The 144,179-nt window shown below is 33.2% G+C and overlaps 9 protein-coding genes and 1 long non-coding RNA gene across 13 annotated transcripts; 7 read left to right on the top strand and 3 right to left on the bottom strand.

The window, feature by feature from the left end:
• Positions 1-6,122: 6,122 nt before the first annotated feature.
• LOC122607036 (B3 domain-containing transcription repressor VAL1) lies at positions 6,123-14,939 on the top strand. 2 transcript variants are annotated; one of them, XM_043779958.1, is made up of 14 exons: positions 6,123-6,284; positions 7,973-8,054; positions 8,134-8,250; positions 8,848-9,458; positions 10,300-10,402; positions 10,482-10,656; positions 11,166-11,242; positions 11,490-11,576; positions 11,667-11,894; positions 11,996-12,045; positions 12,784-12,897; positions 13,000-13,067; positions 13,758-14,167; positions 14,268-14,405. In XM_043779958.1, the coding sequence occupies exons 1-14, from the start codon at positions 6,163-6,165 to the stop codon at positions 14,319-14,321; spliced, it is 2,298 nt and encodes a 765-aa protein (XP_043635893.1). In that variant the 5' UTR covers positions 6,123-6,162; the 3' UTR covers positions 14,322-14,405. The 2 variants fall into 2 exon arrangements, with proteins under 2 accessions (XP_043635893.1, XP_043635892.1); XM_043779957.1 differs by having other exon boundaries at positions 6,130-6,284; positions 13,758-14,939.
• A 7,578-nt stretch (positions 14,940-22,517) lies between these two features.
• Positions 22,518-26,768, bottom strand: LOC122607512. Of its 2 annotated transcripts, XM_043780500.1 has the most exons (5): positions 25,993-26,768; positions 25,031-25,476; positions 23,542-23,720; positions 22,971-23,037; positions 22,518-22,877 (listed from the first exon to the last, which is right to left on the bottom strand). In XM_043780500.1, exons 1-5 carry the CDS (start codon positions 26,741-26,743, stop codon positions 22,839-22,841), a joined length of 1,482 nt encoding a protein of 493 aa, XP_043636435.1. In that variant the 5' UTR covers positions 26,744-26,768; the 3' UTR covers positions 22,518-22,838. The 2 variants fall into 2 exon arrangements, with proteins under 2 accessions (XP_043636435.1, XP_043636436.1); XM_043780501.1 differs by lacking the exons at positions 22,518-22,877; positions 22,971-23,037 and adding an exon at positions 24,809-24,898 and having other exon boundaries at positions 23,638-23,720.
• A 14,060-nt stretch (positions 26,769-40,828) lies between these two features.
• Positions 40,829-55,945, top strand: LOC122607136 (nardilysin-like). Its single transcript, XM_043780057.1, has 19 exons — positions 40,829-41,208; positions 42,709-42,784; positions 43,216-43,262; positions 43,355-43,467; positions 45,001-45,074; positions 45,174-45,269; positions 45,415-45,534; positions 47,001-47,234; positions 48,071-48,219; positions 49,406-49,562; positions 50,696-50,848; positions 51,232-51,611; positions 51,987-52,136; positions 52,348-52,530; positions 53,149-53,352; positions 53,456-53,562; positions 54,286-54,439; positions 54,566-54,687; positions 55,443-55,945. The coding sequence occupies exons 1-19, from the start codon at positions 40,987-40,989 to the stop codon at positions 55,684-55,686; spliced, it is 2,985 nt and encodes a 994-aa protein (XP_043635992.1). The 5' UTR covers positions 40,829-40,986; the 3' UTR covers positions 55,687-55,945.
• Positions 55,946-68,933: 12,988 nt separating this feature from the next.
• LOC122607278 (nardilysin-like) lies at positions 68,934-81,135 on the top strand. 2 transcript variants are annotated; one of them, XM_043780214.1, is made up of 19 exons: positions 68,934-69,299; positions 70,428-70,503; positions 71,336-71,382; positions 71,591-71,703; positions 72,767-72,840; positions 72,953-73,048; positions 73,141-73,260; positions 74,905-75,138; positions 75,695-75,843; positions 75,993-76,149; positions 76,630-76,782; positions 76,926-77,305; positions 77,478-77,627; positions 77,975-78,157; positions 78,780-78,983; positions 79,100-79,206; positions 79,609-79,762; positions 79,926-80,047; positions 80,565-81,135. In XM_043780214.1, the coding sequence occupies exons 1-19, from the start codon at positions 69,009-69,011 to the stop codon at positions 80,806-80,808; spliced, it is 3,054 nt and encodes a 1,017-aa protein (XP_043636149.1). In that variant the 5' UTR covers positions 68,934-69,008; the 3' UTR covers positions 80,809-81,135. The 2 variants fall into 2 exon arrangements, with proteins under 2 accessions (XP_043636149.1, XP_043636150.1); XM_043780215.1 differs by having other exon boundaries at positions 69,213-69,299; positions 71,599-71,703.
• Positions 81,136-83,803: 2,668 nt separating this feature from the next.
• Positions 83,804-86,544, top strand: LOC122607279 (expansin-A4-like). Its single transcript, XM_043780216.1, has 3 exons — positions 83,804-83,971; positions 85,193-85,505; positions 85,863-86,544. The coding sequence occupies exons 1-3, from the start codon at positions 83,836-83,838 to the stop codon at positions 86,164-86,166; spliced, it is 753 nt and encodes a 250-aa protein (XP_043636151.1). The 5' UTR covers positions 83,804-83,835; the 3' UTR covers positions 86,167-86,544.
• Positions 86,545-96,857: 10,313 nt separating this feature from the next.
• LOC122608686 (prolycopene isomerase, chloroplastic) lies at positions 96,858-104,169 on the top strand. The gene is made up of 13 exons (XM_043781776.1): positions 96,858-97,557; positions 98,344-98,550; positions 98,659-98,758; positions 99,555-99,637; positions 99,723-99,779; positions 99,851-100,003; positions 100,289-100,367; positions 100,457-100,605; positions 101,323-101,457; positions 102,608-102,721; positions 103,037-103,147; positions 103,310-103,418; positions 103,873-104,169. Exons 1-13 carry the CDS (start codon positions 97,027-97,029, stop codon positions 103,944-103,946), a joined length of 1,902 nt encoding a protein of 633 aa, XP_043637711.1. The 5' UTR covers positions 96,858-97,026; the 3' UTR covers positions 103,947-104,169.
• A 3,548-nt stretch (positions 104,170-107,717) lies between these two features.
• Positions 107,718-112,905, top strand: LOC122608687 (UDP-xylose transporter 2). Its single transcript, XM_043781777.1, has 9 exons — positions 107,718-107,842; positions 107,973-108,022; positions 108,160-108,317; positions 109,758-109,942; positions 110,172-110,239; positions 111,260-111,392; positions 111,524-111,685; positions 112,104-112,376; positions 112,466-112,905. The coding sequence occupies exons 3-9, from the start codon at positions 108,194-108,196 to the stop codon at positions 112,580-112,582; spliced, it is 1,062 nt and encodes a 353-aa protein (XP_043637712.1). The 5' UTR covers positions 107,718-107,842; positions 107,973-108,022; positions 108,160-108,193; the 3' UTR covers positions 112,583-112,905.
• Positions 112,906-127,673: 14,768 nt separating this feature from the next.
• On the bottom strand, positions 127,674-130,804 carry LOC122609296 (probable disease resistance protein At4g27220). The gene is made up of 2 exons (XM_043782349.1): positions 127,908-130,804; positions 127,674-127,806 (listed from the first exon to the last, which is right to left on the bottom strand). The coding sequence occupies exons 1-2, from the start codon at positions 130,802-130,804 to the stop codon at positions 127,710-127,712; spliced, it is 2,994 nt and encodes a 997-aa protein (XP_043638284.1). The 3' UTR covers positions 127,674-127,709.
• A 3,078-nt stretch (positions 130,805-133,882) lies between these two features.
• LOC122609295 lies at positions 133,883-135,224 on the bottom strand. Its single transcript, XM_043782348.1, has 3 exons — positions 135,182-135,224; positions 134,861-135,081; positions 133,883-134,494 (listed from the first exon to the last, which is right to left on the bottom strand). The coding sequence occupies exons 1-3, from the start codon at positions 135,222-135,224 to the stop codon at positions 133,883-133,885; spliced, it is 876 nt and encodes a 291-aa protein (XP_043638283.1).
• A 1,313-nt stretch (positions 135,225-136,537) lies between these two features.
• On the top strand, positions 136,538-138,975 carry LOC122608554. Its single transcript, XR_006325249.1, has 2 exons — positions 136,538-137,309; positions 138,450-138,975. It is a non-coding gene; the product is annotated as an uncharacterized LOC122608554 (long non-coding RNA).
• Positions 138,976-144,179: the final 5,204 nt, after the last annotated feature.

Raw genomic sequence — 144,179 nt, 5'->3', positions numbered from 1 at the left:
GGGTCCTGGGTTACCTACGCAAGAAAAGACGACAATGCGAGCAACATGTTGCTATTATAGATGCACCATGCCGCAAGGTCTCGAAGCACGAAGAGACATATTCTTTGTTTCTGGAGGATGAGATCAAGAGGGTGAAGGGGGTGGTCAATGATGTTTTTCAGGCGGGTCACACGTTGGGTGACCAATGCACTTGGGCCGAATCGTACCACGACAATTGCGGGGAAGACAAAACAACAGATGAAGTCAAATGCCCGGAACACGACAAGTGGTGGCTCAACGAATGCGCGTACCGTGGATTAGGAAATATGTCAATCAACGATGATGAGAATCAAGAGTAGTTATGTTTTTTTAAGTTATGCATTGTGTGTTTTTATTACGTACGTGTGTGTTTTTACTTTTAAAATGTAATGTTTTTAAGTGTTATGTAATATTTGGCTATTAATAAAAGTTATAAATTAAAAAGGGTTAGTTATGTAAAGTTTATAAAGTTAAGGATAAATTATTAAAATGTGAAGAAAAGGTTGGGAGTTTCGGATACCACTAAAAAAAGGTTGAAAAAAGGTTGAAGGGTTGAAAATTTGAAATGAGGTGAAGTAATTTGATTGGATAAAATTGAGGGTTGAGAGGGTTGAGCTCTCCGGCTCCCTCCCCCCTAAGGAGTGGCCTAATAAGGGTTTTTCGAGAGTCCTGGTTTTCAGGCATACGTGTAATTTAGGAGTAGAAGTTAAAAATAGATTGTCGTTAAAAAAATGTAATATTTATTTCGAATATAATAAAAATTCGGTCAATTTACCCTTGATAGGTTGAAATTGAATTAGTTATGCTTCTTAGGTAAGATAAATTTACTAATCTCTTTTTTTAGTACTGAATCAGTAGGAAAAACAAATAAATAACGGTATACATGGTTATTTTATTTTTACTTTGTGTTGTCTTTGGAGGGAAAAAAATGAAGCGATTTTCAACAATACACAATCGGAGGTCAATAAGAGATCATGGAAGAGACTAAAATACTCTATGTGGATACGGAATCGGTCAGAAATTTACGGACTCAACTTTGGAACAATGGAAAAGGTTAGATCCATTAAGCTTTAGATAGTTTTAGTTGATGTCTAGATGTTTAGTTGATGTCTAGATGTTTAGCTGGTGTCTTTCTAGTGGTGTTTACTTGGAGTAATAATGTAATATTACAATAATATAGTCCTTTGTACAACACATAACGATTATCATATATGTTGATCATCTTGTGAATAAAATGCAAGTTTAATAAGCCGTTTAGAGAAAAAAATATAATTATGATATAAATGTTAATGATCATATTATCGATACTCCACCTAATGGATCCATTAGTTTATTGCCATGCGCAATAGATGCACATTGTTTATATATTCACATGCAAACATTGTATAATTAATTACAGACAACATATTCGTCACCTAGCTTATTATTCATAGTTCATACACGATTTGACTCTATGTAAAGAAAAAAAAGTAAATTAACTACATACAAATTTGCAATATCTAACATTTGTTTTAAATTATTATAAGTTTTATATGTAGTCATATTGGGTCACCTACAGAATATATCAATATGTTTAAATTATAACCTTAAAAACAGTTGTTAACGTGCTTAAAAGAATTATATACCTTTTGTATCAAAAGCTAGCTCATTCCTGAATTTTATGATAAAAATACGATTATTTTGTATTGACAGTTCATAGGATTCTCATTAGCAAGACCTGGTTAGAAGTCTTGTTAAATCTTAATATATACTAAAGGGCAACTGATCTAACCTTAATTGACCAATCACAACCTCAATTAAATCAATATATGTCTAAATTAGTTACACTTTTCGGTTTTACATCACCAATTTACACTTTAACCCTATTTTAAAATAATTGATACACTAGTTCATAAATCTAATAACAAAAATATAGTTAAAAGTTAGAGAGCTTACAAAATTTGGATTAATATGAATTAATATTATATCAATATTTTATATTATTAATTGTAATAATCAATAATTGTAATCAGACTATAATTAGAATTAGTTAATAATTGTAATCAGACTATAATTAGAACAATCGTTGTTGTTATTAGTGATTGGAATCAAACTATATTTAGGATACATATTCTTCTTATATAAACTGAACCCTACAAATTAAATCACAACACACGAAATCTTTGAAAACCCACCAACTAGCCGCTAGTTTTATTGTTCTTAACAACCATGACTAACAAAAATAAAATTACTTTTTTTGTAAGACATCAATAAAAACTTGGTCAATTGTGTAACCAAAGTTAAAGTACTATTTATCTGGAAGTGTTTGTATAAAAAAAACTCTGCTACACCATCCAGGATCCAACCTTTATATGATTTATCATTTTGTATTAACATTTGAATATATCTCAATTTTTTTCAAGTATATTTTTATATTTAACGTATAAATATTTTTTTTGTTCCATATACTAATTCTTATATTGATAATATAATAAAACCGGTGTATTTGGCACAGGTTTAAAATATTTTAATATAATATAATGTTATCAATTATTAGAAAAGTTTATCGATAATAATAGAAATATATAGAAAAGCTTTGAGCTAATTATTCAATGCAGTTAGATGGATTAGAGACAAAATTTGGCTTTATAAACCGAATTCCCAACTATGACCACCATTCTTGTGACATTTTCTTTTCCTTTTCATATTTTTAAAGTTGAATATGTTTAACGTCGAGGCTCTCATTTTAAGTGATGTATATATCTTTTAGTTTACGAGACTAGAGGGGCGGGAGGTAAACAGTAAACACCAGTCAAAAATATTATATAAATCAAATCAATATAAATTAAGTATGGTTGGAATAGTGGTAAACACTCTGGCTTCTAGAAACATATGTCATGGGTTTGATCCTCATTTCATGCAAAGGTTGGAGGCTTTTTCTACCATTTAGGTAGAAATGAAAACAGCCAGGTAAGGTCTGCCTACATCTTAACCTCTCCCATACACCATCGAGATATTAGGGCTCAAAACCCGCAGAAGTCAGTACTGAGCAAGTTTCTTTCTTTATTTCTTTTAGATAAATATGCATCCATAGCATCTATATTAATTATTCCTAAACTGCTAGAAAGAATGAGAGAGATTGGTGGGAGATAAGAAAAAAAATTTGGAAGGAAGCTTCGTTCATCTTATTTCAAGCCTTATATAAGTATATTACTGACAATATTGATGAAAGAATTTGTCAATTTTGTTTATTTCAGTGTTATTATGTGGATAGGTACCAAGGATTTGATATTTTCTTGCTCCAAAGGTAAAAATTAACTATATGGATGAGCTTATCGAGATATGTTTTCTTTAAAGAGTTCATTATAAATATTCTATAACAAAACATTAGTGTGACAAATAGATGGAGTTATATGTTTGAAAAATTGTTGTAAAGAAAAGCTTGGAATTGATAGTGTGAAGAGTTTAAATATATGAGTTTGGGCTCAAACATTTGGGTTGTACCTTTTTGTTGGACATTTCCATGTTTTAAGGAGATTTGTTTTCAAGTTAGTTGTTATAATCTTTGGATTTTAATGTCATTTTATAAAAATATTGTAATATGTCATTTGAAATGTAGTAAAATTGATTTTATATGATTCGGTGGAATATTTCCTTGATTTGACCGTTAAGCATATATTTTAACTATATTTTTACCTTTAATGATCTTACTTAATTCTTATCTAATTTATAAAAAACGATTTTGTTAAACTTACTCACGATTTTTCGCGGGATAAAAATCTAGTTGATGATCATAAATGAGTTTTGTTTTGGTGTTCTTATGATCACATGTGATATGAATTTACGTTAAGTTTTGTGCCCTTGTAATATGATATTAATTATATGATTATTATAAGTAAGTTTTGGTGTTCTTCTAATCACCTAATGATCATGATTGAGTTCGACGTCTTCATGATCATTGTGGTATAATTTAGTTTTTCGAATTCTTGATGGTATTAACTATTCATGATGTTGTATTACAATGGTTGTTAAAAATGATGATGTTTTAATGGATCCATTGCATTGGTGAGTTTGTACTTATTTAATTGCCCACATGCTCAATAAGGCTATTGTTTTGCCCTGCTAGGTGTTTGTATGTAGGTACAAATGTTCTAGGTGTTAAAAGTGAGCATAAGGCCGGGAAGGAGTAGTGAAAAGGTAATTGTAGATTGCACTTGTTTTGGTAATAGAAATGTTGATTTAGTTTGTCATCATGCCATTGGACTTGTATAATACTCAAAGTTTCTTTTGTTAAATGTATTAGTTTGACTTTTTGAATTTTTTTTTAAACCAAATTTGATCGTAAATATTTTTTTTTATTTTATATAATATTTGATATAAGATATATATATAATTGGATTCTAAAAGGATTTTTTTTAATTGATATAATCTTTATCATCTATTATATAATACAAACAAAATAATAATGGCTAAATTAAGATATAAAGATTTCATATGTCAAAATACAACATTAAAAATAGTATGTATTTTTAGTCAAAACGTGGAACTAGTTACAGATGCATATGTGGCCAAACATTGTAGAGCTCAAGTGAAATGAGCTTTAATAAGTTAAATGTTCGAATAAATATGTTGGAAGGAAATGAAAAGCTCGAAAAGAAAATGTTATGTAACTTGGTTAAAATAGACCAATCGGACGATGTTTGAAAATTAGTTTTTGGATCGGATCGACCTCGTAAACAAATCTGGTCATGCTGATAAAACTTTTTTGGGCCTAGTTTAAGGACCCAAAAGTTTTCAGTGATTATTTTTTAATGAATTAAAATTTCAAATAAAAAAAATTAAAATTTTTGAATAATGTAACATTGTAACCATTTATCTTATTTGTTTAACATCACAACCATCTATACGATATTTAGATTAACATAGCAAAATAGCCCCAACATTAACACGATTTCACTAAAAAACTTCTAGATAATCCACTACAATGTATCACAATTTTAATTTATGAACTATTTATAAGCATAACAATTTTTAACCTTTTTCTCTCAAATTATGTATTTTTAATTATCTCAACTCACTATACAATGGTGAATGTCGTTCGAAATAGACTACATTGTCTTAATTAGATTTATGCTTTCATAGAATTTTTCTTCAACAAGAAATCTCACGTATCTGTCAATCCTAAGATTTAATCTATTAACTAGGGGATAAAATGTCTAACTTAACTTTGTATGTTTAATATTTTTCAATTTAACTTAAACAAATACGATAGTATCATCAATTCAAATTTCCAAGTTACTTTTTTCTTTTAACAATCATAAAATAATCTAAAATACAATTTATCATAAAAACATATCATCATCACATAAATTTCACCCTCCTATCAACATCCATACTATACTATTTCTAAAAATAAAAAAGATGAAGTACAAGTAATAAATGTTATAGGATACATACATATTTCTAAAAACACAATATTATAAAAAAAAAAGTCATAGAAAAAAGGGGTTTCTTCCATTGTTAGAATTCATCTTGACCTTATTATGATCCCCTTGTTTATTCATTCAAAGTGTGTTTGTTGTCGTGCATGCATTTTTGTCTTTCCATCCAATCTCTTCTTCTTCTTCACTTCTCATTATTTTCTCATTTTTATTTTTTTCACTTCTCATGCACTCACACACATACACATTTTCTCTCCTTTTTTATTTTAAAAATAATAATATATTTATAAATAAATTAAATTAACTTTCATTTTCCTATATACATCAAAATTAACTCCACCTATACAAATATAATTATATACATATATTTTCTATATAATATTAATAATAATAATAATAATATTATACAACCGCCCCAGATTCCAATTTCACACACACACACACACACACACACTAATTTCATGTTTTTGTTATAATATTTTTATTATATATATATTTTTATCTTTGTGAGTGTGTATGCATGTAATATATTTTCTTGATTTGGATCCAGTAAGTCAACCCCACAAGCTAATTGATTTGTGGGTTTTGTTGTTAGGGTTTTGAATTTGGGGTTTTTGATAAAAAGTTTTGAAATTTGCATGTAATTTTATATAAAGATCTATAGATATACAAATTATATATATATATATATATTATATTTGTCAAAAAAAAAAAAAGTCAAAAAATGTCTGCTCCTTCTTCAAAGATTTGCATGAATGGATTGTGTGGAACTAAATCCACTCCACAATGGAAGAGAGGTTGGCCCATGAAAGCCGGTGGTTTTGCTACTCTTTGCTATTCTTGCGGGTATGTATATCTATATCTATATCTATATGTATATTTTTATCTCTATTTTGCCCCTTTATATTTTGTGGGAATTTTACGTAGTGAAAAGGGTATTTTTGGATTTTTGAATTAAGGATCCCTAAATTATCTCACGAGATAAGTTCTTATGTTGTAATAATAAGATTTTGTAAGATTATACATAGGATTTTGTAATAATGTCTAAATTTTTTTTTTTTTTTCTTAATTTTTATTTTTTGTAAATTCAATAATGGTGATGTTTCATGTATGTGATATAAAATTGTTAGGTAATAAAGGTTGAAAATTTGTGTAAGAAATTACTACAAACTTAGCATTTTAATTCTATTTATTTCTCAGAAATTTGTAAATGGTAAAAGATGGAGGGTGTTTTGTTTACCAATTGAGGGCGAGTCTTTTGACTCGAATGAGAACGATTAATAAAGATTGCATCTTTATGCTATTATTTTCCCCAAATGTGTAAGTTATTAAATGGAAAGGATTATATTATCGTAAGTAATTATATTATCTTTATGCTCCCCCAAATGTAGGTTTGTGTAAGTTATGAAAATGGGAAGGATCATATTATCATAAGAAACTATAAAGGTTGCTACTTTATATTATTTTCTCCAAATGTAGGGTCGAATGAATCATGAAAATGGGATATTATCATAAGAAAATTATAAAAGTTGCAACTTTATGTCAAATTTCCCCAAATTTAGGGTTGTGTGAATCATGAAATGGGTTGGTTGCAGGATCATTCATAAGGAATTATAAAATTTGAAATTTTATTTACCTCGAATGTAAGGTGGGGTAAATTCTGAAAATGGGAACAAACATATTATCATGGAAATTCTGAAAACTTAACATTGGGTAGGAATAGAATACAGTTTTTTAGGAGTTGACGTAAAGTAAAATTTGATGTATATATGTAATGCAATCCATGAGTTCTGTCTTTGTTTCAGGTCTTATGCAATATTATGGATTTTGACAATATTAACTGTAAATCAGTGACCTGTGAGATAGAATCTCATAGTCACATGTAACATGGCCAATTATGTTTTGAGTGTGTGTGTAAATGGGTCATGTGCATATCCTTAATCATGTATTGTTGTTGGGAGTACAATGAAAGTCTCTGGAGATTAATGGACCCTTAAAATCCAACAACATGAGTGATAAGTGTTGATTAGTAGGCAGATAATGGCTCACATTATATTTTTCATCTGATAAAGGATATAAAAAAGCAGGATAGGGTGGTATGCAATTATGATATTATTTTGAAGCACATTATATTATAGTGAAAGAACATGAACCTATCTAACTAGAGAAAACCACCCAACTGAACTGTTGCATTATGATTCTATAAGTTCTCTTTATTAGCAGCGTAGATATCCTCAAAGTTGTGAATGATTTATTTAGTCTATATGCCTCAAATCGGCTCAACTCTTCTAGTCTTCTGCCCTTTGAAAGTTTAGTACTAGAACGCATTTGAGTTTGCTTATAGTTTAGAATATGACGATGCTTGAAGGTTTTGCCAAGCATGCTTGTTTCAAGAATTTGTCCTTGTTTTATGTTTGTTGCACATCTTACTATCTTAGCATGATGATGATTTTGCAATTTTTTTGAGCATTTAGGCATAATTATGATTTTGTTTGTGACTGGTAAATTGCTTAAATACTGTATGTGGACCGCAGAACTGCCTATGATCATGTAAACTACTGTGAAAGATTCCATCTGAATGAACCTGGTTGGAGGGAATGCAAGTACTGTGACAAGGTATTTCTTGAAATCTCTAGGATCTTAACATCTGTTCTACTTGAACACTCACAAAGCCTTGTTATGTTTTACATTTCAGCCTATTCACTGTGGATGCGTTGTTTCAAAGTATCTTCATGAATGCCTCGATTTGGGAGGAATATCATGTATAAAATGCATAAGAGCTAGGGGAACACAGGCTTTGAAACCATTACAGGTAATCAATTTCGTAGTATCGTGCTGCATTGTACTTGAGAGGCATTAATGACTAGACTGTATACAATTCATTATGTCGACATTATATCTATCTTTCTGTAAATGTCTATAGTATCAGTAAGAATGGAATATAATCTCAATATATCTTATCCAAGGTGGACTTATTAGACCAGTAGTGTATCAGGTTAATTTAAGATCTTAGTAGTACTGTTTACCGTCTACGATCTTTTGTAGCTGCTTACTACGAGGGACATTCTGGCAATCTGCTGATCTCTAAAGGGTAAATGAATCGAATGGTTCAAAGTTGTCAAAATTGTATTTTAGAAGCACATAACTTCGTGACTCATCTTATTCTTTAGTTCATTATAAAAAAATTATGCTTTATATAATCGTTTTTTACAGAATTAATTATTGAAAACTCTGGACAAAAAAACTGTGTCAATCTAACCCGACCTTATTCAACCCATAACAATCTTACATTCTGTGATCGAACATGTTCAAAACTGCTACACAACCTGCATTAGTGGCCCCTCGTTGCTTGCTCTACTTTCTAGCTTAGTATACTTGATATCTTTATTTTAAATAACTGTTGATGCAGAGCTACACTAATGAGCGTCCTAATGGGTTCGTTCCATTTTCTGGCACTTGGCAACCCGTCATTGGCAACCGAATTAATAATGGTGCTACCATTGATAAGGGAAAAATCACACATTTAACTGAAGCTCACCAACCCTTACCTTCTAATCCATCCATCGGTCACCAAATCAAACAAGATGAAAACCGTCTTTCTTCTAGTAAAGAAGTTGTAACAATCTTTCCGAATGCATCATCTTTATTTCCAAAATCAGATAATGGCAGAACCGATTTAGGTTTTAAAGCTCTATATGAATCAATGCCTCAACCAGCTATAAAATATTCTATTGGTAATGCTTTGGGCACTACAACGTCTTCTGTAAACCCTAATTCTGTTGGAGGTGTGGATGGAAGAGAACCTGCAAAAGTTCCCTCTTTCAAGCAAGGGCAGAGGTCGCGCCTTACATTTTCAAAACCATCAAAGTCTGGGGTTAATATAAAGTCGCAGTCAAATAAAGGGGTGGTTTCAGAAAACAGAGTTGCAAGACCACCTGCTGAAGGTAAAGGCCGAAGCCAGTTACTTCCAAGGTATTGGCCAAAGATGACTGACGAAGAATTGTTGCAGATAACTGGGGAGTATCCTTTGTTAATGTGTTGATCCTTCTATATGCATGCATGCATTTTTATTTGTGCAGTTATCATTTGACCATGTAGCAATTGATAGCTAATGTGGTGTTCAAATTTTCTGAAGGACCAACTTTTGGCTTAAAACACGCCTAGGCTACAACATATATTAAATTATCTCTTCTATGGATAACTTAAAGTGAAACCATTAACTCTCTTTTGGAATCACTAAACACTAGTTAATCAAAAGTTTTTACTTTAAAAAAAGGGTATTTGGATGTTGGGCTATTAGCATAGAAGGGTAATTAACTGTGGTTCAATTTCTATCTTAGGAACCAACCTGATTTAGGCCAGGAAACATGGCAAAGTGTCAAGATTTATAATCGAGGGAACTAACTTTCAAGGTTGTTTGACTTTAAGTAATCTCACCCAGTAACCCGATCAAAACGATGACGTAATAACTGGTGGGTAAGAAATTTTGTCCATGCTGTCCTTTTCTCTCTCTCTCTCTCTCTCTTTCCCCTAATGTGGGGCTTGAAAACTGTTATCTCAAATTCTTAACTCCAATTTATCTAGAACACTGATGGTTTTCTCTGGCTTAAAGTAAGTTGGATACCCCAAACAGAAATTTGATCTAGGGCAGTTATCTCTATGTATTTTGCCTCTGACATTTGGCGAATGTCAAGTACTTCGCTAATAATGTGGTACAAGTAGTCTGATATTAATATTTAGCTTTTCTAGAAAGGGGACATTATCGTTTTGGAAACTGAAATAGGTTTACTGTCAGAGAACTGAAAAAAAAAATGTTGAATGGTGAGTGAAAAACAGAGTTCTCCTTAATTGTAGCCTCTAGCTTGAAGTCCAATTGCACTATTACTCCATTATTTGAGAAGATTCTGAGTGCAAGTGATGCTGGTCGAATTGGTCGGTTGGTGCTGCCTAAGGCATGTGCCGAAGTAAGTTTAGTTTTTATTTAAAGTCCCTTTTGTTTCTTGAGCACTTCTCCACTCTTATAATTATCTAACATTTGCGCAGGCATATTTCCCTGCTATTCATCAATCAGAAGGTTTGCCAATAAGAATTCAGGATATAAAGGGGAAAGAGTGGACATTTCAGTTCCGGTTTTGGCCCAATAATAACAGCCGTATGTATGTATTAGAGGGTGTAACTCCTTGTATACAGAATATGCAACTGCAAGCTGGGGACACAGGTATCCTTTTTTTTTCTTACAACATGTATGATAATTTATATCTATATCTATATCTATACTTCTTCTATACTATATTATAAAAAGAATGGCTCTTTATTTACGGAAAAGTTGAAACTTATTTAATATTTACACATAGCACCCCTTAAAATGTTTTTATCTACACTACCCACTTAAAATTAATAATTAAATTACACTAGCAATCATTTATCTTTCAAAATATCTTCATTAACCCTTTACATCAATTACTTTTACATCAATAGCTTACACCAATTGACACCGCCTCCGCCACTAACAATTGCCCCCACCACCATACTGTCGCCGCGACGAATACCGCCGCATTGCGCGGGTACCGTGTTAGTATTATTCTAATATAAACCTAGAGTAATCATATCTTTTTTGCTTTAGTCTGCACACAAGTTTAGATTTTTCCGGTTGTACTTAATATGAGTGCGGATAATATTTTGCTCCTTTTTCTAATCTGATTTCCTACCCTTTTAAAAATTCTGCAGTTATATTTAGTCGACTGGATCCAGGCGAAAAGCTTGTTATAGGTTGTCGAAAGGCGACGGTTTCTATTGATACACAGGTGATCCATTTGCAGTATAATTCATTTTTCACCATGTATTTATCCCTTGCCTTCTTTTTTGTCCTGCCATTTCTCTTGGTGCATTCCATATTAGTCTCAATCTTTCTAAAAAAAAAAGACTAAAATCGACTTCTTTTCCTTCCATGCCCCGACTAACATTCTTATTTGCACAAATACTAGTTGATAATCTGGTGCTGTGTCAACCTATATATCTGTAATGACCGGAAATTCTTAAATAAACAAACAGGAAGGTGAGGCACCAGCTGCTAATGGTGTTGCCAGTGATGCTGCCGTTGCTGGGGAAACTTCAGCTGGGAATGGAAACCCGCCTACAGTATATGCCTTTTTTACGGAAGTTTTCTAATGGTTTGCTTGTTCCACCACTTAATTTCACTTTTGCTTAGCAAGTTACACATTTTTGCAGAAAACTGTGGAGAATGAAGGTGTGACGAATGGGGATCAAAAACCATTGATCCAAGAAAAGAAGAAGACTCGTAATATAGGATCGAAAAACAAGAGGTTGCTGATGCATAACGAAGATGCCATGGAGCTGAAGGTCACGTGGGAAGAAGCACATGAGTTGCTACGCCCGTCCCCTACTTCTAACCCAACTATCTCCATGATCGAAAATTGCGAATTTGAAGAATATGATGTAAGCTTAAGAAAGATCCATCTAAACATAATTTAACTTTTTGTGATGGCTGCGGTATTTTATTTATTTTTATCTAAATATTCACTCTTTTGTCCATTCAGGAGCCACCAGTTTTTGGCAAAAAGACCATATTCACAATGCATGCATCTGGGTAAGTTTAGTATAACTGGTGTGTTTCTCTTAGAAAGTATAGTCTCCTAAATCATATAATGATTGAGGTATTTATATACGAGGGTTAACTTCTTTTAGCTCTTCGAGTTATTTATCGGGTTTTAAAGTGTTGTATACTTTTATTTCTTCGAAACATGTGTGCGCATGTTATGTTCTTTCATGTATCAATATACCTTAACGTCTCTTTCAGACCTTCTTAATTTTGTATTGTCGTCCCTATGATATTTTTTATGGCCATTTAGAGATTAATTTGTCCCTGCTGACAATATATTTTGTCCAAGTTATTGTCAGCTTGTCTTGTATAAAACAGTCAATCATAGCTATGAGTATTCAAGCAGATTGGGATCGGGTGTCTGTCATTTGTATACTTAAATGATAGAAAGTGCAGCAGCATTTTCTTGAAATTGCAAAACTTGTTTTTTAATATAGCATTGAACTTATGGGATATACCACTTACTCGTAAAAGTCAATTAATTGCTAGAAAGTCGTTTGCTTAATTTTATCTGGAACCTGCTGCTAGCTTCCTTTTTCCGATCCCAGAGATGTAGTCTGCATGATGTGCTTATTAATCATCTTGATTTTGACCAATATTGAGAAGGCGTGCACATACAAATATTTTTTGTAAACTTAGCTTACTAGGCTTCTGTGTTGTACGCTTGTATTATGTAAAGATGTGTACTGCCATTCAATTTCTTTTGTATTATCTAATGTGTTGTAGGTCACAAGAACAGTGGGGTCAGTGTGATAGTTGCTCCAAATGGAGGAGGTTACCTGCCGATGTTCTTCTCCCTTCAAAGTGGACATGCTCAGATAATGTTTGGGATAAAGAGAGGTGATGATTACTGTTCAACTATTATAAATTTATCTCATAGTTGTTTCAAGAGAAATTAAGTTAATAGATTGTAATAATGTTTTTGTGTTTGATGTGCACCAGGTGTTCATGTTCGGCTCCGGATGAAATAAGCATAAAGGATTTGGAACGGATTTTTAAATCTGCCAAGGGTATGAATCAGATCTATTTAAATAATTCACATTTCTTTGATGCTTAGCTTAAGTATGATCCTGTTAAGAACCAACTCCGTGATCATGATTTAAGGTTTTCATCTTGCAGTCTAACTTTATGGTTACATATGGAGTTTTTTTGGCTTATAGGCTGGGTAATCTTTATGCCTCTTAGCGGGTAAAATGGGTAAAAATGTAAAATTAAAAAAGAAACAGGTAGAAACTTGCCCCAGTTTCTCTCTTTTACATATAACCACCTAAATTGCTCTAAAAAAAGAATATTGCTGTAATAATATAGTGTTTGATATCATCTTCAGCACATTATTTATTTGTTAGGAAGCCAAAATATTGGGCATAAGTTTTCTGCATCAGCCCGGCCCGTTGTAACCTGTACCAAGAGTTACCTTTCTTGCCTTCCTAACCTGATCATTTTGCCACCTCTATGAAAGTTTCTTCATCTGTATGCTATCTGATATTACTAGAAATCGTAGTGGCTTTCGTAATAAACAAAATTCTACGAAATTCACAAATGACATGCATTCTGTAGGATATTATGCAAATGTGATCCAAGTACTCGGAGATATATATTGACTTCAATTTATATGGTGTTAGAAAAAACTTCTTCTCACTGTCAGTCCTCTTTTTGATATTCGATTGCATAATCATTTGTTACTTTCTGGTCATTCCCAGATCCCAAGAAGCGAAAACTTGCAGACGGGAAGGCAGTTGAAGAACAAGAGCCTTCTGGACTAGATGCATTAGCTACTGCTGCAGTATTAGGAGAAAGCATAGGCGAATTTGCTGAAACTTCAACAGGTGCCACCACGAAACATCCCCGTCATCGTCCTGGATGCACTTGTATAGTATGTATTCAACCTCCAAGTGGTAAAGGAAAACACAAACCCAATTGCTTCTGCAATGTCTGCCTGACAGTCAAACGTCGTTTTAAAACCTTGATGCTTCGAAAGAAGAAACGGTTGTCGGATAAGGAGGCAGAAGATACCCAGAAAGCACTAGCAGCAGCTCTTAATAATGGACCAGCATCGGGAAGCAGAAATGGTATCGGGATTATTGATCAGACTGGGATGGTCGAAGTCGAGGTGGGTGAGAGCAGTAGTAGCAAAGTAGGACAACAGTTGGATTTGAATTGTGATCCGGATAAGGATGAAGAAATGACCCTGGTTGATGCTAATGTTTCAGGATTTACCCCAGGATGGGAGAATGTGTTTGCAGGAGTCGTACCCTGTTCGCTAACTAAAACTACAATTGAAATCGATGGACACCCTCAGCCTCCGGTTGAAGGGCAACCTTCGCCTTCTTCGTTGGCCTCTACCCAGCCCCCTGCAGACAAAAACCTACTCCCAGTGGATGATGCAGTGGAGCGGGATATAGCCGAGAAAGTTGTAGAAGTGTAGAAGATGAGTGAATCACACCCCACCCCGGGCAGGGACGGCACCCTGTGACATCAATCAGATTCTAGATGGTGGATGTCAGGTTGTGCTTTGAGTTTCTGATATAAGTTAAGCTTGTAGTTTTGACTTGGTAGTGTGATAAAATCTCAGAGGGTACTGGTTGAGTTTAAATTTTTTTTTTTTTTTTTTTTTTTATAAAAATCTTTTTATGATGAATATATGGTTGAAAATCTGGAATGGAGGAGATATGATGGTACGAGTGCGATATATGAGGCCAAAAAGTTGGAATTGAGTCCATGAGAGAGTGAGTTACATTAGGTGTATCTGTTGTTTTTTGTGAAGAGCCTGTATTTCCTATGCCGGATTTACATGGTCGCTGGCGTATGCTTGTACATATTTGGAATGTTTTTGTAGCGTATGTTTTAGTTTCAGAAAGACAATATTATTACTATTTATGTTCTGGTGAATGTTTTGAAGTAACACATTCCCTAATCCGTATTATTGATTATCGAGTATGAGTTTCTTGAATATAGTCGATATAGACTTTAGGCGCATGACTTGATGAAATTCGAAAGGCAGGTATGTTAGCGTGAACGCATCCGCCATTGATCAGCTTATGGTATAGGTCAACTCTCCTTGGTGACATTATACACAATTTCTCGTACTATCATTTTTTTTTCCCATTGAATATGGTATTCATCTCATTAAAAAAAAAAAAAACGAAAGATCTATTTTTGCAATTTCTACAAACGATTTAACGTATATCTAATCTATGCTAATTTTGCCCGTTTACAGAATTGAATACTGTTTTAATATGTAATACATGATTATGTCAATCATATATATGCATTCATGATTAACAAGAACAACATAAATAATAATAATAATAAAAAAGAAATTAAAAATAAAAAAATACCAAGACTGCACGAGTGGGTGGTTTAATTTGCTAAGGTTAATAATATATTCGTTTGTTCCTTAAAACATTTTTTAGGTTGTGTTCATCGTTGAAATTATGTCAATATTTAAAAACACAAATTATTATTAAATGTACTTCGATTCTTCCCCATTTATATACAGACAACCCCAATTGTCACAAACGTATTATTTAATTTGTCCGGCCACACGTATTCTTTATTTTTCAATATTACTCCTTAGTTTTTAATTTAGTGTAATTTTCGAATCGATCAAACACAAGCTGTTTTATGGTGATTATGATATATGACTGGTGATCAATATAATCATGTATAAAATTACTAAAACGAGTGGAGATCACGTAGCTCATGAGTAATTCGACGGGCTTCCATTGGATGTAAATATGATAATTATACATGTACAAATCTTTAAATGGTATATAGATATCAATCGGGCTATATATATCACACTACTAAGAGTCTAAGACCAAAATGACCCAAGCTTAACCAATGTTGGAGATTTGGAGTACTTCTAGTGAACGTATTATGCTTGTATTCCTTTAAGTTTATCTTGTAAACTAAGAAATTAAGAACGAGTAGTTGTTATCATAACATATACAAAATATATATTTATTAGTCCTTCACAACAACATTGAAATATACATATTCTTGACCTACTTTTTATCGTTTTGCAGCAAGCCGATTTGCCGGATGACTAATTAATTCTTGTTACATTATTCATATACATCTATCATAAAATGCACACTATCTCCTAACTGTCAACCTAATGCGTATACTTTTCATATGACCGGCCGGACAAAATATTGGCTTCTATCTATCATGGGATTGTCATTACATATAGGATATTTCATCAAACACAATTCTCAATTTCTTACTAATTAATCACACTCTCCTTTTCTTTACTAAATTTCTCTCTTGTTATATATAACCTAAAAAGAAATAAAAACCAAACAAGTTAAACACTCGTAACAATGACTGATCGTGCAACGTTAGCCAAGGCGCGAAAGGAGCTAGAAGATTTGTACCTAGGAGTACCAGATGATTCAGTAAACTTAACTTTTCAAGACTTTGCACAAGTTTCACAAGATGTTGAGGCCGCGGCTGCCAAGAAAAAGAAACCAAACCGCGGGCCATCACCAGTGTCGCCTGTCAAGAGAATGGATTCAATATCTGAATCCATGACTCCTAAACATGACCACTTTACACCACCACATTTGGCTAAGATGCCAAGTCTTGATTTTAGTAGAGGGTTAGAAGCAGCATATACTCCTCCACCTTCATATCATCACCACCAAAGCCAACACGTTGTAGAAGGGTCCCCCGTTGTCGGTTTGCCCCCAGGGAGAAGTTATAGGCACCATAACCAAGCCGAGGAGGTCATGGTGCAACACGCATATAACCATGGTGATCATCATGATTATTATGGTAATCAATCGGTACCAAAAAAGACACTTAAATAAACATATATGCCAAAGACGGTCTATATAATTAAGATTACATAACACTACAAGAAAAAAGTTCTTTGATAATCATTTTTTTTGCAGTGACAACTATTACGTGGTCAGTAATAACTTTATTTAGTCACCATTATAAAATAGTATTTAGTGAATCTAGTCATTAAACAAAATTAGTGACTAAAAAACAACCTTATGAAATTGTGACAGAGCTATAGTGCAAGGTAAAGGATTTAACAAGATATATAATTTATGCTTAATAACTACAGGATCACATGGGCATCATGTAATGAAGAATCATGGACATGGACATGGGCATGAAACTGGACATGGTCATGGACAACATGGGCATGTTGTGGAGAAAAGCGTCGCGTATGATGATATGAGTGTGATGAGTGGGATGAGTATGACATCGATGTACCAAGAGAAGGCTACAGGACGACGTCGTCCTGGGATCCCTCACTCAAATATTTGCACTGTATGCAGCGTCTATATCTATATGTTCCGTAATCGTTGCCTTGTGAGTCATGTTTCCCTTCCTATCCTATAGTTATTGTTGCCATAAAAAGATGATTTCTTGCCTGTTTAGGGATCTTTTAATTTTCAATAGCTGGTATAGTGATCAGTCCAAATGAAATTAGCTTAAATGGATATAGGAAGAGTTTAAAAGTTGTCCAAAGACTACCCAATTTTGTAAAACCTTTGCAATTGTTTTATTTAAACATATTTTGACATGTTTACTTGCATATCAGCAAAATTTGCAACCCATCATATAAACTTTTTGCAAGAATTAAGGTCCACATATATAATTTGTAATTTAGGAAATGATGAAGAAATTATATAGATCTGTTACCTAATCCAATTGTTCATATTTTTCTCCTATCTAATGATATATACATGTTTTGCAGGTTTGTGGAAGAGTGTATTGTAGACAATGTGTGAACATCGGCATGGGAGAGATGACCGAAGGCCGAAAGTGTATCGATTGTCTTGGAAGAAAATTCAGCCAACGGTAAGATAACAAATTGGCAACAGAATATTCTAACTTTCATAATAATAATCGATGTGCTAATATGTGTTTACAACAACTATCACTAAACAAACAATATTATTCTTGTCATAATAGGTAGATAAATTCCATATTCGTAATTTCCATATATGTTACAACACTAAAAAATGTGACAGACTAGTTAACAATTTACTTTGTAACCTAGTATTATGACTAGTTATTATCAAATGAATGAGTGTGTATCTATTCACTTAATTTTATGTGTCTATATGTTATGTATAGGTATATACATAGGGCAGGGGATGTAGGCTGTTTTTCAAGTTGTTTCAATGGTTACCCAAATGGAGTGAAAGCACAAGAACTTAAATGGGCCGAAAGAGGGCCCAGAAGATCAGGGGAAAATTTGTATAATCGAAGTGTTATGATGTCCAATACAAGAAGCCCATTAAGAGCCCCGAGAACTCCAAACAGGTCTCATATTGTTGCAAGTGGCCCACCTTCTTTTGTTACCACACCTGAATATTCACCTTATGCTACCCCTACACGTCATCATCTTCCTTTTTAAATCATAATTATGAAACTTTGATCATAAGTTTGAACTACGTTTAGTTTTCAGTTTTAGATAAAAACGAAGTTCAATGTATGTTTATGGAAAAAACTATCCTATTAAGGTTAGTTTTCTGACTGTTTGAATGTTTTATTTTTTGATTTCTTTTATATGTTTATTTCTTATGAAGAAGTTGCTATGAATATTGTACTTGAAGGATATACTGTTAAATGAATTTTGGTTTTGATATTAGAGTATTAGACCTTATATATAAGCCTATATTTTTAATATATTTATACACAAACAAAAAATATTCCATTTTAAATTTGTTTTAAGCCCCACTAGAATTTGAACCACCCCTTTTACTGATTCAACGATCAACATACAAAAAGTAAAATCAAATTATTATGATCAAAGGAGCATAGTATTTGATGCATCCCTTCTATAAGGGATGATTTCATCATTATTGAAAAGTTCAAGGGTAATATCCACAATTTGGCTCATATCTAGCTTTTAAGATTTCAATGAACATTAAGGTACCTCAAAATTTGAAAACATGTGCCATACTAGCTACACATATTTAAACTTATCAAATCTTGTATAAACAACAAAATAAAAATCATAATTGCAATTAAACCTCATCAAATAAAATCTGCCGACATATTGGACATGATGAATGTGATATAAGCCATTTATCTATACATTTAACATGAAACCAATGTTTACACTTAGGCAAAATTCTCATCTTTTCACCATCACTAAATTCTCCAAGGCAAATCGGACAATCCGTGGCCGGAGATTTCATCTCCAACCGATACACCACAACCGGAATATCACTCAACTTACTTTTTTTCCGGTCATTTGAGGACATTCTGGTTGTGGTTTGTCTAGGATTTTCAAAAAAAATATTTCTTCCACACCGAAAAAAGCATCTCACAATTGAATTAAGCCCAAGTGCACATATTAATGCACATAGCAAGACAGCTAGTATGATCATCATGTTGTTATCAAAGTTATCATCACCTGTTGTGTAGCCACCTTCTGTTGAGCTAACATTAGCGGCCGAGGGCTGAATATTGACGTCGGTTTGTTGTAGCCGGCGATACGTCATGGACCGGATCGTGTTTATCAATGATCTTGGAATAGATATAATTTCTTTTGAAGTTGTTGGAAAGAAAAAAAGTGTTTGGAATAATTGTAGCAAGAACAAAAGATAGAAAAAGCAAAGAATTGATTATGGGCTTTTTTTTATGAGTAAGAATCAAGAAAGATGAAGAATAATAGGACCATAAAGGTTATAGAATATGGAATCTATGGTCTTTCTCAAGTCTTCTCCCATAGGCATTGTAGAGAGAAAGATGATGAGGAGAGAGAGGTTGTGCTTGATTGGAATAGAATGAAAAATCTTAAGCATTTTGATATGATTTTGATGTATATGTATGTATATGTGTATTGGACATGTGGATCTAGTTAATTGATTGGTACAACCTAACGTATGCATGAAAGTTGTACAACCTTACCTATGTATCACAAAAACAAAAAGAAAGGTATCACAAAATAAAATTAAAAATTGGCTTATTAAGGAAATATCATAAAGGTTCATGTATCAACATATTTTTGTCGACTTTTGTTTTTACACTATAAGTTTGATATGTTTTTTAATTGTTCTATTCCCAAAATAGCATACTAATAAAGTTATGCGACACCTCCAGGATAAAAAAAAAACAAATTATGCAACATAGTGTATAATTCTGTCATGACATTCAATTCGCATCTATTAAATATGGGAAAATATAAAATGCTGTTAACATCATTTCTGCTACTTTCACAAACACTTCTCCCTGAATTTCCCACATGATAAATAAATAATCATCCCCCCTGAATGTGAGGGCAACAACAGCCAACTAAATGCTGTTAACAGCATATTAGCTAACCCCATTAAATATATATAACAAACAAGAAGAGGTAATATTTTACGCCATCATCAACAAGTCTTCTAAGAAATATAGAAGATTTTCCAAAGCATAAGATAAGGGGGGAAAAAAGTTGCATTATACGGAGTATTCATGATGGTCTAGTGATGATAAATTAAACACGCAGTTCAGATCGCTTAGCAATTAATGGTGGTTGTTTTCTTCATGTTAAAAACTTGAACTAGACCTCTACATTTCATTTTGAAGCTTGAAATCATACTGTTTTAAGTTTGTATCCAACTTGATGTGTACCACTGCACCTAGAGTTATTATTCATCATCTTTAAATACCTTTTTAATATTCATTCAGCAGATATAAATACTCATCCAACAATTCTTTAAACCTGACCCTCTCAACATCAAGTGGTGGGTCTATTTGGCTCCACCACAAGCACCATTACCCTTGTGAAAGGGTGTCAATGCCGCCACAAATAAAGTGATGAAAAGCCCAAGTGGCTCAACCTACAACATACAATGACTATATTTATCCATATACATGGTTCCTTGTGTACGATTGCAGATATTTGTTTGTCACAAGGAATACAATTGTCTTGTTTTACAACAATAAAAACAAGACATGAGATGAACTGATGAAGTGTTACGTATTTGTATATGATATGTTGTTTTATGTATACTGAAGTGATTAAAAAAGAGCTATGAAACAATATAATAAGATAAAACATACTCTGTATAGTGAAGTGATTGAAAAAAAAAAGAAACAATGGACAAAAATACAAATTTTTCTCTGATGTGTTACGATCCGGGTTTTAAAACATTGTTATTGATGTGGTTTGAGATAAGCAGGTGGGGTTTCCATGGTCGAGTCAAGTTGAGGGGTCTTTATCGGCGACATACTACTTTCCAACTCCTTTCTTAGATATTTTCCAGACACTATGGCCCCTCACTATAACTCTTCATGTTGTTGTACCTGAATATTTAAGGAACCTATTATTAAAAACGAGCAATAATACCCGCGCAATGCGGTGGTGAGATGGTGGGGGTGATAGGTGAGTTGATAAGTCATAGAATGTGATAGCTAAATGCCTTAGCCGTACGGGCTCCGTACTCGGATTCAAAAATTCGTCGAAAGTATATCGAATAACATCTCTAATGGAAGAGCATGAAATTTTAAAAACATCTATACAATTTTTATAATTTATCGATATACGGTTTATGAGATAAAAGATTTTGAATAAATTAGAGAAATAAAATGATTTATGGATGAGAGAAAAAAAAATGAGTAGTTGAGATTTAAAGAGAGGAAACAAATTAGTGGTTGAGATTTAAAGATATTATAGGTACATTAGGTAAATATGTTTAAATTAGTGAATAAAAAAAAGGGATGATTTAAGTAGTTTAAATCAGCTTTTGAAATTTTAAAAAATGACAACATGCTCCCACCATAGAAGCCTATGGTTCCATCAATAGATATAGATATAGATATTTGCAGAAAGTCCTTTGGAGCTTTACTAACATCCCGCTTAGGCCTCCTAAAGTTACTAGTAATATGTATGATTCCTTTAAGTTTAAGAACATCACATGTTCCGAAATGACTCTCTCGACGCAGTCTTTCTACACTCTCGTAGAGGTATGAGTGTCAATATCTCACCTCAACTCTCTCTATTCCGTCCATGACAAGATTGGGTATTACTGTAGTACCTGTGCCGATAAGTACACAAAAATGATGAATATACATTCTGCCTGCACTCATTATGTAATATGAAGCCACCTGACCTAGACTAGTTGGCCATTCACGATAAGGCTTAGCATATTAGGGATTTAGGGTTCTATGGTTTGAGATAGAAAACTCCAAGATGCATAGAGGCGCAAAACCAAAGGTCATGCTCATATGACATAATTAACAACTCTACTCGACCCTTTTTTTTTGCCTAAGTCGAAAGCTTTTTTTTAAGAAAGGCTATAGTCATCTCCTAACAAGTCAGGAGTTAAACCCTGATCTTCAATATTTTTACAAACGGAGTAAGCTTGTGGTCAGGGTCGGGTCAGGACATGTTGGTTTCTGCCATTAAGGTATGTTAGGATATCATTATGGGTACACGTTTTCTATGTCAGCAGCCATCATATCCCGTAAACATAAAATACATACACTGATGCACACACAAATTCTCATATCATATGAAAATTGCATTTCTACCAAAGAGTTAAACAGTACATGTGGGATCATCCAGAAGCATGGTCATAAAAACCCACAAACAGGACATACACTATAAACATAACAAAGAATCAGCTTCGAACCAGCAGGTGTTGCAACGAGAATTACCACCACAACTAGCGATTTGTTTAACTACAATATTAACAAAATAACATTTCATTACCGTCAATCTTCTTTCCAAGTGGATGTTGTTGATCCATGCTTCACATATAGATGTTTAACAATACAAAGTTAGGGCCCGGTTAGTAATTTGATAAGGGTAACTACAGTCATCAGCGTGTCAGATTTCTCCACTTGTCTTTCAAATCAACCTGAAAGCATGAATTTGGCAATAACATGTCAATATGAAGAATTGAAGATATATTATTGTGGGTTCAATATTTCAACAAAGATATTTACACTACCTCGGTTCTATCTTCAAAGATGTCGCGATATGAATTTAAGATCAGCTTCCAATTTCCTTTACCATGCCTTCAAAAACAAGCATTGCAGTAGTCAGAAACTTACATTTAATTGTTCACATACGCTGTTTGCTATGTTTAGAAAAGAATAAAAGCTGGCAATTTTCACCCATTTATTTATAAATAGGTCAAATTTGATTATGTTTTATCTCAAATGACTATGAAAAGAAAATGATCAAACAAGCTCAAAGTTGCCCAAAATCGATTTTTAATGCATAAACAATTTTTATATTGTTTTATTTGAAGATTCAAAATACAATTATAATTGCATTGTTTTCACAACCCAACTAATATACGATTACTAACTATATCCATATAATGGGGAAGCTAAATTTCTTCACACTTCACAACCCATTTTGACTCGAAATTATAATCTACCCATTTCACAACGTTACCAACCTACCCAGCATATTTCCTCATTTGGACAATGATAACTAGGACTTTGGATATTAAAAAGTGTGAAGTATCACAAACAAATAAATACGTAAAAAGTAAATTAACAAGTATCACATACAATTTCACTCCAGCCCGAAGAGTATCTTCCTCTAAAGGGGTCCATTTCTTTCTCTCCCGCTGCTTTGCAAGTTTTCCCATTTTGTAAATGTTTAAAGGTGAGACTGCTCTCCTTTTGGGACTTGGCAAGTGAGGTCTTTTTGGTGACTCTTCCTCAGAGGTATCAATGGAGTCACTCCACTGAGATTAAAAAAAATTAATAATTGAACAAATTGCAAGTGGAAAAAAAGATGAGAATATAAGAACCAGCAGGAGAGTCTTTGACAATAGACACTCTCTTAGATACATATATTTTTCCTTACAAACCAATTGATCATAGATCAATCGGTACCCGTTGCCTTCGAACCATCGGGTCACACATGTGAAACCAATTTGGTGGGGGTTTGAACCTAGCATGCGCAGATTTACGTGGAAGTATTTTACCGGCGCAGGTCTCTTACGGGATGGGATTGGCGGGTACCATAATGGTACCAGCGAATCAGAGGGTGCCTTCCAATTTATACCCTTTTTTCTATATATTTATCCTTGAAAACAATAAGGTATAGCAGTCATGAACTAGATGTCTAGATCAATGTTCTTCGTATGTAAGCAATACTGTTACGTTTTCTAATTGTGAAGACACACACCCATCACCAAAAGGCCCTATTGTACTACTATGTTGTAGTCCAATTAGGTCAGACCGGTTATGCTGACCCACTAATGCTTTTTGTCCAAATGCTAAAAATTTTATACTCTGTAACTAGTACACTAGTTATGAATAAAGAAACATTGTGACAATAACAACGTGAATACTTAAATCTAATGAATCTGGAAGCTGCATGCACTTGAAACAGACTTCGGGCACCTCTCAACCCATTTAACCCGTTCCTCTATAACTATAAAACAGCCATGTAACTAATTTGTCTGGGATAGGCCATAACATTCGCTTGCAGGTGATAAAATTACGCCATTTCTATCCAAATATGCAAAATCCCACCATGCTATGTTTGGACTAAATACCTTATCTCTGTTTTACAGAACCCAAAAAAGAGCTAAGTTATAAAATCTAAGAGAAACAGAAAGGAAGTATTTTCTATACGTTTCAATCAGAGCGTAAAATAATAAACTCAGCACAGATTTTGCTCTAAAATATGAGGAGATGTGGGTACTTTGCCACTTTCATTTTGTCGCTACACATGTACAATGAAAAGGGCAAAAGTTGGGGTGTTTATCCAAAGACATCATAATTTGCCAAGTCTGGAGTTTTTGCCAAAATGAAGAATTATCACCTATAAGTAGATATCGTGGCTCGTCCAAGACAACAAAGAGGGGAAACAATTATATGATCTTTCTTGTGCTGTATATATATATGGCATGGCCTGAAGTGAAGATGCAAAATTTTTAATTACAGAATGGGCAAGTGAAGGATGTATTAAAAATGCAACTACGAAAGAAGTTGTATTTCATCATACGCTAAACAAAATGAAAACAAAGATCAGCAAAAGTATTACCTCAACGGTATGGGCAGTTTCATTTCGTTCCATTAAGTTAAGCTTACGCCTTTTGTTTTGATTCCCGCATAAATTGTCATCTCCATTGGCTTCTAGAGCTTTACCTTTCCTATCATGTGAAGAACTGGGAGCTTCATCAGTGACCATAGTAGAATTATCTACAATATGGTCATGAGCAATATTATCTCCACTCTTGCTAGATTTGAAAGACTCAGCGAGACGTAATGCATCAAGAAGAGGGTCCTTTACCACTGCTTGCAGTTCTTTAGAACTGGTCTCAAGGGCTTCCTGTACTTTATTCACTTCAGGGGTAGGAATGCTATCATAATTGTCGTGAGATGTCTCCAAGGGATCAACTATCTTAGCTCCTCTATGAGGTCCCGATCCTCTGGGTCGTCTAGGTGAAACTTGCTTGTGTATTGGTAAAACACGAGTCTTCAATGCATCTAAGTAAAGACAACCAACAATCCCTTTATATCAATATTCAACACTTATACATGTGGAAGACCAATCATTTGAATGAAACTATATGCAAAAGCAGCATGGGATAAAGGAAGAGTTGATAACAGAAACTCCAATCAACTTATTACAAAATAAATATCCATTTACAATAAGGTGCCAACTGGATGTTGAAGACTTGAAGTAGGAACAAAAGTGTCGATTTAAAACCCACAATAGCTCAACAGTACAAGGATGGGCGCAATTTTAGCATATCAACTGATATAAGAACAAAATTAACGAACTAAGGGAGTGTTCAGAATTGCATATTTCCAGCTAATAATCATTTTTAAACAATGTATAATTAAAGAACCGACAAGTACTTATTTCAGCACAAAATACACAGATACGAATTTTCTGTCATTTCACAAAAGATTCAATAGTTTATAAGTAACAAAAACACTAAACACAAACTGCATATCTTAAATTCGACATAATGTCATTTAGCTCAAACTCCAACTTACCATTCCTCTTCCTTTTCCCATCCAAATCTTGAACACCATCCGCAGCAGCAACATTTCCTGCACCATCATCAACCCGAGTATGAACCCCATCACCGTCATCCAAGCCCATAACCTTTCGCAACCCATCATCAGTCAAAATCACCTCGCACGCCAATTCAAGAAACGGAGGTCCCATCTTCTCTTTCTCGCCGTTCACATACCGTCTAACAACCTCAAACACATCAACTCCTTCATACATTTTCAATGCCTTCTCCCAAACCCGAACATCCACCACACCCGTCTCAATCCCACTAACCAACCCTATCAAATCATCTCGAAACAATCCCACATTTTTCGCCTCTATCCTACTAACCCATATACTCTTCACAACATTATCAAACACCCCTTTTTTATTCTCATCACTCTCCTTACCATTTTTATCCGTTTTTTCGACAAGTTTTTCGATAAGTTTAGCAGTACAATGTAAAACGACAGTCGAATAAGCAGTTTTAAGGGATTCTGAAACATGGGTATTGTTTAACAAGTGGTCTAATTGCTCTAGCTGTTCTAACAATTCAATAGTGTGTTCAAAGATTGTACCTTTTTCGAGATGGGTTTCGAGTTTTCGCAAGATTAAGGTTTTCTTGAAACGTTGATTGTTGTTGTTATTTGGAATTGGGAGAACATTGATTAGGTTGTTTAAGGTTGTGTCGTCGATTGAAGGTTGGCGAAGAAGGAATTCGAGTATCCATCCTGATTCTTCGTTGTTCATCTTGTAAAATGTTAGGGATTGTAAATGTAAATGTAAATGTGAATTAGGGGTTTTGAATTGTTTGCGGCATAAATAATAGTACCACAATTCCCTTTTTTATAAATCCACCCATTGCTGTGTGCTATTTCAGTTGTACTAAAGTAATACAAGTAGAAATTTGTGGTAAAAAACCTCCTCTTGTAATAATCTCCTAATAAATAAAAAGCCTAAAAATAAACCTTAATTTGCTACCATATGCAAAAGATGGATCTATTACTTTTGACTTTTAAATTTGGGTAAAAAACCTTTAATAACTTAATTTTTTTAATACTTTATATAAAAAAATTTAGTTTTTATGGATTTTACGTATTAAAAAAAAATATATATGACAAAATTTTCACCCAAATTAAATATATACCATATTCACTTCTCCCTTATTATTTTCCGCTCGTTGTCTACGAATCAATATTATCAACAAGAACTCATTTTATCTTTAATTTGTTCTTATAACTATGATCCTTAAATTCAACAGTCTTTTTTATCCAAGATCAAAATTTTAAACCGTTTTAATCAAATAAGATTTCCTCTAACAGGTGACCACCAAAAATAGATATTTATTTTAAGAGAACACGAAATAGAAATGTATATATTTAATTTGAGACGCAGGTGTATATAACAGATAAAAAAGCAAGAATAAAATGTATAATAGTGTGAGATACAAGAAATTATTTTATTAATAGCATATTTGAGTTTTGTGATATTATCTTTTCATATACTTATATCAAGTTGAGAAACTGAGAAAACTCTCATCTCCAATTTGAAAATCATATTGCTCATACCAAATTTTGAATTCAAAACCTTAAAGTCTCAAGCCACTGCATTCAAGTGACAACTTTAAATACTAGAATTTTCAATGACTACTCAAATTTTCAATGACTTGATCATATTTGTATAAAGGAAATTATTATATGACTTATGTGTTACAAGGAGTGTGAAAATGAGTCAAAGCTCAAGTTCTAGCTTTGTGTTACAAGGTGTTGTCCCGTGAAATATAACGTTACTTTCAGATTACTTATATAGCTCGGGATATATCTTTTTGTTTCTTATTGAAACGTGTGTCTAAAAATGTATTATCGTATACAAACCTAAGATGTAGCAATAATTAATATGATCAATTATATGAATAGTCAAAAGAATAAAAAAAATAATGTTAATCAAGTAGCAACTATACAAGACTAATTAAAAAATAAAAGAAAATATAACAAAACAGTAATAGAAGGCATTAGCATTTAGTATCCTATGTGAAACACACAAAAATGGAAAAACCATTGTAGAAAATTAAACAAAAATGAATGCGGGTATCATATTAATTTTGTATGATAAATTGTAAAAAGCCAAAAACGAATCGACTCATTAGGTAACTCGTTTTTGACCAGATTATTACGAATCGTTGTGTGAACTTGGATCGAGTCATGAGTTCCAAACTTAAAAATTATTGTAATTTGATACTATGATCATATATTATATTTAGTTTATTACGAGTACATTATTTTGTGTGTAAACTATATAGTTTTGATCATTTAATATGAATTTGGAGATAAATTGTAAGGAGTAGGTTTTTGGAGTTTTCTAGAATTTGAAAGGGAGAACTCCTTTGGTAGATAAATGTAGATTAGAATGTCGTTTTAAAAAAAAAAAAGTTTATGTCTCAAAACTGTTGAATATGTAATATTTTGATATCTCTATTATGATAATGAATTTATATTCTTTTAAAGACGTCGCATATAAATAATTATATTATATTATGTAATATTTAAAAATATCCTGACTCTTACAAGTCGAAACACGTTCCAAATTACGAGTCAAAAAGTCATATTTTCGAATTGAGTCAAATGTTACGAGTAGACGATTATATAGACAGGTATCAAGTATTTGGGTTGGGCTTTTTTTCTCGCTCGTTTTAAAAGTAGTCTAATTTTAAAAGTTTTGGTCATTGATCGAGCTCATGATCTACAAAGCCTCTATTCAAATGTTTTGGACTTCTCTTGAAAGCCTCCAATTTAAATGCCTCTTTGCCATAACAACCCCTAGATATATCGAAAATATATCTATATCATAGATTGAACTCAGACTTACCATAACAAATAACAAAAAGTTTCTACAAGTAGGTTAACTTCAAATTGTCATGATAGATGCATGAAAATTTCATGTTCTTTATAAATAACTAAAAAAGATCACACAAGTTTCTCGCATCATGGAATATGAACTCAAAACTAGCTAGTAGGTTATGGGTAATCACACATACCCCATTAGGCAAAGCTCAAAAATTCTTCTTTCCTATAAAGTTTCATGACATTGTATAATATAACAATCTAGTAATAAGCAATGCAATTTCAAATATAGTGTTACTTGTTAAATGAGACATTATATCCAAGGGTAGATCTCTTAAGGGGCGGAGGCGTCGATCTTCGCATTTTTTCGTTCCATAGTGTTGTTTTATCTAAAAAAATTAAAAAAAAAAAAAAAAAAGATTTGTTGGTATAATTTTGGTCTTTTCCGTGAATGTCGACCCTTCCATGACCTTTTCTCGTAATCCGTCAATACTCTAATATAACTATATTTACAAATTAATTTTAAATTGTATTGAAAAAAATGAAATACTTAATTAGGCAAAAATATATCTACCAATATATATATAACAAGGTGATAAATTCATTCCTAAACCTTTGGATGAATTTCATCTTTGATTTAGAGTCATTAGATCAAATTTAATTGTTTTATCTTTCTTAAATAACAATATTAATACTTATACTTTTATGATTATACAAAAAATACCCATTTAAATTTAATTTACACTTTTTGATTTTGCATCACAAATTTACACTTTTTACCCAATAATTTAATCAAGAAATCAAAAATAATAGTTAACATATATATATATACCCCTTTAAATTTAATTTACACTTTTTGGTTTTTCATCACAAATTTACACTTTTTACCTAATAATTTTAATCAAAAAATCAAAAATAGTAGCTAATATTTATATATCTAATAGAATAATTGTTAATATTATTTTTTTAATATATTATTATATTATATATAATTAATGACATTTTAAATTTTTATAACATCATAAGTTGACAAATTTTAACCAAATAAGAATTAAACCACTAGAAAACATGAAGTTACATTAGTCGTCGATTAGATTCCTCTTTACAGTGACCAGACACTTTTTGTAACAAACCTTAGTCATTGTTTCTCATATATATTTATGTGTTATTTAACCACACTTTTGAAAAATTGATACATCATCTATCAGAGGTTTCGCCAAGTAAAATTTTCATTTTTTTTTTTGGATAACTTCTATTCATCCGGATATGTCTGTATTGTCATTGTACTTGTGTTTTAACGTTTTGCTCGAATAGTTTAGTTACACACTAAAATTTCTAAGCAATTTAATTGTCAATCTATATATTCCAATAAAAATAATAGTCAGCATATTTTAATTGAAATATTTGAGATATGTTTCATTTAAAATATATAGATCAACTTTCTATAATTAAAAATAGTAAGCTACTCCTTCCGTCTCATTAAAAGTGTCCACTTTTGAATTTTTAAAGTTTTTGTCTCGCAACTTTGACCTTAAATATTTTTATTTATAATGTATAATATTTGATGAAAGTTATATGAGTTGATAGAGGTTTCGATATGTTTTCATTGAGTATAACTTATCAAATATTATATAATGCAATAAAAAATATTTGTAGTCAAAGATACAAAAGAAAGATTTTGACAAAATAAAAGTGGACACTTTTAATGGGATGGGGGGAGTTCATTTTAAACCATGAAAAGGTAAAATTGAATATTAATAATGTTGTAACACCTTGTATCTACAATATTATATTATACATATATATATAATGTCTGGTTTAGTCAAATTATCAACGACAGTGTTTAGAAGGCCGAGTTTAGCTTAGATGAGTGACAACTTTGAGAACATCAACTTTTAACATTGATCTGCAATTTTGGAGCATGTGGTGACAGAGAAGTTGCACTCTATTAAACAAAATAAAATAAATTATCGAAATTAATGATATATAATTTAGCTTGTAAATATGCGTGACTATTGTGATTAATATTATAAAAGAAATTGAAAAAAAAATAATGTTTTTATATACAACTATATCATCAATATATTGTACATTCACCCAAACAAAAAAAAAACAATTTTCCAACTTGTTTTTTTTTTCCCCTATTCTATTAAAAATCAAAACAACTTAAAAATTTTGTTCTACCAATAGAGAGGTTTATCTTAAGACTATTGTTTCCAACCAAGTGATGTACTTTTAAAGAAGAGACTTATGACAACAAAGTCAACGTTTGTATGTATTCTTTATTTATTAATATTTTGTAGGAACAAAATTACAAATATACCCTTAAAAAAGTTTACATTGTACACAAATTGGAGTCGAACTCCATCCATGGTTATATTTCATAAATTTTGCAAAGTTATTATACAATAAAATCTAAACTCAATACTAATGCGTTGTCTATGATGGATTCTAACTCGGCAATTCAAAATATTTAGGATATATTATTTTTCTTTATTTCGATTGATAAAGATCACAATTTCATTTTTTTTTGTGGAAGGGGGGACGGGGAGGGGGGGTCAAACTCGGAAAATGAAATGTAATGGATCTAGTGGAAGACAATTGTCAGGTTAAAAAATGGGTGGTTTAGGTTTTGGTAGTCTAGATACTCTTAATTTAGCATTGATATGTACAAATTGATATATGACATGTGGTTCAAAATCTGAATTATGTTAGGTTTAAAATTATGAATGTGATTCATGGTTCTGAGAGTCTGCGTTCATGTATAAAACAAATGGTAATAATATATGGGCAAATATATGTTCCTCATTCTCTGAGGCACACTCGATTGCTAGCCCCTTAAGATGTTATTAAAAAACAGTTGGGAGTGAAAATAAGACAAGATTCACCAAATCGGAGTGGGACTCCATCCAAGGTTATATTTCAAAAATTTTGCAAAGTTATTATAGAATAAAATCTAAACTCAATACTAATGCGATTTCTATGATATATTCTAACTCGGTAATTCAAAGTATTTAGAATATATTATTTTTCTTTCTTTCAATTGATAAAGATCACAACTTCATTTTTTTTGGTGGAAGGGGTAAGAGAGGAGGGGGGGTCGAACTCAGAAAAGGTAATGGATCTACTAGAAGACAATTGTCAGGTAAAGAAGTGGGTGGTTTAGGTTTTGGTGGTCTGGACACTCTCAATTTAGCATTGATATGTACATATGAATATGACATGTGGTTTAAAATTCTGAATTACGTGAGGTTTAAAATCATCAATGTGATTCAATGTTCTGAGCCTGCGTTCCTGTGTAAACAAATGGTAATAATATATGGAAAAAATATGTTCCTCGTTCGCCGAGATACACCCGATTGCTAGCCCCCTTAGGATGTTATTAAAGAACAGTTGGGAGTGAAAATAAAACAAGATTTTGGAATGTTCATTGGCTTGATGGTGGCAATCTTGCAACTCGGTTTAGAAGGTTGTATGCCTTGGCACCATCTAAAGAATGTGTCATGTGTGATATTTTTTATGATTTGAAATGAAAATTCGAATGACATTGAGATATTTGTGATGACATGGATAAGCAATAACTTTTGGCATTGAATAATTTATTTAATCAGTAAGACTTAATTAGCAACACAATAAGTGTTTGTGAAATTATCAAGGTAAAAAAAACAAATGTTAATAAAGTGAAATTGAATATTTTAATTTGTTAACTATTAATTAAGAAAATAGTATTTTAGATATATATAAGTATAAAAATATATTTACCCGCGTATTACGCTGGACAATAATCTAGTTAATAAACATATTAATAACACTTTTACACTTTAGTTATATATAACAATTCAAACTACAAATTTATAAATAAGAATACAACCTTAACTATCTAAAAAATCAAAAAACAACATAAATAAAAGTATAATATTTGTAAATGTACTTAAAACACTATAAAATGAATGTTTAATTACAAAAATGAAATCTGAACTATCCATTATATTGCACAAATTATACCCAAGGTTTATTAATTACGCTCGTCATAATCAAACTTACCATTTTTCTACTCTGATCATACCTGGACCAAATGTCCATTAGTTGTGTAATTAAGTGTTCCATGTGCCGTGCATGTGAGGGGTATTTTTGTCATTTTGCATGTTTTATTTAATGTGAGGTATGAAATCTGTAAATTTCATTAAACTTTAGGTACCATCTTTGTAATTTACCCTTATTATTATTTTATTTTATAAAACTATATTTTATCAATTAGTATTATTTAATAAAATTTAATATTGTTAATGACTACGAGTATTATTTAGTAATAATTTATGATTTAAAAAAATTTATTAATATTTTTTAAATATATATTTTTTAAAAAATATTTATTGTTATTTTATGAATCAATTTTTAATTTTTATAAAAGAATACTTCTAGTGTATAAAAGTCATTAATTTTAATAAAAAAATATTTTTTTGAAATCTAAAAATATATTGAATTATAAATCCATAGTTATTTTGATAAATGCGTATTTTTATATTTATTTACTTTTTTATATAAAAAAATTGCATGGTGGGTGTATAGGTACTAATGCAATACAAGAGATTAAGACATTCTTTCTAATTTATCTATTTTTAAAATAAATATAAATCTTAAAATACATATTTATCAAGATCATTATAGATATATAATTCAATATGTAATAGTTTTTAATAAAATAAAAATAATTAGAAAATTATAGACTAAAAATAATCTTTTATAAAAATAAAATGTTATATTTTGGAAATATAAATATTTATAAAATATTTAAAAAAATTTATGAAATTATAACTTATTACTAAATAATTATCATTAACAATAATATTTTTTTATTAATTATAATAATACTAATTTTTTAATTGATAAATATAATTTTATAAAAGTAAAATATTAATAATAAGGATAGATTACAAATATGAAACCTGAACTATATAAACAATTACAGATTTCATACCTGTAATACTTACAAAACATGCAAAATGACGAAAATACCTCTCACGTTGTAACACCCCAAAGATTTTAAGGTAAAAGAAATTAACCTCTTTTCATAGTTTTGACATTAAATTAATTTCCTAGTATTTTATTTTTAGATATGGGGTTAATTTAGTTGGAACTTTAACGGATAGCGGGTAAAAATACCCACAAAAAAGAGAAGGGGCGTGCACTCATAGGAAGTGCCAGCTATTTTCCCATTCTATGACTCATACTCTCACTTTGTTCTTCATCATTTCTCCATACAATCTTCTTCCCATTTCTTTCAAAATCAAAGTTAAATTCCTTCAAATTCAAGGATAAGAACATCCATAATAATCATCACCATCAATTAATCTTCATTCAAGAATTGAAAAGTTAGGGTTTGTGGGTTTTGTGGTGGTGGCCGAATTTCAAAGAGAAAAGAAAGGAAGAAGAATTTCCAACTTAAGTCTAGCTTTAACTTATTGTTTGTTAAGGTATTGGATTCCCCTAATTTAGTTTTTCATCTTTCTTTTGAAATTAGGGTTCATGGAGTGAACCAAATTGAGGGTTTTTGTTAGAATATGAATTATGGTTAATTTTTTAGAATATGAATTATGGTTAATTTTTCCCAATTCCTTAGTTAACCTAGTTGTCATTGAGCTATATGATGTGTTTGATTATGAAATTGATAAGTTCACGTGAAAATTTTAGTTAATGAGAAAAGATGAATTTTACTAATTATTGAAATGTGGATGAAAATGGTAGGTTGAACTACCTAAAGTTATTGTTAAAGATGAAAGTAACTCAATGGCAAATGGGTTGAGTTTTGGGTTTAGAAAAGACTAGTGATTGAGAATGGCTAGGTTGAGCTAGTCAAGATTGTAAATATAAGCTTATGCACTTTTATGTTATGATCATAGGTTGAAGCTTGTTTGTGCATTATCGTTTTAGCGTTATTGTCCTTGTTGCGGAGGAGGTGAGTATATTTGCATACCTTTATGTATATGTTGGATCAATTGACCACATCATGTTGAAGCCTTTTATCCATGTGTGGTGTTGACCACATCATGTTGAAGTTTATTTATCCATGTGTGGTAATTGATGCGGCATAAGCCCATGTGGGGCATTGTGATTATGAGGCCTAAGAACCTCCGGGGCCTAAGAATCCCGATAGATGTGATCGTTATGATTGTTTAGCTTATATGGATCCATATATGTGTTGTTTGTGTGCAAGGTGAGCATGTAAATGTGGCATGACGGTGTCATAGGTTACATGTGAAAGTCCTTGCACTTTGCCCTCCTTCGTATTCGTAAATGTATGCAAGTATATTCACTAAGCCTTTGCTTATATTTTAGTTGTTTACCATTCTATAGGTGGTTCTAGAAGAAGGAACTAATGTGGTTGAATTGAAAGAGTTGATTAGAGCTTGAAGTTGACTTTTGTAAGACTTGAAGGTATTAAGTCATTCTTGGATGAATGACAACCTTTTGATTTAGAGGCCTAGAAATCCCCCTCCTTATGGCTCTCGGTACATTTTGAGTTGACGGTCACACTTTTGTTATAATTATGTAAATGATCAGGTGTAAAGCTTTTAGAAAGGTTGTGAAGTGCATTTTGTACGAAATGGTGTCAAAATGGGTAAATGACCCATATGATGGTGTTCATGGGATCTGAAACAAGTTGATGTTGTAATTATGTTAAAATGTGTCTATGCTGTTGTTGTCAATCTCTAGAATGTGTTTTAAGATGTTTGTTTTGAAATTTGAAGGTTACAAGTTTGATCATGTGTTGAAATGGTTTTAGGGTTGCTGAACTGGTGCTCACTGCGGCGCAGTGGGGGTGGTTTTGCCCACTGCGGAGCAGTGGCAACCCACGGCCAAAATTGTTTTCTTCCCACTGCGGCGCAGTGGGGCTTTTCCAGTCTCGAGTCCGAGATTTCCCACTGTAGCGTAGTGGGGAGTGCTCAACCCACTGCGGCGAAGTGGGGTATAAAAAAAATGTGTCGTGTTTTCGGTTATCGAGTCTAGTCCTTTCATACGTGCACGACACATGAGGACACTTAACTGCATAACCAACAGACGTTTGGTCCAGGTATGATCCGAGTGAAAAAATGATAAGTTTAGGTATGACGAGCGTAATTAATAAAATCTGGTATGATTTGTGCAATATGATAGGATAGTTTAGGTACCATTTTTGTAATTAACCTTAAAATGAATAAAGTAAATTTGTGTACCACCGATATTATAGAACAAATAAAAACAATAACATGAACAAAGTATTTATTTTATTTTTTGTTAATTTTCAAACTACAGAGCATAAATACATTGAATCAACCCGTACATCACGCACTACCGTTAAAAATGATTATTATATATATATAAATAAATTGTTTAATTAATATTTTTTCTAAAGATGCGAATTACTCGCAAATATCATAAGATCTGACGTAGGGTTTATACTAAAAAGCCAACTCGTAGAATAGAAAGCCAATAATGTCTAGTCTAGTTGGTCAGAAAAACTCCTGGTTTTTCCTAAGGTTTTGAGTTTGTTTTTTAGCGATGACAAATCTTGGGGTTTTTTCTTTTAAATATTTGTATCGGCCCATAATCGATATCGCGTTGTCTAATGTACATGTAAGGCTTCAGCATTATATGAAGAGGTAACCTGATTTTGTATACCGACTGAATGTTTGGAAAAAAAAAATAAAAAAAAAAGTTTTGCTAAACGAAGCTCTTAGGCCTTAGGTCTTTCGTTACGGTGCATTAAATAGTTCTACACTAACTATAAAATTCAGGGGTATACTATTAATATGTAAATATACAATTTTTTTTATACATGTTAAGTAAACCCTTAAGGCTTAATTTATCATTTTGCTAAAAAAAAATTCATAGGGTGCGTTTAGTTGTGAAAAATGTTTTTTTGTTTTCTATTTCTTATTTTCTAGAAAATGAAAAGAGTTTTCCATCTTTATAATACAAATGAAAATTTTGAAACGCGTTCAATACTATAAAATGGAAAACAATTTGAGGTTTTCAAAATTTAGAATTTGGAAAAAGAAAAGTGGAAAACAATAAAAAAAAAAGTGTTTTCTAATTTTCCATAGAAAAGGAGAAAAAAGTATTTTCAGTTTTCATGGAAAACATTTTTTGGAATGGAAGTGATATTTCTACAACAGAATTTTTGCCATCTACAACGAATGTATAGATTTTTATACACAAAATACAAAATGTGTTGTAGTAATATCATTTTCCTTTTTGAAACTATGATTTGAATGCATTTTGTTTTTTATGTTTTCTTGGAAAACAAAATAGAAAACAAGAGGTGTTTTCTCGAATTAAATGCACCCTAACTACTTCTAGGATAATATATAAAACCCCAAATTAGACATCACGAGGGCTTAAGACCCGTGCGTTGCATGGTATGATAAAACTTTAATTGATTTAATGGAAGATTTGTTGTTTTTTCAGTTGTTTTAAAAGCTCAAATTATAGACGGTAGATAATGAATCCATCTTATGATACATAGCAATAGAATTGTCTTAAAAACATATCTATAGTGGTTATTGAAAATGAAAAATGTAGTTGGAAACCTATATCTCATCACATAGTCATGTAGTATAATGAGTTATTTGGTAATCGTCTATTTTCATAGTTGAAAAATGTAGTTGGAAACCTATATCTCATCACATAGCTATGTAGTATATGTAACACTTGAAATGTATCATGATAACTTTTTGACAACCGGGCGGGTGGTGTAACTTTATAAAACGGTATGCGGTTGAAATGGTTCTTTTTGTATGCGTTTATTCCCCTGGACATTAAAACATCCTATTATCCCTTCACCATTTAGCATCTACCTATGATTTTAATATTTAGATGACATGATTGGACGCAAAGCTCACGAAATATGATAAAACATTATAAATAAAGAGGTTCAAGTATCCAACTTTCACAGTTCTCATGTTTTAAAAATGACAAAGTAAAATTAAAAGTCTTTGGGCAAATAGAAAAACACAATAATTCACTCTTGTGACAACCCAACTTTATAAAAACTATAATACGCTTACTACTATAAACAATACAAAGGTCTCTCATATATCTACAATACTTACAACCTGTTCAAAATTTTACAATTTAGTTAGTAATTTATTAATACAGTTAGTACTAACAGTTATACAATTTATTTTTAAATAAACTCTTCCTTTGGCTTACTCATTATTTCATGTATGACCTTTATTCTCACTATCCCATAGCATTGTGCTAATATGTTCATGTGACTACAGAAGCATTTAGGCTAGTATATACTATCAGACATAACAATGCTAAATTTTGGCATTATGATCATTCATGCTCAATAACTAAAATATAAGAAGCAATTAAATTGGCAACTATATAACTCCAAATTAAATTCCGTGAAGTAAAGAAAAAATGGCTCACCATGTGCAATTAAAGAAATCAAAATCCTCTCTATCCAATAATCAATATGTTCAAGGGCCTTTCGATCGTAGTCCTTTCACTTGTATAAAATGATCGTAGTCCTTTCACTGGAACTGTATAGTTAGTTATGCTCACTAACGAATAAGGGTCAAGTGAGCAAATGGTTCCTGGACAACTTTAGCATCCACCTCAGGGCTCCCAAAAAGGCTCCATAATCTCAACTTGTCGTCCTCTATGACACATGCAGCTGTTCATCCATCTGGACTCCGGAAACAGAAATCATTGTTATTATTAGAGACCAACGTCTAAATTGGAATAATATTTAATACAAAAATAATGTTTTATGGTTTTTGACTATACATGTGTCGTGAAAAGAACTATTGAAGTATGGCCAGTAAGCTCAACCATCTTAACCATTGAGGGGTAGTTCCACATAGTCAACTGGTTTTGTGTACACCCATGTGAGCTCAGTAGCTCATTTTCGTTCTTATTCCATAAAGGTGCACAAACTTGTGACAGTCTGTTAACAGAGTTCCCGGTGCAAGATGATCCCCCGCCAGTGAAGATATTGAGTCAAGCCATCCCTAGAAGCCATGTATCTGTCACAAATGTGAAGAAGATTCCACCACTGGCTAATTGATGGCCAAAGTCTGACCACTTTAAGCCGCAAACTTCTTGGTGGTGGCCAGAGTAAGTTTCGACTATGGGTGATTAGATTCAACATCATTGTTCAAAATCTGGTCCACCCAACTATACATTTTACATAAGCTAAATACAGTTGAACTTATCGTTGGATACATCAAATGGAAATCCGACCTATTTACTAATGAATAGGCTGAATCATAAAAAGTTGAATAATTGAAAGTCAAAAACCTTCTCCTTTAATAACATATATATATAGAGAGATTGATATTATCTTTTAGGACCATGACCTAAGAACCTCCTTTGTGTAACAATTTGGTGGTCATCAAATAACTAAACATCAAAAAAGTTAATCTATAAAAGGATTAAATATTTCAATCCAAAAATCTGTCATAATCATTCAGATAGATAAGATGAGTGGAGAAAATCAAAAAGATTAATAACAATCAAATTAAAGAAAACGTACCTCATATAGAAGATAAATGAAAAAATTCAATTAAATTTTCATATAATGTCTCTATCTAAAAATTGATCATAACCAAAAAATTTAATAATAAATCAAAATAAAATACAAACCTGAAGTAATAATGTTTGACTCTTTCAATCCTAAAAAAACAAAAAAAATAGTAACAGATTAAATGAAAATTACTTAGATATGCAATTACATAGATTTCAATTGTTTTTGAGAAATTGTTTGGAAATTAAGACATAAAGAAGGACAGTAAAACAAATAAAACAATATGTTTCTCTTAACTAAAAATCACTTTGCATCATGAAAATCATTGTGCATCAATTGCTTCGTGAACTTTCGTGCATTAATTTAACCATAATCTAATATTTGAATTAGAACTCAATTTAATAAGATCTGGGTTTTTGGAGATTTTATATCCAAAGTGATATTGCATGGTCTCTTTGGCTGCCTACCGTAGCAGATTTGCATATAAAAATCGAAGTAAAACATAAAGGGTCGTTTAAAGAGGGACACTATAAGTTTGATCATTAACATTGACCTTTGAATTACTTTAGCATCCTTTGTACCATATGTTTTCTCATCTTTATTAACATCAATAAATAAACGATAAACTTTTCATATGCCCACCATTTAACATCAATAAATCTTTATACAACATCAATATCAAGAAAATTTAATATCATTGTAAAAAAGATGAGAATGTCAATTATAAAGACATAAAGAATTTACTACTCATGCAACATCTACTTGTAAATCATGGATTTAGAGTTATTTTTTTATATTTGTAAAGTGAGTTTCGATTTAGACATGTTGGGGGCAATTTTAACCAGATATTTTCTGGACCTCCAACCCCCTCCTCATGGAAAATTCCTTTGAAATGAGAACCCCAAGACTTGAACTTGAGACCTTGGGTAAACTCACCCCGGGACTCACATAGTGGATTTAGAAGATACCCATGGTCACTAGGGTTTAAACTAATGGTTATGGATTAAGAGTTATAACAATAATTATGAAGAGAGATTATTTTAGTTTTAGAGTTGTTCCATAACCTAACTTTTATCTATATTTCTATATAAAAATTATATACCTTCATGTTGAAAGTTTACAAAAAAATGAGACATACGAATTGACCAAACTACTATTAATGAATTAAATCACCACAAATTCTTAGTATTAAATTACACCATTAGTTTCTTATATTGTAAAATATTTTTACTACTCTTTTAAATCAAACACTTCTACATCAATTATCTACACCATTTGACGCTTGCCACTACTATCACCATCCGTTATCACCATCACACTATCGTTATCGCCGCCGTATTGTGCGGGTACCATGCTTGTATTATATAAGGATTCACTTCCTTAAGTAATAAATACAATTCGATTCCCTCACACTTCCTTGAATACAATACGTAGCGCTCAAGGCATTTTTTAGAAAATCTCCGAAATTTATACTCTTTTTCTAATTAAAAAAAAAAAAAACCATCGTCAACACAACGTAAAGTCGTGTCCGACTTTCCGCCAGTTTCAGTCAACGAACTTATTACACACACAAAAAAAAACAATCAAAACACTAATAAGTAATAACAACTACATCATTCTGCTGCATTTTTTCATCAATGGCAGTCGCCGATACTGCTACTACTAGTTTTTCCTCCGACGATATAGTCATAAAATCACCTAATGATAAACGATTATATAGATACATACAGCTTCCTAACGGCCTTTCTGCCTTACTTGTTCACGATCCCGATATTTACGCTGACCGAACTCACGGAAACGGTTTTGATGACGTGGCAGGGACTGAAGAGAAGCATAATGCAGCTGTTCCGACAAAAATGGTTTACATTTTACTTCATCTATGTGATTTTTTTTAATTTACTTCATCTATGTGATTTTTTTAACCTCCTATATGGCTATACATATGGCTATACGCAGCGCGGTGGCTCAATAGTACTATGAGACTAAGTGATCGTTTTAGGCACCCAAAATTCTAAGGCCTCAATATTTTGTATATTAGACTTAATCTTTGAATTTTTGACTAAATACTAATGAATTTTTACCTCAATATTTTTTTTTATTATTAGTAGTTCAATTACAAAAGTCGGAGCTACTTTTTTTTTTCTTTTTTTACTTTAATTTATATGATAATGAACTAGGCCCGAAAATAAATCTCGTTTGAGACCTCCAAAAACCTTAAGCCGCCACTGCCTATACGTGTTTTCTTATTGTTATTTTAACATTATACTATGTGATTTTTTTTTATTTTACCTCATAAATGTGATTTTTTAAATATTATTTTTACTTAATATTGTTGAAAGTGTATAGTTTAAATAAAATCTATGATTATATGTATTGAACTTTCGTTTACCATTTATTGCTATATGGATTTTGTATGTATGTGATGGGATATGTTTTTTTTTCCGAACATTAAGTCGGTATGCAACATCAGGGAAACCTCACCGTATAATGGTGAAGCCTTGCACGTACCCTAGACAACGAGATGTTGACCATGAGCTGTTACAAGTTTTCGGAGGAAAAACCCCAAGACTTGCCATCCTTAGGGATCGAACTCAAGACCTTGGGTAAAACCTGGGATGCCTCCGACCAGTTGAACTAGTTATCATTGGCTGATGGGATGTGTTAGAGGGGGTTACAATGTCTCATTTACAACATCCCCGATATATAACTAACTCATCAGTCATCACTATTCTTCACTATTCTGGACCCACAATACCCGAAACCCAACCTGAAACCGACCCAAATGGGTTAGGCTTGTGAAATTTCTACCCATGAACTCACTAACCTCATTATTTTCGAGTTAGGTTCGGTTTGACCCATTTGGTTAACAATTCGACCCGTCAACCCAATAATATTTTTAAGTTTATATAACTATTTTTAACACGTCGACCCACCAACCCATTTGATTGGCCAACCCGCCAATCCATGACCTATATGACTTGAAATCAACCCGCCAACCCATATGGCTTGTTTGACTTGAAGTCAAACCGCCAACCAAAACTTTTTCAAATTGGTGGGTTGGGTCAGGGTTGAAATTTCTGACCTGAAAAGTGGGTTCAGTTAACAGGATCGGCCAACCAGAACCCATTGACAACCTACCATAGTACCATGTAACCCAATAATAAATATATATAAAAAAAAGAGCAAAAGCATTTCAAATGAGTAGCCTCATGATTTGTCAATAATTGTCATGCTTAGATGCGTAATTTAGAATATTTAGAGTATAGCGATCCTTCGAGGCACTATATGTTGAAACTAAGTAATGGATGTGGTCCGACTTACATAACCTTGATTAGACTGTTATTGTTGTTGTTCTGAAGGCTGCTGCAGCAATGTGTGTAGGGATGGGCAGCTTTTGTGATCCTTTAGAGGCACAGGGTCTTGCACATTTTCTTGGTTTGTTCCTGTCCTCTACTCCTCTCATATACTTGTATCTCATATTTGTACTTCAGAGTGTTGGGCATATCTGTAAAGACATGTATTTGTTGGAAACTAGAATAATATTTAGATTGGGGTTTACCAGTGATATACTATCTTCTTAGTAGTGTCTTTTTCGGTTCATGATATCTGCAGCTGGTATTGTTTTTATTTCCTTTTACTTTACTCAATAGTTTGTTCTGCCAATGAGAAGTATACCCATATTTAAAACGGGGGATATTGGTTTGGTGTTGGAAGTACCAACGTGAAGCACAAAAACAATGGCTTAGAAAAACTTCTGACTTCTGAGTTCTGATTATTGCATCTACCCATATTAAGAGAGAATGTCGTTATGAAGAATACCTGATACCTTTTTATATTTGAAAAACTTATCACTTATTTCATTGCAGAACACATGCTCTTCATGGGGAGCGTTGAATTTCCAGATGAAAATGAGGTTTTTCTCGCTATCTACTATTTGGTTCATTGGTTGGTAACCTTTATACGAAGATACTTATTCTCTCTCTGTTTATCTCTTTCGTTTTCTAGTACGAGAGCTACTTGTCCAAGCATGGAGGCTCATCCAATGCTTACACAGATATGGAGAATACTTGCTACTATTTTGAAGTCAAACCAGAGTTTCTTAATGGTGCATTGAGAAGGTACCTGTATATCTTTCTATTTTTAACTAATCGTGGTGTCCACTCTTTGGCTGACTAATCCACAAGGTTTGCCACCACCACACAAACTCGAAACCGGTAAAGCTCTACCAAAGGGAGACTGGCATGGCAACACAAGGGTTGTCATTTACTGTCCATCTTTTTCAGTTATATTGCTTTACGAATGTGTGGTCATTGTCCATCTATGCATTTGGTTGATCTGATTTCACGTATACCTTATTATTGTATTCATGTTCTTTCGTGTTATGGGTGACAACAAAAAAATGAAAAAATCTATAAGAAGGGAAACTAACTATTATTGGTTACTATATGCATCAAATTCGATCACCAAATTGATCTTGTTTTGGTTCATGCCGCTGGATAATAAAGTCTTCATCATATGTTTGAGTGTTTGATCTATTTCAAAATAAAACCACATTCATTTGGTAGGGTGATGCTATTCATCTGGAATTCTGGTTAACACGACAGAGTTTCTTGTGGCAATGCTTATCCATTCTCTGTTTTTCCAAACTTGGAGGGACAGATTGTATTTGTACTAGAATACTAGTTAAACTAGATATGCCTTTTTAGACACTTAAAATGAGCTACTAGTTGTCTGCTCGTATTGAGATAGAGTTTAAATATTTTGATGATAATACAGTTTTGCATGTCGACACCAGATAAATGTAGAGGATTACATAGCTAGAGAAGTTTAATGATGAAGCCTTCAATTACACATGTTTTAGGATCTGATGTGTACAAAAACAAAGGAATCAAGTTCTAGTTCTTGATCTCTTTCATAAGGAAGACCTGATAGGCATTTGATAAACAGGAGTAATGCAAGTCATTTCTGTCTTATGTAATATGACTATATGAGCCACTTGTTCAATGCCATATTCATTTTTCCACTTGGGTTAGCTAACGATCTGATAAATAACATTGACCATCAGGAATTAACCGCTCGGGTTAGCTAATGATCTGATAAATAACATTTGGCAATTTGGCCATCCACTCTTGGTACTATAGATGCTTAACTGTGTTATTTGTACTTGTTCCTTGCTACTTTTCCACTATCTAACCTGAAGGCTACAGATTTAGGATGATTACGTAAATGTTTTGTTTGGTATCTGCTTCCTGTTAATTAATCGGACCAATGTCTTGATCTGCTTTAACCTATTGCTCTTAAATCACACCCAGACTGAAGCATAGACCCTTAGACGAACGTACATTGATTTTCTATGTTACCACCAATTTTGACGATAATTGCATACACATCTTAGTTCTTATTAGCTTTTTTCTCTAATATAGTGTGCAATTTTTTCTGTATTTGTTGGAGAAAACTGTATAAACATTACCCTACCCTCTCACATTTAGAAATGCATAGTCTTCTGAAGTCTAGAAACAAGGCTGCAACATATGAAGATGACGCGTGCTTATACTCTTCTTCTAGCTAAACATTATTTCTTGATTCCATGTTTGCACCGAAGTTATATATAAGTTAGAAATATAGTAAGACATCTCCTTTCAATTTCTCAGATTTTCACAGTTTTTTATCTCACCACTAGTGAAGGCCGAAGCAATGGAGCGAGAAGTACTGGCTGTAGATTCAGGTGTGTTCTTGTTACTTCTCTTTGATGATTCCAATCTTTAACCGATCATGGGAGTACTTATTGTGTATCCTTAACCTCTACATTACATCAAAACGGCAGAATTTAATCGGGTTTTGCAAAGTGATACTTGCCGACTTGAACAATTACAACGTCACACAGCAGCACCGGGTCATGCATTCAATAGATTTTCCTGGGGTAAACCTGAATAAGTCTATTTTCTTTATCTTATGCTTGACATCATTCTGGTTTTATTGTACAATTGGCTTAAACGCTCACCTTGTCATGTTCATTGCATATGCAATTTATTCATATCGATCTTTTCAATTTTTTTGTATTAAAGGGAACAAGAGAAGCCTTGTTGATGCAGTAGATAAAGGAATCAACTTACGGGATCAGATCTTTAAGTTGTACAATGAGTATTACCATGGCGGATTGATGAAGTTAGTTATCATCGGGGGAGGTAAAGTTCCCTGTTATGTTAATAGACAAATTTTAATTTATTTCAAATAGACCGTCTTAGCTTAACTAGCAATGCTGAGTTATAGGTTTATGTGTTATGGACTAGCTTAGGGCCTTTGATATATTATCGAACTTGAGAAAATTCGAACAAATAGTGTATGTTGTGCAATTCAGGCTAACTGTAAGAAGCTAAAGTTGACTAAATTGAAAAACATTTAATGCTGCAAAAAATTGGTTTGGTCTGTACTGAGGTCAAGTTGGTTATGCCAATGGAGAGCAAGACCATTTTAAAGGTAGTCTTGTTGAGGGTAATACAAGTTAACTGTGTGATTTGTCTTGGATGTGTTGATAATATATTTTTTTTAATTATATCTTCACTGTTGGTAGATGTACTTGCAATGTTACTTTAAAAACATATTTTGTTTGTTAATTGAGTGCAAGCTACATTTTCAACAATGTCAAGGCTTGCCTAAGAGATCTGTGTAGGTAGTAATGCATCAAGCCATAATATTGGTTTCATATCAATAACGGCTGCGCGTTTGGTAGCTATATATTTTCCGCTTTCGTATTCACTTACACTAAACCGTGTACGTGTATTTCTTCTTCTTTCTACACAATTACTCTTGTTATATAGGAATATAGGATAATCTTTTTAAAGGTCGATTTGGTAGTGCCGTAATGGTTGCATATGTGCAATATATGCAATTGGTTCCTACAAACCTTTGGTCTACCTGTGACTTACAATTGTTGGTGAATGGAATTAACATGTTTGCTGAGTTTTGTCAGGTGAGGTGCATTAAAGGGAACTGGAAATATTTATGAATGAGGTTTTTTGATTTTCCATCATTGTCCACCCAGCTGTAGTTTAATCTATGTTAGCTTTAGTTTAGTTTATGTCATCAGGCCCAGATATGCAGTTGACCATTTAGTGAGATTGAGTCTTCTGTTAATTACTAGTTACGTGTCTGTATAGTTTTCATAGTTAAGGAACTCTATATGTAGGATCACAATAGGCTGATTATTATGCTTAGTTTCGATAGTAGGAAGCAGATGATATATTATGGCGAGACAGTCTTCTATTATTACTAACAGGACAAGCTTAGGAGGTAATTGAAGTCCGATATGCTGGATGCATTAAGCTATGTGAAAATTATGGAACAAGGGTAATGATGAATCTAACACTAAGAACCAACCAAAAAATTAATAGGGATGGATTTTTCAATAGAACCTAGAACTTCCAAGACAGAATTGCACTAACTAATTGTAAACTTCTACCTTGAGGGTTGAGAACAACATGGAAAGTGGAAGTAATGTTACAAATAAGACTTCCTGAGAAAATAATCTTCATATTAAGCAACTCTATAAATATGTTACATGAGAGTGATATGTATCAATCAAGATAAACCCACAAAACACAATGAATAAACACAAACAAAGCCGATCATGAAGTTATCTTTTATGCTGCAGAAAGTCTTGATGTGCTGGAAAGTTGGGTTCTGGAGCTATTTAGCAAAGTCAAGGCCAGCAATTCATCAACATCAGAAGTCAGGTCAGCACTCCCTGTTTGGAGTGCAGGAAAAATTTATCGTTTGGAGGCTGTTAATGATGTCCATTTTCTCAAGCTATCATGGATATTGCCATGTCTTCGTAAAGACTATTTAATGAAACCAGAAAACTATCTGGCACATCTCATTGGGCATGGTAAGTTGTTTTTCTAACTTATTTAAATAGATATGTTTCCTTAAAATGTCTACTCTTTTCTCTAGCACCACATACATATATATGTTTACTGTTGCTAACTTGCTATGTAGTTAACTGAAAATGTCATCTTTTGTAATGTAATGTAACAAAACAGAAAATTGGAAAAAAAGCAGTGCCTTGAAAAATTAACGGAGTATTGTACTAATGTGTGCTGGGTTTTCTTAGGCTGTTTGCCATAATATGACCTTTGCTTTTTCTATATTTGTGAAGCGTCTTCTGAACATCGTTTAAGATAGAAAAAATTTACAGAATTTTTTTGGTAAAGCCTTGTCTAATAAGTGTTTTAAGTTTTCTTGATATTAGTAAATAGCCTGCCATGCATATGTGTGGCTTCAGAATTGTACTACTTTATTAGAAGTCCATATAACTGCAAATATTAAATTTTTTTGTATTAGTTCTGACTTCTGACTAATGGGAAAGTCTCATTGATATTCTCTATTAATGTGCAATGAGTTTTTTTTGGTATAGCCTTGGTTTATAAGCTTAACACATTATGTTAAGCTTAAGTGCATTACATATATACCTGTAATATATAGTTAGACTATGTGAAGATAATTGTGAGTTTTTGCTCACCAAAATTGCTTTAATGATATCATCACTGTTAAAGCTTACAGCTTCACGTCTTTCTCATTGCATTTATACCTTTTATAGACCATTTTTGCTTTTAAATAATATTTGTACTACTTGTGATGTTTTCATGTCTACCTAATATATTGCTAACACCTTGGGTTTGGAAAGATTCAATTGATTGACTTAGAGCAAACTTATGTGTGCAGAGGGCAGAGGAAGCCTGCTTTTCTTTTTGAAAGTTAAAGGGTGGGTTACCTATATATGGGCTGGTGTTGGTTTTGGTGGAATGAATCAATCTTCAATAGCATATGTTTTTAGCATGAAGATATACCTTACTGACTCTGGATTGGAAAAGGTAATATTACAATGTTACTTTAGTGTATGCTATATTGCTTTCTTCAGTTGTAGTTGACAAGTACGTGGTAGTGATGGTGTGACACCCTGCTTTCCATATTGCTAATACAATTGCCGTCATAGAAAGTTCCATTTACACTGTAAGTGTTAACCACCATTATACAAATTCTTTGCTTGCATGCACATCAGAAGCTACTTAAACATTGCAATAAAGGTATTATGCTTACAATTGATTATGCAACAATGAGCTAGTTAGCCAAGAAAAGCTAACTTAAAACGTAATGGAACCACAACTATGCTTTTACAGCTCACTCCAGTCTGTATACACTTGATACACTTCTTAAACATTAAGATATACCACAACCCATAGTTAGAATGCTTGATAATGATAATGTATCAATGTTGCTTCCTTCGGTAAACATGCTTCGATGCTGATTATTTCTTCCTTTAGTTTTAGATATGTTTCACACTTCTTTCTTCTCTCTTCAGAATGCACATGCCTTTTCTATTCATATGAACTTTCCAGATCTATTTTAATAGATAAATCTGCTTATTTAAGTCTGTTAAGTCAAGTGTGAGTAACTATTCTTCTTATATACTTAAGTAAAACAAACCTCCTTTTGTCCTATTATTATATTATTAGTCCCCAACATGGATGCTTTCATGTTTAGCCATACATCCCAACCAATTACCAAATGATCAAATGACACTAATCATGTCAAAGGAATTTTTTCCAGTATCTAATTGTATTGATGTGCCAAAACAGGAACTAGGGTGTTGAATCTGGCGTGTTTATTTCATTGGCAATGCTTGTTTTTACCTCAAATCTGTGCTTGTTACCCGTCCATTGGAAGTCAAAATCTGCGACAAAAATTGAGATATTTGTCTTGAAATCTGGTTAAAGTGTTGGGTGTGCTAATTGCTATGTATATGACTCCTTAATATACTAAGCATGATTTTGTTGCAAACACTCTTCAATTGATATCTTCTTCTCTAACAGGCTGCCTTAGAACCTAAGGGCATTTAGCCTAGCGGTATTTGGGTAGTCCATCAACCTAAAGGTTTTGGGTTCAACGTTCAAGTCTCGTCGGAGAAAATTGGAGTAAATATTAGATGGCTCAAATAAAATAAAATAATAAATAGCCTGCGTTTTGACATTTTTTAACTACGGAATTTCTATATTGCAGATATATGAGATAATTGGTTTTGTTTATCAATACCTTAAGTTACTGCAACAAGTTTCTCCTCAAGAATGGATATATCAAGAACTTAAGGATGTCGCTAATATGAATTTTACATTTGCTGAGGAGCAATCCCAGGATACGTATGCTATAGGGCTTTCAGGTATCTCCTTTGGTCATCTTTTGATATACTTTACTGGTATCTAACACCCCTGATCTTATTATTCGAGGGACTTCATTATTTGTTGAAGAAATTAATTACTTGGATTAATACTGAATGTTTGTTGCATTCAAAGGCTTAAATTTCTAATTGGGTCCTCTTTAAAGTTTTGTAGTGTCATCAAATTTATAAACTCATTGTTATTGAATTCTATCATTAAAGACAGCCGTATTGTAATAGACATTTTTTTCTACCACTTTTTTGGGTAAACGGTTCTTGGCCCCGTAAATATATTTTTTCTACCACTTGAACCATTGCTACATATGTCTAAATGAAGAACTTGTTTTTTTCAGTGCTTGTGAGATAGTTTTGGCTCGTCAGGCTCTAGTTTGTAGCATTTAGCTACGTGAATGGATAGCGTATACATAGTTGGGCTGAATCTGTTAGCTGAATATTAGCAGACCCGTTTCTCCCTCTTTTCACTCATTGTTATCATGGACCTTGACCTCGATTATATTGTGAATGACAATTTTGACTCTAGTTAAATCACATAGGATGCTTCCTTCGTTGCTCTCAAAAAGAATTTTGGCGGGGTTTGGTTTATAATCTTGGAATCACAATGGATATTGGTTAGTAAGCATGTGGACTAACCATGCGTTATGTTGTAATAATTCTATCTATTGACTAATGCTATTTATATTGTATTCAGTTTTTGCTTTAGCAGGTGGGTTTTGAATTCAAATTTTTCTTCACAATAAAGAGGGTGTGTGTGCACGCGTGTACACGCGAGTGTGTGTGAGAGTGCACCTTGAAAGAAATATAAAAATACTATCTGGTGGGATTTGAATCAATGGGTGCTGTTCCCTCTTTAAATTCCTAACCCACAGCCAAACTGATTCAACTATTATCAATCTCATTTCCTTAATCCTTTATCAAACAAACACACCCTTTACTTTGGGGAAAAAGAATATTCTCATCAATATACAGGGATCCTAAGTATCCTATGCATATTCTTGATACGATTTTTCTTATAGACTAGTCATTTAGAATCCTCAGTTTTGATGTTTTTTTTCATTCTCCTAGTTGTGTCGTTGCGATATGTATCAAATGACTAATAGATTTTTTCGATGTTCCAGAAAATCTGCTTTACTATCCACCTGAGCATACTATATATGGGAATTATGCACACGAGGTATGGGATGAAGAAATGGTCGAACATGTTTTGTCTTTCCTCACACCAGCCAACATGAGGACTGATTTAGTATCGAAGTCTTTCAATCTATCACAAGGTACTCACTGTGGTGACCTTTGCTAAATTCTCAGTTTTCAGATAATAATGTTATGTTATATTTCCCCATACCCATCGGGTACAGTTCTTGTTGTAATGTTATGTTATATTTCAATTGTGCATAGATGTTGGTATTTGTGTTGCCAGACGTCACGTAGGTTTCTTGAATGTATATTGAGCAAGTTAGATCTTGTTTTTGACAGTGACTTTAAAATTTTATTTGTTCTTGTTCGATACTGATTTCCATTGTTCTCTTAGTATGCAATTTTTTTTAGCAGTTGATTATCATTAACTATCATTTGCTACTTTCTGTGATCCAAGCTAACAAAACAAAATTTGTAGGATGTTATTAACTACATTGTGTAATTTTCTTTGTTCTTCCAGATGTCCAACGTGAGCCGTGGTTTGGATCACGGTATATAGAAGAAAATATATCTTCATCCCTTCTGGAATTATGGAAGGATCCTCCAGAAATAGATGTGTCATTGCATCTGCCTGCAAAGAATGAATTCATTCCCCAAAACTTTTCCATTCGTGCAAATAGTATTTCGTCTGATTCAATATTAGCAGCGCCTCCAAAATGTATACTTGATGATTCATTGATGAAGATTTGGCACAAGCTAGATACGACTTTTCGATTTCCACGGGCTAATACTTATTTTCGTGTTGCACTGAATGGTGCTTATCGTGGTTTAAAGAATATCCTGCTGACTTCGCTATTTCGTGATCTTCTGAAGGACAAGCTAAATGACATCATATATGAGGCAAGTCATTTTTGTTTACTTCTAGATTTCTCTCTTTCTAGGCTTTTAGCATTAGATAGGTGATAAAACTGGTAAGCATCAACTATGTGCAGTTTGTAGTGTAGTTATTCAATACCATCTCTAGGGACAAAACATCTACTTTAGGTTCTTGTTTAAATCAATTACATCACATGTATTGGGGTGATATATATGTTTTCCTGTACAACTACTTTCTGTTTTTTTTTTTTTTTTGGTTTCTAATCATAAACTTCTTTTTATTGATTGTTGCCCTCCTCGAAAAGACTTCCTGCTATAATTCTTTTGCTTCATTCGTGGTATTTTTTTGTATTTGGAACCTGGGGATTGTACATTATGACCTTATTTCTTTGTAAGCAGGCAAGTCTGGCTTCATTGGGAACTTGTATATCACTTTACTGGGACAACTTACATATAATGATCTACGGCTACAATGACAAGCTTCCCGTTCTTCTTTCCAAAATTTTGGAAACTATCCAATCATTTTTGCCGACCCATGATCGCTTTTTGGTATGTACACTTCTTAGCTTTCTTTTTAATGAATGAAAATGCTTGGAAGTTTATGGTTTACCTTCTCGCGTCCCATGTTAGAGGGTTGATTATTTATTGTATTTCACTGTACTTTATAAAGTTCTACTATTAGTTTATAATTTCATAGTTAAGCTAGCTGCAAATGTTATGCTTGTACTTTCTTGTTGGCTCATTGCTGGTAATTTGACAGGTAATCAAGGAAGATATGGAGAGAAGTTTCAGAAATGTCAACATGAACCCACAATGTCATTCATCATACTTGAGATGGCAAGTTCTTGGTCAGAGTTCTGTGGATGTTGATACAGAGCACGAATTGCTAAAAACCCTCTCCCTACCTGATTTACAGGCTTTTATCCCTGAGCTATTCACCCAGGTCCACAGTTACCCTTGTTAAGCATATATGTTGCTGTATCAGTTTTTCCTATACCCGTATGCTACCTGAACTTCAAATGACTACATGGTGTTTCGGACCTTGTGAAAGTGCATCTTTTTGTTGATAACATAAGAATACGTCTATGTCAAACTCTTAGTGTTCGTATTTTCATATTTGTCAAGAGCTGGCAATATGTAGGGCGGGTCTGGTAAGCAGTCAAATCAAGTAACTCTTAGGTGGGTTGAAACGGGTCGAGATGGTTACACTAGATGCGACTTTCGATTGTAGTTTTTGTTGTCTACAATGAACTAATGTGCCAAATTGTGGTGGTTGTTTTATTATCCCATATTTTCAATAAATTGAGGGGACTCTTGACTTGTTTGGCCCATAGACCCCCCCCCCCCCCCCCCCCAATTTCTCTCTTTATTTAAGCCATATTTCATTATTTTTTTAAAATAATTTTATCTGCTTTGTCCGATAAAGATAAAACTTAACCCGAATCCGAAAAGGTGGGACTTCCTGCTGTTTCTGAAACTTTTGATTTGGGAGACTCTCTTGCGGATTTTTTTTGTAAAGTTATAAATATTGCGATCTGATCTATACATATACCCTGTGCAGTTGTATATCGAGGGGCTTTGTCATGGAAATTTACTTGAAGAAGAAGCTGAAAACCTATCAAATATATTTAAAAAGTATTTCTCTGTACAACCACTTCCACCTGATATAAGACATAAAGAGAGCATTTTATGTCTTCCTTCTAGTGCAGATCTAGTTAGAGATGCCACGGTAAAAAATAAACTTGAAACGAACTCTGTGGTTGAGGTAATTTACTATTTTTTAATTGATCTTTCATGATTATTATTCTTATGGAAGCTGTCAACATCATATTTGGATGATTCTGAAATTTTAAAAATGTTATCTTCAGCTGTATTATCAGATTGAACCAGAAGCTGATTCGAACTTAGTCAAGTCAAAGGCGCTGCTTTATCTTTTCGAGCAAATCGTTGAAGAACCACTTTTCAATCAACTTAGGTATGATTAGTTCAGTTCTCAAATTGGATGGATGTTGTAGCACAGTATTTGGGTTTTGGTTTATGGTTTACATTAGATTTGGCAAATTCGATCCACTTGCGTATCAGAGGCTTCAGTTTTTCTTTTGGGGAGATGGGGGCTTGAATAGTTAAATTAAAAAAGTAAAAGACACAATGTGCTGAATGGGCTTGAAAGTCGTTAAAAGTGTACTTTCAATGCCTAATTTCCTATATGATTTTATTCCAAAAATTAGTCATTAATATTGTATATTAATTGTAACGATGGTTGGTGCCCGCACGTTGCGGCGGTTAAACGGTGATGATAATACAAAACAGTGGGGGAGGAATCGATATGCTGTGTGTAAATAGAAAGGAGAGAAAGAAGTGACTGTGTGTTAGATCTTGGTAGGGCGTTTGTCTGATTGTGTTTAGAGATATAGATATAGAGGTAATGTGTGAATTAGGGGTAATATGGGGATATTGAAAAGATTGCTGAATTTCCTAAAATAGGGAGTCCAATATGTTTTATAAGGGATTATAGATTTATTCGGCATGAAGGTGAATTATAATGTTTTTTTTGAAAATGGTACCCAAGTACCCAACAAGTGTTCTGGACCGGAACTGTCCAAATTTACAAGTTTTTCCAGGTTTTCCAACTCGCCTGTTACACTATCTCTGGCTTACGCCAACATGGCAGTGTGGTTGATTTATTTCTGTCTTGTAGGACGAAGGAGCAGCTTGGTTATGTTGTTAAATGTTACCCTTTGAATACATGCCGAATACTGGGATTCTGTTTTTGCGTTCAATCTTCTGAATATAGTCCAGCATATCTTCAAGGGAGAATTGATAATTTTATCAATGAATTGGAGTGTTTTTTGGTAAGCACACTCTTGTAATTATATTCTGTATTTAAAATTCAATATGTCATCGCTTTTCCCTCTAATGCATCCTTTGTGCATATAACTGACGGTTCAATGATCATGTTTTGTTCGCCGGTGTTGCAGAGTGAACTTGATGACAAGTCTTTTCAGAATTACAAAGGCGGGTTAATCATGAAGCTGCTTGAGAAAGATCCATCTCTCATTTCTGAAACAAATAGATACTGGAATGCAATCGTAAATCAGAGGTAAGCATTTGTGCATTCAATACAATAATCTTCTTGACAAGGTTGTGACTTGTGAGTCTTATAAAGTAAGGTAAATGTTGCGAATTGCAAGCAAGTGATGATCTGTCTGATAGTACATTCTATGTTTCTTTTTTCATTTCTGAAACCAGGTTTTGCCATTTAAAATTCTTTTTGGGAGATGCAACCCATGATGCTAATGCTTCTGATAATACCATATACTCGTATGACATTTGATCAACAACAGCACTCATTTTATAGGATCACTTGGGTGGAACTCATTGGTCAGGTCTAAATGGGTGCTTTTTTGGTCCGGGTCAAAATTTTATCCATATTTAAATGGGTTTTGTAAAATTAACTTGCTGAAAGTATGATTACGACGACTACAGGCTAACAATAATAATCTAACTTTTTTCAATGGATCGAATTGGGAGTTTCTATGCATTTGAATACACTTTAAATGACTTTCAACCGCTTGACCGGTTTTCTTTTTAGTTAAATCATTTATCTTAACCCATTTGACACATAAAAAAGGAAGCATTTTCCAAAATGGGTTGAAATTTTGAAAGTCAAGTCTCTTTAAACCAAAAGGGTCAAATGATAGTATTAGTGAAGTACAAAAACGATTCCTTGAGTACATGCTGAGTCTGCTTTTCACGGAGTTTTTAAACTTGATATATTACTAGAACATTAGAGATGGCGTGTGCCCCATTTTTGAAGGAAATATAACAAGATCCGGTTTTCATATATTCTGGCAGGGATGCGTTTAACTTATATGTAAAAATAGCAGAAGCAGTGAAGTGCCTTCAAAAAGCCGATATTATTGAGTGGTACAATACTTATCTGATGAAATCATCTCAAAAGTGTCGAAGGCTTGCAACTCGGATATGGGGCTGCAAAACCGACATTAACGAGTCCAAAACAGAATCCAGTTCTTTTCAGGTAATTGACGACCTTGCTGCTTTCAAGGCGTCATCCACATTCTACCCTTCATCTTGTTAACACATTTGCAAGCTGTTGTTATACAAGTAAACCACTGTGGGAGTTGCGAAGAGTGGATATCTTTATGGAAAAGCCATGATTCCAATCGTTTGTCTTCAAGTATTTGTTTTTCAGATATCACAAATGATATCTATAATTATGATAAACAACATCAAAGTTGAATTATGAACATCAACATATTGGATTTCTGTTTGGACTTTGAATTATATAAATGGTTAAAAAGTAACATGCGTTTCTAATGACAAGTTTTGCTTTCTAATTTTTATATGAAGCTATATAGATGCCTTTAAACATAATAAAAAACCAGTATGCCTGTTAATATGTAAGCATTTTTTGTTTGTATGTCTGTAAGAGATAAAACATAATTCATATGCACCCATTTGATTAATGAATTGGATCATAGAATAGGAATATAGGATAGATCAGGTGGAGGATCTAGATTTAGAGAATATCATATCTCCCCTCATTAAACAATACATATATCAAATAAACCTAAATCCATTTTAAAATATCATATATACCCACCTCATTACTAAAAATATCATTTATCTCCAAAATCACTATTTTTATTATCGTTAAATTACAAGAATCACTAATTATTATCCCTAAATCATCTAATGACCACAATACCCTTTTATTAGCGGCAAACATTGCCGCTAATTTTCATAACATATACACACATACTCAAAATCCCTAATCAAATCACCAATCAAAGTAGTTAAAAGGTAATACTCTCTTTTAAAATTTATTTTTTCTTCTAATGTTTTTTTCCATTATGTTTGAGTGATTGATAACTTCCTAAATTTCTCATTATGTGGTAAAAGATGCATTGATGTAATGTCTGTTGCGATAATTATTTATCATAATAATAACAATGATTATACTAGGAGATCGATGTTAAGGCTTAAAATGTTGAATTGCTATTAAACTAATAATGTTGAATGAATACCGATTATACATATACTTGGCTTTTTAGTTGCAGTCACATAGGGGGTTTCATGATCAAGCTAATAAGAAGCTTACATGTTTTGATATATTTTATTGTAGAAATTGTCATTTGTATGTATGGCTATGATAGAGAGAAATTGAATTGAGAGAAGAGATTTGTTAATTTGTGATTGATTTCATTATAAAATGGAAAATGATTATTTATACAAAAGGGGATCGGAATAACCGCCCTCAACAACCAGAATCAAATAGTTTCACAATACATCCCTGAACTATTACTATTGTCATGAACGACCCAAACTCTAATATTTCATATATCAATACCCCTCCCATTGAAAACATTTTTGTCCTCAAAAATGGAAGTCAGGGAAACGAATCTTCATGTCTTTCAGAAATTCCCAAGAAGCTTCTGCAATTGGCATACCTTCCCAATGAACAAGAATCTGCAATTCCATTTTGCCACTCCTTTTAGCAACTCGTTTATCTATGATTGCTCTTGGCTGCAACAAAAATCTTGGACTGGTAGGTAAAGGAGCAGTCAGGATTGGGGGACCATGGACTTTCTTTAACAGGGAAACATGAAAAGTGTGATGGATTTGAGCATCATTGGGCAAATCCAACTTGTAGGCAACCTGTCCAACCCTCTGCAACACCAGATAAGGACCAAAAAATTTGGGAGAAAGCTTCCTGTTGGTATGTGCCTTGAGAGATTGCTGTGCAAAAGGGTGTAACTTTACATACACCCAATCTCCAACTTCCAAAACTCTGTCACTTCTTCCTTTATCTGCAAACTGCTTCATTCTGTTCCTGGCAGCATATAAATTCTGTTTGAGCTTCATAATCATATTCTCTCTATCTCTATGTAATTCTTCCACAGCCACCATATTGGTATCACCAGGAATGTAGGGGATATGCAGATTTGGTTTAATGCCATAAAGTGCCTCATGAGGTGACATCTTGATAGTAGAATGCCAAGTGGTGTTATACCACCATTGAGCCAATGGCAGCCATTTGACCCATTCCATAGGAGCATCCATACACATGTTTCTCAAATAAGCTTCCAAACAACGATTCGATACCTCAGTTTGGCCAATTGTCTGAGGGTGATAGGCAGAAGACATTGCCAACTGAATTCCTTGCAGCCTCATGAACTCCTTCCAGAAATTACTCATAAAAATTGGATCCCTATCAGAAACTATTGTGACAGGATTACCATGAAGTTTAAACACATTGTCTAAGAATGATTTGGCAACAGTAGCAGCAGAATATGGATGGCTGAGCAACATAAAATGTCCAAATTTTGTCAATCTATCAACCACCACAAAAATGGTATCTTTGCCCTGCACCTTGGGTAATCCAGAAATGAAATCCATGGAAATATCACTGAAAATAGTTTGTGGGACTGGCAGTGGTTTTAAGAGACCTGGTGTAACCACAAGTTCATATTTGGCTCTCTGACAAGTCACACATTCTTTGATGAACTTTTTTACATCCTTATAGCACCCCTTCCAATAGAAAATGCTTTGAATTTTTGCTAGTGTTGGAGCTATACCAGAATGACCACCCATAGCAGAAGCATGAAAATGTGTCATGATATCTCTTCTTAATGAAACATCCTTCCCAATAACCAACTTATTTTTCCTTTTAAACAACCCATTTTGCCAAGATCTACTTGGAACTGCCTCACCTATTCCTAATTTCTGAATATCCTTATCATTTTGCCAAGAAGCTTTAATTTTGTCCATAAGAAGTGGATCTATAGAGCTAATACCCATCTGAAACAGGGTATATCCTTGCACCCTTGACAACCCATCAGCCACCATATTCTCTGCTCCCTTCTTGTAAATTATCTCAAAATCATAACCCATTAACTGAGACAACCATTTCTGTTGAAGTGGAGTGACAATATTTTGTTCCATCAAGTGTTTTAAACTTTGATGGTCAGTTTTAATGACAAAATGCTTGGTAGACTAGTAGTGGTGCCAATGTTTTACTGCCATGATGATCGCCAGTAATTCTTTTTCATAAACTGACCAACTTTGTTGTCTTGGAGATAATGCCTTGCTAATAAAAGCCAAAGGGTGATTATCTTGCATCAAAACTGCACCCATTCCCTTCCCAGAAGCATCAGTTTCTAAGACAAAAACCTTATCAAAATCTGGTAATTTCAATACAGGAGGTGTTGTTAAAGCTTGCTTAAGTTGCTCAAAAGCATTTTTGGCCATTTCATTCCATATAAAACTGTCTTTTCTTCAACAATTCAGTGAGGGGTTTTGCAAGAATGCCAAGGTTCTTAATAAACCTCCTATAGTAGCCAGCCAATCTCAAAAACCCTCTCAATTGCTTAAGATTAGTAGGTTGTGGCCAGTCTTTAATCACTTGAATTTTTGATGGATCAGTAGCTACTCCTTCCCTGCTGATCACATGGCCTAAATACTCAATTTGATCCCCAGCAAAAGCACATTTTGACCTCTTAGCTTTCAAAGTATTAGCTCTCATTAACTCCAGAACTTGTTGCAAATCTATGAGATGCTGCTCCCAAGTTGCACTATATACTAATATATTATCAAAAAATACTAAAGTGCATTTCCTTAACAAGGTTTTAAAAGTTGAATTCATCAAGGCTTGAAAGGTGGCTGGTGCATTAGTGAGACCAAAAGGAAGAACACTCAAAGTGTCCCTCATGTGTTTTGAAAGCAGTTTTGTAAATATCAGGCTCATACATTCTTACTTGATGATAACCAGACCTGAGATCTAATTATGAAAATATTGTAGCTCCTTGCAGTTCATCTAATAGCTCTTCTATCAAGGGAATAGGGTACACATCCTTAATTGTGGCCTCATTTAACCTTCTATAATCAACACACATCCTCCATGAGCCATCCTTCTTCTTCACTAAGACCACTGGAGCAGCAAAGGGACTATTGTTGTGTCTGATCACTCCAGAATCTAACAATTCTTGAGTCATTCCTTCAATTATATCCTTTTGAGCTCTAGGATACCTATAAGGCCTAAGATTCAAATCCACCTTTCCATCTTTCAATCTTATTCTATGATCACATTCCCTCTTAGGTGGTAATTCTTTTGGAACCTCAAAAATATCCTCAAAATTGGCTAACAATGCATCTAACTCCTCCTTATTCTTTTCTTGAATGTTTTTAAGCAATGGCTGGTACATTCTATGATCATCTGCAGAATTGTGCAGAGTGTACAATTCAGCTTGTACAATTCCTTCTTTTTCAGTTAACCAACTGCTCACCCTCTCCATAGAACACAAGCTTACTCCCTGATGATGTATTCCCTTTAACTCAAAATTCTAGTTTCCTATGGTGAATTTCATTGTCAACTGCTTAAAATTCCAAATGATATCATTTGGAGTGGACAACCATTGAACACCTAAAATTATATCATAATTGGGGAGATCTACCAGTAATAAATCAGTGGTATACCAGTCACCCTGCATCATCCAAGTGAAGGGACTGCACATGCCTATTGAAGCCATTGTATGACCATTGGCTATATTCACCTTGACACTTGGAATTTTTAACACTGGGCACCTTAATTTGTCACGTAAAGGTGTGTTCATGAAATTATGTGTTGATCCACTATCCACCAATATATGGAGCCTCCTAGTACCTACTGAACCAACAATTTGCATTGTGGAGTATGAAGGAATTCCCATGATGGCATTGAGTGATATGTGTGGCTCTCCTTGTACCAATAGTTGTTGTGGTTCCCTTGGGACCACCCCTGGCTCAGTCACATTAATCACCTCTTCCACAGTCTCAACATTACACACTTCATCTCCATCATCCTCTACTTCTACCACAAACAATTGCTTCTTACCCTTACAAACTCTATTGTGACCAGGAATGAACTTTTCATTACAGTAAAAACACTCTCCCCAAGCTCTTTTATCATCCAACAACCTATTTGTCACTCTAGTAGTAGGAACTAAGGCAGTAGAGGGTACAGAGTTTACTGGAGTAGCTAGCAGAGGTAATTTTGCAGCATTATTCAATGAATTATTATTCCTCATTCCTCCACCCTTAAAACCAGAACTACTAGCATATGAATAAGACCTAGGCATGGATTTATTACTGTAATTCTGCAATTTAGCTAAGGTGTATGCATCCTTAAGAGATTTCGGTTTAAACATACGGATTGGACATTTAATCTCTGGTTTCAACCCTTCAATGAAGATACTAACAATATATTCCTCAAGAAGACTAACCTTAGTGAGTAATGCATCAAATTCATCACAATAATCATCTAATTCACCAGTTTAAGTGAGAGCCTTTAGAGATCCCATAGCATCTTCCATCATAGAAGTGGAAAACCTAGCAGTGATGGATCTAGAGTAATCCTCCCACCTTATCTCCTCCATAGCCTTCTGTATTGAATTCATAGAAGCTAGATGCCATTGCAATGCTCTGCCGTCCATATGTATGGCTGCGTATCGGACTTTGCGAGTTTCGATTGTATCATCAATATTAAAGAAGTGAGCACACTTATACAACCGCTGATCGACGTCATCGCCATTAAATCGAGGAAAATCTATCTTTGTGAGCTTATTATTACTGGTTGTTGCTTCTCCGTTATTAGGAATGGCTAGGGTTTGGTGATTTTGAATTTCGTCTAATCGCTTGGCCATATCATCCATGGGAGCTCGCATACTGATCATTGATTCCATAGTTGAAGCCGTATCCTTCTGATTTTGCGCGAATTCCTTCTGAAACCTCTCAAAATCCTGAGTTCTAGTTTCCGACGCCATGATTTTAGGAGAAGAGAATCAATGACGACGAAAATTGAATCGGAATTTCAATCGGAAGTTACTGGCTCTGATACCAATTTGATAGAGAGAAATTGAATTGAGAGAAGAGATTTGTTAATTTGTGATTGATTTCGTTATAAAATGGAAAAATGATTATTTATACAAAAGGGGATCGGAATAACCGCCCTCAACAACCAGAATCAAATAGTTTCAAAATACATCCCTGAACTATTACTATTGTCATGAACGACCCAAACTCTAATATTTCATATATCAGGCTATTTCGTTTTTTTAGAACTTAAAAGATTAGTTAGGTAGTTTTGAGGTGCTCTGTTATTGTGTTTACACATACATGGGTGCTCATGAATTGTTTTAATAACAGAAAGTAATTACGAATACTAGACAATAGCAACAAAGATGGATAATAATGTTGATATTACTACACATGACGTTTCAAGACCGAGATGGAAAAATATGGTGGAATCACCTATTATCGAGTATGTTTCTATTGTTTTCTTACTGCAAGCTAGAGCTATTTTATCCTTATCATATCTCTTTATGATTTGTAAAGTTATGTGTCTACTTAATTTTCAATTCAGGTAAACAAATAAATGTCATGTCGTCGGTTATAGTACTTTAAAAAAAAAGAACCAGAGGGGTATATGTCACACCCCACCCAGGGTGGACCCAAACGGAGGGTGACTTCTTGGAAGGACAATGCAAATTATAACAAACGACCTCTAAATGAGACGTTTTTATTATAAAAACTTCTTTATTTATTACATAGTTATAACAACGAGTTCACAATTTTTAACAGATATTTCCTATACAAAGCAACTATAATACTAGAAAGACTCCTTTCTTCGGAAATATGCAGATGTGACTCTTAGAGTATGTTCCATTGATCTACCTTAGTTTCTTGAGAATACACACTAAAATACGTCAACAATAATGTTGGTGAGCTCATAGGTTTTTACCATAAAAATTGACATGGACCACAAGATTTCAGTAGTAGTATAAATATCATAACAAATATTAAAAGACCAATAGTTTCGTATGTTATGTCTTGAGTGCCGGTGCCTTAACATATTGTTTACCCCTGTAGTAGTGTTTCACTCAAACACTAGTTCAAATATTATATGCCTGTTTCTCAAGTTAGCATGACTAACTCGAGCAGGGGTGTCAACCCTGATAGTACTATCCATAAAATTTGCGCAACGGTTTCACGACATCAAAATTCCAAGGGGATTTCATGAGTGATTGTTACATAGCCATACACAAACTATTAAATGTACTTGAGTCCATAAAATTGAGCAGTATATTCTCACCCAAAATATAAAATAGTTTAAAAGAGGGGGCTACGAGACTCACCTTAGCACCAAGATGATAGTGATGAAGGCTGTTTTCCAAATTTAGGTATGACCTATACATGTTTAGAATTTATTTAATGGCCATAAATCTTTTAAAAAAAAAAATTATCAAAATGTTTTTAGGCTTGTCAACATAATATTTATTTTCGAAAGTTTTCTTTTAAATAAAATACATATAGGTTCAAAATAATTTTACTATATATATATATATATTTAAAATGATTTATACATGTTAAAAGTACAACATTTTTATGAAACATCTTCTAATATTGAAAGATCATACATTAGAATATTTAAGCATGATAACTATGTTTTAAAAAGTTGACAAGCATTATAATCATAATTCAAATAAATTTATAGTATTCTTACAAACTAACGTACGAAGGCTTGGATCAAAATAAGTTTATTTGAAGAACACCACCACTTTTAGCCAAAATTCCTTATATATTGCTTTCACTTCCACTTTAAAAACTTGTTTATTATTATTAATGCTGGTGCTTTGAGAATGAGAGATAGAGTTGATGTTGGTGTGATTTGGAAATGGGTTTAGGAGTCCCTATTTATAGTACAAAGGGAAGGTAGAAGTCGTGGGCTTCAAGTTAAACAAAATGAGGTGTCAAGTTTGTATCACTTGGAGATAATGTTGGCGATGATTAGGATAGCCAAGTAGCTCGCTTTCTTTCTTTCCTTTTGTTTTGTACGACCATAGTGAAGCAAATAGGAGGCCCCATTGACTTTTTATTTTGCCAATTTTTGTTATGCTTAATTTATATTTTGTCATGCCTAACTTCTTGCTTTAAGGTTTTTAAGCATAGTAACGTTTAGACATAGACTAGTTATTCAAATAAAGTTTCAAGGCCATTAAGCTTAAACGTCTTTATCAAGTTTATTTTTCAAGAGATATAACCAAGTAAATTAATCTAGCAGTTTAAGTTGTCAAATTATTAGCTTAACTAAGCTAAAAATAAAAATTGACACATAGCACATACATTGATTTGGTTATATATATTTAAGCAAATAAATAAGAATATTTTTTAGGGTTGTGATAGTATAAGAGTTATTACAAAATTAAAAAACTATAATTAAATGATTTTTGAGATTTAATGGTGATTAAAATGATGATTTGGGGATATATGATATTTTTAAATTCAAAATGGGGAAATTTGATATTTTCAAGTTGACTTGGATATATATGATATATAGATGGGTTAGAGAGGGTATAATGAAATTCACTCCTAGATTTATGACAGAATTACGGATTGTGTGACATAAGAGTCTCAACATATATGTGATTAGGCTATATGTATACGAATCATTACAAAAAATATGAATATTCGGTTTCGAACTCTTCCGTATACATTATATTAAAGGGAAGCCATGCATTCCTCCATATTACTTTTAAGCTCGATAATGAAGGTTTGTGGCACTGATTAACATCTAAGGTACTAAATTATAAAAGTGATATAATCGACCATGAACGTTATTCTACTGTTATAAATGGTCTCATATGTACAATAATCATTTGTTATGGCACAATTAAAAGAACTGATACATTTAAACACAGGTGATATGATGTAACAACTCAAGTCACCGTATCAGATATTGCTCGCTTTGGCTTCTGTCTCACGGTTTTGCTTATCCTAAAACGTGTTTGATAGGAAGGTATCTAGCCCCTTTTAAGGAGTCTTTCATTCCGCTTCCCGACCGATGTGAGATTTTACAATCTACCCCCTTAGGGTACTAGCGTTCTCGCTGGCACACTGACCTAGTCTTGGCTCTGATACCTGTACAGCCCAAGCCACCAAATATTGTCTGTTTTGGCCTCTACCTCACGGTTTTGCTTCGCCCAAAATGCGTTGATAGGAAAGGTATCCAGCCCCTTCTAAGCAAGTTTTTGTTCCCCTTCCTGGCCGATGTGGAATGCTACAAATTTGCTTGAATTTGTGGCCGGGGATGAAGAAATCCAACTATAAAAGACAAGAAGAAGTAGAGATAAGATAAAGATTTAAGAGAGAATGTTACATGTGTTGATTTGAGCAAGAGCGACATGAAAGAAAAAAGGTATATAATAAAATCCTAACATATGAAAATACATGTTTATCTTTTCTTTATAATAGTGTGGCTAGAGTTCTCAATGGTAAAACCATTTTATACTTAGAGTGGTCCAATGTCCATTCCAAGCTATTACGAATTAGATTTAAGATAACATTATATTAGTGCGTTTATATTTTTTTATTGATTTAAAATAGATAATGGGTTAAAAATTTAAAAAGAGAAATGGGTTGAAATGAGAGATGTAAAGATTGTATAAGGGATTTTTAAAAGATATGAGCATGTTAAATAATAAATACACACAAACCTCTTAAAAGTTATATTAAATATAAATACTACTATTGAATACGAGTATTACAAACCACTACAAATTAAATACGAGTACTATTATCTTTTATATATACTAAAAGACTAATTATAGTTTTAGATTTTATCACATTGAAATTGATGATGTCATTATTAATCTCTATTATAAATGAAAGAAAAATTGTTTTCAAAAGATATTTTTAGTAAAAAGTTGATGTGGCAAACTAAAAATTTTCTATACACCTTATTTTTAAAATAGATGATGTCATATAACAAAAGTATTTCTTTTTATTTTAACATTTTTTTTATTTCTTTTCCTTCCTTTCCAATTTTACAATTTAATATTCACGTATTATTTTCTCTCAAGTATTTTTGACTCGCATCATCTCAATTCGCAAGTATGGTTCTTTTATTAGTAATTGTACACGCATCTTAATATTGTCGACTCTCTGTTTTTTTTTTTAAACCACTTTTATATGTGTACTAATTCAAATATCCAAAAGTTTCAAGTATACAAAATATATCGGCATTTTAAATCTTTCAAGTGATTTTTATGTTCAAAGTTGTATTAAATTCAATAATATTAACATCAAAGTTCACCTATTACAAATACTTTTATCTTGTATTTACCTAGATAGTCTTCTTTTCCCATATTGCCTTGCCAAAGGAGGTTTGTGAGGGTTTGGCCTAGAGAAGTGGCTTAGCTACGCTACAGAGGACTTTGACGTGACAGGAAGAGTGGTAGGTAGATGGAGGTGGAAGTACGGAATTCCGAATGCGTTAGAGGAGCTTCCAAGTAGAGGTAGTGGAAGGAGATGGTAAGGCATATGGGTTTTAGATTAAGTAGACTTTGGTTCTCTATGACCTTTCGTAGGGGTTTTTGGCCTTGAGTCTCGATAGGCCTAAACCGAGGAGGGAGATTACTCTTGTGTTTGTTTCCCCCAAAATGGCTGTCGGAGGACATGACTAATGAGAGTTTATCCAGAGGACTAGGGGTTTATGACTAGTTTATTGGTTTGGAAGAGCAAGTGAGAGGATTAGGATAGCTAGGCGGCCTAAGGTCCTTTTTTTTTCATAGGTTGTTTAGAAGTAGTTACTGCCTTGGCTCAATCGGGATCTTTTCAGGTTTTGTCATTTCTTATTTATATGTATGTTTGTCTTGGTTGTTTCCCACTACTTGTTCGAGTTACGTATTAGTTTGCTACTTTTATGGTGTTTAATATGCCCGATATGGTTGCTTTCGTATTTGTATTTGTATTGTCAAACATGTTTCTAAGATATCGGTAGGACGCATGATTGATAAATGTTTGACCAGCATAGTAGCTGGACACAGCAGACAGGTATTTCTTCGTTTCAGATTTTCGGCAGACAGGTATGATTTTCTAAACATTTCTCATTTTCCGTCTTGCATCCCTTTATGGCCGGAGTTCCCTATGGAAGCAGTCTCTCTACCTTTGTGTAGAGATAAGATTGTCTACAGCTTACCTCCCCCATACCCCGCGCAGGGATTGAGTCGTGTTGTTGTTGTTGTTGTTGTTTTATCTTGTATTTACATGTTTTTAACTACCCGGATTGAATCCGGGTTGATTAGCTAGTTTAATAATAAATCAAAATCATAATAATCATTATCCAAATATATTAATATATTTTATTTAAATTAATATCTATAGAAAAAATCTCACTAACTTACATTTTTTTTACATTTTTTTTTTCATCAATATTTTACACTTTTTACCCTCACTAAATACTCAATTTATAATTATTACAACTTGTAGTTATCAACGCTGATCCTCATCCCATGTAAGGTTGGAGGGCACTTTCTATCATTTAGGTAGAAAAATGGAAGCAGCCTCTCTACTTAGGTAAAGATAAGGTCTGTCTACATCTTAACCTCCTCCATACACCGTCGAGGTATTGCTCAAAACCCGCAGAAGGCGGCACTGAGCAGTTTCTTTCTTTCTTTTATAATTATTACAATTTATATTTATCAATTTGAGAATTTTGTTTTAGATTTTCATCATTTAATTAATTAAAAAAAATTCAACACTTTATTTTCATAATTGTTTAAATTCAACTTAACATTAATCTTTTTAGATTTTCAATGGATATTATGCTATAAAATTTTACAAGTTTGAAATTAAAATTGTTAATACTTTATGCGTTTTGTTTGATAAAGACGCTTTTAAGAGCTTAAAAGGCTCAAACTTTTAAAAGTAAGCTCTTGTTAAAATGATAGTTGTGTTTAATTATATATTTTAGATCTAAAAAACTTCTAAAACCTAGAAAGATTTTTAAAATAAAAGTTTATGTGAAAAAAAAAAGTTGAAATAAAAGTCCGGAATTCTAACACAATTTACAAGCTCCTAGCTAGAGCCGTGTGAGTCCGTGTCTAGTAAATAGTAAATGGTAAAAATTTGTTTGTAAGTTACCCGAAATTTATTTATACGTATAGTATATACTAGCCTTGTACTCGCGTGATGCGGCGGAGCATAGGAAAAAACGCTGGTTAATCAGCGATACCCGCGCGATTACCGGATCACCGTACCTATGGCTATGTGTGTTTTAGACGGTGGAGACGACGACGGTTTTAGGGGGCATTGACTATGTGTGTTTTAGAGGGAGACTGTTCTAAGGGGATGTATGTGCGTAACAAAAGTTTATGGGCGTGTTTTTTGGTATAATATGTGAGCAGCTTAAGGGGAAGGGAAGAGAAATGAGACAAATTGGGCGTAAGGTTTTCTTAAGGGTATTTTTGATATTTCAGGATTAAAGTGTTTGGTGGTAATGTAAATTAGTGATAAACGGTCGTCCCGCATAGTAGCTGGACCCAACAGACAAGTATTCCTTCTTTTCAGATTCTCGGCAGACAGGTATGATTTTCTAAACATTTCTCATTTTCCGTCTTGCACTCCTTTGTGGCTGGAGGTCCCTATGGAAGCAGTCTCTCTACCTTTGTTGTTGTGGTAATGTAAATTAAAAGGGTAAAATAAGAAATTTAAAGGTAGAGTGTTTAATTTGGAGAGAGATAGTTTATTTATATAGATAATAGATATAGATAGTACAAGGTTTTTTACCGCACGATGTGCGGATATTAAATTTATTTTTTAAAAGTTTTAATATTGACATTGAAATCAATAATATATATAATGTTCAACCTTTAAATACCAAAAAAAAAATTAAACTTAGTTGAACATATTTAGAAACCTAATGGTGTTGTGCTACTTGGATAGTGAAAATTAGGTTAAATGAGATTGACAGTATCTTGTGGCTGCATATTTGCTCTAAATATCATATTTGATCAGGAATAATTGTAATTACAACCCATGTTTTTATTAAAACAATTGCTACTCATGAAAGAAATGAACCCGCATAACCCGTAACTTCAATGAATCAAATTTTGATATCATTATCTAGTTAAAAATATTTAAATTCCTATAATGAAACGATTTTGATAATATACGATTTGAAATGAATCAAACATAAAAAAAGTTAGATAAAGAATATTGCCTTTACAGAGAAAAAATAAGATATATAGAAAATTTAAACTCATATTTAAGTTTATACGGTTTTAGTTTTCTTTTTTGCATATGGGATTTGTTTCTTAAATATAAGGGATTTTGTTTCTTAAGTTTGTATATAAAAATCTTTTTTTATTTAATATTTAATAAATAGATATTGTCAAAAAATCAATAATGACACATAAGATAAAAACCTATGTGTCAAATTTTAAAAAAATATTCATATTGTTTTAATAAATATACCTATAGTTATAGATATGTATGTATATCTATAGTAGGTCAGGTTTCGTTTAGACCTCGTTTCCGCCACTTCTAAACAAACGTCGCCACAAAAACTAAACTCACCACAATCAAATGACGGTCGCCGGTATTACTTTTTCGTCTGACGAGATCGTCATAAAATCACCTAACGATAGACGGTTATATAGATACATACAGCTCCATAACGGCTTATGCGCATTACTCGTTCACGATCCCGATATTTACGCCGACGGACCTCCTAACGGAAATCGCCACGAAGATGAAGAAGAATCCGATGACGACGACGATGATGACATGGACGACGACGACGATGACGTGGACGACGACGATGAGGAAGATGATGATAATGATGACGTGGCAGGAAAAGCTGCTCAGACTAAAAAGGTTAAACTAATTATTTGTTATTTGTAATTAATAGTAATTGATGAATTAATGCTGATTTTATGTTGATATATCATATATGTTGTAATTATTTAATTAATAAGTAGTAATGTGTTATATTTATTTGAATAATCAGTAATGTTAGTATTGTAGTTATTATTGCAAGTGTTTTATCTGTGATGAAGTATAATATTGAGTTTATTAAGTTACTATTATTTAGGATTTATTGAGAGAAATATGTGGAAACTAAGTAATTGTTCTGCACGTCTATGCGGCAACGCGTGTATGGATTTGTTAAGTAATTTGCTGACCGTATGGTTAATAAGAAGCAAACTGTTGTACACGGCGGCTGATTGTTATTTCTTCGGGATGGTTATTTATGTTTTGCTGCGTGTCAGAACATTGGTTAGCAAGATCCTTATCTTAATATGTCTTAATTGAAAATGTAAAACTAGGAATATTTTTTATAGAGTGCTATGGTAGTTTAGTACCCGTGCGATGAGGTGGATAGTTTAGATGGTTTTTCATTCTTTTCGGTTTCGACAATTTTTAGCGATATTAAGTGGTAGTTGGCAGCGGTGGGAGTCTAAGAGACGGGTGTGTATCTTTGTATTGGACGGGGGAGAAAGTGGATGATGTGACACAATATGATTGGTGTTCTGTAACCTTAAAAGGGGAAGCGGGTAAATGTTTTGTATAATATTATTGATAAATATTTGGCCTACAACGTGTAACCTAGTTAGTTTTGAAGATGGGCGCATTTAGAAAGCATTCCTGCTCATGTGACATTGAGGAACCTGATTCATCAAAAGAAAATTCTTGGTTAAAGTGGATCAGTTTTTTGGCCACTATCTATGATTCGCCTCTTAAATGGGTTTAAGGTGGTCTAGTGTGGGCCAGTTGAGGTTGGCAATATTCAATTCTCTGTAAAACTGATCGAGCATTTGAAAGGAGGACTAGTTTGCTTTTTTGCTTTCACGATGTATTGTAGTGATGGCAAGCATCATCTGAGTTATTTAGTCATTCTTTTACAGTTATTTTACATTTTCGGAAAATAATCAGAGAATGTGGGAATTAAGTAATTGCCGTGAAAGTAATTATGCTGAGATTGTTATTGATGTTGTACTGCAGGCTGCAGCAGCAATGTGCGTAGGGATGGGCAGCTTCTGTGATCCTTTGGATGCACAGGGTCTTGCTCATTTTCTTGGTTTGTTCCTGTTCTTATATTTATTTGAGATTTATACTACAGTGTGTTGTGTATATATGGAAGACATTCTTATATATGGAGTTAAATAGACTTATAAACATTTGATTGGATGTATGGTATTTACCCAATAATGTATACATTCTTAATTGTGTACTTTTGGGCTCATGATATCAATGATGCTATATAATGATAGTTTATGAAAACCCATGTTCTGTTCAATGCATACAGACTTAAAAATGGTATATTACTAGCTAAGAAACCCGGGTTCAACCTGGGCATTGTAATCAAAATTTTAAAACCAAAAAAATGTAAAAGAATGTATGTAATTTTTCTTATCAATATATTATAACTTGATTTGAAGATAGTGAATCGACTAACACAATGATACGTAAAATAAGAGCACCTGTTGCGTTAACAAAGTATAAAAAGACATTTCATAATATTTTATAGAAAAAATTAAGATTTATTTGTTTCAAATAAAAAATTAGGAATTTTAAATAAGCATTAAGTGAGGTTTTTTATTTTTTATTTTTTTCAAATATGACATCATAAATGAAAGAAAAAACCTTTTAAAAAATGTGTGATCATGACACAACATAATCTTTTTAAAAATACTTTTAAAAAACAATCCTTCTTTATTATATATAAAGATTGATTTTTGGGTCTGAAGCTTTGCTATGAAAGTACATAAATAATCATTTAGCAGAACTCAGTTTACTGCATATAATCAGGTCATTGTAACAATGTCACTACTCACAAGAAGTTACGATAATATGTAATGGCTTGTTCTGTTTGAGGGTCTAATGGTACTCATTACATACTTCTTTTGTAGAACACATGCTCTTCATGGGGAGTGCTGAATTTCCAGATGAAAATGAGGTTTTTCTCGCTGTCTACTATTTTGTTGGTATTTCATTAGGAAGATAATTCATTCGAAACTGTTGTAATTTATGCACACTTTAAAATATGTATCATCTTGGACTTCTATATACACTGTAGTATATATCAAAACATCATGCCACAACCCATATTTTCATAATAATTTTGTGATTCGTTTTCCTCCCTCTTTAACTCTTTCGTTTGCTAGTATGACAGTTACTTGTCCAAGCACGGAGGCTCATCGAATGCATACACAGAAGTGGAGCATACTTGCTACCATTTTGAAGTGAAACCAGAATTTCTCGAGGGTGCTTTGAGAAGGTAACTTAATATCCTATTCAAGTATATTGCCATACAATGATTTTAAAGATGTGGCAGCATCTCATCTACACCTGTGGTTGATTTCAAGTATAGCATTTTGTCAAATTCCTAGGCTTGCTAGTTTGAGTGACAACAAAATAACCTGTAATGATATATTGGCAATGCCATTATGTACTACATCAACGTTATAAAATAATCATCTTCCATTCTTTTTGTTTCATTCTCTTCGATCCTCAGGTTTACCTTCTTCCAATTCTTGCTACTTTTTTTGTTGCTATCTTAGAGTCTTGGTATCATGTAGACCTTATTGTATATATTCATTGTTGATCTAGTTTAAAGAGATGTAAGAAAAAAATTCAAGTTTTGGTAGGATGCCGCTTAGCATTGCATTGCATAACACAGTCTGTTATGAGAGTATTACCCAATATCCAGCTTAAAAGGGACTAGGGAGTCGTATTGTAACCTATTAAGGCACTGTAGAAACTTAAAGTGAGCTAAGAATCTGAAAAGCAACATTGACTTGTCTACTGTTAGACACAAGTTCAATTTTGTTGATTGTTGATGATAGTGCTATTTAGCAATTAGACACCAAATATATGGAATGTAAGGGACTACGTGATTGAAATTTTCAGTTTTTCTAAGCATTTTCTCTTTAATCTTGTTTGATCCTCGCTACCGCCAACATAGTCTATGTATTTGTTGGTGCAACTGCAAGGTGCATAAATAGGTATAACATTCATAAGTGCATAGTGCTATAGATTTTAGGAAGAGGGCATCGAGCATATTAAGATTTTTGTGTATTGTAAACTTCTCTAGTGCAAAGTGCTATAGATTTTAGGAAGAGGGCATGGAACATATTAAGATATTTGTATATGGTAAACATCTCTAATGCTTCATGCAGATTTGGTGAGAGTCTAGCTATTGTAATTTGTAAGTGGTGTGGTTTTGTTATTGTGTTATGCTTATTACTTCTTCAAAATACCCATATAACCTTATGTTTGCATATAATGATGTTAGTATAGAAAGTTCTAACATATGAATCCACTTCTTTTCAATTTCTCAGATTTTCACAGTTCTTTATTTCACCCTTAGTGAAGGCTGAAGCAATGGATCGGGAAGTACAGGCTGTAGATTCAGGTGTGCTCATAGCTTCATATTCTTCTGTTTTGATAATCCCTATATATAATCAATTATTAGAATGGAAACAAAAACTAAATCACTTTCATTTTGTGATATGGAAAAACTACAGAATTTAATCAGGCTTTGCAAAGTGATGCTTGTCGACTACAACAATTACAATGCCATACAGCCACACCGGGTCATGCCTTCAACCAATTCTTTTGGGGTAGGCTTTTATCAGTCCATGCTTTCACGTGTATTGCTAGTCATCTTTGTTATGGTTTTTTTTTATCAACTTCATTCCATGTTGTATCAAAGGGAACAAGAAAAGCCTTGTTGATGCCATGGAGAAAGGAATCAACTTAAGGGATCAAATTTTCAAATTATACAATGACTTCTACCATGGTGGATTGATGAAGTTAGTCGTCATTGGAGGAGGTAAGTTTGATGCTATATAAATAAAACAAAGGCTCTAATAGATCTTTTTAGCTCAACTGTTGATGTAAGTCACTAAGTTGTTGGTTGTATGTTTGGACCTTGGATATTCTGTTAAACTTGACAAAAGTTGTGCAACCAAGTAATAAGTTCATTGTGTTTCAACTGTATGTAACAACATAAAGTTGACCAAAATTGTAAAACAATGGAAGCTGCAAAAATTGGTTTGTGCCAATGGGATGGTGTACTTAGACAATTGGAGAGCATGTAGACCAGACTTAGGATGGCAATGGATCGGATATGGACCGGGTCGAACCGTATCCACATCCATATTTATTTATTTATTCATCATATTTATCCATATCTATACCCATTTAAGTTTGTTTTGTTCATGCATATCCATATCTACCCAATGAAACGTGTTAATGGATACCCATTGGATATCAAAAATATCTTTGCTGGAATCACAGTAATATTTATGCATACAATTTTTGTCTAGTAGATGTAAGGAGGATAAGCTGAATATCCAGTTTGTCTCTAGGTTCTTAAACCAAATCTATATGCAATTAGCCTAATTGTTGATTCAAAATCAATATAAAGTGCTTATGCTTCATGAGATTATTATGAGATAGATTCGTTAATCCAATTAGACGTTATTTGTTAGCCTTATATAACAATGGGTTATCATTAAGTCGTTAACTACTAATATATGACAATGTCTTCAAATATGTCTTGTATTTAGTTCAAAATAATAAGATGAACAATTTAGTTATATGTGGGCAAGTATGTATATGTGTAATTGATATATCTAATGTATGTATGATGTATTATTTATGGTAATTGGGTTATCCATTGATGACAAATAGTTATCCATATCCGATCCATTGATGGCGGCAGATATCCATATCTACATCCATTATTTATCAATCTGATCCATCCATGTCGACCTATGGTGGATTGGGTTAATGGATGTCCATTAAGTCGGATGACCATCGCTATCCCTAGCCTAGACCAAGATGTTATTGTTCACCCGGGATTGCATCTAGGATGGGTTAGCGAATTAGGACATTAGGTATTTCCATGCTAGACAAATTATAAAATAGGGATAATGATAGTCAGATATTTATGTTGGGAGTTTGATCTTCATGCTTAGTTTTAATTACATGATTTAGGAATTGAATATGGCATCATGGGAGAGAGACAACTTCCTCTTGAAAGCATGGTGGTTTTGTATCTTAATTTTTTGTTAATTTTTTAATACATTATCTCGGTTCATATCAGGTTATAATAAATCTTTAGTGCTGTATCCATTAAATCAGTTTTCTATCATTATAACATAAGGCCGTAGTTTGTTTCATAGGAGGATCTGTTTTATTTCTTTTCAATGCTAGAATACTTTTTTTTCAAATGTGATTCATATAGATAAAATCATTTCATTTATGTTATAAGCATTGTTCATGGCACCAATTTTTTATTGCACAAATTGCAAAAATGTTGTATGTGCTGTTACCCGGTTTTGTCTGACACATTTTAAGTGTGTTGTTTCTGTTGCTGTATTAAATGCTGTCTCAATCTTAACTGGTGGTATTGTTCAGTTATGTGTATGCATTGTTGTGATATGATCACGAAGTTTCTCTTTTGTTGCAGAAAGTCTTGATGTGCTTGAAAGCTGGGTTTTGGAGCTATTTAGTAAAGTCAAAACCAACAATGCATCAAAGTCAGAAGTCAAACCAGGACTCTCCGTTTGGAGTGCAGGAAAAATTTATCGCTTAGAGGCCGTTAAAGATGTCCATATTCTTGATCTATCATGGACATTGCCATGTCTTCAGAAGGATTATTTAAAGAAAGCAGAAGACTACTTGGCACATCTCATAGGACATGGTAATGCTTCAGAACGATTATATTATGAATGTATTTGTTTAATGTTACATCGTACTTAACTGAACAAGTTATTTATGTGCAGTAACAAATTAGGAAAATTAGATTATGGTTTTACTTCTGAAATCGAAAGGGGCTCATGTCCATGTGTCCATGGTTTTCTCAGGCTGGAATCTTATGTGGTACTTTTGTGTTCTGCTTCTCTGAGCTATGATACACCGTGACCTAGTTACTAAGATTTCCTTGGTAAAACTTTGATAGATGAACTTATTCAGCTTTTGAACTCTAGTAAACAGCATGCCTTTAATGTCATGTATGTATGTATGTCTTTTACTTTAGGTTTAGACTATATATTTTTTAATACTTGCATAATGTAATGTTTAATTTGTTAACCTTGTTGTTGGACATCGTCTAAGGCATGATTGCTTTGCTTAATAGTTCATTTGATAAATCACATTCATTGTTACTTTTGATTATATTTTCCTTTCAACATGAGATAAATGATAGCACTGTGTTGTCTGGGGAAATACTGATTTACCTACATCAAACTTATGTGTAGAGGGCAGAGGAAGCTTGCTCTTCTTCTTAAAGGATAAAGGGTGGGCAACTTCTATATCTGCTGGTGTTGGGGATGATGGAATGCAACGATCTTCAGTAGCATATGTTTTCGGCATGTCTATAAACCTCACTGATTCTGGACTGGAGAAGGTAATATCACATTCACGATTTTGTTGCTTAATAATAGCCTTCAAGTGTGCTTTCCAAAATAAAATGACAAAATCACTTTCAAGTGACAGCTTCTACCTCTACAAGTCACTCTTAAAATTCTTCTCTAAAGTAAGATCTCTGAATTGCAGATCTATGATGTCATTGGTTTTGTTTATCAATATCTTAAGTTGCTGCGAGAAGTTCCTCCTCAAGAATGGATATATAGAGAACTTCAGGACATTGCAAATATGGATTTTACATTTGCTGAGGAGCAACCCCAGGATGAGTATGCTGCTGAGCTTTCAGGTATCTATTTCAGTTATCTTTCTATATGTTACACGCTTGCTTTTAGAGCAATAATTTTTACTTATTCCTTCACAAGTTCACATCAATACTAGCAAATCTGTTTTGCCCTTTTGCACTCACCATGATCAAGGGGGTTGACTTCTGTACCTTATTGAATGATACTTTAGACTCCAGTTAGATCCACGTAGGATGCATACTTGGTTATTCTCAGACATATCTAACTGTGAAATTTCTTATTTTGGTAAGTTTGTAGCATCTCATTTGTGTACAGGGATCAAAAATTTCATATCAATTTTTTTGATACATCTCATATTCTCACCTCCCCACACCTGCCTTGGCGGGATTGGGTATTGCTGACCAATACGTTTGGAACTCCCTACTTTCTTGTTTGATATTTATGTTAAAATTTAAGATTTTCATGTGTCCTCGTTATTTGTTTTCTATAACATATTTAATTGTATTTTTATATTGATATTCCAGCAAATCTGCTTATTTATCCACCGGAGCACACTATATATGGAGATTATGCATACAAAGTGTGGGACGAAGAAAAGATCAAACATGTATTGACTTTCTTCACACCAGAAAACATGAGAACTGATATAGTATCAAAGTCGTTCAATAAGTCGCAAGGTATTATACTGGCTCAATCTTTTTAATGAGCTTTTTGTTCTCGTCTTGTAATCGCACATCTAACACAACATATGACTTGTAATCACATATTCTGTCTACCACTCCACTAATGTCCTTTTTTTTTGTTTATGTTTGTTTTTTAGATGTCCAATGTGAACCGTGGTTTGGATCACATTATATAGAAGAAAGTATCTCTCCGTCTCTTTTGGAACTATGGAGGGATCCTCCTAAAATAGATTCGTCGTTGCATCTACCTGCAAAGAATGAATTTATTCCGCAAGATTTTTCCATTCGTGCAAAAAGCATGTCTTCTGATTCTACTGCTGCATCCTCTCCAAAATGCATACTTGATGAGCCGTTGATGAAGTTTTGGTACAAACTCGATACGACCTTTCAATCTCCACGCGCTAATACTTATTTTCGTGTTACACTGAATGGTGCTTATCGTGACTTAAAGAATGCCGTGTTGACTGAGCTTTTTCTTAAACTTCTAAAGGACAACTTAAATGACATCATATACCAGGTAAGAATTTTTTTATATTCTGTTTGTTTGTCTGTCTGTTTCTTCTTTGTATGTGTGATGAAGAAGTGGGTCAAATATCCGACTTTCTGCTCTCTTTTAGCTTTGTTTTTAGTATTAATATTTATCTGGAACCAGAGGATTGTACATAATTGACCGATCTTTTTGCTTGTAGGCTAGTGTGGCTAAGTTGGAAACTTCTATATCACTTGTTAGTGACAAGTTAGAGTTAAAGGTGTACGGGTTCAATGACAAGCTTCCAGTGCTCCTTTCCAAAGTTTTGGAAACTGCCAAATCGTTTTTGCCAACGGAGGATCGGTTTGTGGTATGTACAAAGATAATCTAGAGTTTCGATCTACTACTCATGAATGTGTTCTTTTCCATTGTCTATTTTCCTTTGTTTTGGCCTCTGGAAGGGGGCAAAAAAAGGGGGGGGGGGGGGGGGGGGGATTTAATTTTCCTGGTTATCATGCCCACACCCTAAAGTGCTTTTTGACCAAGCTTATGGTTAATAGTTTAATATATTTTACCTGACCTGATGTCGTTGAAGTATATCAACCCTCCAGTGTAATGCTCTTCGACTTGTAGATTTTCTTTTTACTGCAAAGCAGCTCTAAATGCGGTTTATGCTTTTTAAATTTCTTGATGGCTCACTGCTGCTTTATTTTGTAGGTGATCAAAGAGGATATGGAGAGAAATTTAAGAAATGCCAACCTGAAACCACTACTTTATTCATCGTATTTGAGACTGCAAGTTCTTTGTCAGGGTTTCTGGGATGTTGATGAGAAGCTTCTATTGCTAAATAACATCTCCCTAGCTGATTTAAGGAATTTTATTCCAGAACTATTTTCCCAGGTCTGCAATTAAATCTACTTTTTTAGTATGTATAGATGTTTTTTGCCCCTGTGACCCTATGCCACTTGAACTTTAAGTTGCTATATGGTGTTTCGGACGTTGTGAGAGTACAACACACTTGTATAAGGGTATTCCAAGCTCCTCCTATGACTTGGACTTCACAAGAAGTCACAAATGTAAAGGTGGCACTATGGGTAGGTTGGGTAATAGCTCAAGACGGATATTCTTTATGATGAAAACGACTGGGGTTGAATCACAACACTTTACCATAACTCCATAAGTGATAATTATGTTTTTAACTAGTTGTCGTGTCAAATATGATTGCAATTAATCCTATTGTTATGGTGCTAATAGTTTCCTTTTCCGTGTGGAGGTTTTTGGCTATAAAAGAACAATTAAAGAAACCTTGGACGTGTATCTTAACTAGTTGTATGTTGGTATATAACCCGCTTGTTCTGTTAGAGATAAAGCATAATCTGAATCAACATTTACTCTTTGTTAAAATCGACTTGTGATCAAGGGTGACTTCTTTATGTTTTCTTTTTTTGGGTCCCTGGGTACTCTTGTAAGGTTTTATATATTGTGATAATCGTTCTCTGCTAATACTTTCTTTTACGTGCAGTTGTATATAGAGGGAATTTGTCATGGAAATATACTTGAAGAAGAAGCTAAAGAAGTATCAAAAATATTTAAGAAATATTTCTCTGTACAACCACTTCCATCGGAATTGAGACATAAGGAGAGTATTTTATGTCTACCCTGTAGTGCAGACCTAGTTAGAGATGTTACAGTAAAAAATAAGCTTGACACGAACTCTGTAGTTGAGGTAATTGAATTCTTTCATTAGTTGCTACTTGCTCTTCGTAATTATACTTTTTAAGGAGCTGTCACCATAAAAAGGTGTCTTTGGTTTAATTCTGACTCTGAGTGTTTTTGTCTCAGCTTTACTATCAGATTGAACCAGAAGTTGGTTCAAATTTGGCTAAATCAAAAGCGCTGGTTGATCTTTTAGATGAAATTGTAGAAGAACCACTTTTTAATCAACTTAGGTATGATGGTGAGGTTAAAAGTATAATGTAGTGGTTGGGTCAAGGTTATGGGTTTAGAAATTGCACCAGATGTGGCAATTTCGATTCATTTACTCATTTTTTTCCTTTAACGAAAAGAATGGTAAATTAAAAGGAATTGCTTTAAAGGAAACAAAGTAGCCAAAATTATATGTTAAATTTATGAAAGCTTCTAAACATAAACAATGTTATACTACTTTTACTGCAATGACCATGTAATCATATTTGACAACTATCTTGTATATACAATCAATTTTTTTTGATGACACTGTTGTCGATCAACCCAACCTGGCGTGTACAAATAATATCCATTATGAACTCTGCCCATGTTGCCACCTCTAGATTTCATGATGATTGATTGGCTAATTTTTTTGTATGATGTAGGACAAAGGAGCAGCTTGGTTATGTTGTTAACTGTAGCCCCAGGGTAACATACCGGATTTTAGGATTCTGTTTTCAGGTTCAATCTTCTGAATACAGTCCTGTATATCTGCAAGGGAGAATTGACAATTTTATTAATGATATGGAAGGTTTATTGGTAAGCACACTCTTGTAACTAGGTTTTTTAGTCAGCATATCATCTTTCTTTCTTGATTGTTTGATGATTGTTGTGGACATGTTATGTCTTTATACTTGTCATTATTAGTTTATTACACATATGATGATATTTTGATATCATCTTTTGTTTGCTGATATTGCAGAGTGAACTCGATGATGAGTCTTTCCAGAGTTATAAAAGCGGGTTGATTGCTAAGCTCTTAGAGAAGGATCCTTCTCTTAGTTATGAAACAAATAGATACTGGGGTCAAATTATAGACCAGAGGTAAAGTTTTGTCCATATGATATACGGTATTGTTTTTCTACTTTTGTTTATGGTTCAGAATAACTATTTGAACGTTTACAAATTGCAAGCATGCTATGACATTAAGCCTGTTGATGTAAACTAGAAGTGGCAAAATAGGAGGATGAGGATTGGTCATGTGGGTAATGTGTCACAATGGGTTCAAGTGAAATCAAGTAAATTTTGTTACTCATTGAAATCCGTCCAGTTGGGTCAACCTGAACACCTTTTATCCACATTTCTAAATGATTTTACAAACTGTCAGCGTGTTAAATATGAGAAGAAAATCTATATAATCAGTTTGTTTATGATAATACTATATATTATGCTGATCAATGAGAGGGCGTCATCTCAACATGCCTCGTAGGTGGACCCGTTGGTAGGCATTAAAATTTTAGAAGTTAAAACTACTTAACATCCACGCTTTTTATGTGCGACTGTGATGCACAGTAAATTACTAGAGTAGCTTACTTGAAACACTTTATATATATCCTTGCAGGTATATGTTTGACTTATCTGCAAAAGAAGCAGAAGCAGTCAAGTGCCTCCAAAAGATCGATATATCAAACTGGTACAACACTTACCTGAGAAAATCATCCCCAAAGTGTCGAAGGCTTGCAGTTCGTGTGTGGGGCTGCAACACCAACATAAGTGAATCTAACATAGGATCCACTGCTGCTCATGTAATCAATGACCCGATTGCTTTCAAACGGTTATCCACATTCTACCCTGCATTTTGTTAAAACATTTGCTACTCGGTTCATTTCGGCATATTCAAGCAAAACCCCTTTGAGGACATTGGTTTTGATGAGGAAATGTAAGCACAGGATTTTTAGATGAATACAGATTTCAAATTCAAGTGATACTTGAAAAGATGATTAGTTTATCTATTTTTTAGGACTAACAATTTTTTAAGATAAAAAAAATATCAAAAGTTTCATATGGTGATGGTGGCGGCTTCACCGACTATTGGCTTTGGACGGTGGTCATTGATGGTGTAAAATTAGACGTTAAAAAGAATTAGTATATTTATTCTTATTTTAATTTATAATGATTTTGTTTCCTTTTAATGACTTTATAATATTAATACTTCCTTTGTCCCCATATTAGTAATTTATCAAGTCATGTTAACAATTAGTAATTTTCTTCTCATCAAAATTCAAGTTTTAAGACAAATTAAATGTTTTCTAATATGACGTAGAAAGCACTATATATAATATACTACAGTAAAAGCTTATAAATTAATAATGTTGGGACCGAGATATTTTATTAAATTATCGAGATATTATTATATTGATAAATTAATAAATTATTAATTTAAAGAGGTTCATGTATCACTTTCAAAATTTTCGTATGTAATGTACATTCACACATTAAATGACACAAGAGTATAAAGCAAATTGCATTCGACGATAAAATCCATTTCATGAATTCAATCGGCTCAAGTAATTTAAACGATATAAACTATGAATAAGACATTCGTGAGCTTGAGAGCTTGATTACGGGTATGCATTATTAGCTCAAAACGGATGTGAATGAGTTGCGAGATTATTCTGGTGAAAAGAATGAATGTTATGAGGTTCAAAGCATTGAAAAATTTGTGATGGATACTGTTCAAAATCTAGTTGATAATGAAGTTGAAGACAATAATTTTGAAATCAATCATTCGGAAATAAGCACTATAAGCGGCTAACAACTCTTCACAACATTTTATTGCGATAATGTCTCAACTCTTAAGTGCAATGCAGAAATTGAAGTATAAATTCAACATAGATTTAAAGTTTAAAAAAAAAACAAATGACTATAGATTCATATTTTACTAAACAATATTATAATTTTAGAATATTTAAAGAATTATTAATTTATAGTTTTGATAGGACCTATATATTTACTTTGAGGTTTTAAAAAAATTATTATCTTATTATTTTATTGATTCGTGTCCAAATTTGTACTGGTCCCAAGTTGGAACCGACAAAATTATTAGTTTTATCGAAGTTATTAATTTATCGAGTATTAATTTATAGAGGTTTACTGTATTGATATTATTGTAGTATGTGTATGTCCAACATACGAAAAAGCTTTGGCTTAATTATGAAATTATAAAAGTGCAAGTTCACAACACTAGTTTGAGATAGCTAAAGCAGCTTAATTTTGATTTTGTATATTGTAACTTCTTTTCTAAACAAGAAATGTATTTTTAAAATTTTTACTATTAAAAAAATTAAAAATATTGATTACTTCCTAATCTCTCATAGGTAAGTAAGTAACTCTCAATGCCGTCTTCCATGGGTTTTGGGTCCCAAATACCGTCTTCGACGGTGTATGGAGGAGGTTGAGATGTAGACAGTTTTACCCCTACCAAAGGTAGAGAGGCTGCTTCCAGGTTCTACCAAAGGTAGAAAAAGACTTCCAGCCTTTCTGGGCATGAGGATCAAACCCATAACCTTTGTCTCTAAAGATAAAGGCTCCAATCACTTATCCAATCCAGTTTGTTTATAAAAGTGCAAGTTCATAGCACTAGTTTATGTACTTCAAAATTAGAGGTAGAGCATTAATGAGCTAGAAAGATTTTAATCTACACACTACATTATAATTTAAAGTTTTATAAGAATATAACTAAACTAATTTAATAGTAGTATTTAGTAACAATAATAGACCTCTCTGACATGTGATTGGAGCAAACAAAATCAACCATATGCAACCAACATTTTGACATGCGTAACATGGTAACATAGGGCCCTACGCCACTTCATTATTTCATATGTTTTTCTGAAGTAACAGTATAACATCATTATTACTGAGTTTTGGATTCATAATTATCAAACAACAAAAATGAATATATTCTCCAGTTATTTTTTATTTTGGTTTATACAGTTACTTTATATATTCATGAGGATTAAAGGCTAAAAAATGTTAACTTTGTGTGTGATTTTATTATACATGACACTATGACGGTCGATCGATATTATGCTACTTGTGATTCTATAAGATTAATCAAACGATTAATCAAACAATTAACTAATCTTTGGTCCACACGAAAAGTATTTCATATGTTATCACACGTGTCCATTTCCCACTCACCTTACATTTTTTTTAGCTTATGTTGTTTTAACAACAAGCAGAAGAACGCAACCTGAATATTTTAATATAGACGGAACTTCACCAGGTTCAATGTTTTTTTTTCATTATTCAATTTGTAGCCACAATTCTATTTTTTTTTTTTTTTTTTTTTTCTGTTCATTTAATACCACACTAGTACTACAAATATTTGTAGCCATTGACCATTGTATTTAATTTTGACGTCCTTGAAGTGAATAAACCATGGGGAAATAAAAATCTTGCCTTACCTGGTAATATCCTCAGGTTTAGCACTTGAAATCTCTCAATCCAATTATATGTTAAAATATATATTAACAAATGAGCACATTAATACATAATTAAATTATTTGTGATCACCCTAATCAAACAAACATCTTGATATAATCATACAAAGAATAAGATTTAATTACTAATTAAAATACTAAAACTTGCATGTTGTAACACAAGAACATCCACCACATAAAGACAAGTTTGCATGTGCACTTTGGCCTTATTTCGTACCCACCGGAATCTGGCCGGCTCCGCTGTCTCCCTCCGCCATACGGTGGTTCATTATTTATAATTAATTGGTTTCTTGCTTTAATTATAAATACAAACCAACCCTTCATTTACTTGACAAGCCACTTCAATTCACTTTCTTTCAATCTAGCTTATTCATCTCTTAATTAAACATGTCTTTTTTGACAATGTCTATGGTTTTTTTGGTCATCACCACTACTTTCCTCCACACTGCAACGGCCAACTATGGCGGTTGGCAAAGCGCCCACGCCACCTTTTATGGCGGTGCTGATGCTTCCGGGACTATGGGTATATTTCAAACCTTCTATATATGTTAATTTGTAATAATTAAGTAATGTTACTAAGATCATTCTATGTTATATAGTTTTACATGTGAAAAAAAAAATGTATTTATATTTTGGCATTTATAATGTGAAATATACTCATATATACATTATTTTTTGTTGTTGTCAAATATCACATGCCAGTGGCTTCTAGCTATACATTATAGTTCAGTAAAGTGTTAAGCAAAAAAACTTTCTTTAAAATTATATGCATAGACTGATAAACATAGCTAGTAATAAAAAGGTCTATAGTAGTACCTAAGATATTATATATATATATATATATACTGACTTAATATTTACATTTATCAACGTAGAATTGAACATACCAGTACGTACGTATATGTACAGCCAACAAATACATTATGTCGAGCTAAAACATCTTAGTGTACTGCATGCACGTACACATGCGTACCACGATCTTTAACTTTGGATCGTTTTTATATATAGGATAGCTAATAATATTGTAAAGAAAAAGTCAAAAACATTCGTTTAAGATGCACATATATATATGCCCCATTGGAGATCTCAAATCGATCAACTTTATTTACTGATGGTACTTGACCCAATCCTGAAAAATCGAGTTAGTATTGTATATTTTCATAACAGGTTGTCGCAATTCTTTACCGACCTGATTTTTTTGGGTATGTAACGAATTGATTATTTAAGTTAATTAACCTCCCAACCTGAAAATATTTTAAGTTTATATAAATAATTATTTTTAATAGTTCGACCCATAACCCATTTAACCCAAAATTAACCCCACAATCTGTAAATCTACTAACCCATTTGACTTGAGACAACCCAAAAAACCCACCATCCTGCATTCTATTTGACATATTTGACATGAAGTCAAACCACCAACCTATTTTGCATGTCAGCCCAAAACCAGCTGCCCGAGCGAGGTCTTGCTTTTTGACAGGTTGGATTCGGGCTGACTGGGTTATGGCCTTATGGGTTTGGGTTGAGTTTTCCCACCTAAATTTGATATCAAGTTGAGTTTGGGTTGGGTATTCTCAATCTGAAAACCTGAACCTATTAACGGAATATGACCCAATTCCCACCCCTAAGCATCAAAAGTGTGTTCCATTTCATTTTATATGGAATAACTATAGATCATGTAGCTTTACACCATAGATATCAAACTGTAGATAGTCTCTAAATTCTTTTTGATTTATTTTTGTAGGTGGAGCATGTGGTTACGGAAATTTGTATAGCCAAGGTTATGGTACCAACACCGCGGCACTAAGTACTGCACTTTTCAACAATGGGCTGAGTTGCGGTGGTTGTTACGAGATGAAGTGTGTCAATGATCCGCAATGGTGCCTCCCTGGAAGCGTCATCATCACCGCCACAAATTTCTGTCCACCCAACTTTGATCTGCCTAGCAACAATGGTGGGTGGTGCAATCCACCACTCCAACATTTTGACATGGCTCAACCTGCTTTCTTGCACATTGCCAAGTACAAAGCTGGGATCGTTCCTGTTTCTTTCAGAAGGTAAATTAAAACAAAGGGTCATTTTATTTGTTACTATCCATTTTTATATATAGTAAAATATAACATTACTTTAATATGTTTGGTTTGGGCCGTTTGGTTCCCATAATGTATTTAAATTTGGTAAAATGGAATTTAAAATGACCATGTTAAATTAACATGACAAAGACGGGGACATTTAAATTCCATTCCATCAAATTCTTTTTTATCCTGGAACCAAGCGACCCATATGGTGAAACACAAGTTTATGCAAATTGTGTTTGATCAAATAATACAAATTGTTTTATACATAATTTAAATTTAAATACATTCTCCCGTTGGTTTCATTACATCTCATTGATGTACAATTTCTTTCAATAGGGTTCCATGTATAAAAAGAGGAGGAATAAGGTTCACGATGCACGGTCACTCGTACTTCAACTTGGTTTTGATCAGCAACGTCGGGGGTGCAGGGGATGTGCACGCAGTATCAATCAAAGGTTCCAAAACAGGATGGCAGGCCATGTCAAGAAATTGGGGTCAAAATTGGCAAAGCAATTCATATCTTAACGGCCAGAGTCTCTCTTTTAGAGTCACGACTAGTGATGGAAGGACGACGACAAGCTTAAACGCAGTGCGTGCTGGTTGGCAGTTTGGCCAGACTTACCAAGGTCGCCAATTTTGATTTATACATAAGTGAAATGAGCTCACATGTGAGCTTTGCTTTGAAGATATAAATTATTAAGTTATACTTTCTTTATAAACATGACATATATTCATAGCGACATCTGTATTAGATTTAGATGTGAATGAATATATGATATGTTTTCGAAAGAATTTAGAGTAAAGATGTGGACATTACGTGCCTCTTTTGGTCATTCAGAGCCAAAGATCGATGTATTCGACTCGTAATCTATATTTGTAAAGTTTTCTATTGCCAATTGTGTCCATTTTGGGTTAGTCGTGAAGCTGTGGTGTTGAATAGCATCCGCTAAACGTTGTATTGAACTAGCCTAAATAAATGTTTATTTATGATATGATATATGGATATGATTTGTTATTATGTAGATTTAAACTTATATATTTTGTACAAGTGTTCATGGTTCGAATAAGAATAATATTTTAGTTTAAGGCTCAACAAAGGTTTGACAAGAAAATTTTATTTGGGTTCAATTGGAACTAGGAAAATTATATCCCTAGTCCCTATAACAGTAGAAAACATTTTACACAATTAAACGTACCCTGGATATTTAACATAACTTGAAAAATGGCTATGAAAACACAAAAAATCTGGGTACTCGACTCATAAGTCATACTGAAGGCCTGATTTATTTGTAGATTCAAATGTAGATTAAATGATATCCGTGTTTTTAAAAGTGATGAGTCAAATGGTATTTGTGTTTCAAAATGCATGTTAAATGGTATTTGTGTGTTTTTAAAATGGAAGATAAAATAATATTTGTGTATTTTATAATAGTTGGTTAAATGGTTATTGTGTGTTTAAAAATACATGTAAAAATAATAATAATCTATACTCCCTTATAAAGCAAACTGGCTTTAAGGGAGTAAGAACCTGAAATGTCCAATCTACCCTCCAACTTATTACATATATATTTCCATTAAGAATTGTTACGAACTGCTTAGACAAATATGTCCTGGCTAATCTATCTATACTCCTTTATAAAGGAGATTGGCTTTAAGTTATTAAGAAACTGAAAAGTCTAAAATGCCCCTCACCGGCCTTAATACATCTTTCTATACCCATCCCTACTGTTGGACTAAATTACCCTTGAATCCATCTCATTCTTAAAACAAAATTCCGTCGCAACGTGCGGGTATTATACTCGTGTAATTATAACTATTTGAGGAAAATCTTTAGGTTGTTAAAGTAGTGAATGACTTCGATTTGAAAATTAGAACTTTTAAACTGTCCTTAAATATTCAACATGTGTCGTGTCATGTTTACGCTCCTATTAAAGTTTATTTAAAATGTTTTATATCCGATACTACTTTATTAGCAAAATGGTTACTATCTTACTATTCAATTTTTAAATTTTTGATTATATTTTTTTTTTTTGAAAAGTAAACTTTCTATTAATATTCACCCCGGCAAAACACCGGCGGTATACTTATGTACGACAATTACAAGTGTTTAAAATTACACCAATCTTTCCATGTAATACTTTTATGTTTTGATCTCGTCCTATACCATAAAAAACCTAACGATTTGATGTCTTGGAGGATCTTCGAGACGCTTTTTACGCCATTGTCGAACTTGATCTCGTTTCTCGCTTTCCATATTCTCCAACAACTTATCGTGATAATACCTTTAATGATCTCCTTCTCCTCCTTGCTCCTCGCCTGGTGCTCATGAAAATCCAGGAGATCCTTAACGTTGAATATGTAAAATGGTGGCAGTTTGCACCAACAGCTAATCGCGTGCCACACTCTTGCTGCCAATCCGCACTCACAGAATAAATGATCCACTGTCTCGTCCCCTTCCTCGCAGAGTACACACACCTGATTCCCAACAAAACAATTACGGGCTCGAAGGGCCGCCATGGTAGGAATCCGGTCCATCAAAGCCCTCCACATGAAGAAATTACACTTCTTGGGCACCCAATTACACCCCTTGAATTCGGACCTGTTACTACCATCCAATCTTCCCAACAGAAATTCTTTTACATTTTTTACCGTCATTACATTATCTTTATTTCCCTTCCAGGTCCATTTGTCAGGTCTACCACGCATAACAACTCCGTCCAGCAGCCTAACAAGCTCCTCTAATTCCCCCACCTCCTCTAAACTAGAAACATTCCTCACCCATTCCCATCTTCCATTGAAACTGCCCTCCCCTTCGTTGAACCTCTCCGCCACCAAAGCCTTTTTATTCTTTTCGAGTTTAAACAAGAGCGGGAGCCGCACCTTAAGAGGTTCGCTGCTCACCCAATTATCCAACCAAAATTTAATATCCTTGCCATCTCCCACTTCCCCACGTAGCATACTGTTGAGGCTTATCCCCTTGACCTTTTGAGCTTCCACGCAATTAACTATGTTCTTCCAAGTCCCTGGTAAATACTTGTTCATAGGTATATGATTCCACCCTCGCTTCGTATCATGTATTGCTTTAATAACAAGTCTCCAAAGGCTATTATTCTCTGTTTTATACCTCCATACCCATTTAGAAAGCAATGCTACATTTGTGTTTCTTAATCTGGAAATTCCCAGCCCACCCATACTCTTGGGGGATGCTATAACTTCCCACGAAACCCAATGAATTTTCCTTCCCGACACCGAACTCCCCCACAAAAACTTTCTCATAATTGACTCTAAACTATCCACAACAATACCGGGTGCTTTAAAAATAGAGAATGAATACGGGGAAGACTTTCAAGTACCGATTTGAGAAGTGTAATCCTCCCCGCGAAAGACAGGGAACTAGCTCTCCATTTTGAAAGCCTTGTCTCGAAAATATCCACCAAGAAATTCCAATTGGCCGCCCTGTTCATGTTAGCATCAATCCAAACACCAAGGTGTTTAAATGGTAAGGAACCTGCTGTACAGTTAACTTCTTTCGCCATGTCATTCACTTCGTTACCACCAACCCCAATTCCAAATAGATTGGACTTGCCGAGATGAATTTTTAGGCCCGAGCATATGTTGAAAACTTTAAAAACTTGGGCAATGTTCCTGATATTGTCCAATGACCACTCTCCCATTACAATACAATCATCTGCGTATAGAAAATTTTTGATTATATCATAAGAAGGAAATGTTAGTTTAATAAATGTTTTTAAGTTATGTTTAATCTTTTCAAAAATATTTAATACATTATTGCAATTTAGTGGTCGATTATTATGAATCTTGTCATTTTAAATAAGAGAATACTAATTGTTCTCCATCAGACCAAACCCACCACCCCGCCTCACTTCTTCCATCTATACTCCTTATTAAAGATTATACACCCCCCTCAAAATGGAAAGTGTTACCAAAATGTCACATACGAAATTACCAAAATGTCCTTAATAAACACCCCACCTTGAAAGGGTTTTTATAAATTACCAAATTTACCCATAATGAATTAATTTACATCCTAAACCCTTATCTTGCTAATTTACATTCGAAGTCCTAATCTTATAAAATAGTTCTATTATCTTAACATCAACTTACACCACTCGACGCCAATTGTCGATGTCATCACCACGCGTCACCAACCCCACTATACCGTCGTCGCCGTTACCGCCGCCGCATTGCGTGGGTACCATGCTCGTTCTTTCAAACAAAAAACACAAACACCCTTATATGTTCCAACCTCTCTCTACAACCTCACTCGAAAATCACCTCTTTTTCCAATATTTTCTTCTGATTCGGTTTTAATCAACAAAAGGTAACAAGATCTTATCGTTTTCATCATCATTAATCAACTCGTTTTCATTATCAAGACTTTGTAAATGTTTCTTGTATTAATCTTTATCTTGTTTTTACATTAAAATTAAACTATTGATTGTATTAATTAATCTTTATATATATATATATATATATAGGTTTTAGGTAAAATAAAACAAGTATAAAAGTAAAACAAATAAAACAACAGGTTTCTTTTCACTGAAAATCATCGTGAATCATGAAAATCATCGTGCGTCAATAGCTTTGTGAATTTTCGTGCATCAATTTAACCATGATCTAAGGGTCAAGATCTTGTTCTATTTGTTTTACTTTAATACTTATTTTACAATACCCAACCCCTAATTAATTTTGGGACATGCAAAATTACCATTTTACCCTTAATTAATTAAGTTACACAATCATTCCATAATCTTTTAAAAAATATTCATCATCCCTAAAAATCAAATATCTTTGGATCAATTACCTACACCATTTGATGCCGACGCCATCACCATCGGTTGACGTCACCACATCGCAACTAATGTTATCACCGCCGCATTGTACGGGTACCATGCTAGTATATATATAAAGATATATGAAAAGGTGTAAAAAGCTATTAGTCAATACATTGCTCTAATATTACATAAATTAAGAATACTTCACGCTATAAATTAAAAAAAATTCACTAAAAATCTAATAAAAACTTCATAAAGCACAATAAATTTTTTATTAACCTCTAAGATCAGCAAGGTGTTGATAGGCACATATAACATCTATCATACAAGAGATAAAAAAAAAAAAAACAACTAAATCATGATTATAGAGCTTTAACCATTTACATTCCCACAAATTCAAAGTCATTTTCATTCGTATAACAACATTGAAGTTAGCTTCCCAAGAAATCAATTAAATGGGCTTTAGCTATCCCAATAACCCAACTAAACTCTCCAATAGTGCTTCTTCTATCATATATCAACATATAAAGTCACTTTATCCCAATAATTCAGGTAATTGTGCTTCTGACCCTTCTGTAGTCTCTGCCCCATACCATTAACAAACTTACCACTTTTTGCTGCGCAGAAGTGCCTACACTGGTTCCTCTTTGGAGCTCTTTTAGTCTAGGTAAGTCATTCTCATTAGTTTTCCATAGTACTTCCATGATTCTATGGGCTTTCATCTTCCCCTCGAATGTTTTTCCATTTAGTCATTTAGACCATCATCCTAAAATTTCTTTCGCATATGTTGGCTTGATGAAATCTTTGCTATTGTACTAAACTATAGTTTAGTCAAAACTCAAAAAGATTTTGTTAAGCCAACATATGCATATGCGAAAGAAATTTTAACATCATGGTAAAAATAGAAAAACATTTGAGGGAAAGAATGAAACACCACATAAACATGGTAGTACGATGGAAGAAAAATGAGTCTGACTTGGCTAGGGCAGAGTTCAGTGTTCCTGGAAAATTAAAAAGCTCCAAGGAGAAGCTATCATGGGCACTTCAAGGCTGCAAAAAGTGATAAGTCTCGTAAAGGTAGAGGCAGAGACTGCATAAGGGTTAGATACCATGATCTTGATGGCTCTGAGATAGCTAAAACACAATTACTTGAAATCTTGAGATAAAGTGACTTTATATAGTGATACATGATCTTACAGGTTAATATAGTGATATATGATAGCTGAAGCGCTATAGGTGAGTTTAATCGGGTTCTTGGGATAGCTGAAGCACATTTAAAAGATTTTTTTGGGATAAACTAACTTTAATGGTTGTCAAATGAATGTAGATGATTTCGATTTATTGGAAATGTAAATTGGTTTTTTGGTGTTTTTATTTTTTGTATGGTGGATGTAGCACAGCACCCTCTTGATCTTAGAAGTTAATAAAAAATCAATTCTACTTTTATCATATTATGATTTTTAATTAATAATTCTTAATTTATATTGTGATGAATTTTTAATTTCAGTAGTATTAGAGAAATGTAACGACTAATAGCTTTTTACATCTTTTCACATGTATGTGTGTATTGTTTTCAAGTAATTGCTTTGTGGGTTTTATGGTAGTAAGGAATGTCTGACTCCATGGCCCAAGAATGTGGTGTAAGAGAGGCTAATAGAAGATTAATTGTGATGCTAAATTAATCTTACTTCGCGATTCATTGTATAATTTGGTATAGATGCTGACAGTTTTCATATATATAGTTAGACCACTCAGAATTTTAAAAGTCATGTCTCATAGTGGTAATCACCTTGCTAGCTCAATGGAACAATCAATCACATGACACTTTCTCATATGTGTTTCTGCTAGAACAAATATAAGCCCAATACAACACCAACATCTATACAAACTCTTCAAACGCAAGTCTACTGAGTTTTCCTTCCAACAATAGTCCATTTGATCCATCATAAACTCGACACTTCAAGGCTACATCAGGGAGACTGTCGATTCAAGGAATTTTTTGTACGGATACGACAAATTTCGACCCATTTGGTGTAAATACGAACTTTCAGTTACGTACAAAAAATGGGCTGAAAATGGGCTGAAAATCGTCGTATCCGTACAAAAAATTCCGATTCAAGGCTCCACCGATTGTCTAATTTTTCGCTCATGTTAAAATAAGGGCTTGTGCAACTGCATTGTCACCCTGCACCCTCCACATTTGGGCTAAAACTTGATGCCGCTTGTTAGGACCAAAACTTAATCCGAAACAGGATAAGATTTTGCTTCTTTTTATAATTGCTATGCTAACCCTTTTGAAAATTTTGCAGTTATTTTTTAGTCTTTTGGAATCAGGGAAAAGCTTCTTATGTTGTTTGCAGAGTGCATCAACAATAATATTAAAGGTTTTGACATCCGGATGGACGTTCTCAGTCTCCATTTCCTCAAACACATCAAACATCTTGTCGTCCCAATAACCTAATATAGAAATGCCATAGATCATAGAGTTGTATGTGTGCACATTGGGTGTGATGCCTTTGTCATTAGTAATTTCTATCAAGAGACGGTAAACATCACGTATCACTCCATCTTTGCAGAGACTATCGAAGATGAAGTTATACGTAGCAATATCAACCTTACAACCACCGCCTAATCTTCCATGATCGATAAGCCTAAGCAAACCAATGGCCACATAGTGAGATACTGAGATCCGACCTTAAAAAGCCCTTCAATCATAATCTTGTAGGTGGCTAGATTAGGTTCACATAGTTGACGTTTGTTCATGAGACGAAACAACTGTTCTGCCTCATGAGTCTTATGTTCTCGAATGAACCCTTTTAAGAGTGTATTACAAGTGGAGACATGAGGTTCGACACCTTGTTTGAAGCAAAAGCCCAAGACCGTAAGACCATGTTTTGTGCGACGCAATCGATAATAACATTTTACGCCAATATATATGAGCGGTGTACTTGTTAATATGGAAACCAAATGCACACATTTGTTTAAAAAGATCAAGGGAACAAGAATATTGTTTCAGTCGGGTAACGACATGATGCAATAATCCAGTAAACTTGACAACAGAGGGAACGGGCCGTTGGTGTATCATCACATTGAACGATTTCAAGGCATCGTTCACGTGTTATCATCATAATCATACGATGATGATCGACGATTATTATTATTATTATTTAAAGATGATGAACAAGAATTCGAATGAAGTGATTTATAATTAGGAGGAATAGATATAAAACGGTTTGAATTTATTAAAGTACCTTTACACAATCTTCTTTTAATTAGTAAATGATGAATGATGGCCATCTCAATGCAACCGCCCAGAAACAGAACTCCTAAAACTCTTTTTGTGTTTGTGCCTACTTAGCGGCCGTACTATGCATATTGCACGGGTATGTAGGTCGAGGTATTCTTTTTATACGAGGGTTAACACTTAACACTTTTAAGAAGATATAAAGTGTTTTATATCAAGTGAAACATACGTGCTTATGTTATCTTCTTTCATGTATCATATCTTAACCTGTCTTTCAGATCTCTTCAAATTTTTTATGGCCGTCTATGATATTTTCTGAGTCAAGAATTGGTTAATTGGGTAGACGGTGGTTCTAAGGGCATTTAGAAAATCTTTTGTCCCTAATGATAAAAAATTTGTCCGCTTTTTTTTTTTATAAAAGGTTATACCATACTTTATACCCCATGTGAATTGTATAAATTACTCAAAAATATTCAAGCAACATGACTGACTAGTACATACAAACCCACCATTGTGCCAAAAAAAACTATTGCACATGATTTGCCATGCCCACGAGACCTAGTCTATTACAAACACAGACTAAGACATCATATAAACTTACGTTTCATTAACAAGAAAATAAGGAAGATTTCACACTTCAAGAGCCTTTTCAACTTCACCCGTTTTCTTGAATCTAAGACTAACGAGCTTAAAACAAATGGTATTTAGCACTTCCTAAACCAACTGAAAGCTTGATTTCTAAATTCAATCATTTTAGACCTTCATTTTGATGAGCTTGAGTTCTAAATTCCAAGCCTAAAGCTTGAGTTCTAAATTCGAGCAATCCATAATTATTAGTGTTAAATATGCAAGCAAAAAATACATTACTTCAATGCAATCTAAATGATTTTGGTAAATTAATCCAGTACATTTTTGTAAAATTTGACAAGTTAAATATAAAACATAACCCAAATCTGTCCAATCAAAGTAAACAAAGTTAAGTTGTCAATGGCTTTAGAGCATCAGGTATGGTTCAGGGATCAAGAACCATCCAGAATACCACCTAAGCGCCATATCATCATTCATTATTTTATCAGTTTTGAGCCGTTATGGATACATAACGATACAGAACGCAGAATACTACTTTTTCATTTTTCTTTTCTACTTTAAAATATACTTATATTATCTTTTAAGCAACTTTTTATTCAAATATATATATATATATAAAATATACATTATTAGTAATAAAATAAATAAGTCTAAGAAAAAAAAAATTTCTTACGATTAAGTATTATTTAATAAGAAAAACCTTAAATGTATATGCTTTTTTAATTTCAAATTAACTTATCATTGTAGAATAATAGGTATTTTAAGGTATATCGTATAAATTTATTCTATTGTATAACTGAAATTAAAATTAAAAATAAAAGAATATGTCACTAGTGCATCAATGAATCCATCTATCTTTCATAATTTCACATCTGAACATAAAAGGGTGAACTAATGACCCAACTTTTCTTTATATTACTTGTTAAATATCATTATTTTATCACCTCAAAACTAGAGAACATATATGCAGACAAAAATTAAAGGGACGCCGAAGGCTGGCATTGCCGAACGAATGACGCAGACGGAATAAAGATAAATAATTGATTATGTTGATTCTATGAATACCCAGAAACAATTCTTCTAAAATTCGTTGATTCTAAAAAGAATACCGAAATTTACGGTTTTTCACACAAACACGCTCATGTGTAAGAGGAAAAAGATGAATTTTTGATTCAACATAAACTGATCACTTCCCATGTTCAGATACATATAAATAGTGATGCAAATTTCGAATGAGCCTCAAAACATAAGTGGACCGAAAGTTATAACAAAAAGAAAATCTAAAAATCCCGAAAAAAACCATATAAAATTGTCCAAAACTCATAGAAAAAGGCCGTTTCGGGGCTCGAAGGTTAACCTGCAGCTTGATGCGTCTCGTTTCTGCGGTCGTTTTGACTGGTCATACGCCCAAAACGGAGCCCTCTAGCAAAAGTTATACCCATTTTTGTGGAGGCCTCTTTTTATCTTGATTTTCTAAAAACAAAAGGGCCTGATTTTCAATAGTTGGGCTTGGGCCTGCATCAACAAAGAACTAAGAACCTACAACGAATTAAATGGTATGATTATAGGTTCTTTATTCAGCCACATAGGATTCGAGGTCGGCATCAAACATGCTTTTATAGCCTAGTGGGTTAAGGCTTGAGACCATAAGGCCTTGGGTCTAATTATTGAGTTTTCTCCTATTTATTGAGTTTACTTTTGAATTAGCGTATGAGCATTGCTTAATAGGTGATCAAGTGTTTCCACCGTACACAATATGGGTGTTTGTGGTCTGGTTTTTACCCGGTTTAACCGTGAACCGAACCGTTTAAAAAACCGAAAAAAACCAAACCGGTTTTGAATTTGGTTTTTGGTTTGGCTTGTAACCGAAACCCAATTGTATAATTGGTTTTTGGTTTGGTTATAGGTATATGATAACAAATTTGGTTACACCGAAAAAACCGAATACTTATATTACTATCATGTATTTCAATAATTATTTAATATTTGTCTATTCTATATGCATCATTATTAATACACTTCTTACATTAAATGTTTTATTTGTTTATTATATTTACTTTTTGAAAAATTTGAAAAGATTGGATGGAAAAATAATGAAGAACTTGAAGATCAAAGATTGAAAATTTATAATGATGATGATAAAAGAGAATTTATTTGTTCTTGTACTTTCTAAGATTAGTTTTTTATTTAGATGATTATGCTACTTATTTATCCATTTCGTGTTTGAAGTCTAAATTTACTACTTTGGTGAAAAATCGGAATTACGAACCTATTTTGGTTAAAGTCAGTTTAGACAAAAATGGTGAATTTGTGTTTTTCATATTTGGTCAGTTTGGTTTTAAACCGAAACCGAACCGAATTCTAATTTGGTTTTCAGTTTGATTTTTCTATTTTGAATTAGGTTTTGATTTTGAAAAATAAAAATGAAAAAAACAAAAAACCCGAACCAAATAAACCGAATAACTAAAAACCGAACCGATAAACACCCCTAGTACACAATAATGCTCTAATGGTTCGTCATTAGTCCAATTTGCCGTTATAAAAAGCAAAGTCAAGTTAAAGATAAAATCATAAATTAGAACTGAATATTTTTGCTTTTTGCAAAATAAAAGAAAAATAACGAATTTGTGTTAAAATAATCAAATTCCAAACATCCCTTTGTCTCATTCGTAACCGAATCTTTTTGTTATTTTGGTTGGAATCATCTTCATAATCATGTCACTACTCCAAAATCCCCTCCTCTTCTTCGAGCACCTCTTAAAAGTCCCAAAGAACCCACCTCTTAAAACCCATCTCCCCAATTCCTGAAAGAACTCACCTTTTGCTCTCAAATACGCAATTAGGCACTTTTGGCAGCTGCAAAACAGGAATAATGAACACGGGTGTTCAAAATTTTCAATCTTTTTATGGTTTCAAGAATACCCAGATGGGCAATTCAGGTTTTTATTATGAACCCAGATGTAAAAGGCAGGTAATTTCTTGTTTTTCACCTTTAAAAGCCCTAAATTTTACTGTTTTACATGAGCCCCAATGGTCAAAACAGAGTCTTTTTAGTTTCAATCCCTTGAAAAAACAAGATAATGGTAAATTTGAAGTGGGGTTTTTGAAAAAAGTTGAAAGAAGACAGAAATTGTTGTCTGTTAGTGTTAAGTCAGTTATGGATGTTAGTAAAGTGGCGGAGAAAGATGAGGTGGCGGTAGGGAAGAGTAAGGGTGTTTATGATGCAATTGTGATTGGTTCCGGGATTGGTGGATTGGTTGCGGCGACACAATTGGCGGTTAAAGGAGCTAAGGTTTTGGTGCTTGAGAAGTATGTGATTCCTGGTGGGAGTTCTGGGTTTTATGAGAGAGATGGTTATACTTTTGATGTTGGTTCGTCTGTGATGTTCGGGTTCAGTGATAAGGTACTTTGTTCCGTGCAATGTTTGGTTTGATATTCATGTAGTATGGTAATGTTTGTTAGTGTAGAATGTAGATAATGTTGTCGATCATTTTGTACATTATTTGTCATTTTCGTTATATTGGTATAGACTGGATGTTGGTTAAGGTAAAACAAAATGCAATTATGAGCAAATTCTAGATACAAAAATGGAGAGCTGGAGAAATTTTATAAGTCAATGGAGATTCCATTTGGAAAATCTCGACTTGACAGTTCAGTGAGTGTTTTGATTAGCTTGTAATTATTATGGTTTCAAGCATTACGCTACTCATATATTTAGGTGTTTAAATTAGGGAAACCAAGGTAATTTTATGTCTTATTTCAATTATCATTTTTCGGCAAACTATTTACTTGCTTCCAAATCTGCTTATGTTGACCCCATACTATCATTATATCAGAATCATAGAAAGCTTTTGTCAAATACACTAATGACTAAACTGAGTATTGCAACTTCAGGTAGCAGTAATGATTTTGGTGGTATGAATCTATACGATACGTAAGATTTTTATGGTATAAGCTTTGGTTATATATAATTACATGTGACGTGAAGATTAGGCTTGAAAAAAATGAGAAATTGGCGAAAATTGTATTAAAGAATGAAACTTTTGTTTGAAAATGAACTCAAAACGACTATACAGGAAAAGACACGATGCTGAACTATATACAATGAATTTATGGTGTTTAATGACATTGGTTCATGCATTTAGCCATCAAATGATTTACATGCTAAACTAGTTCGCTCTTGTCATAGGGAAATTTGAATTTAATAACTCAAGCATTAGCGGCAGTTGGGTGTAAAATGGAGGTGATACCCGATCCAACCACTGTCCATTTTCATCTACCTAATAGCTTCTCAGTCCAAGTACACAGAGAATATAATGATTTCGTTTCTGAACTCACTAGTAAATTCCCACATGAAAAGGAAGGAATTCTGAAATTCTACGATGTATGCTGGAAGGTCTGTTTTGACTTTTTATTAAGGTGATTGCAGCATCTAGTTTTTTTTTTCACTTTGTGTTAAATCAAGACTTTGGCTAAAAACTACTTTCTTTTGGATATGTAACAGATTTTCAATGCGTTGAATTCACTGGAACTCAAGTCTCTTGAGGAACCTTTATACCTCTTCGGTCAGTTTTTCAAGAAGCCCGTGGAATGCTTAACATTAGGTACTTTCTTTGTGTTCGTGTCCCAGTTTCCTATTCACTTATATTAGTTCCTACTTTTGCTGGTATCATCAGATCTCTGAGTGTTCAACAAAGCTATTTGAGAATTATCAGATAAAATGACTATAATGGACATGATCGTGAAAAATGATATATCTTAAATGTGACCAATAAATGTGTAGATAACTAAATCTAATGTGGTCTTAGATATCTCTGCTGGAGCTGGAATGAAATTCCAGTTTTTGGACCTTCATAAGTTCTGATAATTAGAAGACGAATCTGTTTATTGATAAATGATAATACTATAAGTTCCAATGTTTCTAAAATGTCTATCAACTGGTTATCTGGTTCCGAGTTGCACTAATCACTTTCAAAATGCATATCCATCTATCCCTTTAATAGGACCTGAAATCGTTGATTTAGTTTTTCTGGTTAATAGAGAAGACCCACAAAGTTATAATAATTGGTATCTCTCCCTTAAACAGGCATAGGGCAATTAAACGGTATTTCCGTAGCAAAATTCGACGGGGTCAAACTTCTTGTCACATAGTGCTTTTAATCAATCTGATTTATATCGAACCCTTGGGGGAACATCACTACTTTGAGAGTTAGGCCTTTCTTTGATTATTGACAATGTCATTTTGCGGGTCATCTTTATGTGGTCGAGAAAAGCAAAGATACGTGTCATTTTGTTTGGGTCCCATTTAATTCCAAAAATTAAGATGAGGCTTGGAAAAACTGATAGAAAACAGAACCTAGTTTAATGCAAGTTATTATACGTCATTGTTGTCTTTTGTAGCTTACTATTTGCCACAAAATGCTGGAACCATTGCTCGCAACTTCATAAAAGATCCTGAAGTGCTCTCGTTCATAGATGCTGAGGTCAGCCAATACTGTCTGATAGGTTTTAGAATATTTCGCTTGTTACGCTTATGTTCTTTAAATGATAAATGCTTGGTTCGTGCAGTGTTTTATTGTGAGCACAGTTAATGCATTACAGACACCTATGATCAATGCAAGCATGGTAAACATCAACTTCCTTTTTGATCAATTCTTGTTCTAGTACCCATGTTTATGACCTTTTGTTTTTATTAGGTGTTATGTGACCGACATTTTGGGGGCATTAATTACCCTGTCGGTGGTGTTGGAGGGATTGCAAAATCCTTGGCAAAAGGTTTAGTTGATTACGGAAGTGAAATACTTTACAAGGCAAATGTCACAAGCATTATCATTGACAACGAGAAAGCAGTGAGTACAGATCGATCATTTAAAATAGTACACGTTAGACGTATATACTGCTCGCTCCATTTCATAAAATTTGCGTTATTGTGTTTCCAGACAATTCCTTATATTGATCTGATGTCATGTAAAAGATTGCAACTTACATGAGATGAAGTATCTTAGTTATACAAAGTTACAAACTACAAGACTTTATCTTCATCTACGCCTCATTCATGTATACTTCTTTATATTGGGACTGTATAGAAAGCAAGGTTTTTCCTGTTTTTTTAAGTGCTTTGTGCATTGTCGTAGGTCGGAGTAAAGTTGTCTGATGGAAGAGAGTTCTTTGCCAAAACCGTAATCTCAAATGCTACTAGATGGGATACTTTCGGTTAGGTTTCACTTGGCGTATCTTAAGTCCTGTAATTGTCTTTAAGCGTTATATTTCAAATGATTAATTATCTGTTTTTCTGATTGTAGGCAAACTTTTGAAAAAACAGGATTTACCGAAAGAAGAAGAAAACTTCCAAAAAGTTTATGTAAAAGCTCCTTCTTTTCTTTCTATTCACATGGGGGTCAAAGCCGAGGTCTTGCCACTGGATACGGATTGCCACCATTTTGTTCTCGAGGTACTCACTTATTTCCTTGCCTTATGTACAGAGGTGGCAGTTTTTGGCCTGTTCCTATATGAATGGTTTAATCAAAGTTATGTTTTTATCTCTGGTCGGTCGTGGTAAATTATAAATGGTAAAGCTTAAAAGGTGCACGGGTCGATAGTTGTTCAAAGTGTTACTCTAATACATTAACATTTTAAATCAGTATATTCAACCATTTAGATTACTATTTAAATCATGTAATCAAATTTGATTGATAATTATTCCTTTAATACATAATATGTTTGGGTCAACCTGACCCAACCCATTTCAAACAGTACAAAACAGTGTTGTAAAAATCGGCTGGGGGAGCACTCAGGGAGTACTCCTGACTCGGGGATCCGGGGAGTCGAGTCAGGTCAACTCGGGGTCAAAGTTAGGTCAGACTCGGACCAACTCGAGCCAGATCAGGTCAAAATTTGAATTTTTTACTTTATTTCTAATTTTTTTATCACATATAATTTCAAAAATTGTTACCTATATATAAAAATCGCAATCCGATTACTCCCCGAGTTAACAAAAAACACCCAACTCCCCACCCTGCGGAGCCGATCCGAGTCGTGAGTTTCCCAACATTGGTACAAGATTTATCCATTTCAATGTGTTAGTATATCAAGAGGTCCATTTTGTCACATCGACTTGTTTGTGCCTAGTTTCACAGAGAACATTTGTCGATTTGTTATAACCATGTAGGATGATTGGAAAAACTTGGAGGAGCCGTATGGGAGTGTATTTTTAAGTATCCCTACTATACTTGATTCTTCATTGGCTCCAAAAGGGCGTCATATTCTGCACATATTTACAACTTCTTCCATTGAGGATTGGCAGGTAATTTTCGATTATTAGATATACGTTGCAACTCGTCTCTAGAGTGATTGATTGTTAGTGGAATGGCTGATATACCCATATGAGATGGGAGGAATCTTGTGAATCATAATAGCTATGCCATTAGCGGTAAAGATCACAATGCGTGATAAACAGGTACCATAGCTTGACTCTGGAAGCATTCCATTGTTAGCAAAATGCCTAATATTCCCGTTCTCAATGATCTACTAAGAGGGAAATTGTGGGTGAATATTGATAGAGTTAATTCTGACAGTGAGCAAATACGCTTTGCCAGTTTGACTATGGAAGTGTTTGGTTGTTAGTGAAAATTCTAATGTACCATCCAAGATTTCGTGGATCATAATGAATATTCAGTTATGTTAAGATGTTAAACGGCTTTAATGAGAAAACATGTACCTTTAGCTTCTGAAGTAAAATGTTTTTGTTGCCTATATAACTTAGGAAGCCTATACTCCGCATATGCGTGGGATTGGGTTCTCATGTTTTTATTGGAGTAAAAACTGATACCATAAATAACAGGTAATGCTTACATTGGGAAAATGGTTAACTGTACGTCTGTACCTTTGTCGTAGAAACATTCCATTATTATTGATATGTCTCAAGATCTCGTTAATAATGACAAAACAAAGAATCTTGCGAATGTAAATAAATACAGTGAACAATTACAAGAGGATAATAGGTACCAATAGTGTTTTGTTGCTAGTAAAATGTCTAAAATACCTATGAATAATCACAAAACAGAAGAAATTTTTTGGATTACTGTCAATATGTCAACAATGCTTACAATGGGCAATCAAGTATATCTATCTGATTATGGAAGTATTGATAGATATTACAAACCTGTGGATCCAAATCAATTCTGATAATAACATGTAATTAGGACAAATAGGTAAAATGTTAGCTTGGGCAGAGTTTCTTCTAGAAGTAAGACTGTCTACATCCCATGCCAGGATTGGTTACAATTGCTATTATTGTTGTTGTTGCATGTAATATTAGCTTGGATACCTTCTAAAAATGAAAACTCTGCAGTTAAATCTGACACCTACGAAGATAGAATGTTACCATATCTACATACATTTTTAACGTTCAAATCGCATGTTTATTATATTTTCTATTTTTTGTAATAAAATAGGGGCTTTCCACAAAAGATTACGAGGCAAAGAAGGAGCTTATTGCAGACAAAATTATCTGCAGACTGGAACAGAAACTATTTCCTGGCCTCAAATCCTCCATTGAATTTAAAGAGGTACTACGCTCCCCTTTTGCTTGAAAATATTTTTTTGAAAGAAACTTCCTTCTCAAACCAGTTATTGAGTTCATATGTCTTTTTTTTGTAGTAAATTGAGAAGTTAATGAAAAAATTTAACTAGTTGCACCTAGTGTTGACTAGCACTAATCGTTTATTTACCCTTTTGTAGCTTGATATAGTTTTTTTCCGTTCCTCTTGCATTTTATGTTATTCAGTTTGTCATGTATTTGATATTAGTATCAAGTGATCTTCATATAAATGATACCGACAAGATGAAAATGTTCAACAACTTACAGCTACGAACATTGACAGGTGGGCACACCAAAGACACACAGACGATACCTGGCTCGTGATAGTGGCACATACGGGCCAATGCCACGTAGCGTGCCCAAGGGCTTGCTGGGAATGCCTTTTAATACCACTGTAAGTTCAAATCTGAGATACATATTGGCTTTTCATTTCAGAGTGTCGTAAGGATTTGAATTGGATGCATGTAAATTTTGGATTGTGATAATGAAGCTTTTTCACACTTAAATGATTGTTTCACTTTAGTTCTAACTTTGTTTTTTGTATTGAACTGTGTAGGCTATAAGCGGTCTCTATTGTGTGGGCGATAGTTGTTTTCCAGGACAAGGTGTTATAGCTGTAGCGTTCTCTGGGGTAATGTGTGCACACCGGGTAGCAGCTGACGTTGGTAAGCGTAACCTATATTTCTTTCTTGTTTGTAAAGTTTCAAAATTGGTAATATCCTGAACATGGTCCACACGGATCAAGTGGGTTTGACGTGAAACACTTTCTTCTTCTAAAAAGTTTGAACTTTTGTAGAAATAACTAGTGTGTCAAATATGATCAAAAATTACATTATTCTAGTAATAATCTAATAATATGGATAAACTGATTAAGGGGTTCATTACATAAGAATACACTGTGGGTACCTTTTAAACCGTTTGACTTGATCAACCTGTTTAACCAATTCTTTACCCATTTGGCCTATTAACATAGATAAATAAACTTAGATAACTTTAATAAATAATCTCTCAGTGAGATTTTACGATTTGTACCAAGCCTAACGCTGGTTTTTGTAAGATGATTGTCGTACTCTTATCTTTAAATGTTATTACTAAAACGACATACATTTGGCATTGCAGGACTTGAAAAGAAGGCACCAGTATTAGATGCTGGTCTCCTTGGAGTTCTTGGTTGGTTGAGATCGTTAGCATAAGAAGCTTTCTCTGTGTAATCATGTATATTTTTTGTTGCTTCCATCTCTTAAACCCATATACACGTATCATCCATATTTTGTCGGTTTGATTTAGTTCCTCTATAAGAATCTCATATATACTGTTTTTAGTTTGGTTTATTATCATTGGTTTCAAATACTGAATCGTGAATTATGTATATTCGTATTATAGATATAGACATATAGTAACCAAATTTCATGTTGATTCTCATTTTGTACAACTTTTCTTCTGTACAAGTCAATGCCAGATGTTTTACTGGTTAACCAGAAACGCTGTTTTGACGGTAATTCCTTTGTACAGTCATTCTTAGATAAGACTTCTTTTCGCCAGGTCATTGCTTGTTCACCATAGTAATTTTGATGGAAAGTGATTCATACAGTCAATAACATCATTCATGATTTTCTTAACTCTTAAGACGATTTATCCACAAACAGCAAAAGAAAACAAATCTTTAAGTTAGTAGCATTAATGGCAAAAAAATAAATAAATAAAAATGGAGGATATATCGATATATATGATCCTGAACTAACTACTATGCTTGCATCTAACATAAGGTCAAATAGCCAAACTTTTAAAATGAAATGAGCCAACCCCACTTAATTTGTTCCGTTTTTGACCATTGCACTCTTGCAAGTTGCAACCTTTTGGGGAGTCAAATTTAACTTTTCAATATACAAACATAAACATATATCATTTGTATGTTTATGCAAGTGAGTAAATATGTGAACACATCAGCCCATAGATGAACGCTAGATATCACAAGTTTAAAATTTGTTAAAGACTAGTGTCGAAACTATATCTTGTTATCTATACGTGAGGATAGTGACTTACGGGACATGAGTTCTAACTAATTAAGAAAAACGTATTTATTGACACATTTGAGATTTTGTTTAGTTCTAATAATATAGATATGGTGGATGAAAAGTAGGAATGATAACCTAGGAACATTTGGCAATGATTTGTTAATGACTAACCACACCGTAAGCAATGAAGCTACAAACCGTCTCAAGACAATCGTGGAGGAACCAACATGAATCCATATTATCTTTAGACAAAAAGCAATACACACAATACACGAACTATCAGTAGAAACTTCAAACAACTATCAGTTATATTTAGATAAAAAGCTAAAATAAGTATCGAGAATTGTAGCACCCAAATTACTGTGATAAAATAAAAGTGTTTAGTTATACTATTTGAATATATATTGTACTAGAAATAATCAAAAGTTATATAATTTTTAATAAATTCAAATATTTGCTTGTACCACTTACTTGGTCCTACATGGTAAGAGGTATGTATGCAGGATGCAGAACCATCCAGAATGTCATCTTAGCGCCACATTAGTTTTCATCATTTCATCAACTTTAGACAGTTATGGATGCAGAACCACCCAGAACGTAGAACAACACTTTTTTATTTATTTAATATGTCACCTATATTAATTTTTAATTATGTCTTTCCTAATAATGTATTTTTAAAAAGATGTTAGTAATAATAGAAACAAGGCATTAAAAACAAAAAGTAAAATGCATTAATAATAAACTAGAAATACATTAACCATAATCCTAAAAGATACATTAATAATTCATGTTACGATTTAGCTAGATAAACATAACACTAGATAAACATTAACCATAAACCTAAAACATTAGCTAGATAAACATAACGCTAGATAAACATTAACCATAAACCTAAATAAACATTAAGGTATCACTTAAAATTACTCCTTACTCCTCGTCATTGTTGTCTTCGTCTCCGTTCACATATTTCATGTTACGCTCCATCGCTCGCCTTTGGAGAACTTGCATGGTCTTGAGTTGTTCACCCGAATAGCCTTCTAGTTTCTTTCCTAAAATCTTGAAGTCGTTTTGTTCTTGATGACGAAGACTAGCAATACGGTTAATTGTCTCGTTTAACAAGTCGATTTTTGCTTCTTTGTTCGAATGACTTGATGATGATGAAACAAGGCGTCTTGCTACTGCTGCCAACTTGCTAGTTTTTTTTTCCCCATAATCAGGTCTACGTGGTTCTTGGAACTCTGGCATATCATCTTTATCGAGTAGATATGAAAGTATATAAATTGATAGAAATGTATGGTAGAATAGTTAAATATTGAGTCTATTACTACATAAAAATTTCATTGACGTATAACTTTTATACATATTCATTAATAAATTTACTTTTTTTTCAAGGTTATTAATAGTTACTTTATTGAATATATAGAACTAAATGTTATATTGATTGATGTATATATATTACTGAGATGAATTCATTAAAATAAATAAAGATCTACAATTAGTAACTTATAGGGTATTAAATATTCTAACTATCTTCCACCAAAGCAATTATTAGTAACTTAAGCCTTAAATATATTAAAAGGACCATATTTATTTACTAAAAGCGAAAAGAGGAAGGAATGTCGTGTATCGGCATATACATCAAGAATCTTGATGAAGTGGTCTAATATAACATGTGTGATAATATGGGATTAGCAGTGTCCTAATATAACATGTGTGATAAGAATAAAGTATTTAAAATTTTGTTCATAATGCCAAGAACTTAACCATTTTTAAAAAGAAAATGAAAACAAAGTTCAAACAATAATTGTTTGGAGACCATTAGACCAAGATTCGAATTTTGAGGCAAACCATTTTTACTAATAACTTTTTATTGTACCTATGAAGTACGAGCGAGTGGGTTGTTGGTTTTTTCTAGATTTAAAGTAATTTAGGACGTTGAAATGTTATGTGCGGCTGGATTGGTCATTCAAGTAATGACCTCTAACCAATAAATCAATTCATGTTTGCATTTCTACTAACATGGTACACACGTAATGAGACAATGGTTATGGCGGCGACAACGTGGTCGTGGGGGTGACTGTTAGTGATAAAGACAACGTCGGGTGGTGGTTAGGAATGAAAATGGGTCGGATTCGGGGCGGGTAGTACCATACCCGAACCCGACCTGATAACCATCGGGTATAAAATATTGCCCAAAACTGACCCGATACTCGATCCCCATTAAGAAACCCGATACTCGACCTGTTAACTTTCTTTTTGTTTCTCATGTTGCCACACTTGCTGTAATCATACATTAAATCTATTTGTTTCTCATTCGAATACTCCTTCTAACAAAATAAAATAATGGGTAACTCCTTTTTAAGATTTAATTGGTAAGATGGTTATTAAATGAGTGGAGAACAACCAAAAAAGACAAATATGAAAGAGAATGAAATATTAAGATAGAAAGATAAAATTTAAATGAGACCGTTGAATGAGTATATAGATTGAAAAATGTGAATAGAAAAAGTGAATGAAGAAAATAACGTTACATCAAAATGTTTTTATTTAATGAAAAGCTTATTGATTTATTTTAAAAGGTAAAAATTGATAGTGTAATTTAATCTATAAAGGACTATATTTTTAATAATAATATAGGATTATTTAGTTGGTCATTAAAAATAAAATAAAAAAATATTTTTACCTTATATATCATGTCTAATACACATTAATAAAGGATCAGGACCGTCCATTGTCCATGATGAAGTACATCACCGGCACAAAATCAGCCGGAAAACCACATTCAAAAAAATAAGTCAATCAAATCCCAAAATAATACAAGATATTTTCCCCCTTTCTTTTCTCTGTAGATTCACATTATTAATTACACACACTTACACGCACACCACTCTCACATCACTACTCTCTCTCTCACACACATCCCATTCTATTATATATTCATATACATATACATATATCTATATACGTATACCTATACCTATACACACACATACATATATATATATACAATTTGTATTTGTATATTTTTGCATCAAAATTTTCACCTAACGCGCTTTCAAGTACACTGATCTCAGGTTTAACTTCTTTTTTATACTTATACATTCTGTATATATATGTGTGTGTGTGTATTTGTATGTGTGTATGTATGTATGTATGTATCTCTATTAAAATTTCATATTTTTTGTTATGTGATATTGAATGTAGAGTTGCAGATCTGAAGTTTATTTTGCTTGTTTTGAAGTTACTGTAATGAGGTAATATTTTTATATATTTATGAATTATTTTAATTTAGTTTATGAAAGTTAGGTTGATTTTAGATTTATATATATATATATATATATATGTATGTATGTATTATATGTGTAATTGTGTATGTTTATTTGGTGGTTAGATTTTGAGATAATAAGGAATAAGGAAGAGAGAAAATGGGGGAAGGACAGCAGAGGTTTCAGTTAGGAACAGTTGGAGCGTTGGGATTATCCGTGATTTCGTCGGTTTCTATCGTGATTTGTAACAAGGCATTGATAAGCACTCTTGGTTTCACTTTTGGTAAGTTATTTGTTAAGAATTTTGTACTTTTGAAATGTTTGTATGATAATTTTTGTGGATGGATTGCAAATGTGTGTTATGAGTAATTGCGGTTAGGAAACGTAGCTAGTGATCCTTTGTATGTCATTTTTATAGCCCTGTTAGGTGATTGTGTGTTAAAATGGTTTGGGGTACTTCATATTTGGTAGATTCTAGTTGTAAAATTGTTTGCATTTGATGCCATTTGGAGATTCTAGTTGATACTTGAAACTCGTTTGAAATTTTATTATCGTTAGATCTAAGCATGGTCGTTATAGCAAAAAGTGTGCTGTTTATTGAAATACTATTAACTCTAGGATTCTAGGAAACAACAACGATGTGACTGATATAACAAGCGTGTCAACCAGTTAATGGGTGACTATTTTGGGCTTGATTTGATATGGTAAAGATTAAAGACTTGATAGTAAGTGTCGCACCAATTCAGCTACATCTGGCCTTTTTAGACCGGGGACGTAAAAGTAAGTGTGAAGTACACAATCTGATTATGGATAATGATTACTTGTCCTGTATTTATCACCTTCATGTAGTATACCCAAATCCCTGGTTCCAGCAGGCCACTGATTGTTTTCTACAAACGTTTTGACGCTATAAAATGGTTATTGGTTACGTTCTTGATAATTGACTCACACTAACTCAGTAATCCTAGAGTAATACACATGCCAAAGTTGTGACAATCATCAAAACTAAAGAAATGCAAAGTGTGGCTTGGAGACAATAAATCAATTGTAAACTACGTGAAACAAATTATGAAAGATGCTTTAGAGAAGTAATAAAAGAGTCTCCCCAGTCCCACCATATCCTGCAAAAGTATTGTTGATTTCCCCGTAATCCCAACTGCTATAATGGTGTCCAACCAACTGATCCAACCTCACCAATTAGTATTTCTGATAGAGATCAAGATAATATTGTGGCTCAGATTGGGATTGAACCCGGGTGTATATTCGTATGGCCCTTTCTTCGGAACCAAATGGTTTATACACTAGATGTGGACAACTAGAGATCAGCTAATCCGCGGAAATGAGGACTGAAAACATTGTGGATAACTTGAAAGTAGCTAATGTGCTATGATTCATTGATACCTGTTTATCTAGTCATATATGTTGCTATTATATCTGTATTCATAGTAGCTAACATTCTCTTGTATGACTTATAAAGTATCACTATATCGTTAAATGAGCAAGTAAAGTTGTTAAGCACATTTTTGATCACTAAATACCTTTGGAGTATGTCAACCTTGTTCCTGTTTACATTGTTTTATAGAAGTTAAATAGAAACTTCCCAAGTCTGAAGGTGCTTTTGCAACATCCGTCTTTGCTTCACGATAACCTGCCTTTTGAGACAGCTATATGTATGTTACATTAGATTATATTGTTGACTTCAAACTCACTTATGCTTACTCAGCCACAACTTTGACAAGCTGGCATCTTTTGGTCACATTTTGTTCATTGCACGTCGCATTATGGATGAAATTTTTTGAGCACAAGCCTTTTGATTCAAGAGCTGTCATGGGCTTTGGTATATTGAATGGGATCTCCATTGGACTTCTAAACCTCAGCCTGGGTTTCAATTCTGTTGGATTTTACCAGGTAAATATCTAGAATGTTCTTTTTTTCTACACCACCAAAAGCATTTATTGTTTAGAAATATAGTTCCCAAGTGCAATTGCTCAAAACTCTAATTAAATATTCTCTTTACATTAGATTATGTTGGTGTTAGGGACTTGGGGTGTGTATAAGATTGTCATCTTCCAAGTCTAATGAGCATCAGGTTTCTGTTTGTATCGTGACTTAATATGTGTTCATGGTCTTATTGTAGATGACAAAACTAGCAATCATCCCATGCACCGTACTTTTGGAGACACTTTTCTTCAGCAAGCAATTCAGGTTAACTTATTATCTATAATGTTTCTTTCTGTATCTGCTTACACAGGGTATTAACATTTCCAGCCCATATACTTACCATTTATGTTGCTTCAAATCTGTTACTTTAAGATCGATAACTGACATGTTATTAAAACAATCCAAAATAATCATGTTGCTAAAGTCAAAACGTTAAAACCCGGTGCAACTTATTGATAAGATCTTAAACGGTAGTTTTATTAATGATATAGAAATAGAGCAAGAATTACAAAAGTCGGATGCTTTCGAGAGGCAGCCTTCTCTCCGTAACAATAGTTTCCAGAATAATTCCAATACCCTCCTCTCTCCTATTACCGTCCTATTTATTAATATCCCTAACTTATTCAACAAGAAATAATAATAAAAAGTAATTAAACGTAATTAAGGAAACAATGAATTTCCCAGCACCACACTTATTCATTAATTGCTAGAAACCCCCCTGACTTGTTTATGGCGCCTCTTGTAAATTATTTCATAATCTTTAGCTGGAATTTGATTCGTATCACTTATGTGGGCTGGCTTGCACATACAGGGTAGAGGTGGGAAGTTTGGCTGGTCGGATAGGTTGGTAGGGTAAAAAACCTGTTCAGATTGAAAGACCTCAAATACGTCATTTTTAATGCGAGACAAAGCATACCAGGCTTGGTAGGATTGGTTGGGCCCACAAACACTTTCTTCTTTCTATCTTTCCATCTATTATAATAATGTGTTTAAGAACAAATGTATTACAGTATAATCTAAATTTTTTAAAGGAGTGCCATTTAGGTGGCTCTATGCATTGTAAAAAGACTTTGGGTAACTTTTAGCCTCTTCGACCCTTCTATCTATTACCTTTTTTTCTTATGTGACCCTTTTAAGGTAAAATCAACTCATAACGGATCCATTAATAAGATATATTGTTGGAACTTTCACCTGTGATAAACAGGGTGATCCTTATTGGCTTATTCTAACTATCTTCACTGGCATACTATATTAACCCTAACATTTTCTTGTATCCATCTGTAGTAAAAAAGTCCGGTTTTCGTTAACCATCTTGCTTTTGGGAGTTGGAATCGCAACAGTAACTGACCTGCAGCTCAATCTCATGGGCAGCATTTTATCTGTACTTGCCATATTAACAACTTGTGTGGCTCAAATTGTATCCTTGAACTCTTTTGTTACTTTTAAAAGTCATGATCTGTTTTACTCTTGCATCAGCATCTTTCTGCTCATATTATTCACAAGTCAATTGCATAAACATACTGTCAGTCCTTAATCTTTTGCTTACAGATGACAAATACAATCCAGAAGAAGTTCAAGGTTTCTTCGACACAGTTGCTCTACCAATCATGCCCATATCAAGCTCTTATTCTGTTCGTTGTAGGCCCATTTTTAGATGCCCTATTAACGAATCAAAACGTTTTTTCTTTCAAATACACGCCTCAAGTGCTGGTGAGGACCAACCTATCTTTTTCTTAGCAGAGGTTGAACTTTTGACCCATTTAATTTTGAATGGGTCAATTTGCTTTATGTTTTACCTGTAATGGGTCAAATGGATAGGTCGACAAAAGTGCGCCACAGTTTTTACAGTGCATAAAACCTCATAAATCATATTTTAAAAATTTAATTACTGTTTTGTTGAAATAATGTTTATTTTGTAATCATATTTGACATGATAATTACCCAATATGAAATGAAACATTTTGGCCAAAAGTTTTTCATGTTAACCAAACCTGACTCGTTCGACAAGTGTAGAAAGTTCCACATTTTGATCCAACCTTGATTGAGCCATTACCCAAGCTATCTGGCCTACACAATTTGCGACCACTAATATTAATTGAATGTGAATCTAAACTTTCTCTAATTGCAGGCGTTTATCGTTCTCTCCTGCCTTATTTCTGTTTCTGTCAACTTCAGTACTTTTCTAGTAATTGGGAAAACATCACCAGTGACTTATCAGGTGTTGGGTCACTTGAAAACGTGTTTAGTTTTAGCATTTGGTTATGTTCTATTACACGACCCATTCAGTTGGAGAAACATTTTAGGAATTCTCATTGCCGTTGTGGGTATGGGGCTCTATTCATATTTCTGTACTCGCGATACACAACCAAAGGCCACTGAAGCATCAACGCAATTTTCTCAGGTACATTACAATCCACATTGCTTTCAAGATGTCATAAATTCGCAAGGCACAAGCCAACTAACTTTATAATTTTATTAATGTTTTTGAAGACTAATGAAAGTGAGAGCGATCCTTTAATTAATGCCGAAAAAGGAACGCATGTGTCAAGCGAGGTCAGTCCTCAGAAACCACCAGTATGGAACTCAGATAAGGATCTCCATGCGTAATGAGTCGACAATTTTTCAATCTTCAGGTATAAATACCATCTATTCCCAAATATTACACGTGTTCGACTTATCAAACCGCTACCACCATCAGCATCGTCACTTGATTGGAAATCGTAGCCTATAAGAAGTTTTTAGGAGTCAATTCATTTTGATTGAAGTTTTCACTTTTTTATATAGCGAGTCTTATTACTATGGTGTAAAATGCAGATTGAGGTGACTGAATAGAAAAACAAAATGATATATATATGGAACCTGACTTTACTATTGTGTTGTATTATTTTATCTCCGTTAAGGAAGTTAATCAAATCTTTTTTTGGTAACAATGATGTATGAGATTGTTCTCTATTAGGTAAAGAAACGCCCATTAGCAATGCTCTCTTGTGGCCTAAATATATCATTTGTTTAATCACCATCTTGCATCAACGATTTCTTGTTATATCATAATGTTTAAGGGAAAAATATCCGTACTGCACCGCTTTACTTATCTTAGGTAAACCCATGTTAAAAAAAGTTGTAAATTAAACCTTTGAATTTGATAAACATCCAACCCCCCCACCCCCCGAATTTTATATAATCCCCCCTGAATTTTACATAATCTCTCCCTGCTTTACCTAAGATAGGTACCGTATGTTTTACCTAACCTTTCCCTAATGTTTAATATATAAATTATGAATCAACTACTTTTGCTGCTGATTGGGAGTATGGCCAAGGTAGTTATGATTGTCCAGATTTTTGGTGTGTCATGTTAGTAGGATTCTCAGTAAAACCTAGCTGTTACAAATAGTTTTTTGAGTCACAAAATGTGTAAAAAGGAACCCATAAGAGGTTACTAAACAATAAGCTTAGTATTTTTTAAAATTTTTTTACCTGCTATTGATGGATAAAAATATCGTTGCATTGGTAAGGCATCACCGTCTAGTAATGAATTTGTCCATGGAGAATGTCGGTTTATTATTTTTGAGCCTTTGTATCTTTCTTTAAAATTGATGTGCAAGCTCATAAACCTACTTAAGATTCTTATCCTCCAAAATCTAATACATCGTGCAACCCCTTTCTTGGGTATCATTATCTGGGCAATAATCAAGGCTTTAAGGGTTTCATTGTCTAATAAATCTCTCCTTAAGTAAGACCGTTATTATATATAGTGTTGAGATGTCTAGGAATCTTATTGTCATTTTCTTATAGCTTTTTGGGCCTATCCTTTGATTCATACCCTATATCTTGTTGCTTGTTAACCTATCTCGACCTTGATCATGGGGATACCAGGGTCATTTCAAAGCTCTCTTCTGCTCATAAGGCGTGGGCATTTTTTCTTTCCCTACTGTTGCCTCATTATGATACTGTAACAAGTTTGGTAGACTTGCAAAGATGTTTAAAAATTAAGAGAGAATAAGTAAAATTCAAATTATTTTTTTTTGGCATGTTTTTAGACTCATCAAACTAGTCATATATGGCTATTCATCCATTTCGCTCCAATTTCAACATGTTTGAACCCAGGTAACGTTCAGACTATGAGGCCAATAAATCATTTATTATGCCCCATCTAGTTAAAAGTATGCTGGTGCATTTTTATCAAGTATTACCACTCTCTAGTCTCTACCATCTCGGGCCTCGGCTATTATCTCTGCTATTTGCCAACTTTTATTTTATTTCAGATTTTCAGCTAGCATCTCTGTTATTTAACTTTCATCTCAATTTTTTGTTCTCGCTTCCTCCCCCAATCAAACTATGGGGACATATTATGTTTGATAAAAAAAAAAAACTATGGGGACATATTCAAAAGATTTTCTTTTTTATTTTATTTAAAAAAATGCAATTTTACTTTGCTCTTAAGCTATCTCAAATAATCTTTAGTCACTCATGCCATAGAATGAATCATTGAAACATGGATTTTGCCAAAAAGGCAAGAGTTTTTAAGTGAGCTAAGATTATATTGTAATCCAAAAGATGTATGAGTTATTTTTAGTATATACATTAGTCACTTAGCTTATCGTATTAGGCTAATTATTCGTTTGACCCAGTATTTTGTCTTGATCTATAGCCTACTATGGTAGAGCTCGAAACAAATTGAACGGAGACGTAGGAAGCTTGCTCATATTCATGGGTTTAAACAAACCTATTTTCATTTTCATTTTAGTAATTTTTGATTTGATCAAACATTTAAACAAACATATTGTTAGCAAAATAAGCTACTCAAAATAAGCATAATACACATACATACAATATTCAAAATATAGGCGCATGATAATATATTCCCTTGTATTTGTTCGAGTTCATTTACTTTATTCAAGTGGTTCTGGAGACAGAGATCAAGGTTTCTATACTCATGTCTTTCAAAGGTCGGAGATCATTTTCTATCTTAAATATAATTTGAAAATAGTCTCTTTACACTGTCGTGTTAGGAGTAAAGTTGTTTACATCTTAACCTTCCCCATACACCATCATTCAAACCCCGTGAAAGACGCCATTGGATGCTTGCTTACTTATTTTTACCAATTATTTTCCAACTATTTCTTGAATTATCCTATTTCGTACCAATGTAAACCCCCACTCCGTGAAAGACGGCATTAAATGTTTGCTTACTTTCTTTTACATACAATGTAAACCCCTAATCCGTGCGCCCTTAATTTGTACCAAAATAATTGTTCGGGATTAGAGTGAAAATGAGTGAATAATCCAATTTTCCATCTCATCCTTAGTTTACATTAGTATTACAAATAGCAATTAAATATTAAAAAATTAGATAAATGTTAATGTTAAAAGTAGTTGTTAATAAATAAATAAAATTAAGCTATAGCATTTTTGTTAGATGGTATATATGTTTTGTTTTATGTGAATACTAAGTTTTTAGGACCAAAAGGAACATTTCTAGATATATATAAAAAGGAAACTTTAATTTATAATTGGAGAAGTATCAATCTTTAGATAAAGTTCAACTTTTAATTAGAGTCGTTATATCAAACAATGATGTCATATACCTTATTTAACTTTTTTAGATATAATTTTATTTTAATAAATTTAAATTATTATTATTTCCTTAATTAAGTTTGTAGACATTAATAATTAATGTTTTTAATGATATAATTATGAAAACTAATATTTATATATTTTACATTTTATCTTTAAAATTAATTTTTAATTTTTCAACAATAAAGTTTTCATTTTTAACGTAATACGTTTTTATTAAGTTATATTTTTGTATAGGATTTTTATCATATAACAAATAAAATTTAGTTATAAGGATTTTTGTATAAGACTTTTATCATATAACGTTTTTATTAAATAAATGTTTTTGGACTAAAAAACAAATAGGAAGTCAATAGTAAGTTATCACAATTACGTATCAGAAAAATTATTGTATAAAAATTGCAATGATATTGTGCATAATCTTAACTTAGATTAACATAACATGAGATATATAGATTGATAATTAAGTTACTTATTAATTTTAGTGTATAACTAAATTATTCGAACAAAACGTTAAAGCACAAGTACAATGACAATGTAGACATTCCGGATGAAAGACTCCAGAGATATCAAAACCTTACTTAGCGAGATCTCTAATAGATAATGTAAGTCAATGTTAACCGGAAACTAAATGACCACTAATGTAACTCTATGTTTTTTGTGATTTAATTCTTACCTGGTTAAATGTTAGTCAACTTATGATATTATAAAAATTTAACATGACACTAATTATATATATTTTCTACGTATTACGTGGATAATAATATAGTAATAAAATAAAAGGAAAGGAAAAATGAAAAATTCAAATAAACCGTTACTAATGTTTATTAACAAAATCGTTGAAGTTTTTAATTATGAAAAATAATATATCATATTTAAACATTAACCGAATAATCCTTTTAACAATTCGATTACATAACAAGAAAATAATTTTATCTTTGGTTTAATTATACTAAATTTCATAATCTAATTTTTAAGAAGATCATTAAACTTATTTAAAAAAAAAATATATTAGTTCCTTTTAATTATCTATACTTATTTATAAAATAAACTAGTCATTCTCTAGTTAAAACTTTCTACCTTTAAAATACTTAAATTACCCTTAACTTTCAATACGTTTTCAACTCACATACTACATCTACTCAAAATATTTCTAATATATTTTCTAACCCTATCTATTGAAACTATTTCTTTTCCTTTTTCACTAATTTAAATATCAACTATAATATTCTTAATGAAATTTATTTACAACATACATCATTTAACCCTTAAAATAACTACACTACCTCTTTTTACATCAATTACCTTTACATTAATGACCACTCCGTTACCACCGCCGGAGCCACCACCACCCTTCGCCGCCACCGTCGCCGCAATGCGCGGGTACCTCACTCGTTAATTTATATAACATATAACCACCGATATAACTATCTATACAGCCCAACTACTTTAATTATATATACATTTCGTTTTACAAGTAGTACGATATAAAACATGATCACGTAGAGTATGTGGTAAGTATTTTTTTTCTTCTGTTTTTTTGTTAATGATGATTAGGATATTTTTGGGAAAAACTACAATGTTGACTTTTGACAACAAAATAACCAATTATTACAAGTATTAATAAATAGCAATGCAATACTATATATAGAATAAATATAAATATTATAGGTGTAATGAAATATACTTGTTGAAATGAAATTTTAATCTATTATTCAACCATATATATGTGTGTAAGTTATAGTCATGCTATATTGCTATATACTATTTTTTTTCCATCTACATTTACAAAGTTAAATACATATAAATTAAATTTGTTTGAAACTACACATATCTATTAGTAATTGTATTTCTATTTATAAAATTGGTAAAGTAAAAACCATGGGGTTGTAAAATGTAACATATAAAGCACACTGAAATAGAGGAAAAATCCGAGACTGTATTCGTCATCATCCACCCATCTACTTCTGTTTTTTTGCAAATTAATTCTTTATTTAATTGCCTTATATTCTGTGAAAATGCAAAAGAAAGATGTCATTCAAGACCTTAAACCATTAGTATTTCTACAAACCAACCTTAATGTTTGATGGCTCTACCATATATAACATTGAGCTCTACCTATGTTCACAGTCTTGTTTATTTATACTATATAATCCACATAACTTATTGTTTTTAAATTTCAAAATTTTTAATACAACAAAATTATCATTGTACCCTTTACAAGTTTACATCTATACTACTTATTAAAGAATATACCCCCATGTTGAAAGTTACATGGGAAGAAATATCTAAAATGTCCTTCCATGTAATATTTTAATCTACTACCCTTAAAATATATAATAATTTCACTTAGCACTCAGATATTTTCAGTGACACTACCCCTTAACATTAATGATTACGTTAAACTATCAATCCTTTATCTTTTAAAATATCTCCATTAACCCTTTATCTATACTACTTATTAAAAAAAAATATCCCATGTTGAAAGTTACATGGGGGGAAATGTCTAAAATGCTCTTCCATGTAATATTTTAATCTACTACCCTTAAAATATATAATAATTTCACTTAGCACTCAGATATTTTCAGTGACACTACTCCTTAACATTAATGATTACGTTAAACTATCAATCCTTTATCTTTTAAAATATCTCCATTAACCCTTTATATCAATAATCTACACCAATCGACGCCTCATCTGTCACTAACCGTCGCACCTGCCACCACATCGTCGCCGCCACGATCACCGCCGCATTGCGCGGGTAACGTACTAGTATTAATTAAATAATAATGATAAGGAGTAATAATTAATACCTTCCTTATACAAAAACACTTTTAGTTTTAAAAGTTTTATCTCATAAGGACTATTTAGGAATTTAATTAAAAAACAAGACCTCAACTAGTAAAACCATACTTGTGCAGAAAATCACTTCAATATTCAAGCAGCAATGAACCATAATGAGCTTGTAATAAAGCCGGCCTATAGATACACCCTCATATATATCTATACATGCGTGTGTATATATATATATATATATGTAATAAAAACTTACTATAAAGATAACTAGAGTTAGCAAAAGCCTTCAGCATTGAAACTTCTTTTTCCCTGATATTAAGAACTTTCATAAACCAGCTTTATATTCACAAAACTTTTTTTACAAAATTTTTCCCCAATTTTCATTTCCTTTTTCAGTAATTATGTTGTAATTCACCTTCAAAAACCCTTAAAAAAATCACTTCAAAAATTCACTTCAAAATCGCGTCAACTTAATTTTTTTTTTTTTTTAAAAAGTTACAAAAAAAAAATATTACTAGTTTACAATTATCACGTAATCTTGTAATGGAAGAGAACCATATACAACCGGATTATGTTATGCCTGAATTCGACTCGGTACTGGAGGAAACATGGACTGCTGGGAGTGATTCGATACGCGAGGTTTTGAAATGCGTATCACCAACATATGATTCATATGGAGAAAGGACCAACGTGATTAAATACATGCAAAGACTTATTAAGACTAATGTTGGAGTTCAGGTCCATTTCTTTTCCTTAATTTTCACTATATTTTCTCATCATTTGTTAATTTAATTGCATGATCGAGCAAAATACTTGATTTTAGTTGGACTCGGGTCGGGTCATAAACTCATAATGTGGGTTTGGGTCAACTGCTTTTCTTTTTTTAAAAACTTCATTTTAAGTTGTATATATTATTTGATTATTTAATTTAATCAACCTGGAAAAAAAAAATTCGAAAAATATTTACTGTATAATTGGTGGTCTTAACTTTTTGAAATTAATTGTGTGTTGATTTTTTTTAATTTCCCTCAACTGATTTATGTTTGGTTTTGTAATCTAGGGTTTTGACCGGATACGGGTTATGGGTCGGATACGGATATGGATGTGTGTGTCAACTTTTTTTTTTTTTCGAATTTCATTTTAAATTATTTAATTTTATCAGTTCATTTTTCATTAAATAAAAAATATACTAAATTAAATATCGCTTTAAAAGTGAAATGGGTTTGATATGCTTTGATTAATTTTGTGTTTTTACAAACTTTATATTATTAAAAACAAGAAGATATGATTAATTAATTTTCAAATCAGGTTTTTATATATTTTTTTTTTCTGAAATTGGGTTTTGGTTGATATATTACATTAATCCTAAATTGAATAATTTTTTAATGATCTTGTTGATTGCCAATCTTTACATGTTCTTTTTTCTGATAATCAACGATTAATTATGCATATTCTTGATGATTACTTTTCATTTTTAGTGTATATTAATACTTATATTAATAAAAGAGAATTGTTTCTAGCTAGAAATTTTTTCCTTATGTGGCATGCTAACATTTTTTGTTAAGCTATATTCTACAAATTTATGATGTCATAATTCTTTTTCTTTATTTTCAAAAACTCTTTAAGCTCTTTATTTTCTTACAAATTATTTTTCTTAGGCTCTTTTATTTTAATTTTATATCTACCATTGATTTATGTTAGTTACTTTTTACTTTTTAATCACCCTAATCAGTTTATATCTTAATTTTTATCTTTATAAGTATATATTGCATCTCCATATCAAAAAATATACTCGTAATAGATTGACAACAAATTACATACATACAACAACAACAATGATACCCAATCCGGCAAAAGCCGAGTTTGGGGGAGGTATAATGTAGACAACCTTACCCCTACACGAAGGTACAAAGGTTGCTTCTAAAAGGATTTATGGCCAAAAGAGGCAAAAGATAGAGTGTGTAAAAAGTTTAGTAACCATACATGTCGGTTGAATATCGTCTAACTACATTACAATTAGAGAAGAATAACAGAGACCATATTACACACTTTAGCGCAAAATGAACAATACATAGTAAAAAGGGCATTTAAACCTATTAAACATGTCCATGTGCATACAACCAAGCAGGAATTCAACAATTATAAGCGGTATGTGTAAGAACTCCCCTAAACCCCCTCCCAGCAAACCAAAGAAGCAAATAAGGTTGAACCAGACATACATAAGTCTATATATTTGTTCGTTTTAACTTATAAGTCTATATATTTGTTCGTTTTAACTTTTTAATTAAGCGGTCCAGGTTGAACCCGGGTTTATTAGCTAGTAATAGGTTAAAGTTAACTTCTTAATATTTGAGTATTTAGTGTGACTTAATTTGTAACGAATATTTGATCGAATTTTGTTAATATGGAGTACGTATAATCTTTGTTATAGATTGTGTTGATTGATGCATGTGGTTATACATTATATTATTTTGAATTACAACATGTTGTAAGTGGATTAGGGCTTAAACAACTCTACTGTTTGAGTAATTTCATCATCATCATATATGTGGTTATACATTATATTATGTTAGCTTCCTTTACAGGTAACTGTAACTCCTTTTCAGATTCTAGCTAGTCTACTATTTATTCATAGATCACTTATGAATATATGCTAATATATATGCAGTCAGGGTTGGATTTTTATTTTTTAAAATTTTTTTTTACATTCATGGATATTTTTTCCTTATGATGAGTTATCTTAATTGATATACTTTTATGGTAACTAGCTAGGTTTACCAAGAAGCTTAATTAGTCGTGTCAGTTTATGTGCCCGGATGAAATCTCCTTCATTCGTTATAATAGCCTATACTAATGTAATCTATTTAACAAATTTATGCAAAATGACAATTATATATTAGAATTTTTACTTACATAAACTCTTTTAATCGGTATATTCAAACTTCCCAAGTAGTTTTCAAATTACAATAACCTGCTAAATGATAGAGGTTCTTGTTAATTAATGAGCTAACTGATTATAATATCATCTCCTAACTGATCCAAGTTTGGCTTAGAAGTACTAAAGAGTCTGATTCGCGTACTTGTTTGAGATGACAGTGCTTATACATGCATGGATCGAATCTCCACTTATAATTAATAGCCTAATTGACCTAATCTATCTGACAAGTTCACAAAAAAGGACAAATAGAATTTTGATTTACGATAACTCTTTTGATTAGTGTATTAGAACTTGTCAAATAGATTACGTCAATATAAAGTAGTTTTGCCAAGTTTCCAAGTTACAAAAACCTGCTAAATGATTGATACTCTTGTTAATGAGGTCAATAACCTGCTAAATGATTGATGTTCTTGTCAATGTGCTTATTTGAGAGGATAGTGCTTATAGATGGGTGGAATTTCCGTTTATAGTTCATTATAATAGCCTATTGGCGAATGGCGTAATCTATTTGACAAGTTCACTAGAAGGGACAAATATAAAATGTTGATTTACATAAAATTTTTAATTGTTATGTATAGTTAGGAACTTAGGAATTAACTTCTTATATAGATTACGTCAATATAATTAGTTGTGTCGAGATCCATGTTGCAAAAAACCGGCTAAATGCTTGACATTCTTTGTTATATGCTTGTTTGAGAGGATACGGACGGGAGGAATCTCCATTTATTTTGCGGTACAATATACTGACGTAATTTATTAGAAAAGTTTACGAGAATATAAAATCTTGAATTAAATAAGGTTTTTGATTTTAATACTTGAACTTGTCAAGTAGATTACGTTAATACGAAGTAGTTTTGTCGAGTTTCCAAGCTACAAAAACCTGCTAAATGATTGATGTTCTTGTTAATGTGCACAATAACCTGCTAAATGATTGGCATTCTTGTTAATGTGATTGTTTGAGGGGACAGTGATGATTACAGACGGCACGTGGAATTTCCATTTATATTTCCTTATAATAGCCTATAGTGACGTGATCTGTTTGAGAAGTTCGCTAGAAAGGACAGATATAAAATCTTGATTTACGTAAACTATTTTGATCGGTATATATGTGAACATTTCAAATAGATACATCACTATATATAGTTTTGTCGGATTTCCAAGTTACAACAATCTGCTAAATGATTGACATTCGTGTTAATGTGCTTGTTTGAGAGACTAGTACTTATAAAGGGATGGAATCTCCATTTATTCATCATTACAGTTATGTACGTTCACGTAATCTATTTGACAAGCTCACCAGAAACGACAAATATAAATTCTCAATTTACGCACACATATAGTAGGGTTTCCAAGTTTATATAAGTATATACGAACGTGCACTATCTTCTCAGACTTTCACTAAACACAAATATATTCATTGCGTCTAAATTTTGCAGGTCTTCCCATATGGTTCAGTGCCCCTTAAGACTTATCTCCCTGAAGGTGATATTGATCTGAGCGCTATTAGTGTTCCTAAGAAAGAGGATACTTTGGCTAAGGCCATTTACAAAGTTCTTCAGTCTGAAGCGCAGAATGAAAATGCTAAATATGAAATACATGATCTCCAATTCATCAATGCTGAGGTTATTTTCATGATTCTGCATCTTTATTTTTGAAACTGTTAGCATTATAAGAATATATGCCTCATGTTAGCAACAGATTTCATGCACATGTTTCTATTAGTATTTCAAAGGAAGCTAAGGGAAACCATTCGTAATATCTTTTAATTACTTATTAGGGTATCTGCTTTTGATGATTTCAGTCAGGAAACCCCTTAATAAATCGACGTCATGAGAACTATGTTATACTATAAAGATGGTCTCATTCTTAAGCTTCTAAATATGAAATGTCTTCATCTTTCCTGATAAATTGCGGTGATATTGTTTTTATTGGCAGGTTAAACTTATTAAATGCATCGTGGGAGACATTATTATGGATTTGTCGTTTAACCAGTTAGGTGGACTTTGTTCATTGTGTTTTCTTGAGCAGGTAAAGTGGACATTCATTGCATGCCTGTAAAAGTGGTAAATTGGACGGGTTGGGTAACGGGTTTAAGTCAAAACGTAATGTTCATCAGTTATCTTCAGTATTACCATGATGATTGTTTTTACATATCTTGATGCAGGCCGATAAGTATATCAGAAAAGATCATATCTTCAAGCGTAGCATTATTCTGATAAAGTCTTGGTGTTATTATGAAAGCCGTATCATTGGTGCTCATTATGGATTGTTTTCTACGTATGCATTGGAAATACTAGTCCTGTACATTGTCCTTCTGTACAGGGAATCTCTAACCGACCCGTTAATGGTAATTGGTCTTTTTCAATATTGTGATAGGAGGTCGGGGTTTCAAGCTTAATGTGAAATAACAATATCGTTTTTTGCTTGTCATAGGTTCTTTATAGGTTCTTGGAGTATTATAGCAAGTTTGATTGGGATAACTTTTGCATGAGTATTGATGGTCCTATTAGTGTATCTTCACTACTTGGCATAATTGGTAAGAATCTAGCCATTGACTATGGATTGCTTGATATTACGTTTTGAAACTGATTATCTGATATAATCTATTTACGAGTAGCAACAACAAAACTGATTCTGATCATTTGTTAATAATCATGGTAATTTAACATGTCGGTCCTAAATACTTGTATTATGAAATATATAACTGATTATCTGATTGTACGTCACAGTCCATGACTTTAAACAACAGAAGCACATCCAAACACTACACTTGCAGCTGCGTTTTTTACAAGCACGTACACTGCCAAACAAGATTCTATCTCTCATTTTCTGACCCCATCTATCATTTTGTGCAGCCGAGAACCCCATAAACCATGCTTCAACCAATGGGAAGTGTCTAAGAAAATACATGAACTTGTTCATCGTACCTTTATCAGAATGTGAGACAAATATGCGAACTTTCACCAAGAAGTATTTTAATATAATTGATCCGCTGAAAGTAAACAACAATCTCGGACGAAGCGTTTACAGAGGTAATTAACAACATAACTTTAGTAGAGAACAATCACTGTACTAAATCTTTTCCGTACAATATATATGTGATTTTTCTACAGTTCATCCAAGCATGTAAATGTGATAAATTCATGTCACATTTGCACATTGCTTTCTCTACTGTAGGAAGATACTAAAATTGTGTAGTATTGAATGTCTTTCTTTTTTAGTGTCATAAAAAGTTTCTATTTCTTGCAGGATCCTCTCGCCGTATAAGGGCTGCATTCAATCTTGGTGCTCGTACACTTGGTGAGATTATGCAGCTCCCAACAGAGGTTGTTGGACATGAAATCAATAAGTTCTATAAATGTACATTGCAGAGGCATCAAAAGGAAAAATTTACAATTCCTGCAGTGTTGACATTTGAGGAGTTGGTAACCGCTCCTGTAACTATAGACCATTACGACGATGATAGTGAGACAGATATGTCAAATGCCGATTATATATCCATAATGGATGTTTCATCCACCAGGGGGCTATCAGAAAGAAATGTAAACACCGCTGGTGAAGAGGATGATACGTCAGTGTATTCAACGAGCAACCTCAACGTTGAACAGGATGGCCTGGTTTCAGATTTAGGAAATCAGGATGAAAATGATGTGTTTAATGATGACGAATTATTGGAATTGCTAACGCTAGATGGAGATTACATGGGTAATGTAAGGAATTTGGTAATAAGTCATTGTCGTCATGTTTTTGCAAGACCTGGTCCTCTATTTAATAAGGCTCCTAAGTCTGCTAGTGGTTTTGAGAAAAAAAATGTGGCTGGTTATCAAACGAATCAACCGTATCAGCAGAACTCGTCATGGATTCAGTGGTACCCAATTGGTGTGCCCATGCAACCTGGACCGAATTTGGCTAACCATGGGGTTCAACAATTTGTTCCCACTTGGGTAAGCCATATATGCTTTATTGATTAACATAGTAGAAGATTTTTGTGGGTTGGATCATTCATTTACTCTGGTCTAGTCTTATATATATCATTCAAAATCTCATAAATGGATCTTTGCAGGAATATTCCATGAGAGCAAGTGTAAGTGGGAGAGTAAGGGTAAGGTTACCAACAGCTAACCACCGACAACGTCTTAGAGATTTTCAAGGAAAGGACTCGCCTTTGGGTGCTAGCCTTGATGTTCCAGCCTCTCTTGTGCAGTCCCCAGTGGCTCTTTCGGCCATTGTAGGGAAAGACCCGGCTTTGTGTGCTAACTATGAGGATCTAGTTGACTCTATGCAGTCTACAGTGTCTCGTAAGGGTTTTGAAAGAAAGGATCTTGTGTTTGGTATTAACCATGAGGTTGCAGACTTTGGTATGCAGTCCCCAGCTTTGGGTGCTAAACATGAGGTTCCAGACTCTTATGTGCAGTCCCCAAAAGGCCATGGTCACCCTGGTGCCTCATCGAGTCAGGTGAATGCAGAACGGAGAATTCAGTTTGGATCATATGGCGCACCCCAAGATACATATAACAATACAGTGGTTTCTGGCCGACTGACAAGGTAAGTTTAGTTAACCGTACACAATTCCTTTCTATTTTTGCGCTTCACGTATATATATATACATATATATGTATCGCTGATCTAAGAGATATTTGGCATCTGTGTTTTTAAACATGCTCAGGATCAAGGACGAGCCGTTGAAACTTGCTGATGAACTTGAGTTCCCTCCTCTGAGCTTTGAGTAAGGAAGATATATGAGTCTGTTATAATAAAAATGTATAAAGAGTTCAATAATAATCTATATATACTGGTCCTAACTAATTAAGGTTGATTGTAAGATGTCACCTTCTTATACTAACCTTAATTACTAGATGGGGAAAATGGATAGTTTGGGGAGCTAGGTTGTTATAGGATGTTTTTAAGTGTTTGCTAGTTTTCTTTTAGACTTTTTACTAGTTATGTAATATATATTGTAAAAAATACCAAAAAAAAGTGAAAAAAAGTAATAAAAAGAGCAAAAAATAGAGATCTTGTACAATGATTTGTGACTTGGGGAGCCCTTCTATTTGCTTAATTAATATGCAAGTTTTTATATGCCCAAAATTCAGGTATGTTTATGATATTGGTACTTACCATTTTCAAATAGATTGGTGCATTACTACTAGGTTCATCAATCAGATTCCTCTATGATTTTTATAATAAATGGAGGATAAAATTTAGAAAGTATTATATCTCGACCGATTAATTAAGCACATTGATCTGATATTCTGATCCACCGATCCATCCCCTGTTCAACTCTGTATAAACGATTAACGATCATGATAAAGGTTCCTTGTTCAACGTCTTCGAGGTTTAGCCTCATCGAATGAAAGTGACGCCTGGTATGAATCAGAAAATGAAAGTGAATGGTAGATAAATGCGTCAAGACATGTTCTCAAACTTGCTATTGTCCCCTAGGTTTCAAAACAATTCAAAATTTTTATATACATCACCTAAAAAAATGAACAAAAAAAGTAAATATACCTTTTTGATTTATTGATGGCATTAACTTTTGCTTGAAAAAGGTTTACTGTAAGCGATTCTAATTCCAATTCTAATCAAAAAAATAAAAAAGTAACGAGAGGTAAAACTTAGAAAGATCACATATAATTACTTCTGTCTTTCTCGAGCTCTGAAGAGGTAAGCAGATCAAGTGCTGGCGCAATTCGGTTCATAATAATGAGGTTTCAAGTCTGCCACTGAGGAAACACCAGGTTAATGTAAAATTATCAACGTCTTAATCGGCTTGACAACGGCAAGTCTGCCACTGAGGACCGGGCCTTCCTTTCTATTGGTAACACTCTTGCCCTTGGCCCAGATTGGAGAAGACAACCAGTTGGATTGTGAATGGTCTGAATTTGTGGAACCTAAAGGTCTTCTTTCAAACTTGGGCTTTACAAACACCAGGGATCAGTGGGTTTTTCCATCAGACCCCTATCAGATGTTTTCTGTTAATGCCCTCCGGGTACTAATTGCCACAGCTACATTACTCATAAGAACTGAAACTAGGCTGGTGCTCTAAATTTAAAGGGGACGAACCCAGACTCTTTAAATTTAAACTAGCCGAGATTGAGCTCAAATTTGGTCGAATCCGTTTACAGCCTTACTAACAAATAAAACAAATCTTCTTTAGAGACATGCATACAACAATCTACGAATGATGAAATTAAGACCACAAATTGTGGGTTTGAGATGCAAATAGCAAACCAACTTTTTCATCTAGGCATTTCATCAAACAAATTGTCTTCAAATTAGGATCCATAATCCTCATTACACATGCCGGAGAAATACTTGCTACCATTAAAAAACAACAAACAGAAAAATCATGTTATTGAAATGGTTCATACACACATTCAGTGTTTCCGCTAAAGAATCAACCTCATGAAAATTTGTTCATCTGATTCACTCTTCATCAGCATTATTGTCCCCCTCTCTATCATCTCCTTCCGCTTCCTCTTCACTCTCATCTTCTTTCTCTTCCCCGTCACTTTGCTTTTTGCTGAAAATAAAAATAAAAATCACAACAAGATATAGATTTCCAGAAGTTGTATACAACATTGCACTTAATTAATCAAAGAATCAATAAATTAAATTTATTACCTATCTCTTGTCCAAATCTCATGCGCTTTTCCAATAACATCGTTGATGGCATTAGCTCCCTCCAGATGTAATCTTTGCCGGGCATCATTACTCAAATCCAGTATGCTTTGGAGGTTGGGTGTTTCATGGATTCCATGTCCCCATAACTCCATGCTCCCACAGTCCTTTAATTCAACTTCAACCAAAGATGGATATTTGATGCTACAGTTCTCATTCCCGCCTGAGTAGAAGCTTTTGAGTCTCCTTGAATTCATAAGAGTTATAATGTCAAGGGAAGGGAACACAATAATATTACCAGATTCATCATCACCACCCCAAATCACTTCCTTTAAACTGGAACAATTTACGATTGCCAATAATTTGAGATTGACAAGGCCTTGGGCTACACTCACAGTGAATACTCTTGCTAACTTACCACATCCTTCAATGTGAACACTGACTAGGTTAGTAAGAGTTATATATTCATGTGGGCATTTCCATAACACCTTCAACTTATTTAGTTGAACCAAAACGAGGACTTTTATTCGATTGAAATACTTTTCCTCTCTTTTCCCTTCATCCTCATCACACTTTGTACTATCATCCACTAAACATGACACATTGGGGCACTTCCACAACTCAATAGACCCCACCTTATTGAAACCTTCATCATACATGGTCGGCAATATATTATTTATATTTTCAATTCCACATAGAACTGTATTAGTAGGACTTACCTCAATCAAATTCTTTAGAGTCTTTGATAATGGTATCACAAGATGGCTAGTTGATATAATTAGATAATTTGCCCTGTTGAACCCAAGGCGTCCAATGAAATCTCCTATTTGAAGTATAAATCCTTTGAGATTTTTGGTATCAAAACCTTCGGGAATAAGATCAAAACTTTTAACCTTTAGATCCAAATATGTGAGCTTCGACAACATCATAATCTCAGCAGTACAACCATTAACTCCTTCGCTCATCCGCCCAAGGTCAATGCATAACTCTTCCAATCTTGAAAGCGATGATATAACACCCTGTGTTATGCGAGATAGTTCGACACAGTTTTTAACTTGAAGCACTCTCAAGTTTACTAATTGGGCAAACTCTTTAGGTATTTCAGTGATTCCAGTTCCATTTAGAATTAGAATCTCAAGGTCTCTCAACACCCATAGTATGGAAATTTCATGGAGAGATTTATTTCCACCAAGATCGAGCGTACGAAGTTTTGTGAGGAGTTGAAATGATTGTGGCAAGGATGAGATATTATTCCAAGAGATATCTAAAACTCTTACGTTCTTCATACCCCGAATGAATTCATCAGAAATCATTGACAAATCATAATTGCCAATTAACACTAATAGTTGAAGGCGTGGTAAATTAACCTCACAATCAGGTAGTTTGTTGATGTGAGTACCCCTGAGTGCAATTCCCTTGTAGCTTTCTATGTTGTATTTTAAAGGCAGCCATTCGGTTAAACCTTTCCCAGATTTCACCAGAAACTTCTCATTGCCTTGAGAGGCAATTAACAATGCCACATCACGAACAACATCATGCATTTTGGTAACACCTGCCGACATGACATTCAATAACAAGCCAGAAGAAGTGAGGATATTCACTGCATTTTGAACCCTGCCTCTTGCATCCTCTATGCTATCCAAGTTATCAAACTTTTCTAAACCCACCCCATAAAATACCAACTCTTCGAATGTAATTTGATGATCTTCGGGGAACAAACTACACAATAAGAAGCACGATTTGGCTTCTTCACTTTTAAGATACTCATAACTAAGCTTCAAATGAGTAAATGCTTTTTGTATCTCGTCATCAATAGATGATGGTGCATGTTTTTGCAATTGAGTAAGAGCCGAGTTCCAGGATTGGATGTTTTCATCTTTCAAAGCATTTCCTATGGCTTGAATAAGCAATGGCAATCCACCGCATTCTTCAACAACCTTCAATGCAACTGGTTTCAAATTGGAATCTGTCTCCAATTTTTCACCAACAATGCGTTTGAAAATAATCCATGCTTCTTTTATTGGCAAAGCATTTACACAAACTTTACTTTGAGCATGCATTTTATGGCACACTTTTTGACTTCTAGATGTCAATAAGATCTTACAATTCATATAATTGTTGCCACATGGAATACACAATTCTTCCAAATTGAGTTTCTCCCAGACATCATCTAGAATGATTAAAATCTTGTCCCCTTTCATTATTCGCTTTGTTGCTGCTCCGATATCTTTTTTAATCTTCTCAACATCTACGTTCTGTGAGACAGTTGTAAAAGCAACATCAGCAAACATATTCTTGACTCTAGCAACAGCTTCCATGGCTAATGTCGTTTTCCCTACGCCACCCAACCCATATATTCCAGTGATTTGTATGTTGTCATCTTCAAGAGACTTAATGATATGCCCCAGAGCTGACTTGTGGGTATGAAGATCATCAAGATGTTTGTTCTGATAAACATCTATCGGTCCGGGAGCAGGAGTTTCAACAGAGACACAGTTTTCGTAAGTGCTTCCACGATCGTGGAGCTCAAGTAGAGAAGGGGCCATCTTTGTTGCCCTCTTACCGTAACGGTGAAGTGTTCCCCAGTTACCACACACACCTATTTTGCAGCACGTCTTCTTAGCATTAGCTTCTTCATTTAGAAATTTGTCTGCATTAGATATCTCAGTGTCGGCTTCCTTCACCCACTCTTCCACTCCATACGAGAGTTTATCTCCTTTACCGATGGCTAAATCAACCAGTTCTTTAACTTTCCCCCTTCTGACTTCGAGTTTTTTAGCTTCACGTTTAAAGTTTTCAACATTTTCTGAGCAGTTCCATATATAACCAATCTCTTTCTTAGCCTTATCAAACAACGAGTCCACCACTCTGCCAGCAACTGCGGTACCGATCTCCGCCATTCCTTTCAACGGGTTGTCTAGACAAGTGACAGATAATGATGATGATGACAGAAAGATGACGTGCAGTTTGAATGAAAGTAGTTATTAATTTATAGATAGTGTTTCAGATAAAAATGAAAAGTATAGTAACAAAGTGAGGATGAAACAGAAGATTAGTTATGAATGGTTGGATAATGATTCATTAGTGAGAAAATGAAGATAGATGGTTTATTGATTAAGAAAATAGAGAAGAGTAGATGATCAGTGTTTGATTAGTAGTGTGAATGATACAGGAATTAAAACAATAAGTTTTGGCATATATGTGGTTGCTCAAAATGTTAAAACCCAAGTGAAAAAAGATTTTTATTATTACCAAGTGGCCTAGCGGGAAGACGAGCCCATGTGAATTTCAAACATCAAGATGAATCTTTCATAAAAGTTAAACAAAACGCTCCCCCCCTCCCCAAATTACGTACATTATTACAGTATATTATTATACTGTAATTCCTTTTTATATCACTGATCAATCCAATTCATCACTACCAACCTTAAACCATTTATTTAGTATATCAATATAAAGTGTACGTTAAAAATGTGAACCCAATGAAAAAGCTTTTATTAGTCATTACTTAGTGGCCGGCCATGTGATTTTCGAAGATTAAGACGAATCAGTCATTATTAATTATCTAAACAAAAAGCTCAAATACTTACACGTGCTGGCGTGGGTAACACAAACGCACGTGAATTCTGAATTGAAGATTAACAAGCTGGTCTTCAAATATATAGCTGCAAATCTAAGATTGGTTATTTTCAGTAAAATCCAAGTGCAGGGCGTCTCTAGGAATTAATGGCTCTTGGCCGAACAAAAAAAAAATGGGCCCGTGAGCAAGGTGCAACAAATTATATTATATAGAGTGGGCTTAGCCCAAGAAATGTACTGACCGAGAAATGTAATTGAGCAAAAGGTCAAACCAATAACTTTTCGGGTCAAATATGGGACAGGGTCAAGTGGTGCACCCAGTTTGAGAGTATGGGCCGAGCCAATTCCTATGAGTTTCGAACCGAAAGCAAAAACCAATTTGATTAAATCAATGGGCGATGCCCAATTCAAATGATAAGCCCATTTAAATGTAAAACCAAATCCAGTTAAGACTCATTATAGCATTATGTAATTACGGCCCAATAACAACCACGTAAGCCAAATAAGAAGTAGCGTGGCCCGTTAATGATTTACAGGCCCATTGGCCCAATCAGAGAATAATACATGTCGAGTGAAAGAGAGGACATTTCTTTGGTTAGTGGTCCGTCCTATCATTCACATCCATTTGAAGAATAGATATAAGTACATGAAGTGTTTCGGGCGAAACACGAGAGAGATTGAACTATTTTCTAAAAAAATTTCACACAAACTAAAGTATACATGGGCTTAAAGTTGAAAAATAGACTCTAGGGATAGAAAGTCTTGTTGAGCGATCGTCAAGGAAACTCAAAAGTATATTGTGATACATAGGTGGAGACACGGAAAACGATTGGGATCTTCAAAGCTAAGCGGCAAGAATTAGAGGAGTTTTGGAAGTTCGTCAGTAAACAGTACTGTAACACACACTCGCCTTTGCTTTGAAATGTTTTGGGACTGAAAAGCATGACCTAATGTGTATCTATGTATATGTATGTTGTACTTGGTTGTGTAGTATACATACGTTATTTTTCCGCATCTTTATTGTTACTACATTGTTGGATAATTTATGCTAAATATATTTCATGTGTTGAAATATACAAAACATGAATCGATCAATGTGAATAGATATCTAATATTGGAATGTTTAAAGTGTGTACTATTTAATGTTTAATAATGTGGGTTTTTCCCACATTGCTAGTGGAATAAATATTAAGTATATTTATAAGGAGGAGTGTTTGAGAAATAATAATTCCTTATAAGAGGCTACACCCCAAGTTGGCAAGAAGGGCGCAGCGCGCCCGTAACTGGGGTCGTGGTCAATGAGGCGCAATGTGGCATTTTAATGGCGTACTTGGCTAGTTAGACACATCTGGTGCCACCTGCCGTTGCTCTTTGGTTTATAACACTTGTTGCTATGATAGTTGCTATGATAAATTAAGTTGTTGTATCCTGGAAAACTGACGGGTTCACTTCGGTAGCCCGAAATCAGTTTTAAGGACCTTGGTTTAAGTTTTATTTTATGAATGGTGTTCCTACATATATTTCATTATGTGATATCCTCGAGTTTAAGGTTGGCCTTAGATAGTCGAGGTAGACTATGGAATAGGCTAGAAATCATTTCAAGGATAGTAAAATCAAACATATATAAGGACATCAGGAGATATACAGACACCCTAGCTAGACATCAGCAGTCTATTCAATAAGGTCTATTAAGGATAAGATAATATAGAGATTTTTTATTTTATTTTTTATTTTTTGGGGGGGGGGGGGGGGGGGGGGGGTGTCATGTTTTTTAGTTATGTAAGTGTAGTTGTTGGTTGGGTTTATTTAGTTGAAGAATTAATTTTTTTTTTGTAATGTTATGTGTAAGAGATCCACTATGTACTGTAACGATATTTGTCTTGGCAAAATATTTTCATGTCTATTCTTCTTGATTCAATAGATGAAAATTGTTAATTTGGATGGAAAAATTAATGTTCAAAAAGTTGTGAATATGATTAAAACATACCATTTCAATGGAGTAACATAAAGTCAGTGGGTGTGGTAAAACATACCATTTCATTACAGTGGACATGCACAAACCTAAACATTGCAAATAACAAGGAAATGTAACAAAGTCAGGTATGGTAAAAATCATACCATTTCATCCAATCGTTTTCCAAACAATATGTAAATAATACCATTTCATTCCAAATAAAAAGGAAATGTAAATAAATACCATTTCCTTGCAGTAGTAGTGGACACTTACCAAAAGGTTAAGTAACAGACATATGAGAAGTGTGCATTTTGAAGATAACACATTGACTTATTAAACATAAAAAGTTACAACCATTGACATATGAGAAGTGTGCTTTTTGAAGGACCAAAGAGACGGAAATTTGCATTTAACCCTTATCTTTTTAAAGCAAACACACAACAAGCTAATGAATCATTGGACCATTTTCCGGGCGAAAAATGCTCCGCCCATATGTGGAGTTAACTAGCTCCATAAGTAGGGGAAATTGCAACAAGCCAAACAAGCACACAGGAATACCGGTTGCTATAACAAGTGGGGCAGCAATCCATGTGACTTTGTCTCGAAGCATGAGTGCAAGAACTGCACTGAATGCAATCATAGTCGCTGCTAACGACATGAATAACGAAAGGAGTCCAATTGTTAATCTCTTCGGTAAGGCGTAAAGGAAATCCTCTTCTGCATAGCGTGAAGTAAGTATCCCTAAAAACATCAACACTGAAGTAACCGATGAAAATAAAGCAACGGCATCTGATACGAAAAATAGCATAAAGGTTCCATCATTTAGGAACAAAGGTTTGCCATCGTCTTGATTTCCACCAGGCATGGTGAAAGCAGCTGCAAATGCCATTGTAACTACGAGAGCGGCTACCACAGTACATGAAGATGCCGTGTCTTTCATCGATTGTTGTCCCTTTTCAAGTAAATCTTTATGCGACTCAGTGAAAACCTGTCTCGGGGTTTTTCTATTTCCGTTTTGGTCTTCTTTGTGTGACGGCTTAACGAACTTTTCAACTTCCTGCAGAAAGATTCATTGTTCAGAAGTAAATTGACCGACCAAAAGTAGTGACACCTATATATATATATATATAGTATAGTATATATAAAACCGTTATCTGAATTAAAGTTGGTTACTAGCCTTCTTTATGTATAATTAAAATCATGCATCACCTAATACCATTGAAGTTCACGCTGCATTTGTAGAGCTGCACCCGTGACAACATTAAGTCGATGAGGTGGGGCTGATTGTGCAGCAAAATGTAAAGCATTACTATTATCTGCATAATTTATGGTCGCTACAATTGATCTGTGGCCAGTCATTTGGTGCACGAAATTGTAAACCCGTTCTTGGCGCTGCAAGATGGATTGGATAAAGAAGTAAAACCCAGTCTATTATATACCAGATAAGACCCGGGTATTTTAAGATGCACTCCTCAATAAGCTCACGAATCCCATACGTGAGTGCTATAGCCATTGCAGATCCTAGAATATTCCAAGCCATATCATGATCGACCTGATCTATAACAATTTCGCATATACGTTTTACAAGTAGGTTGCTCCGCCCATGATTTACTTTGATATCATGGATGCTTTTGATAGCTGGAGCTACAAAAATAATTATAAATTAAATTACTCCACTCCTTGAATCATTCAATTAGGTATGGTACGTAGATATAATGATCGAATGCATATCATACTTACGTACCCACGTATTTAAGAGCACTCCAAAATACATCAACAAACTGCATGTTCAAGAGAACGGTGAGAACACTTAAAATAAGAACGGCGAAAACACTTAAAAATATCATTTTGATACTTGTTTTACAACACTCTGGTAATAACACTCTTAAAATAAGAACGATGAGAACACTTAAAAACATCGTTTTGATGCATTAAAAGTACATAAATCTAACACGTACAATACATAACTAATTATCATTATTTAAGTGTTTAACAACACAATAATCAGTCAAAATCAAAAAAGTTCACGGTTTTTGTTGGATGCATCATTTTGATGAATATCCATCCAACATGGATGCACAAAACCAAAAACATGATTTTCTCGATTTTGACAGACTAATGTATTGTTAAACACTTAAAAAATGATAATTAGTTATACACTATGTTAATTCAATGGACTTTTAATGCATCAAAATGTAGTTTTTAAGTGTTCTCACTGTGTTTTTATTTTAAGGCTGTTCGATTTTATTTGATTGTCCCCCTATATTGGTGTTTGAACACCAAACCGCGTCTAGTATGAAGACTCCACTAGGGTATGTGAGGATGAGATTTGGGATTGTGGGGTGATTTATCAGCGATTCCAAATTTGTAAGGCATTGCCTCTTTGTGGTTTTCCCTTAAGGAGGTAAGGTTGTACGTACGTAGGTAGCCAAGTTAAGGGATCGATTAGGGTTAACCATTAATCTATTATTGGTACCTGAGATAGTGCCCGCGCGTTGCGGCGGTGAAATGGTGGGGTAATAGGACATAAGAGGTGATAAGTCATAGAGGATGATAGCCAAATGCTTTAGCTGTAGGGGCTCCGCCTTCAGATTTAAAAATTTGTCAAAAGTATATCGAATGAGATATCTAATGAAAGAACATGAAATTTTAAGAACACCCATATAATTTTTATAACTTATTGATATACGGCTTTTGAGATAAAAGATTTTGAATGAATTAGAGGAATAAAATGATTTATGGAGGAGAGAGAAAAAAATGAGTTGTTGAGATTTGAAGAGAGAGAAAAAAATGAGTGGTTGATATTCAAGGTTATAGGTATATTAGTTAGAGATGTTTAAATTAGTGAATAAGTAATATGGCTATTTTGGGTAGTTCAAATCATCTTTTTCTTTTTTGAAAAAAAACAAAATATTTTATAAGATGGTATTAGATATATTATTATCTATTACTTATTCTTTTATAATGATTATTCCCCTTCCACTTTTAATAAATGTTAGAAAATAATTAGTTTGGAAAATACTATAGTATATTTTTCTTCTCTAGCTACCATCTATTAATAGACATGAGTAAGGGAGTCCCTGGAATCTGGATGATTCAATATGACTTTGGATTCAAAATTAATACAGTACTCTATTATTTCTCTCTCTCATCAATACTACTGGTCAGTGGTCGCTCTCTCAGTCATTTCAGTTTTTAGAGAGAATTAAAAAATAAACTCCATATACATATCCTCCAATCCTCTCCGGATGCTTTCCTTTGTTTCTCGGAGAAACTGTGCTGGACATCTCCTCCGACCAGACTTTAACTGAAGTCCTCTTTCTCCCTCTTTGTCTGTATATATCTATTTTTTAGTTTGACAAAATACCAAGCTGTGTATTCCGGCCAACCAATTACAATCTGGTCAGCCCATCACCGAATCTATCAAGATCTGCTCACCCCATCACCATCACTACGCATCAATATCCGGTAGTGGGTGTGGATGTGTTTTCCAATTCCACATATCAATTTATCCTTCTAAAGTTAATTCGATATCTATATAGTATAATTTTATACGTAATTGATAAAATAAACAATTCCTTATCTTTGTAGTTAAAGATGATCACACACACTAAATTAGTTTTTGGGTCTATTCAAATATGTCGCCCACTTTTATTTTAGTTATCATTATCTAATAATTATTATTAATTGTGCTCAACCGAGTGAGCTGTTGCTAAACTGGCGTGTAAGGTATGGCTGAAATTGCCGATGCATCCACTAAGGTTGATGCAGAAGAGGATATACACTAAAGATGGCATGGCACTGTTGACTACAAAAATAATCTTGCTAATAAGAAGGTTATAGGGAGCTTGAAGGCCTGCACTTCAATCTTGGTAAATCGTTTACCCTATTACTTTTTTATTTTTTATTTCGTAACTTGATACATATAGGTACATATATAGCTAGAGCTTATTTGATCTTCATCTTTTTTTCTTTTTTTCTTTTTTTTCCAAACTACTTTAAATATAAAGGATTAAGTCATTCTATTCTTTGGCATGCAGCATCTTTAAAGTAAACACAACCTCACCCTTAGAAAATCTAATGGAAAATGACTGTCTAATTTGGCCCAACTCTTGGAAAAAGCTAGAGACCCCTGTTTCGTTTCTTTTCTTTTCATAGCCATGTGCTTAAGCTGCTGTTGGGACAAATGACAACTTTAAAACTGTATAACATTATGGGTCGATAGTTGGTTCAAATATAACTTTAGTGCACACAGCCACATGATTCTTTACTCAAAAAGTTAAAAAATGGTGTTTTAAACAACTTTTAATCATAATATCTAACACATAAAAACTTATAAAAGCCTTCTACTTTGAAATGATTTACTTACAGTGGTTTTTTAGGCTTTGTTTCTCTTTACTTAAGCATTAGGTAGACATATTGTTCATGGATGTTTTGAATTAGGTAGACATATATGTTCTGTACATTATGGTATGAAGGTTGCAATATATGGTTTAAAAATATACAACCTGTTGAAATATCGAGTCCTTAAGTGCCCACGTAAATGGTACATGAAGGGCATGTCACAAAAATTGTCTCTGTTGGTTGGAGAATGTCGTGTTGTCATAAGTTCTATTTGGGTCTAAAACTTCGTTACTAATGTTTTAAGTAACAACGTTGCAGTCAAATTTGCACATGTAGTGATTTCATTTCGTTCTTAATAGCTTGTAGATGTCTAGAAACGATCATTAAAGGACATATGGTTTAACAGTCACGAGTCGGGTCATATATTGCTCCTTGTAAGTGACAGTACATCTAATCATGCAATCTAATTAGTTCTTCAGTTTTTTACACATGATAAGAAACGTAAATAGAGCGATAGCAAAACAGTTTAAGTAGGAGGAAACTTTAGCATCGAGATACATATTGTAACTTCTGTAACTAACATGTTAAAATGTATGCCCTCGAATATTTCCTAACAGTTGTAGGTTTCTTAACTTATGCCAACTAAGATTTTCAAATCTTTTTAACAGAATGGCGATAAATAAGCAGGCGTAATGTGTTTTGCTAGAAGACACACCCAACAATGATCAAGAATCTCTAAAGTGGAGACATCATGAGTCCTGACTCCTGACTAATGTACAACTATGTCTATGAAAGTTAATCTTTTATGTAAAAACATTCAAGACATTACGGGTCACCATAGAAGCTACTTTTTGGTTGTCAATTATATCCACCGCAACGCTCGGGTACCATGCTAGTATATCAAATGAAGATTAGAGAGATATTTATACCTTGTGGAAAATTCTTATGAAAATGGTGACCTCAGTAGTAGCAGCTCCTTAACTCTTCTCCACAGGCATCACTTGCAGGAGACAAACATGCACCAAAAGTTAAAGCTTTTCCTAGCTAGCTATACTTGTGATGTGCAAACAAGCTAGTTAATGAAATATGTATATATATATATATATATATATGGTAGAGATATATATATATATGGTAGAGATCTAAAGAGAAGGTTCTTAAGCAGAGAAGGGAAAGAAGGTTTGTTTTTTATTATTTTTAGCTTGTTTTTTTTGATTTTTTTCACATTTTTTTTATTCTTTTTTTAATTACTTCAATCCATAGAAAAATTATAAAAAAAAAAATTTCTAACCTGAGTTAGTGAGTTATACATGTAAGTTTACGGTACGGGTTTCGTCCTTAAGGATATAAATAAGGGGTAGCTGGTAGCAGTGTCATAGAGGGTGATAGGTCATAGGGGGTGATCGGTGATGAGGTGATCTACCAAATGGGCTTCGCCCTTAGCTATTATAGCTCCGACATAAGCCGAGAGGCTGCGCCTATAGCTTAGCTTACGGGCTACGCCCTTTGAAAAAGAAATGATTTTAAAAAAAATTTCAAAATTTTTATATGGAATAAGTTAATTAAAGAGAGAATGAAAAAAGTTTAAAAAACAAGTTAAAAAAAAAATAAAAAATGAACCTTCTCACCATTTTCTCCTTAAAGTATCTTCTCATTAAGCTCCAAGTTAAATTTAATACGATTCCTAAGTTAAACGACTTGGCCATTCAGTTTAAATAATAATCGGTACATAAAATTAATTAAGATCTAGAAAATATATAAGTAACTTACGTGAATAGAGACGATGGCCCCAGAATCCGAGCCTGCTTCCACTAGGAAATGCTTCTGGTTTCATTGCTAGTACTTGCAAAGCCATTTTGCCTTTCCTATCTTTTTCCAGCACAACGTTTGGGTGTAAATTGATAATTTGTAACGCCACATCTACAACCAACAGGCAATTAATATTCGACTACGTACTCTAGCTAGCTTTAGACTATTTATATAAAAGAATTGAAATTAGGTGTTACAAATTTACTTGCATACCTTTAAGTGTAAATATGTATGATACTTGTTTGTTAATACATTTACAAGTGTGTAGAAATAATTATGATTTTTAAAAATTCTTCACACTTTTAAATATGAACTTTTGTATACAATTTAAAATGTGAATTTCTTCACACTTCATTAAAAGTGTGAAGAAATATGTGTGATTTGTTGTAGTGATGGACTTAAACACGTACGAAATAAGGGGATATATTTAATTATAAAGTCAAAAGTACGTAGCTAGCTAAGGTTATTGATCTGGAGTTTAGTTTCAAGGAAGGAAGGAAAAAAGGGGGTGGGGATCACAGCGGGTTACCATAGAATTCGGACATAATTGTGAATGTAATAAGATTAGCACCAGCAACTCCAGTATACGGATCACTAAGCCAATCTTCTTCCGCATCTGGAATGATTTTCAACAGGTATCTTAAGGCTTCTTCTTGTCCATTCAAAGCAGCCACGTGCAGCGGCGTTTCAGAAGATGAATTTAAAGATAGAACCATCGACCGGTTCTGTTCAACCAAAAGCTTTGCAGCAGCCACGTTGCCAACCTTTGCAGCATAATGAAGCGCGTTGCTGTCATACCAATCCCCTAGAAACAACTCATCCCTAATTTCAACAGGCGCCTTAACGAAACTTTCCACCAGCCTCGTTACAAAAGAATGTGAACGGTTGGTTCCAACAGCTAGCATTAATGGAGTTTCCCACCAATAAGTGATCCGCTTGGTCATTAGTTGTGGATTTTGTTTGAATATTTCACTCACGGAATCATAATCATCGTTTAATGCAGCTTTGTAAATTGGAAGTTCAGCAATCACGTGATCGTATTCACCCATTCTAATTTTAGTAGTGAATATATAGTTATAAATTTTTTGGGCAAATGTATGGTTTATTGATTAAGAAAAAAGAGAAGAGTAGATGAGTACTGTTTAATTAATTACTAGCGTGAAAGGTTAAGTTTTGGGATATATGTGGTTGCTCAAAATGTTAAAACAAAAAGCTTTTATCATTATACCAAGTGGCCTGGGAAGACGAGCCCATGTGAATTTCAAACATCAACAGGAATAATCTTTCATTCATAAAATTAAAACAAAACGCTCCCCTCCCCAGGTTGTATTAGGCCGGTGCTTATAAGCGTCCGCACGGTTGTGTCTTGGAGTAATAGAACGCTGGACGTTATTGGCAGCAATCTTCTAGTGAGGTGCGTCCGAACAAAACGTCCTTGTGAAGAATTTGGAAGACGCCATGAGGTGGGCCACATATATGTTTTTTTTTCTTTTTTGTGGTTTCTATACATATATATGTATGTATGAGAATGATATAGATATATTTTTGTATATGTTTCTGTATTACGTGGGTGTATGTTGATTTGCAGGTGGAGGATCGACTTTTGTGTTTTGGCCGGCGACTAATGAAGACGAAGGGGCTGTGAATGTGTGGTGATATATATATATATATATATTGATTATATATATAACTGATTTTCAAATTTAACCCTCAAATATTACTACATTGATGAATAATTTTGATAGTTTTAAAATTTTTAACTATAACCTCTTAAAATTAATTTAGTCTTTTAACTTTTTAAATAAAGTTGTAAAGTGTTATTAATAATAAAAGTATTTTATTTGAATGGGATAAAAAAATAAAAGAAATGATGATGTGGCAGTGAAGAAGTTCTGAAAAAGTTGTCCTTATAAATAGTGAGTGTCTTGAGGTTAATCTTGAATAATGTGATGCTAGTATAACAGTGAAGAAGTTCTAAGAAGATGACGCTTATAAGCACATGCCTTACCTACATGATTATATTATTTAATTATACTTCACCATGCATGCTAGAGCCTAGAGGTAATAAAATATAAAAATAATTATTCCTTTTTATATCACTCAATCCAATTCATCACTACCAACCTTAAACCATTTATTTAGTATATCAATATAAAGTGTACGTTAAAAATGTGAACCCAATGAAAAAGCTTTTATTAGTCATTAGTTAGTGGCCGGCCATGTGATTTTCGAAGATTAAGACGAATCAGTCATTAAATTTATCTAAACAAAAAGCTCAAATACTTATAACACGTGCTGGCGTGGGTAACACAAACGCATGTGAATTCTAATGATCGATTAACAAGCTGGTCTTTACATAGCTACAAATAATCTGTTTAAAAAAAAGGCATTAATTATTCAAGTCATAATTTAATATCACAACGCGCGTACTACGTACTGCTTTGGTATATTATTCAACAAATCAATTTGAACTTTAAAGAGAACATAACATTTATCTTTACGGATAAATACGCAAAGTAACAAAATGATTATCAAATAGAATGAAGAATCATGAATTTTGATGATTAAGGAGGAAAATTAAGATTGGCTATTACCAATAAAATCCAAGTGGTTTGCGTATATATAACAATGCAGTGCAAGTCCAATCCTAAAATTTAGCAAAAAAAAAAGCTTAGGTGGCACATCTAAAATCTCTACATTCTCTAATTAATTTTTAAAATTATTAATTATGATGTCATAAACAAATATTTAGATATATTAACTAAAACTAAGTAACCAACTAACTAGAGGTTTATTACTTTTCGCGGACTATAGTGCCTTTTTTACTCCAACATTATATCATATCATATTTATTAATTATCTATATACATTATAAACTAAAATGTTTTTGTTGATGCAATGCATCCATTTCCCTTAATAAAATAATGCAGTAACAAATATGCATTGTCTACATCGAAATGTCGTGAATTACCAGATTCCACAATCAAATTTTGAAAAACAACTTTGGAGTGATTCTTGCACAGTTGCACTTCGACAGTTACAATTATTATTTATTGAATTTACAATTTAGCCTTAGAAACTCATAGCAGTAAATACGTGATCTTCTAAAAACCTATTCTATTGCATCCAATGGTCAATAGTTATACCGTAGCACTTTGTCTTATTTGAAAGGTGAATTTCGATGAAAACTTTGTGTCGCGATTCGACAACAAGAGGTTTAGCATATGTTGTTTTAACCGGGTCCGCTAGAGAGCTTTCTCGAAGTAGAAATGCATATTTCAAATACCTGATGGGAGACAAAACCCCTACTTATTCGCCCGAAGACACGAAGATAAACAGGGGTAAACCCTGCCCCCTCAGACTTGTACCTGGGTATACCCAAGTCAAGCCCTCATAAAGGGACTTAATTCTTATGTCCACTCCAAGGCTTGAACACAAAATCTCATGCAAAAGGATGGTCATTCAACCATTGAGATAAAGCTCAAGGACTATTACACTTTGTTAAACTACACACATTTGTATGTTAATACAACCCTATAGAGGTATATGTATACACAAAATTTTAAATTATTAAGAACTAAAAAAAAAGATTAATCTAAAGAAACCGCAATTTATTAAATTGATGTCATATTCAAGACATATTAATAAAAAAAAATTACTAATACATGCTAACTTATTAATAAAAAAAACCTAAAGGGTAAGAAATTTGGTCATTAACTGTTTAATAGAATGGTAAACTATCAATAATTTTAACCATATTGTCAAGTTTTCATATTAAACATTTACATCTATCACAATATCAATTACTACAATATGTTGTCTAAATATTATTTAAATATTATTCGGGTATTAAGATAAGGTGTATAAAATAGTCACTTAACATAAAATTTAGGATGTGTTTTTGGTATGAAAGATTTAGTTTTTTATAAACGTTAATTAAAGTCTTAGGGATGTATTTAACATTTTCAAATAAATTATTATGTCTTAAAAAAATTATACGTTCAATGTCAAAAACTTTCCCATATTTTGAATTTATTATCAATATATTTTTTTAAAACTTTTCTATTTATATTTTATGTCAAACTTTCATATTTAATAATTACATCATTATATTTATAACTATATATAATAAGTTATCTTAATATTACCCGGGTATTACCCGGGTGCTTAAGCTAGTTAAGATATATATGACAATGCAGTGGTTTCGATCTGGCCGACTAACAAGGTAATTAAGTTAAGTTAACCATACAATATTCGTTTATATTTTTGCGCTTCATGTATCGCTGATCTAAGAGATGTTTTGCGTCTGTGATTTTGAATGATTTCAGGGTCAAGGACGAGCCGTTGAAACTAGCTTATGAACTTGAGTTCCCTCCTCAATGAGTCAAATATATATGCTGGTCCAAAAGTAAGGTTGATTGTAAGATTATCACCTAGCTAGCTTCTTAAACTTATACTAATCTTACTATATGGGAAAATTAGGATAGTGTGGGGAGCTAGGTTGTGATAGGATGTGTGTTTAAGTCTTTGCTAATTTTCTTTTAGACTTTTTACTAGTTGTGTAATATATTTTGTAAAAAATACCAAAA

Source organism: Erigeron canadensis, chromosome 7 (assembly GCF_010389155.1).
Source record: "Erigeron canadensis isolate Cc75 chromosome 7, C_canadensis_v1, whole genome shotgun sequence".
Taxonomy (NCBI): domain Eukaryota; kingdom Viridiplantae; phylum Streptophyta; class Magnoliopsida; order Asterales; family Asteraceae; genus Erigeron; species Erigeron canadensis.
Note: the sequence above shows the minus strand (reverse complement) of the source record. Positions and strands in the feature narration are given on the sequence as shown.

Coding starts and splice junctions, on each gene's coding strand:
- LOC122607136 (XM_043780057.1), top strand. CDS start 40,987: ATGGCAGTCGCCGATACTGCTACTACTAGTTTTTCCTCCGACGATATA. Junction 50,849..51,231: donor GTCTTTCAATCTATCACAAG/GTACTCACTGTG, acceptor TTGTTCTTCCAG/ATGTCCAACGTGAGCCGTGG. Junction 52,531..53,148: donor TCCCTGAGCTATTCACCCAG/GTCCACAGTTAC, acceptor TACCCTGTGCAG/TTGTATATCGAGGGGCTTTG.
- LOC122607278 (XM_043780214.1), top strand. CDS start 69,009: ATGACGGTCGCCGGTATTACTTTTTCGTCTGACGAGATCGTCATAAAA. Junction 76,150..76,629: donor GTATGCTGCTGAGCTTTCAG/GTATCTATTTCA, acceptor TTGATATTCCAG/CAAATCTGCTTATTTATCCA. Junction 78,158..78,779: donor TTCCAGAACTATTTTCCCAG/GTCTGCAATTAA, acceptor TTTTACGTGCAG/TTGTATATAGAGGGAATTTG.
- LOC122607512 (XM_043780500.1), bottom strand. CDS start 26,743: ATGAACAACGAAGAATCAGGATGGATACTCGAATTCCTTCTTCGCCAA. Junction 23,721..25,030: donor AAACTGCCCATACCGTTGAG/GTAATACTTTTG, acceptor TTTTAATCTCAG/TGGAGTGACTCCATTGATAC. Junction 22,878..22,970: donor TCTTTGAAGATAGAACCGAG/GTAGTGTAAATA, acceptor TCATGCTTTCAG/GTTGATTTGAAAGACAAGTG.
- LOC122607279 (XM_043780216.1), top strand. CDS start 83,836: ATGTCTTTTTTGACAATGTCTATGGTTTTTTTGGTCATCACCACTACT. Junction 83,972..85,192: donor TGATGCTTCCGGGACTATGG/GTATATTTCAAA, acceptor TTATTTTTGTAG/GTGGAGCATGTGGTTACGGA. Junction 85,506..85,862: donor GTTCCTGTTTCTTTCAGAAG/GTAAATTAAAAC, acceptor TTCTTTCAATAG/GGTTCCATGTATAAAAAGAG.
- LOC122608687 (XM_043781777.1), top strand. CDS start 108,194: ATGGGGGAAGGACAGCAGAGGTTTCAGTTAGGAACAGTTGGAGCGTTG. Junction 108,318..109,757: donor CACTCTTGGTTTCACTTTTG/GTAAGTTATTTG, acceptor ATGCTTACTCAG/CCACAACTTTGACAAGCTGG. Junction 109,943..110,171: donor ATTCTGTTGGATTTTACCAG/GTAAATATCTAG, acceptor GTCTTATTGTAG/ATGACAAAACTAGCAATCAT.
- LOC122607036 (XM_043779957.1), top strand. CDS start 6,163: ATGTCTGCTCCTTCTTCAAAGATTTGCATGAATGGATTGTGTGGAACT. Junction 8,251..8,847: donor AGGCTTTGAAACCATTACAG/GTAATCAATTTC, acceptor CTGTTGATGCAG/AGCTACACTAATGAGCGTCC. Junction 12,898..12,999: donor AATGTTTGGGATAAAGAGAG/GTGATGATTACT, acceptor GATGTGCACCAG/GTGTTCATGTTCGGCTCCGG.
- LOC122609296 (XM_043782349.1), bottom strand. CDS start 130,804: ATGGCGGAGATCGGTACCGCAGTTGCTGGCAGAGTGGTGGACTCGTTG. Junction 127,807..127,907: donor GAGATTTGGACAAGAGATAG/GTAATAAATTTA, acceptor TTTTATTTTCAG/CAAAAAGCAAAGTGACGGGG.
- LOC122609295 (XM_043782348.1), bottom strand. CDS start 135,224: ATGCAGTTTGTTGATGTATTTTGGAGTGCTCTTAAATACGTGG. Junction 135,082..135,181: donor GAGTGCTCTTAAATACGTGG/GTACGTAAGTAT, acceptor TTATTTTTGTAG/CTCCAGCTATCAAAAGCATC. Junction 134,495..134,860: donor TCTGGTATATAATAGACTGG/GTTTTACTTCTT, acceptor ATCTTTCTGCAG/GAAGTTGAAAAGTTCGTTAA.
- LOC122608686 (XM_043781776.1), top strand. CDS start 97,027: ATGAACACGGGTGTTCAAAATTTTCAATCTTTTTATGGTTTCAAGAAT. Junction 98,759..99,554: donor CGTGGAATGCTTAACATTAG/GTACTTTCTTTG, acceptor TGTCTTTTGTAG/CTTACTATTTGCCACAAAAT. Junction 99,780..99,850: donor CTATGATCAATGCAAGCATG/GTAAACATCAAC, acceptor TGTTTTTATTAG/GTGTTATGTGACCGACATTT.